The sequence below is a fragment of the Besnoitia besnoiti genome (genome assembly GCF_002563875.1).
Source record: "Besnoitia besnoiti strain Bb-Ger1 chromosome Unknown contig00019, whole genome shotgun sequence".
Classification (NCBI taxonomy): Eukaryota; Apicomplexa; class Conoidasida; order Eucoccidiorida; family Sarcocystidae; genus Besnoitia; species Besnoitia besnoiti.
Window position 1 is genome coordinate 1 of NW_021703919.1, and position 136,736 is coordinate 136,736.

The 136,736-nt window shown below is 58.2% G+C and overlaps 15 protein-coding genes and 2 non-coding genes across 17 annotated transcripts in view; 8 read left to right on the forward strand and 9 right to left on the reverse strand.

Moving 5' to 3' along the window:
* Positions 1 to 355: 355 nt before the first annotated feature.
* On the reverse strand, positions 356 to 11,464 carry BESB_033080 (uncharacterized protein; the record flags this gene model as incomplete). Its single annotated transcript, XM_029361896.1, has 9 exons — positions 356 to 1,205; positions 1,477 to 1,904; positions 2,242 to 2,857; positions 3,016 to 5,268; positions 5,691 to 9,419; positions 9,911 to 9,952; positions 10,447 to 10,506; positions 10,952 to 10,977; positions 11,363 to 11,464. The coding sequence occupies 9 exons, from the start codon at positions 11,462 to 11,464 to the stop codon at positions 356 to 358; spliced, it is 8,106 nt and encodes a 2,701-aa protein (XP_029215044.1).
* Positions 11,465 to 14,719: 3,255 nt separating this feature from the next.
* Positions 14,720 to 23,487, forward strand: BESB_033090 (uncharacterized protein; the record flags this gene model as incomplete). The annotated part of the gene is made up of 3 exons (XM_029361897.1): positions 14,720 to 17,894; positions 18,291 to 19,211; positions 19,655 to 23,487. The coding sequence occupies 3 exons, from the start codon at positions 14,720 to 14,722 to the stop codon at positions 23,485 to 23,487; spliced, it is 7,929 nt and encodes a 2,642-aa protein (XP_029215045.1).
* A 1,062-nt stretch (positions 23,488 to 24,549) lies between these two features.
* Positions 24,550 to 26,142, reverse strand: BESB_033100 (rhoptry protein ROP18; the record flags this gene model as incomplete). The annotated part of the gene is made up of 1 exon (XM_029361898.1): positions 24,550 to 26,142. One exon carries the CDS (start codon positions 26,140 to 26,142, stop codon positions 24,550 to 24,552), a length of 1,593 nt encoding a protein of 530 aa, XP_029215046.1.
* Positions 26,143 to 31,069: 4,927 nt separating this feature from the next.
* On the forward strand, positions 31,070 to 36,120 carry BESB_033110 (LisH protein; the record flags this gene model as incomplete). The annotated part of the gene is made up of 9 exons (XM_029361899.1): positions 31,070 to 31,302; positions 31,896 to 32,029; positions 32,539 to 32,645; positions 33,027 to 33,095; positions 33,486 to 33,548; positions 33,940 to 33,999; positions 34,402 to 34,501; positions 34,830 to 34,891; positions 35,545 to 36,120. 9 exons carry the CDS (start codon positions 31,070 to 31,072, stop codon positions 36,118 to 36,120), a joined length of 1,404 nt encoding a protein of 467 aa, XP_029215047.1.
* Positions 36,121 to 40,432: 4,312 nt separating this feature from the next.
* BESB_033120 (starch binding domain-containing protein) lies at positions 40,433 to 41,638 on the reverse strand (the record flags this gene model as incomplete). The annotated part of the gene is made up of 3 exons (XM_029361900.1): positions 40,433 to 40,635; positions 40,993 to 41,116; positions 41,384 to 41,638. The coding sequence occupies 3 exons, from the start codon at positions 41,636 to 41,638 to the stop codon at positions 40,433 to 40,435; spliced, it is 582 nt and encodes a 193-aa protein (XP_029215048.1).
* A 4,240-nt stretch (positions 41,639 to 45,878) lies between these two features.
* On the forward strand, positions 45,879 to 57,543 carry BESB_033130 (uncharacterized protein; the record flags this gene model as incomplete). The annotated part of the gene is made up of 7 exons (XM_029361901.1): positions 45,879 to 49,922; positions 50,433 to 51,734; positions 51,908 to 53,923; positions 54,447 to 54,648; positions 54,981 to 55,405; positions 55,671 to 56,194; positions 56,571 to 57,543. The coding sequence occupies 7 exons, from the start codon at positions 45,879 to 45,881 to the stop codon at positions 57,541 to 57,543; spliced, it is 9,486 nt and encodes a 3,161-aa protein (XP_029215049.1).
* Positions 57,544 to 58,844: 1,301 nt separating this feature from the next.
* BESB_033140 (putative DNA ligase (NAD+)) lies at positions 58,845 to 65,676 on the reverse strand (the record flags this gene model as incomplete). The annotated part of the gene is made up of 5 exons (XM_029361902.1): positions 58,845 to 62,238; positions 62,802 to 62,893; positions 63,395 to 64,349; positions 64,728 to 65,203; positions 65,494 to 65,676. The coding sequence occupies 5 exons, from the start codon at positions 65,674 to 65,676 to the stop codon at positions 58,845 to 58,847; spliced, it is 5,100 nt and encodes a 1,699-aa protein (XP_029215050.1).
* A 3,022-nt stretch (positions 65,677 to 68,698) lies between these two features.
* BESB_033150 (root hair defective 3 gtp-binding protein (rhd3) protein) lies at positions 68,699 to 78,346 on the reverse strand (the record flags this gene model as incomplete). The annotated part of the gene is made up of 21 exons (XM_029361903.1): positions 68,699 to 68,789; positions 69,109 to 69,194; positions 69,818 to 70,356; positions 70,664 to 70,727; positions 71,073 to 71,118; positions 71,546 to 71,810; positions 72,128 to 72,179; positions 72,700 to 72,767; positions 72,884 to 73,005; positions 73,234 to 73,283; positions 73,584 to 73,623; positions 73,871 to 73,957; positions 74,200 to 74,272; positions 74,777 to 74,978; positions 75,546 to 75,627; positions 75,762 to 75,880; positions 76,162 to 76,223; positions 76,645 to 76,706; positions 77,085 to 77,433; positions 77,904 to 78,001; positions 78,240 to 78,346. The coding sequence occupies 21 exons, from the start codon at positions 78,344 to 78,346 to the stop codon at positions 68,699 to 68,701; spliced, it is 2,664 nt and encodes an 887-aa protein (XP_029215051.1).
* Positions 78,347 to 82,265: 3,919 nt separating this feature from the next.
* BESB_033160 (uncharacterized protein) lies at positions 82,266 to 90,562 on the forward strand (the record flags this gene model as incomplete). The annotated part of the gene is made up of 10 exons (XM_029361904.1): positions 82,266 to 83,457; positions 84,085 to 85,302; positions 85,664 to 85,755; positions 86,360 to 86,546; positions 86,730 to 87,001; positions 87,505 to 87,722; positions 88,185 to 88,434; positions 88,738 to 88,816; positions 89,057 to 89,479; positions 89,718 to 90,562. 10 exons carry the CDS (start codon positions 82,266 to 82,268, stop codon positions 90,560 to 90,562), a joined length of 4,776 nt encoding a protein of 1,591 aa, XP_029215052.1.
* Positions 90,563 to 93,198: 2,636 nt separating this feature from the next.
* BESB_033170 (uncharacterized protein) lies at positions 93,199 to 109,882 on the forward strand (the record flags this gene model as incomplete). Its single annotated transcript, XM_029361905.1, has 23 exons — positions 93,199 to 93,814; positions 94,265 to 94,429; positions 94,662 to 94,796; positions 95,275 to 95,427; positions 95,688 to 96,095; positions 96,714 to 96,979; positions 97,167 to 97,202; positions 97,628 to 97,931; positions 98,653 to 99,561; positions 99,971 to 100,014; positions 100,399 to 100,486; positions 100,887 to 101,134; positions 101,513 to 102,283; positions 102,751 to 103,037; positions 103,499 to 103,743; positions 104,075 to 104,494; positions 104,758 to 105,114; positions 105,688 to 106,052; positions 106,242 to 106,667; positions 106,695 to 107,166; positions 107,678 to 108,661; positions 109,428 to 109,512; positions 109,855 to 109,882. The coding sequence occupies 23 exons, from the start codon at positions 93,199 to 93,201 to the stop codon at positions 109,880 to 109,882; spliced, it is 7,812 nt and encodes a 2,603-aa protein (XP_029215053.1).
* Positions 109,883 to 112,759: 2,877 nt separating this feature from the next.
* Positions 112,760 to 114,214, reverse strand: BESB_033180 (putative integral membrane protein, GNS1/SUR4 family protein; the record flags this gene model as incomplete). Its single annotated transcript, XM_029361906.1, has 3 exons — positions 112,760 to 113,392; positions 113,691 to 113,886; positions 114,084 to 114,214. 3 exons carry the CDS (start codon positions 114,212 to 114,214, stop codon positions 112,760 to 112,762), a joined length of 960 nt encoding a protein of 319 aa, XP_029215054.1.
* Positions 114,215 to 119,139: 4,925 nt separating this feature from the next.
* Positions 119,140 to 120,066, forward strand: BESB_033190 (ribosomal protein RPS12; the record flags this gene model as incomplete). The annotated part of the gene is made up of 2 exons (XM_029361907.1): positions 119,140 to 119,229; positions 119,725 to 120,066. 2 exons carry the CDS (start codon positions 119,140 to 119,142, stop codon positions 120,064 to 120,066), a joined length of 432 nt encoding a protein of 143 aa, XP_029215055.1.
* A 1,501-nt stretch (positions 120,067 to 121,567) lies between these two features.
* Positions 121,568 to 122,959, reverse strand: BESB_033200 (uncharacterized protein; the record flags this gene model as incomplete). The annotated part of the gene is made up of 2 exons (XM_029361908.1): positions 121,568 to 122,030; positions 122,427 to 122,959. 2 exons carry the CDS (start codon positions 122,957 to 122,959, stop codon positions 121,568 to 121,570), a joined length of 996 nt encoding a protein of 331 aa, XP_029215056.1.
* A 1,777-nt stretch (positions 122,960 to 124,736) lies between these two features.
* On the forward strand, positions 124,737 to 127,965 carry BESB_033210 (uncharacterized protein; the record flags this gene model as incomplete). The annotated part of the gene is made up of 4 exons (XM_029361909.1): positions 124,737 to 126,534; positions 126,991 to 127,089; positions 127,443 to 127,567; positions 127,873 to 127,965. The coding sequence occupies 4 exons, from the start codon at positions 124,737 to 124,739 to the stop codon at positions 127,963 to 127,965; spliced, it is 2,115 nt and encodes a 704-aa protein (XP_029215057.1).
* Positions 127,966 to 129,434: 1,469 nt separating this feature from the next.
* BESB_033260 lies at positions 129,435 to 129,514 on the forward strand. The gene has a single exon. It is a non-coding gene; the product is annotated as a tRNA-Leu (tRNA).
* Positions 129,515 to 130,001: 487 nt separating this feature from the next.
* On the reverse strand, positions 130,002 to 130,081 carry BESB_033270. Its single transcript has one exon. It is a non-coding gene; the product is annotated as a tRNA-Leu (tRNA).
* Positions 130,082 to 131,683: 1,602 nt separating this feature from the next.
* The window catches only part of BESB_033220 (uncharacterized protein), a gene marked incomplete at both ends in the record, with an annotated part of 5,942 nt that continues 889 nt past the window's right edge, over positions 131,684 to 136,736 (reverse strand). The window contains 8 exons of the mRNA XM_029361910.1: positions 131,684 to 131,748; positions 132,431 to 132,509; positions 133,016 to 133,245; positions 133,871 to 134,114; positions 134,344 to 134,427; positions 134,778 to 134,866; positions 135,310 to 135,841; positions 136,509 to 136,675. Coding sequence (XP_029215058.1) covers positions 131,684 to 131,748; positions 132,431 to 132,509; positions 133,016 to 133,245; positions 133,871 to 134,114; positions 134,344 to 134,427; positions 134,778 to 134,866; positions 135,310 to 135,841; positions 136,509 to 136,675 — 1,490 coding nt within the window. The remainder of the gene's footprint in view (positions 131,749 to 132,430; positions 132,510 to 133,015; positions 133,246 to 133,870; positions 134,115 to 134,343; positions 134,428 to 134,777; positions 134,867 to 135,309; positions 135,842 to 136,508; positions 136,676 to 136,736) is intronic.

The following is a 136,736-nucleotide window of genomic DNA, read 5'->3' on the forward strand; positions in this document are numbered from 1 at the left end:
CCGTCCTCGGGCGCGAAATGTATGTGGAACGAGAGAACTGCGAGAGAGAGGCCTCTCGCCTCCTGCAGCCAGACGTAAACCCCGCCGACGGCGCAGCACACGCCAGGGCGCCCGCACAGACCGGAAGAGACGAGGAGCCTGCGAGCAACACTCGAAACGTAACAAAAGAGCATGCATTTTGCACAGCAACGCCATGCACACACCAAGACACACGTAAGCGTGCAGCTCGAACAGCAGAAAAAAGCCTCTCAACACAGCACGTCCACAGACATCTGCAATATGCAAAAATGGGAAAACAACAAGTGACGATCAGCAGAAGCACAATACATATCTACATTCCCACTCACGGATACACTCAGGTACATAAAATCTCTCTATATATACATATCTTCAGACTTTGCGAACAAGCAGAGGACGCCCACTGCTCGCAAAAAAGGCAGCAACGGCTCCCCCGCACACGAAAGAGGGAGAGAAACGGCGGTGGCTCCGAGCTGGCAGAAGCAATGGGCTCTGCCAGTTCTGAAGCCGACGTCCACGCTCCTCGCGACTTCACATGCACACCATGGTTGGGCCTTTGACGCAGATGACGGACAAGATAAAGCCGCACGGATCGCCACGCACCTGAACCTCCTCTGCGTTTGCTTCGAGTCTCCACCTCCAAGCACGGAGAGCATGAGCACAGCTGCGCGTCCGTCTCTTCCTGCGAGCTCTCCTCTGCGCTAATCCTGGTGCTATCCACTGCCTCCACGCCTCGGTGTCCTGCCATTCCTCCCTCACCGTTTTTGTCTCCCTTTGCCACTCCTTCGTCCGCTGATCCGTCTTTTTGTTTCGGCTCGCCCGACGCCTCGCGTACGGTCGTCGCCATTTCCTCGCGCTCGCCCTGTGTCCGCGCCGCGCCACAGGCTGCCTCTCCTCCTTGGGAGACACTGCATGCGACTCGAGTCACACTTCGGGGTGACGGCAAACCACAAGAGGAACCGCCGTGAGAGTCAAGAGGATATAGGGAGGACAGCGAGATGGATGAAGACGAACAAAGAGGCGACGAAGAGAGAGGAAGAGAGTGCGACAGTCCGCAACGCGTTCGGCCGAGAGCGAACAGGGGAGGGTGAGACGGAAGCGGAGTAAAGGGGCAGCAGAAGTGATCTCCGAAGGACGTAGAGCCGCGGAAGTGCCGCGGGTTCGCCGCCTCGTCCTCGCCTGCAAGCCTGAAAGAAGCAGTGAGAGAAAGAGGGACAAGCTCTGAGGCCGCCGCGCGCATGCCGCTTCCGCAATAGTAACCACTCACTGCTGTGCAGAACGACCTCGCATGTTCACGGACTGGAGCCATGCCTGTGTCTAACGGAGACAATCCCTCGAGACTGCAAACATCTCGAACTAAAAACCTCGAAAAAGCACAAGATAGCGAGTTCGAGTTGCTAGCGGATAGAGATATGCAACTTGTGTAATTTCGCATATTGCTCGTTTGCCACAACGTACACGAGGTCTTCGTTTCCTCTCCACCGGTGCGACCGACGAGATGCGCTGTGACGCTCGCCGCTCCGCTGTCTCTCTACTTCCTGCACATGCAGCTCGTTTCGTTCTCTTCCGTCAACTCCCGTTCTTCGCTCCTGGCTCCCCGCTGTCGCTCCACTGCCGCTCGACGCGTTGGGCCTGGGTTGCGCCGGCGGACGCGTTGCTGTCCGCGGCGAGCATGATGACGCTTCAACAGCCATGCCTCTCTCGCTCTCGCCTCGCTGTGCCGCTGCCGGCCTCTCTGCTTCTCTCTGCCGCCTGCCTTTTTCGGTTGCGTCTCTGCCCTCGGACGCCCTCGCGCCTCCGGCGCTGAGCGAGGAGGAAACGCAGGAAGCTGGGGTCTGAGGAGGGACGCGAGGCCGCGCGCGCGACTCGGAGAAGGGCGGGAGGCGCTGCGGCGTGCAAGCACACGTGAAACACGTCAGCGGCTGCAAAAAGGCAGGCGATGACGCTGCGCGGTGAGCGGAGCAAAGCTCAGCCAGAGGGGGGCAGACGGAGAGCCCACAGGACGGCGCCCTCTTGCTGCACGAAGATGGGAGGTCGGAGACGACAAAGAAGAGAGCGACGGAGGAGGAGGGGACGCAAGAGAAGGCTCAGCGCGGGGGGCGGGCGGGCAATCTCTTTGCGAGATGGCGGCGCTTGGACAGCTGTCGTCCTTCGCCGACTCGGCGCGCGCGTCACGCTGCGAAGAAGCCTGAGGCTCCCCGAGGCTCGCGCTGGAGCCCGCACCGGCGGTCTGAGCACCCCACGCATTCGCTTGACGTTCGCCGCTCTCTCTCTCTTCTTCCTGTCCATTTCCTTCCGCGCCCAGCGGCAGCCGGACTTTCGTCGGGTGCGCGCAGTCGCTCCGCACTTCACAGACGCCGTCGCGAACCGCTGAGGCGGGTTCTGGAGGTGACCACGCGCGCAGTCTGTCTTCTTCGAAGCTCTCCAAAGTCTCCAAAGAAAAGGACCGGCTGCTTGGCGGACGCAGTCGTCGCCACCTCCGCCGTCCTCGGTCCCCCCGAGCGCGCCTAAGCTCTCACCCGCCGCGCCGCCGACAGTGCAGACGGCACAGACGCATCCGCGCCACTCAGCCTCCGCGTCGGCGTCTCGCGCCACATCGGGTCGGTCTTCCTCTGCACAGGCTGCTGCACCGCCGTCCGCTGACGCGGCGCCTTGCTGCGCACTCAGGAGCCCGCGGCGAAGGCCGCTCACGTCTCGCAAGGCGAAGATCGGGCGAGCAGGCAGCGGGCAGAAGAAGGGAAGTTGAGCCGGGGGATCTAGCCAGAGAGACGTGACCCCAGAGCCAAACGCTCTGCTTTGCTGTGCGACGAGCTGCGGCACGAGATGCAGAGACCGCTGACTGGGAAACGACAGGGACGCTGAGCGCGAAGAAAAAGCTGACGCCGTGGAGGCCCGCGAAGAGGGCAGAGACGACGACGGAGAGGACGCGAGTGAAAACGAAGCGAGACGTGAGAAGGGCGAGAACGAAGTGGAGGGTGAGGCGCTGTCCTCACTCACCCACGCTTCAGGCGCCTCCCCCGGCTCGAAATCCCTTGTCTCTGGTCCGGCCGTGCCTCGCCGAACTTGACGCCTTTTTCGTGCCTGCGGCTTTCGATCGCCGCTGCGACCGTCTTCGTCTGCAGCGCCTCAGCCTCTCCGCCCTTGGCTTTTTCGCGGAGGAGGGCCGCGCCGCACTCTTCTTTGGAGACGAGCCGCAGAGCGGTGACCTCGCCGCCCGCATGCAGGACGACGAGAAGCGCCGGCGACGCGGCGAAGCGAATCTGAAGCGGGTGATCCACCCAGCAGCTCGACAGGTCGACTTGCCACAGCGCGAGAACGTCGTAGGTGCAGATCGGCAGCGACGTGGAAAGCGATGCTCCTACCAGGAGAGAAGACGGCAGAGAAGCGGAAGCAGCAGACGAAGACGGCGACGACGCGAGCGTCGCGGCGCTTGGCCTGGAATGAAGGGTGCTGCCAGCGGCCGCGAGGGAAGGGAAACGCTCTGCGGCTCGGCGAGGCGGCGCGCAACGCGCAGCCGGGGGCTGCGCAGAGCCTGCAGGCTGAGACACCGTGCGATGAAGAGAGGAGTACGAAGGAGGATCCGGAGAGAGAGAGAGCGCCGACGAAGGTAGCCGTGGAGCCGCGGGACGCAGCTGATAAGCTGTGATGAGATGCAATGCATCGTAGACAGCGAGGATTGGCGCGTCGGTGGCGAGGTTCAGCGCGGGAGGCGCGGCGAGGTAACCTGTGATTTCCTTCTCTGATAGGCCTTTGCAGAGCGCACACCCTTCTTCAGAGTCGCTCGAGGACTCGCCCTCACCGCCATATCTTGCTGTTGATGCGCCGTCGTGCCCGTCGAATTCGAATCGGCCGGCGTCCGCCTCTCCGTCCTCTCGACTGCTATCCTCTTGCCTCCCTTCCTCCTCACGTCGCCTGCGCGCCTCAGCCTGTCGCCGCCCGCACCGACAGCATTGTCTCCTCTGCTCGCCTCCGCTCACTTGTAAGCCTTCGCCGCGGCCTTTGACGTGCGCCCGCCGCCCCGTTCCCGCGTCGAGCCGCCGCGCTGGGGCTCCCCGCACGCCCCTCCGTTTTGGCGGATTTGCGCTCGGTTTCTGTCTCGTTGACAGGAGCGCGGTGCGGAGAGGCCGCGCCGGCAGCGCGCGCACCGTGGCGACGCAGTTCTCGACTGCGAGGCGGCCTCGGACGTCGAAAAAAAAGAGCGCGTACCCCGTCTTGGGAGTCACTTTCTGTGCTCTCTGCCTCTTCGAGCTCCAGAACCCAGCCGCAGTGGATGCCCCCCCGCCTCGCTCGCCTCTGTTGTCGCGGCCCGCAGACGCCTCTCCGCCAGAGAGAGGCGAGGCCGCGGAGGCGCGCGAGACGGGGCTGCCCTGCGCCGCTTGAGGAGACGGCACATGCGGCGAAGTAAAAAGCTGCGCGGAAGAGGTTGAATCGACCTCCAGCCTCTCGAGAACCGCCTCCCATGTTTCGCGCTCCTGAAGCGACATCCCAGGGAGCTGTTGCGAGACGCAAAAGGGCGTCTGCGCAGCTCTCCGCTCGAGAGACACCTCGGCCGCCAGCGCCGACCCTCGCGGGCCTCGCCATCCCGGCAGAGAGACTCCAGACGGCAGGCGAGGAGAGGAGAGGGCAGACAAGGGAGGCTGAGGCGAACCGAACAAGAAGGAGGAGGAGCGAGAAGCGCGAGCGTGTTCACGAGGCGAGGCCTCGGCTGCTGTGGGGTGTTGGGATGCCGCCGCGACGCCGGAGAAACCCCCGGAAAAGGCCGCGGCAGGCGCGAGCGCCGCGTGAGGCTTCCGCCCCAAATGCGGAGTGGGAAGTGGGAGTGAGGAGAGCGAAGAGAGAAGTCGCTTTGAGTGCTCAGGCGACGAAAGTGAGAGGCTGTTGACAGGCAGTGGGGCGAGCGCCGCGAGAGCCGCCTCGACAGGGGAGACGTCGGGGTCGAAAGTCCGGATAGAGATGAAGAAAATCGAGGGGTCGTACCACCCCTGGGGCAAGAGACCCGTGGGAAGCTGCCGCTCTTGCTGCTCATCGCCCAGCACGCGCCAGCGGCGCTGCCCGAGCGAAAACACTGCGAAACCGCGGGTCCCCGACACAAGCAGAAACTCCTCGTTGGGCGACAGCGACGCCTGTCGAATAGGCCAGTTCGGCGACAGATACATGGGCGGAGGGAGCGGAATGCGCGACCACGAGAGCGACGCCGGCAGGTGCGGCAGCGCGGCCCACAGCAGCAGGCACGAAGATCCAATGAGGATTCTGCGCGCGAAAAACAGACACCAAACAGAGGAGAGAAAGACATCTACTCAGAGCATATACGCAGCGCCACCGCATAGACGCTGTCAGCACCTCTCGCTCGATGTCTACCTCGCACAGCCGGAAGTGCAGATTTTAAGCCTACCTTGGCAGCCACTTGCACGAATTCCACATCACCGCGCAACTCCTTCTACACCGTACACATAGTCTCTACTTGCTGGTTAATATGCGGACACTGACGCCCCTCTGCCTCGCTCGCTCTTCCCCGGAGTCGTCGCACCGTTCGCTCTTTCGCGGAACAGGTACTTCGTTTTACGCCCGCCCCGCCACCCACTCGTCCCTCCTTGCCCCCGCGCCCTCGGAGCCCCATTCCCTGCGTTCCTGGACCTCCCTCTCTCCTCAGGCCGGTAGCCCTTGCCTCTCACCTGTCGCCCGCGTCGCTCGCCGCTCGGCTTCCGGCGGAGTCGACCGCAGTCGTGCCCACGCCAAGCCAGGCGCTGCGGAATATAGGAAACTCGAACACGTCGGGCGGCAGAAGACGCGCGCAGGCACTTCCTCTGCGGAAGCCGTCTTCGCTGCCTCTTCTGCCGCCTACAGCTCTGCCCCAGGCTTCTTCCTCGCCAACTGCGTTCGCCTGGCGCTGCTCAGCCTCCTGCGACACGATCAGGCCTAGACCGAGGCCGGTCCACGCGCAGGTCGGCGCGTGCGCAACCGGAGGAATGAGAGGGACACTTCGCGTCTCTGGAGGTGGCGTCAGGTCGCCCGCGCCTTGGCTCGGGAGCGGCATTCGCGCCCCGTGCACGTCTGCCGCGAGCGCCGCCGCCCCGTTCATGAGAGACGCCTGAGAAGGCGCACAAGGCGCCGCGCTAGCGGACAGGAGAGGCGAGGCTGCACTCGATGCAGATCGTGAGCGCGCCCTCGGCGGCAAGGGAGGCGGCGGCGAAAAGGGCGCGAGCAGAAGGCGCCCGGTGTACGAGAAGACAGCCACCGGGGCACCGGGGCCCGAAGGCGGTTCGCCGTCGTTCTCCTCGCCCGCGTCGCTTGCCACGCGTGGCCGCCCTCTCGATTTGACCGCCAGCGCGAGCCCGTCGTCGGACCAGACGAGCGTCTCAACCCGATGACGCCCTCCCTCCTCCGCTCTTCCATCCTCTCCCCAGAAAAGACGAGACGCGCCTTCCGCTGCGAAAAGTTGCCGCCCTGAACGCAGGGAGGAAGAGGACCCCGACGCAAGGAGAGAAGCTCCAGAGGGCGTGCGAGAGCGCGCAGCACGCTCTTCCTTTTCAATCCTCCCAAAACGCTCGCGCGAGCCCCGAGCGCGACCCTGCGGCGCCGCCTCAGGACCCTCGCACGCGTCTCGCAGGTTGAGACGGCGCACGAGGCGAACGACTTCGCATGGGCAGCGCCCGCGCGGAAGAGCCGCGCGGTCTCGCCCCTGAAGCGCCGCGGCGTCCGCAGCTGTCCCCTCTCCCGGCGGGCTCTGTGCCCTTTCGACCCGCCCGCATGCAGACGCGGCCGGCGAAGCGTGGCTGCCTGCGGAGGAGGAGGAAACAGAAAAATCGAGAGAGTAGAGTTCGATCTCCCCATTCGTCAGCCCCAGGGCCAGGAGGCGACGCTCCGCGTTGAGCGCGCAGCACGCGACTCGGTGGTGTCTCAGCAAGATCCCGATAGGAGGGGAGTGTCTTCCGACGCCTTCGCCCTCGTGCGGAGTGCTTCTTTCTGCGTCTAGACCGGCGCCGGGCCCCTGCGAGTGAGAGGACGACGCCAGCGGAGAAGAGGCGCTGTTGGAGGAGCGATTGGCTGCGCCTACTTGCGCGGGTCGCAGAAAAAGCGGCGCTCGCCAGCTGAGAAGAAAAAAGCGTCCGTGCGTCGTCACGACCCCCAGCAGACTCAGCCGCGCATCCAGCGCGATCTGCGCGACGCCTTCGGAGAGCGCGGCAGCAATGTTCGAAAGCCCGCCTCGAATTCGCGGGCCTGCAGCGCTTTCTGCTCCTGCAGCTCCTTCGGCCTCACTGTCCCCAGTGACAACGCGATGCTCACCACTGTCCTCTGCGCCATCCCATGAAGAAGAGCAACAGGAGGCGAGACCTTCAGGTGCTTCGCCTCCGTGGCGCGCATGCAGCAGCGAGCGGACAGTCCGCACCAATGACGACGACGGAGGCGCTCCACGCTCGGCTCCGTCTTCTTCATCCGTGCCCAGCTCTGTTCCTCCGCCGTGGTGAGTCGCGCTCTGCGGCTGCCTATCTACCTCGCGTTTCGCCTCTTCACTGGCGAGCCGGAGGAGATCCTCGAGGTGCCTGTGGGCGTCGGCGGCGGCGCGGGCGTCACGTAGCGCCTCGTCCGGCAGGTCTGGGAGCAGCACGACGTCCTCAGTGCGGTCTTCGAAGCGAACAACCTCCTCGATCGTCGCATGCCCCAGAGGAGAGAACAGGAACTCTCCGCAGGCGCAGAAGTTTGGGGAGTCCGAGCGCGGCGCAGACCCGAGAGACGAGGAGCGGGAGCCGCGCGCACGTTCCTGAGGCCTGCATGAGGAGGCGAACTGCTCACCCGCCGGCACAGAGACACAGCCGTCCGCTGCACCTTGAGAGCCATTGCTGTCTCCGGCGGCCCTCGCCGTCCTCTCCCACTGCCTCCTCCGTGCAGCGGCTTCCGCCGCTCTTTTCACGTTTTCCCCGCTTCTTCCGTGGTCGCTCCCGTCTTCGTGAGACTCTCCGTGCAGACGCTCGGCCTGCAGTGTGGGCTCGTCTCCAAGCTGGCGTCCGCGCTTCCCTGTCTCCACTGTGGAGCCAACTTGACTTTCTCCCACGGCCTCTGCACGCGCATCGGCTCCGCGGTCGCGGCCCGCCGCCTCTTCCGCGTCCCCTAGCTGCTGCCAGTCTTCCGCTCGCGCAGAGACCTGCGATGATGCCTCGGCGCGCGGCAAGAAGTCTGAGAGGTAGATCACTGCCTGAACGGTTCTGAGGCCGTCGAGCGAGAGGAATAGAAGCGCCGGCTGCCTCGCGCACCCCACAATCAGGTGCCGCGGTGAGCAGGCGACCGCGGCCCCGCGCACAGGGAGGCTCAGGACGGCACTGAAGCGGATTTCCAAGGGGCGCAGCGAGGCCGGGCGGTGCTGCAGGAGCAGCGACGGTGTCGAGAGAGCCGCAGCGACCGTCGCGGGCGTGAACGTCCCGCCGGCCCCGCCGATCCGCTTCGTGCCAAGCGGCGGGGGCCCGCTGACCCGCGCTGTCGCCTCCTCGCCGCCTCGCCCGGCGGGCGGAAAGCCGAAATACGAGGGACTCTCGACTGCGTCTTCCTCGGAGTCCTCGCCGGCGCTCTCCCCCGAGGTGAAGGTCGCAGAAGACGCGTTGAAGAGAAAGGGCGGGAAAAGGCGCGCGGCAGAGTCGGCCTGCAGGGCCAGGAGAGAACTGCGTTCCCGCGCTCTCCTCCTCAAGCTGCTGCGTCTCCCTCCACAGTCGCGCGCCTCCTGCGTCCCGCCTGTCCCCTCGCTGCCTCGTTCCTCAAACGACACGCTGAGCCCGTCTCTTTTGCTCGCCCCGCTCCTCCCTCCTTTTTTTTGGCTCCTCGCCTCGGCCTTTCCTCCTCGCTGCGTCCAAGACGAAGGCGCGGCCGGCGAGCGACCACCCTGCGCCCCACCCGACTGGCGCTCTCCATCCGGCGGCGTCGACACGTCTCCAGGCGGCTCTTCTGCTCCCCCCAGCGAGCCTCTGCCGACTGCATTCCTGCGCTCCTGGCCGCCCGCGGACCGCCCGGCTGCCCGCTGCCCCTCCCGCGCCGCCTCTTCCGCTCGCCCCCCCTGCTGCGCCTTGAGAAGCCCTGGCTGCGCAACAGCATACACGCAAATGTTTGCCTGCGGGTAGCAGGTGACGAAGATCCGGTAGTAAGGCGCGCAGCTCTCGGCGGTCGCGCCGGTCGCGGCGCCGCGCTCCCTGGCGGTGAAGTCTCCGTCCTCTCCGCGCCCGCGGGGCGTACCAGCTCGGGTCTCCGCCTGTGTCCCAGCCGCAGAGTCCAGGGGGTCGAAACCGCGTCCAGCTCTCCGCGCCGCCGAGAGGCTCACAGGATCGAAGAGCTCCCAGCTCGCTTGCAGATGAGCACCGAAGGCGAACGTGCCGGGGTCTCGAGAGAAGGACCCGAGGAGGACGCGGTGCTGTAGGTTGCTGAAGAGAAGCAAGCGAAAAGGCTCCAGGACCAGAAGCAGCCGCCGACACGGCGAAACAGAGAACGAGACCGGCGGAAGCAGCGAGAGGGTGCACAGCGACAACGGACGAGCAGAAGACGAAGACCGCGACGATGGAGAGGATTCTTCCAAAGAGGCGGCGGAAAAAGGAGCGCTACCAAGAGGCGGGAAAGCCGGAGGAAGCAAGAGGCGAGACGCCTGCCCAAAGGACGTAATCATCTTCAACGGAAACGAAACGGAGGATGGAAGGAGAAGCCAACGACAGAGACACACGCGGAGACGAGACACGCCGAAAAACGACGTCGCAGGCACGAGAGGAAAACGCGGAAAGACGCAAAGAGACAAGTCGGGGTACCGCCTCGTAAGGACCGCGAGCACGCGAGTCTCCTCCCTCCCAGCATGTAGTAGACAGAATGTATACAGGATATAAGCGACGGACACTGTAACAAGAATGCGTCTTTCTTCCCTCACGCCTTCCCGCGTTTCGCCTTCTTGTACTCCGCCATACACAGCCTGCGTTAGGCACGCCAGCACAGAAAGCGAGAAAACACCACAAACCGAAACGACATCGAAGACTTTCGCGAAAAAGGCTACTGAAGCCCCGAAGCGAAAAACAAATGAACAGCGAGAATACTTCACCATAGAAGACAGCGAGAATACTTCACCATAGAAGACAGCGAGAAAAACACATCCACCCTCAACATGGAACAAAACGAGACAGCAGCAGAAGCCAGCTCACGCTGCACAGAAACAAGAGGGGGAAAGAAGCCCAGGAGGAAAATGCTCCTAGACAAACTCCACGCGGCTTCACGGAAGCCGCCTGCAGCGAGACAAGACCCGACAAGGTGGAGCCAGAACACAGAGGCGGCGAAAAGGCGAACGACAAACTAGAAAAAACTCTTGAAGAGAAATTCTACATTATGAAAAAAACTCAGAACAACTTGAAATTAATTATGGTAGTGGATTCATTTATTAAAACAGTAAGAAAATTTATAAAAAAGGCTCACTTGTAGTTCTGACGGAACGTGTCGCACTGGTCAACTGCTCCAGTCAGACCGTCCGGGTGTCTGTTTCACGAGCGCAGGAGAGAAAAACCGAGAGCCGATTCGCTCCAATGATCACTCATGGGGCTCCGTGTTCCTAACTGCTTTCCTCTCGGAGACCTCCAGCGCTGCCCTCTTCCTTCTTTGCACTTTTCCGCATGAATCAGCTCCCTTACAGCTTTACATGACTTGCTCTCTGATTCCAGGATGCGAGTTAGTGTGTCTTAGTAGGAAGGCGCATGCATACGTACATGAGTAATTATGCGAGTTTTTAGCTGTCTTAATAAAATGCATATACGCAAACAACAGAGGAACGAACCGACACATCGAGGCGGTGCACTTTACTGTGGAGATCAACGTTCGCACGCATGCGCACGTGCGGACGAACGCCTTTGCTGCATTGCTTCTCTCCCTTTCTGCACCGTATACGAAAATATACTCTAAGATTTTGCAGCGTTCTCTCCCTTACGTGCGGACACACTGGAGGTACTCGACCTGAAGCAAACACCACAGCACGACCGGAGATGAATTAACAGCGAAGCAAAGCCACGAAGTCTGCACAAGAAATATCTATCCAGTTACTCTTCCTGCGTCTCGGGCGCAACCAACGGTCTACGCGCCACAGAGGACCGACTGCATTGCTTTTCAGGACACCAACTGCTCTCCAAGGCAAGAGGCAAAAATATGTGCGCAACAAGACGCGCACGTAGAGCTTAGGGTTCCTTCGCGTGTGCAGGTCTCCAGAGAGTGAGGCAGACGCAGACGAGCCAACAGCAGACACATGCCGCTTCAAAGGGTGACGTGGTGAAGACAGAAAAAAGAAAAGCAAGGTACGGCAAAGAAGGGACAGAGGAAAACGAGCCACACACATTCGACTTACCATCTCACGAGAGCAAGGCAGGTCCGCGGAGGAAGGCACAGCGGACGTCGCTCCGGTCACCTGCTCCCCTCTGGAAGAAGACGAAGACTGCGCGTTCCCCATTCTTTTCTCAAAGAGAAGGAAACTTCAGATATGCGGAAGACAAGAAGGGAGGCGAAGGGCAGCTTCTGGGGACGAGGGACGACAGGCAGGGCTGCGAGTGCTCGGGACTGTCGGCAGCAGAGGAAAAAGCGGAACACGGGTCGCGAGGGGAGATCAGAAAAGGCGAAAAGGGAAGGTGAAGATACAGATGAGACAGAGATAACAGATGCCCCTGTGCGCCAAGGAGACGGAGGTCACGACGTGGTAAAACCTAGATGCACGGGCGACCGCCACGTCCGCGGGATTTTCACTGCGTTTTTGTCACGGATCTCTATCCGTTTGCTTTGAAATGGATCTAAAAATGAGAAAAGAAGGACAGAAGAATAGAGGAGACAGGCGGGACCCTCCGTTGGGAAAAGGAAGCAAGTGATGCTTTTTGCGCGTGTCTACAGCACGGCCTCGGGAGGGCAGGCGTCCGTAGGAGGCGGCGCAGATCTGCTTGTGTTTCCGGAAAAAGGCGACACTTTCGCTTTTCCTCTTCAGCCAAGTGATCATCATTGTGCTACTGCAATGGAAATATGGGGGAAACAGAATCTACCGCAGGAAAGGAGAGACGAGCTGCTCCTAGTTCGAACACACAGGCTGCATGCAGCCAAAAATGTCGCAAAATCGCCCAACGCTACAGACAAAACCTCTGCAGGACCGACGAGTGACGAGTGACCTGCGAGCGGGGCCCAGAGATGACCAAATGACACGTATGCAAGAATCGAAATTCGATCAATCGAGACAGGCTCTGCAACTCTATGAACATATTCTCGCGTCCGTATGCGTGGGGTGTACACATCACATATAATATATATATGTATATGCGTGCATCGAGCTGTTTGGAGAGTCGCAGGGGGTGGTGGCATCGTTCACGCTCGAGATAAACGAGGATCCCCTTCCACATCGCCACGTGCATGTGCTGCCACACAGTTGCCGTAGTGTGATATCCGCGTCCGAGTTTGACTCTACACTTTTTGGAGTGCATCTGACTGCGGACGACACGACTTCGCGGGTCTGCACTCCGCGGCCGTCCGAGCCCGTAAGTGAATCTGGTCACACCTGGACTGCAGTCCAGGATTACCGATTGCTACGCACTGAAGTGAAGCGCCCCGCGGCATCTGTGACACACGGAGGGGGTCGTAAGCGCAGAGACCACGGCATGCGCGTGCGGGTCCACACCTGAATCGAGCAGAATCCCCACTTGGATGCGCGCGCATGTTTCGCGCACACTCGAGAGAATCGGAGAAGAGCAGACCTGCGTCTCCAAGAGCGCAGAGACTCAACATGTGCCACGCTAGCGGCAGCTGCGTCGGCTACCCATGCGCTGATGTGTCACCTCTAAAAAACCTTTGATATTGCCAAGAGATCCTTCCGAACGCCTTTCTTTCAAAGACCCGTGTTCCGGGCTTCTTGCGTTTGCCTCGCCTGCATAGCGCCAGTTCATACCCGCACCACGCATCAGCTTGCACATGGAAATGAGCATCCATTTTCCACTCGTATCTGCCATCTCCACAAGTCAGGAATCTTTTCGTCTTGGTGTTAGCCAGCAGCACGGTTAACCTAGCAGCCAGGTGCGTGAGTGCCTCAGCTTAGCGAAATTCGCGTATTCTCGCTTGCGGTAGGGAGGCGCCGCCAGAGGAGGACTTGCAGCAGCGAAAACATGTCCACTCTGGTAACCGCGGGACGCGAGATCGATAAGTCGCGCTCCAAGCCTGAGGATCTCTCTTCTCATGCGAAAATGGGCACACTATAGAGCCCCTCGTTTGCTCGAGAGGCCTGGTTTAGCTGGGGACGGCTCCAGGATGCGCTAGCCTTGTGTCGTTCGTCGCGAGCGACGAGTAGGTTTCGGCGCGCGACGACAGCAAGCATGGGTCGCAGAGCATGAGCGGCAACTCTACGGCTGAGGAATTCAGGAAGCAGTACGCTCCCTCCTTAGTCTGTCTTCGTACACACTCATCGCCTGCCCCTGTCTCTCTTTGTGGCTGGTTCGTCGCCACTCACACAGGTAGCTGGGCGCCAGAGCAGGCGCCGAGGCCAGCGCGCGATGGGCTGCAGCACACCACGAAGTTATCTTTGACATCGGGTTGAACCCCTCAAAATGAGTTCCCACACAAGCACTGCCTACACCTAGGTCTTGGTTTTCCTTGTCCCAAGGCCTCCCTGTCTTCCTGTCTGTAAATCCTACCTGCCAGCACGCCGCGCTAGCCGTTCTCCTCAACCAACTCTTCCAGCCCCGCGAACTCCCAGGCGGCCGGCGGAGCAGCGCGGCCTCAAGGAAAATGGGACTAGTCGTACACTCTTGTTCTCCGTAGCCTCATGGCTTTGTCTCTATACGTGTTTCCTCGTTGGATCGCCTTATTCGTTCCATTTTTGCCACGTGCAGTCTAGCTGGAGGAGCCCCGTAGTCTCGAAGGTGACGTGCCACGCCGTCCGCTGTGCCTGCCTGTGTCGCGCGTGCGACGCTTCGCAGCAAGCAGACGGCGCAGCTTTCCTTTTGCATCTGACCTTGCTACTAGGCTCCAAACGTTCTTTGTCTCTCTCTAAACATCCTCCTCACATGTATCAACTGTATGATTCATTAGCGGTCTCCTCCCCCTCTGTGTGCGGCAATACTCTTTCTCTGCTTCCGCCCCAAAGTCTCCCTCCTTGTCCCCTCGCTCGCCCCGCTGTCTCCGTCTCGTCTGTCACCGCAGAATGTTTCTGTACTTTGTCTTTTCCTTGCAGACTCCTTTTTCTCTACCTCCGATCCTTCCTCTTTGGATTTCCGCGTCTCCCCGCCCGTATTTCCGTCTTCTCTCCAGCGAGGCAGCGCCGCCCCCGAAGAGGATACTCGTGGCTTGTGTAGGGCGTTTTTCGTTTGCCACCGCAGTCACTCTATGACTCCCAGTAGCTACGTTTTCTAGTCTTCTGCAGCAAGCGCAGGCGGCCAAAACACAACCCGCTTCAGCCGGAGTCGCTGCTTTTCGCCCCTCTGGGCTTTGTTCCTGCATCATCCTTTCCCTGTTCGCTTGTTCCGCGTTGCTCGTTGGCTTTTTCCACCGCATTTCCCGTCTGCTGATCTGTCCACCTAGTGTTCAGGCAGGCGTGTTTGATTTCCTCGTCTCCTTACTGGCTCAACGGACTGGAGTGGAGCCACCTTTTCTCCTTAATTCACCACACGACTACGCAGGAGCTGCGCAGGGATTCGGTGGGAGACTTCGAGCTCTCGAAGCCTTCGGCTTCGTAGCCGCGATGCCGCGACGGACCGGTCTGGAGGGCTTTGCGAGTGTCTCTTCGCGTCGCTGCTTGAACTCTTTGGAATGTCTTTTGTCACCGTCCACGTTGTTTTCGCCTCGCTCGCCGTTTTGTTTTCAGGACTGCAGGCCGCTGAAACTCGTTTTTTTCTCTCTCCTTATTCCACTTGTCGTGTTGCTTGTCGTGTGCAGCTTGTGCATAGCGACCCGAGGGCCCTGTCGTGCTCCAACTCTCTCTCCGCGAGTTCCTTCTCTCCCCCTTCCCCTTCCTGGCGCGCTTGTCGCCGGCCGGACTGCGGAAGGCGCTTCTCGTGCCTTACACAGTGCTGCATCCGCCCCTGCTACGACCCTCGTCACCCATTTCTCGTCTCCTTTGCTGCACTCTTCTCCTTTTGCACTCGCAGCCTCGTTGGCGTCGTCCCACGTGACCCATTCGTCAAACTCCTCTGTCTTATCAAAGACGCAGTTGGTGGCTTCCGAGGTTCCACTGCTCTCTCGAGTCTCTCTATTTGTTGCGTCTTTGTGGTCGCTCGCCGGTGCTTTGGCTGCTTCCCTGCCGCGACTGTCTCTGCAGCGTCTTCTTTCTCTTTGCTTTTCTTCTCCTCCCTTCGTCCCATTTAACGTTGTCGCCATCTTCTTCGGCCTGCTCGCATGGCCTTGCCCGCGAAAATTTCCTTCCTCCCCGAACTCACTTGGCGGGCTTCGCGCATCCGCGGCGCTGGCAGTAACCGCATTCCACTCAGGTTTCTCTGGGGAGGCGCGTCGCCTCGCTCAGACCGGCCGTTTTGCGTCTCCGTCGAGGCCGCCTTCGCTGTCTGTGGCTTCATTATCCTTCTTTGCGACCGATTCTCAGCCGCCGACGCTTCGCTTGTCTTCCACGGGCTCGGCTCCGTCCTGCGGGTCGTCGCTGTGTCTCGCGGCTTCGGCTGCTGAGCGACCGAGCTCACTTTCCTCGTCGGCGTCTCCCTGCGCTGTGTCGTCTTCGTCGCCTCTGTCGTCTAGGATTTCTCCTGGAGGCTCGCCGCCAGCCGCGACCGCAGCGAGGTTTGTTGCTCCTCCGTCGTCTCCTCGGTGGGGGTGTTTCGCTCGCGCGGCTCCCTGCGACCTCGATGCGTCGCCGCGCGCCCGCGTCCCTGCCGCTATCGCGCCATGGAGGCATCGTTTGCTTTCTTCCGCTGCCTCGCCTGTGCGGCTTTTTCTCTCCGAGACGCCCACCGCATCTCTCACCGCGGCCTGGAGGACGGACCACACTTCACGGAGCAGTCCCTTACCATCCTTCGGATTAAGGCGCCGCAGCCACAGACTGTTTCCCTGCGTCCCGTGCTCCATAATAAGTCCGCCACACGCGTCCCACGCGCCACGTCGTCCGTCCGCCTCCGCGGTTCCTGCCTCGCTTTCTTCTGCTGCAGCAACTGCTCAACGGCGCTCTTCTCAGCCAGCGCGCTCTTCCTCCACCGCTTCGCGCCTGTCGGACTGCCTTCTATCATCCAACTCTTCGCCTGCTTTGAGCGCCTCGAGTGCTTCTTCCGGCGCTTCTTCACCTCCGCCTCCGCCTCTCTTTCCACCTGTGTCGTCTTCTGCACCGTCGGCATTCGCGGCTTCTTCTCCGCCTTCCCTGCCTTCCTCCGCCTCGTTTCTCTCGCGCGAGTGGCCGATATACGGCCGCGAGCATGTGGCTCGTCTCCCGCAGGCCCGCGTGTTGCTCGTTGGGCTCGAGGGGGTCGGCGTCGAAGCGGCCAAGTGTCTCCTGCTGGCTGGCGTGGGGCGCCTGTCTCTCCTCGACTGCGACCCCCCGGGAGGGCCTGAGGAGGCGAGTGCGAACTTTGCGATCCCCGTGGAAGCAGGGGGAGAGGTCCAGGGAGCCACGGGAGAGGAAGAAGAAGGACAGCTGCCAGACTCGGAAGTGCGGACGCGCGCGGAGCTCGCTCATGCGGCCCTGAAGCGCCTGGCGCTACCTCACTCGCGAGTGGAGCTTGTCGAGGATGTTGCACGCTCGAGCCCGAGGGGAGCTGAGGTCAGGGGCAGAGGAGGCGCAGGCGCGACATTCGACGGCAAGACTCGCAGCGAACTGAAAGCCCTTCTTTCCTCGACCGATGTGGTGGTGCTGTCGAACCGTCCCGTCCAGGAGGTCTGCCGCATCAACCGGCTCTGCAGAGAAATCCAGGGAGAACGCCGCGTGGAGCCACAGCGAGCAGCCGCGTCGGCCCCCAGTCGAAGCTCGGAAGTCGACAGTGGGGACCGCGGGAAGAGCTCTCGTGCGCCGGCGGCACACGCGCCCGACGCGCGGGCTCCGCGGAAGGCCGAGGGGCCTTTCTTGGTGGCTGTGTGGACGGTGGGGCTCGCCGGGCGGCTCTTCGTCGATTTCGGCGAGTCGTTCTGCTTCGGGCCTCCGACAGACGCACACATTGACCTCCCTCTCTCTTCTCGCTTTTCAGCCGCTTCGCTGTCTACAGCCGCAGGCGCGAAGAACGGAGGAGACTGCCTTCCAGCGCATCCAGAGCTAGAGAACGGACGCGACGGCAACACCCGCGGCAGACTAGGCGAGCGCGCGAATTCGTCGCGCCTCCGATTCCAGCCGCTGGATCAAGCGCTGCATGCGCAAGGTTCGGTCGGAGACGTTTGTGGCGGAGGGAGCACACAGGAGGGGACCAACGAGCCGTCAGGCGACCAAACAGAAAGGGCTGCGGAACATGAGAGCCGTATGCCTGGAGAGGACGACGAGTCAAAGAGGCAGCGCATGCTACACGTTGCGTTTCTAGCCCTAGACGCTCTCCAAATCACGCAGGAACGCGCGCACGTTTTCGTACGTGCGGAGTCATGTCTCGCCTCTTCGTCTTCGGCGACTTCTGTCTCTGCTGTTGGCGTTCCGAATTCGAAAACGAATAGCAGGGACCTTTGTGTGCTGGAGGAGGCAAATGCACAGACGGCAGAAGCCGAGCGCCGCTTCATTGAGGAAAAAGCTACCTTCTTCTGGAGGCGACTCCGACGGGCGCGTGAGTCATCGCATCCACTGCAAAGCTCAGCGGCGATGCGCGGCGATGCTGAATCATTTGAACCGCTGCCCGAGGCGAGCAGTGAAGAGGAGAAGAAGGAGCTTGAACAGGTCCAGAAGATTGCTACGGACCTGTGGAGGAGTTCGAGGGGTCATCTAGCCCCGATTGCATCCGTCATGGGTAAGTGGAATTGCAGCTCTTTCGAAGACGATGCGCATATGTGAGCGCTGTGTGCCGAACATGTTTGGTGAGCCAGACTTTAGGAGGTGGTATCTACGCGGCGTGATCACGTTTTTCTCCGGCTGAAGCCTGCACGATCGAACGGAGGGAGTCAGCTACTGCAGCGACTAAGCGTCCGCCCCTGTAATCCGGCTGCTGTCTTCGTTCACGGTGGAGAAGGGGCTCTGCAGCTGCCGGCTCCCTTCCTAGGCTGTGGCATGGGTAGTGCAAATATCGTCATCCCATGTGAACGGGAGCACGGCGACGCGCATTTTTTTCACGAGCCTTCGTGCCTCCCACACCCTAACCCCGATACGTGTCCGGTGCATTTGATGCCTGTCCGGCTCGTTTGTTCAGGAGGCTTGGCAGCACAGGAGGTGCTGAAGGCGATCAGCGGCAGATTCACGCCTGTTCACCAGTTCCTGTACTTTGATGCCTTGGACATCCTGCCGACTTCGAGGTCTCCGGCCTCCTTGCCGTTGTTTTCGCCGCGGTCGGTCTCAGCGTCTTCGGGTTCGCCGGGGCCTCGTTCCGCGGTTCCACCTCCGCGCTGGCTGGGTCAAGAACAGCTCTTCGGGCCAGCGGCTCAGAGGCGAATGAACTCGCTCCACGTCTTTCTCGCAGGCGCAGGCGCTGTCGGCTGCGAGCTCCTGAAGCTCTTCGCACTGATGGGCGTCGGCTGTCGCGCCCGCGCCGGGCTGGAGTCGGTCGCATCACGCCCGAGAGCTGCGGCCGGAGGCGGTGAGCAGAAGCGGACCCGTGCGGCAGGGGGACCGGCGTCAAGTTCGAGTCCAGACTCCCGCACTCGCACGAGGCAGCCTAGCGACTTGGTGAGTGATGACGCACTCCGAGGCGTGGACGACGGCCCTCAGGGGATGCAGACGCAAGGCAACGAAACCCCGCGGGGGCAGGGAGCAGCCGGTTCCGACGGCATGATTACCGATGAGGAAGGGGGCTGTATCACCGTCGCAGATGCGGATCTCATTGAGCGCTCCAACCTCAATCGCCAGCTCCTCTTCACGGAGGCGGATGTCCATCGCCCCAAAGCCGTGGCGGCCGCGCTGGCCGCCCAGCGGCTCAACAAGCATCTGCGAGTGCGCCCGATCTGTGCCTTTGTGGGGAGAGAGACAGAGGATCAGTTTTTCAACTGGCCTTTCTGGGAAAAGCAAGACCTGGTCGTCATGGCGTTGGATACTATCGCCGCACGCATGTACCTCGATTCGCAGTGCCTGCTGTACCAAAAACCCCTCATAGAGGCTGGAACCCTGGGGCTGCGAGGTAAGGCAACGGATATGGCGAGGATGGGAATTGAGGATACCTTCGGGGCAGCACCAGAAGAACAAACAGGGGAACAGGAGACGGCCTTCGAGCTGCTGTGCCTAGGAACCAGGCGGGACAGAGTCTTTCAGGCTGTTGCGGGGCTCAGGGCGGTATTTCTAGCGAACTGACCCTTGACATGAAGGGACGGTGGGCATGCTCAATCCGGTGTGCGTAGTCGGGATCTTAGCAACGGTTTCCAGGTTGTGGAAGACACGTGATGACTCGCGGCGGTTCCTCAGTGTACGCGCGCTTGTTACTCGTTCGGGGTCTCAAACTCTGCTTCTCAACGCCGTGCCCCGCCTCCTCCCCCCCGTCCCCCCTTGCCGCAGTTTTGAGGCAGCCTTGTCGTTGTTCTTTCCCCTTTTTTTCACGGTTTTCTTTTCTCCCTCACGTTTGCTCAGGTCACGCGCAGTCCCTTGTGCCGCACCTCACGGAGTCGTACGGCTCCACAGCCGACATCCGCGGAGACGACGAGGAGGCGCCTCAGCCGACGTGCTCAGTGCGCCTCTTTCCGTCCTCTCCGTTGCATCTCGTGCAGTGGGCAACCGAGCTCTTCGAGCGGGCTTTTGGTCAGCTTCCCGGCAAAGCCGCTGGCCTCCTCGCGGACCTCGAAGCGCACACCGAATTCGGCCTGCCTGCCGGGGAAGAGCAAGGCGACTTGGTTCGCACAATGAATCTCACGAGGGACCGAGCAGAGGTGAGCGACCGCGTGAGGAAAGAAGACGGGGACCAGCTCAAGAGGACAGGCGAGGCCGCGGAGGCGGGTGGAACGGCGGGCTCGGGAGGAGAGTCAGCGCGCGGACAACCGATCGGCAGGCACGAAGGCAGTCAGGATGGCTGCGGAGCGCCGGAGGACCGTCGGCGGGGCTTGGCTCAACCTTCGGAAGTGGGCGGGGGCGGAGGCAGCCCGCTCAGCTCGCCCATCGCGCCAGCTACTGGGGAGGGGTTCTCGGGCGTGTCGCTGTCGTTTTTGACAAAGGCAGCTGGAGAGTTTCTCCTCTCAGTCTTGCCGCGCTGGAGCGCTCGCCGAGCGCGGCGGAGGCAAAAAGGAGGCAATGCCGGCATTCTAGGAACGACTGGAGTCAGGGCACAGCGAGAAGCTGGTGAGGAGGCGAAGGACGGGGCGATGCGAGAGCGGGCTAGCACGCTGAAACGGCTCGCACGGCAACTTTTAGAACTGCCATCAGTGCGGGAGGGAATGCGAGAATCTCAACAGCAGCTGGGCGACTTTCTGCAAACAGCTCTGGACGCTGCCACCGTTCGTGTGTTCTACCAGATGCAAGAGGCGGACGGGGATGAGGCAGGCGAAAGCCGCAGAGAGCAGATCATTTGTTTTTTTCTTGATCGGGCTCTGGCTTTGTTTCACAAATCTTTTGTCACGGAAATCGGGGACCTGCGTGCGGGAATGCCGGAAAGTGATAAGCCAGGAGAAAACACGCCTGACGCCGTATCTCGCCAGCAATTAGAAGCCGAAACAGACGCGACAACTTTGAAGGCGACGCCTGATGACGAAGGTGAACACGCGGGTCCAGAGAGACAACAGGATCAAAGGCCGCGGCTTGCGGTGCCCCTCCGTCTCTCCGAAAATGATAGAGACAGTATCGTTTTCATCGGCAGTGCTGCGAGACTCTTGAGCGAGCTGCATGGCCTCACGATCGATTTCTTCTCTCATGGAGAACAACAACGGGAGGGAAGCCGGAGACGGGGGCAAGGGGGGATGCACAGCGTCCCGGAAGAAGACGCGGAACGCGAAGTGGACATGGGGCTCGCCTGGGACTTTCAGTTTATTCGCGAACGCCTACGGGACGTGCAGAAGGCGCGGCAGGCAGCTTCGCTGGCTGAGGCAGCCGCGCGAGCGTCAGAGGAGCCTCTACACGCTCTGAGCTGGCTGCAGGCCGACGCGGCTCAGCATCGTGATGAAAAGAGACCCTGCACAGAGTCGCCCTTCGGAGCACAGCGGCTGTCTCGTTTCTGCGCGGCCTTGGTTAGTCGAGCGCCTTCAGGGCGACTGCCTGGCAGCCTCCAGGCGGTGCTTCGCCTATTTGGTACTGACAAGCACAAGGATACAAAGCAGGAAAACGCTGTCCTGCAAGTCCTGAAGGGCTGCACAGCGCATGAACACCAGACGGAAGAATCCAAGAGGAAAACGGATCCCCATCTGCTGCGGATTGCTCGGTCAATTGCCATGCTTGTAGACTTGGGCGGTGCTAGGGGACGTTTGTCGAAAAATCTGTCGTCTAGCGTCTCGAGCGCGTCTTCTTCGGCGCAGGGTGCGAATCCAGGGTCTGTCGGAGGTTCCTCGGTTGACTGGACCTTGCGGGCTTCGCCGCGCCTGTCCCCTCTGGCGTACGACAAGGATGCCGCAGTGCATCTGAGCTTCGTCACCGCCGCTGCGCGCTTGCGAGGCCGCTGCTTCTCGCTCCCACCCGGTCTCCTCGACCTTCCTGTCGTCCAGCAGTTGAGTGGGAGGATCGTCCCCGCCACCTCCACGGCTACGACTGTGGCCGCGGGGCTCGCTGCGTTGGAGCTTTACAGACTTGTGCACGCAAACATCTTAGGCGAAGATCGCGACAGCTCAAGCCAGACCGAACTGCCCGCAGGACGTAAGGCGGACGCTGTGAACAAGGCGGAGGCCGGGGGGCAGCGCGTCTCCCGTCACGCACCGTCCACTCTCCTGGCGCCTTCGCTCTCGCCCGTAGGTCCCGGCGGGCAAGACGAAGAGACACAGGATGAGCATTTGACGCCCACTCTTGTGCTCGAATCGAGTCTGCAAAACTGCTCCGACGCATACGAAAGCACCTGCGCCGGGACGGAGAGGAGTGCGCGCAGATCCTGGAGCAGCAGGTTGCCAAGAAGTTGGCAAGGTCAGGGCAGACTGCGCACTCGTTTGCGGACCTCGTTCTTCAACCTCAGCGCTCCCTTCCTCACGCAGGCTGCTCCTATGCCGCCGCCTTCAGCTAGGATTATCGGCGGGTCGCTGAAGGGCCACTCGTTCACGCCGTGGGACTGTTTGCGGCTGACGCTGAGGGAGCCGAGGCGCAGAAAACAGGACGGTGAATATCACAGGACTCTCCCGGGCAGCCGCTGGCGTGGCTCGGCGGCCGTGCAGGCAACGAGACGCAAACACGAAGCCCGTGCTCAGCGCTTGGCACCGCTGCAGGCATCGTGTGGCGTTGCACAGGAAGCGGGAACCGGCGGCTCGCGCTTGCTAGCTTTCGGGAAGCGAGCAGATTGTGAAAGAGAACGAGGCGACGCAGCCGCGTCCATGGTGACAGTAGAGGAGCTCGTGCGAATGCTAGAGGACACGTTAGGTGTTCAGGTGATGCTGTTGACGTGCGAAGATGCGGTTTTATACAATAGAGAAGACAAGCACCAGGAGGAACCGATGGACTGGCGCTCGTTTCTCCTGATGACGCGAGCAAAAACCTCAGATGGTGCTGAAGAATGGCCTTCCGCTAGACGCGACGACGCGCGTGACGACAAGGATCAGCCAGAGAGGTGGCGATCGGATACGACACCGCAAGCCCTGGGGAGCCGCGACGGCGGTGTATTCAAGCTGTCGGTGGATATGTCGGAGGGCGACAGTGGGCATTTCGTGCAGCCGCTCGACTTCGCTCCCCACTCGCCCACAGCGTCGTCTGCGTCCACGCCGGACCTGCCTCCGGACTCGCATCTTTGGTCAGTACTCTCCTCAACGTCTACTTCCTCTCCTGGTTCATCTTCTGAAGCTCCTTCTCCTTCGTCAGCACGAGATGCCCCGCCTCCTCCGCTTGGCTTTGGAGCTTTTCCCAGTGCGGCTAATTTCGATTCTCATGTACGCGCGGAGGGAACGGCATATGCTTCACTCGCCGATGTATTACGCACCGTCTTGAGGAGAGTTCGTGAGGATCCTCAACCCAGCTGTGAAATTTTGTCGCTACAAACGCAAGCAGGCTCTGTTGCTGATGCAGCTGACCTGTCTGCCGACGGCCAAGGAAACAGGCCTACGCTCGAGAATGTCGCAGAAAAGAGGCGGTCGTTTCTGTCCTGGAGCCACATGAGACGCCAAGGTGCAGTGGGAGAGAAAGGCGACAAAATCTCGAACGGCGAAAACGTAGACCAAGACAAAGGAGGCTTAAAGTGGCTCGTCGTTGACATTGTGGCTGTGGACAAGGACGATAACGAAGTGGCAGTGCCTCAGCTGAAACTGTGCCTCTGGGTGAAGAAGGAAGGCGTACGCAGGTTTGATGGATGAGCAGGTACGCAACGCGGAGAAAAACACGTGGAGAATAAGTAGGGATCGAGATGCCAGTGGGTAGGGACGATACGCTGTGCACATCAGCAGGCCGCGTCTCCTGTGCTTACCAGTGTGGTGGCAGAAGAAACAGAAAACAGCTCCAAGCGATCTGATTGAGGAGCTAGTTGTGAAGAGGAAAACAAGGCTGCAGGATAGACACAACCCGTTACTGCGGTACCGGATGGAGATCAGTTTTCTACCCGCAGCTTCATCTTATCCAGTAGATCCAGCCCAACAGGAAACTCACACGCTAACTGTTCTTCGTCTGGATATAGGCGTGCTACTGCGCTGAAGACATTCCTCTAAAGTGCCTCTTGGTGTCAGAACCTCTGTAGGTTCTCGATCCTCTGGGGGCCCTGGCTGTTACGGCATCTTACGCAGCGTTGTTCAGAGATCCAAGACCCTTTCAGGGAGACACTCTGCCCTCATAGCATCCTTGTCATATTCCTGAGCCACTGCTGCTGTCTCCGCTAAGGGAGAAGGGTTTCAAGATTTCCGCTGTGGCAGCCAAATACGGCTAACTTGTGTGCGGCGCCTCTCACCTCGCTTACTATGGTGAACAGGGAAGGTTGTCCACGGTGTTCGCAAGCTCATTTTTTGGGCATAGCGTCTACACGCGTTGTTTGTAAGCCCTGCATAATGGTCGGGGCGCCCACTTCGGCAGCCACAGACGCAAAAGTTGGAACGCTGGATGTGACGCCACGACTCAGCGTCAAGGCGAAGGCCTGTCAGCATCGAGAATACGGTTGCTAGTTGGCTTTTAGCCGCGATACCACCAGCGCTACGAACGGAACACACTGGGGAGCGAGTCCAAGGCCGTGCATGGCTATGTATGAGCGCCTCCGGGCTGGTGTCTGCGGCGTGTGATACTTCAACCTGTTCATAACGCGTGCAACTGTATTTCCACAAAAGGCAGTGAAGGGCTTTGTTGTATCCTAAGATCATTTTCGGTAGGCGTCGTTCTGGCATATTGTTCTCCCGAGGCGCGGATGGCGCAAGGTCCTCTTTCTCGGGCGGTTCCTATGACCAAGGTGAAGGGGTCGTCAACCCGAGGTGCTGTATCCCAGCGGTTACGTGCGCATCGATCTCCGCGAATTCTGGACTCTGCATCGCGTGTAGGGCAAGGAGTCTATCATCGGGTGAGATGCGCAGGAAATCGTGAATGAGCTTTCGCACAGGCGCAGGGACTGAACACGTGATGGACTCCAGGGCGCCCTCGGTCTGCGGGAGCGGTCGCTTGTTGCACCAGACTTCACACAGTACCAAACCCACCTGCCACGAGTCAATTGTGTAGTTATATGTTAACGCTGTAGCACGGCGTGCCGCCTCAGGCGGTGTGTAGGGTTTCGTGAAGAGCGCTTCGCCTGTTTCCCCCCACTTGTGTGATGATCCGAAGTCCCCCAATAATACGCGACCGTCGGCCATGACGAATAAATTTTCCGGCTTGATATCGCAGTGTACGATCTGTTGCTGTTGGAGAATGGCTGCCAGCTTGATTACGTGAGCGGTTAGGTGCCAGCGAGCGAAGCGAGCGAGGCTGCTTTCATTTATTAATGCGCTGCGTGTGATCACTCCTAGAATGGCAGATAAGTCGGCTTCCGCGCGAGGCAAAAGGAGAAAGGAGTTCAAGACCCACTTTGTCCTGGGGCCGTCAGTGACCATTCTCTGTCTGGATTGTCTTGGGATCCTCAGCATATCGCTCGCGACCATCAACCTCAAGCGTTCCTGGGCTTCATCCGCTGTCCTGGCCGTCAAGAGTGCCCGAGAGGATATTGCCTCTTCCTTCACAATTTGGCTAGTTTGATCAGTGGGTGCGGTGCCAAAGATGTATGTCTTCAAAGCAAATTCCTTTCCAGTGTATACGTCTTTCACCAAGTATACAAGTCCGAAGCCTCCTTTACCTAATATTCGAGCCCGCAACAGCGTCCGGCTAGTTCCACTCCAACCGGATTTGAGCGTCAACGACTGGCCTGCAGGCCAGTATGCTTCTGATAAAGCTTTGTCGAAGGTCGTGTAAGGGGCAGAGTCAAACACGCCGAGGTCCGATGCCAAAGATAATAGGAGCTGCTTGATTATGGCGTCTCCAGGTTCTCTAGGGCGGAACGACACACCGACTACAGGCGACGGACTGAGTTGTCCTATGGTGTACGAAAAGCAGTTTTGGCATGAAAACAACGATCTGAACCTCCTGGCCACTTGCGCACCCAATGCGGGTAATCTGGGACGAAAGAACTGTGTCACGCGACCCCAGCTCCCCCGTCGAAGCGACTCACCGCGCATGTTACGGCGCGACTGTGTTGCTTTATTTTCGATCTCCCGTCCTCCGCCCCGTGATATGAGACTCTTGGTAACTCTTCTAATCCAAGAGGACTGGGAATGGCTTGGATCTGACCTTGGTGTGGTTGTGTCTTGCTCAAGCCACGAGACTGGCAAGAAGCGGTGGTATTTCGTATCCACCGTTGGAGCGAAAGCTGCATGTAGATCTGCGTAGGGTTGGCCCGTGACATCATGTAGGAGCCTATTATGTACAAGAGTGGCTCCACCTGATGGCGGGCCCCAGTGCATATATCCAGCTCCTGGATGTGTGCCCCGCATCGCCATTCCCAGAGACATTGTTACTAACCACAGAAACCGAAAGCTGGCACGTGACACGTGGACCTCCATTGGGCGTGACAGAACGTACAGGCAAAAGGACTTGTGTCGAAGTCAGTCGAAACCCGCTTCAAAATTCCGTTGTCCATGGATCTCATGCATGAATTACTTTATGCAAGAGTAAGGTTGTCAGTGCAGTGACGGCAACTCTCTTTCATACGCTGCAAACAGCTGCGACCGGTGCACAATTGTGCGCGTCGCCTTGCATAATGACTTAACATAGCCTGCGAACCCTTCTTTCTCTTCATTCCCTGTAGAACCTGCACCACTCAGATTCCTGCACGCACGAATTCTTTCAAACTGACCTTCAGGCTGCGAGTTCGCCAAGGCCCCCTGTGAATGCACCGCTTGATAGATGTCGCGACATCACCGTCGGTGCACCGCCAGGTCTTGGCTGTCTGCGCGGTCAGCGGCTCCTGATGAAGGTGCCCCCGCGTTATCCCAAGCATCGCATGGTGCCGGCTGGCTTTGTCGATGTGTTGCACCCCCGAGTCACGGAGCACGCGCAGCCCTATAGAGATACACGACCCGAGGTTGCAGTGCGGTTCGTGAGGACGTCAAGGCATCCTGAATGAACCCCCGTACCCGCGGTCAAAGACGTCCGGTAGTGTCGTCAACTCAGCAAATGCTTGACCATCATGAAAACGGCATGCCGCGAAGAAAGCTATCGTGCAGATATTGGGGGGCATTTGCTCTATTGAACCTCTCTGCTGGGGGCGTGGGTCTCACGGCCTACTCTACAAGGGCAGGAGACTTGAGTTTTCCAGAGTCGCTGGCAGCTGGAAGCGAATTTCACTTAGCAATCAAACCGAATTTGTAGGACAGAAACTCAATCAGACGTCTCGCAGAAGGGTACTCGTCAAGTCCTAATTTCTCGAACAGCTGGCCACGACCCCCCTCAATCTGGTTCTCCAGCAATATATCGTGTGAGTACCACTGCAAAGAAGTCCTGCCTTTTGCGGGCGGCTCGCCGCGTGACTGCACAAGAAATACGTCCTGTAGCAAGCAGTAGTAACGCACATACGGCAAGGGTAAATGGTTTGCCCTCAGATAGAAAACAGATGCGCGCACTTCAACGATGGAGGATTCGGCGCTCTGGCGTCTGACTGTTTTTCTCAATCGGTGAAACCGTCCAGGCTTAAGTGACATCTCAGCTCATAGCACTGCCGTCTAAACCGGAACCGTTGCGAAATGGTGGTGGCAGGAGAGCTGCATTCCTCCTTAGGGGCTGCAATTTATTTTATCCCCTCGCTTCTCGCACTCGCTGTGTTCACTGGGACCTCCGACATCAGAGCAAGTGGGTTGTGCTTCTGTTGCCTCGAACGCGCGCTTCCAACATGGCTTTACAGAGAACCAACCGCTGTCGAGATTGTGACAGAAGTACGAAAGTGCATTTTGGGAGTGAAACGCCTCCTAGGAGGTACAAGCAGTAACCATTTCTTTCCTGCGGTATTCTGTTCCTTTCAACTGCTCCTGAAGAGTCCTGTGCGCAATGCCTTGTCTACCTAATTTGTGTAAACTTCTTGAGGTTGTCAATTTCAACGCCATGCCCCCGGACTTACCATTACGACCTGAAACAATCGCACTCCTTGACCATACTGCAGAGCGCAGCGAAAGCAGTTGCCCGGCTATGACGCCCTGCGTGGGGAAGCGGCAGCCTTTTGTGTAGGTGCTCAGTCGGAGCGGTGCGATCGCGTTGAACTGCGCCTCTGCACTCATTGTATCTGCCTGTGTAGAAGCATCGTACAGCTTTTCAGGAAGTAGCTGCGTTTGCATGTGTGGACCCCAGTACTAACGACAGATCGTACTCGTGGTAGATACTGCGCCTAACACGGATAGAAGCATTCGCGCTTGTGCCCACATGCATACCATCACGCACATGAACTGCGTACTGCTGCCTGTGCCTGAGGGTCTGAACAGCATTTCACATCTTCGCCGACTCCACTCATTTAAAGGAAGACACCAGAATACTGCGTTGCTTGCTTGAATCAAATCTCTGTTCTCAATGCGACATTCTCAAACTTGCGGCTTGTCCCCGGTACGTGGAGGCACGAAACTTCAGTTCAGCCCGCTGAGGCTCTTGGGTGCGGAGCCGCCCCCTACGAGATGGCGGGGCGATAGTATACAGGTAGGAATATGGATCTTCTGGCACTCCCAACCGAATGATCTCAAAAAGGCTAAACAGAGACGACTTTACTGCGATGCAAAGTGCCCGTCGGTGCCGCCCATGAGCGGCCTCGAGAACTGGACACACGCACAGTTAGGATGAGCTCGCGTCTCGGGGAACTACACTTTTTCGCTTAATCTTCCGTGTGTTCACGGCAAGTGACGGGGGTAGTCCTCTTGCGGCACATGGCCGTCGGCCTCGAGCTACTCACCTGTGGCGAGAGTGCTGTCAAGGAGGCAGCGAATTAGGCATGTGCTGTTCAGCCAGATCCGCTTAATATGGACAAGTGTGGGGTGCACCGAAATAGATAGATACTAACTGCAGATTTTTGCGTCGAGGGAAGGACAAAAACAGGGATTCACTTGGAGCGGCTAAGATAAATGGACAGTAATAGCGGTGGGCAACCGAAAGGGTCAATGTACGCTATGACGCTAGACAAACGTCTCATTGCGCCGATTCATTGCGCCAATCCCATATTCGACACGGAGGAGGGGAAATGTGGCATCTTAGGGTTTAGGGGCATCTGCCGCGGCAGGGCACACACCTGTGCAGAACGGAAGAGCAAACGCGGCAGGCTGCGCTGCCCGCCGGGTCTCCTGCACCGGTTTCCAGCAAGAGGGGCACCGGGTCAGAAACGAAACACTATGGGGCAGCGCGTTTGTCAGACCGAGTGAAAACCTGATGTCGACAGCTTCTGTTTATTGTTACCTGCACATCTCTGAAATTGAGACGCAGTGGTTTTCATGGACGATAGGTGTCTCCCCAGGGGACTCCAAAAGCAGGTCGTGGTGAAGAGGTGAGCATATCACGTGAGTCGTGAGTGTAGTTAGGCGCTCGTTGTCACGCTGTCAGTGTAAGCGTGAATACAGGATACAGGGCACCCCTTCTTGGCCAGGCGGGGGCATCAGGTCAAGGTTTGCGTCCGCTCAGTAGCACATAGAAAGTGATAGCCCCTGCATCACCGCATGTGTGGCTGTCAAAAAACAATCTTGAGGAAGCTCTACAGAGTCGGATACCGGTGCCTGGTGTACGATGCTGCTCACGATTAACGATGAGCACAAGTTCGGGGTAACGCTGTTACTGGGACGCGACGGCCACAACAAAGATCTGTCCGCAAGTCTTAACTTTGACAGGGTCTGAATGCGCTGGGCATTCGTCGAGGGAAGGAATTTTTCAGTGAACCTTGCAAGGTGCAGGTTATTGGTTGAGGCCAATGTAAGGCTATACCAGCTGCCTACGTGGCACACACGATCTCACTGCATCGCCATTACGTCCGCCGACACGGGGTGGTACACAGCGGGACACCACGACACGCATTCGATGACAGCCGCCGGCGTAACCTCTACGAAAGAAAAGCGGAGTTCCAGCATTTGATTACCGTGGATTGCCCGCATCCGCATGGTGGTCGGCTATGGGTTGACACGCCTTATTGGCTAAAAGGTAGCGTAGATGCACTCCTGGCGTATTACTCCACCCGCCCTTTCCTCTGTTTCCCGTGTCGCTTTTCGTTGCTGATGTGTACATCACGCCCCTGGAGACTGTTTTTGGCATCTTTCATCCCCGGCAGAAATTACGGTGGGCTACTGAAATGCAGCCTGAGTTTTCGATCAATATGACTTCAACATTCGCTGTCCGGGCGCGTCGCATCGAACAGGGAGTGACTAGTGTGTGGCGCAGGGCAGTACACGTCTGCATAACGGCTCCAGAGAAAAGTCTTCTCCCGCCACGAATGGTCGCTTCTTCAGAGCGTCCGCTGTCGCTAACCGTTCTCGTCTCCTCCGCTTTTACTGGAATTCGCAATGCTGTGCTATGTCTTGTCGGGACCGCCTCTCTCTGGGACGCAAATTCGAGTGGTCCGCTCCCGTAGAGACCTGCTTACGAGCGACTCTGTCTAGGGTCAAAAACCTCGGGTGTGTCAGCGCCTGTACGAGGGTCACGCTCTTGCGTAGCTTGAGTCAATGTTAGTTCTCTTGCCGGAGTGCGTTTCCAGAGTCCAACGTACGTTGAAAGCCAAAGACACTCCACTGTACGCCTGAATGCTTTCTGAAGATTCATGTCAATGCATGCTTAACGGCCGGTTGGGGTAGTAGTGAAGTGGCATATCCGCACCGTCGACGTACGACAGTTTGGGGCCTTACACTGACTGACACACCGAATACCACCTCTTGTTTGAACAAATACACCGGAAAGCTGGGGCCAACGTCCTCTTTTTCCATGTTTTGATCGTTCCGTGTTGCTGCCCGTTTTTCAGCCATGCGGAAACCCTTTTGGGCTTATCTTCTTGCGGATTGAGGGAATTTTGATTGTGTGTATTTTGTATATTGTACATGTGGCCACTGGATCTGCTGCATTCCAAGCATCCCTTTCTCGCCATCCCGTACTTTCTTAAGACTGTATCCCTCTCCTCCCTCCGTTGACGTTTTATTCTTTTCCTGCATCTGTATTTCGTCGCGTGGTGCTGGCGTGTATGTGCGGCCCATCGCTTCTCGCTTACTCTCTCTTCTACCCGTGTGCGTTGCGGGACTTCCATGCCCTTGGATATCCTCTTGTGCCTCCCAGATCGAGCACTCCACGCTGCTGCTGCTCCGCCCCTCCTTCCATCCAGTCTTACCTGATATTTTACATTCGCAGATCTTCTCTCACGTGTAGTCCTTGCAAACGCCTCTGTTCACAAACCTTTCCTTTCAGTATTAGATTCTGCGTCTTATTTCTGTTTTCTCTATGGCGACTCTCTCGACTTCCCGAGGAGTAACCTCTTCTGGTAGCCCAACCGGCAGCGGCGCCGGTGGATCTGCTGGTGGTGCGGGGGGCGCTGGATCAGCGGGACCCAGCCCCTCATCCTCCGTTCCTCTGGTGGGGTTCATGGAGAACTTTTCTTTCCTTCGACCTTTCATCAGTGGCGAGAATGGAGACAGTGACGACCAAGCTCCGTCTAATGGAGCGGGATGCACCCCGTGAGCCAACATATATCATAGGCAAAAAGACAGTACGCGGGATCTATACTCCTACATCGAAACAGCACACAACTTGAATCCGTTGCGTTGATGTATCGGTGTCTTACTCAATATGCGTCAAGACATTCTTGACTAAGTGAGTCACGCCTATCGAGATCCGAGGCCGGCGCTCATCCACGTCCGTTAACTCGTGTTGCTGAACCCGAGTGCAGCCATGCAGTTATCTGGATGATTGGTGGGGCCGTTCACTTGCAGTATATTTATATATATCTATATAAGTGGCGGCCAATGCGCAATATACTGATTGCCAGCGGGCATTTATATCCAGGCCTCTCTTTCCATGCTTTCTCCGAGTGCCGCCGGGGCTCGTCACTCGTATCGATGCGAGGGTATGCCATGGCCGATATTGCTAGCTGCCCTGGGATTCGGACCCGTTTTCTTTCATCTATGCGATTTATCGGTGAGGACATTCGTGGGAGGGCACCTGGAACTCCTTAAGGCTGCTTGCTTCAAAATCGACACGTCGCAGAGATCCCCTAGCGATAACCTACAGAAAGGTTTTCCTGCGGCGTCCGCCCTCACACTTTGTTCAGGAGGGAGTGGATGGAACGCATGGGTGAAGTCGAGGTGTACGAGCGAGACCTACATCGCCTCATCTTGAATTTTTTCACTGTCAACGGCTTCGGCGAGGCTGCTGCAGAGTTTGCAGAAGAGACAGGCCTACAGCGTATGTCTCGCACGCCATTTACATAAGAGACAGCAGAGCCCCAATTTCGTTTCTGTCCGTGCCGCCTTGAGTGCAGCGAGCCGTCTGCCGTCTTCCTCAAGATACAGTACCACGCTGCTGCCTTGCACACGTAGACTTCCCCCCTGTGTCTGTAAAACGCGTTGGACGCGAAATAGGCTATATCCCAAGATAGATTGTATCGCGTAATTTGAAATGGTATTCCAGCAACTGGTCTAGTCTCAGCATAAGACTGCTCAACAACGGGCCGCGTTCTGTAGTTTTGCGCATGACTCCTTGCACTCATCAAGAGATGCGTTGTGATTACACAAGCGACAATGCGTGCGTTTCCCTGATGTCGGGCTTTACTCTCAAGAACTTCTCCTGCATCGTACATCTTCATCCGCGTTTTTTTCGAGCGAGTTACGTGTAACCCCAGAGGTTTCTTCCACGCGTCACTGTTCAAAGTTTGGGTTCATTTGTTGGCATTCGTCGTGGGTTTTGTCTCGCAGCGGACATGCCGCTGGCGTCCATTGCCAGGCGTTCCCAGATTCGCGAGGCCGTTCTCGAGGGAAGAATGGAGGAGGCAATTCGACTCATTCACCTCGTTGACCCACAGGTGGGAAGCAACACGAAATCCCACGATGGGATTAAGCGGAAGCACAGACGTTGAAAGAGAAAACCGAATTGAACAGCGAAAGCTGATACAAAGGCGAGCCAGCAAGCAAGAGTACGAAGAACGCTCAGTGGCAAAGCGCGGCACGCGTAGGGGAGCCAAATTGACACAGGAGAGTGCCCACAACACGGCGAAGAGGACGGATAATAAGTCATAGACTAGAGAGCACAGTGGCGAGAGCGACACCGGAACTGGACGTTGTCTCGAGAGAACTATCCGCGCCCTTCTTTCTCCCTGCCGCCTTCGGCTGGCTGCGGTCGCTGCTTGGCGCGTCCCTCGCGACGACGGTGTTCGTGTTGCTGCGTTCTTGTGTGGATAACTCAGATTCTAGCCGCCAACCCCGAGGTTAACTTCTTGTTGAAGCAGCAGCAGCTTCTCTCGCTCATCGAGAGGGTGAGTTCGTGTGTGCGTGGCTGCCTACGCGCATATAGATACATTATATTCGCAAAGACCGAAAGCGCCTGTGACGCGCATGCGAGAGCTGCCTCGGTATTCTCACAAGCCCCTATATGTCTTCCGTATACAAGTTGTACGAGGGACGGTAGAGCTCACTGGCTTCAACATAGGGAACAACAGTCTGGCGCGCACGCGATATTGTTTCCAACAGCCTACCGTCTCATCTCCGTGACTTCACAAACCGTTCTTGCGCCCGTCCAGCTAACTCAGTTTCGCAGGGACTACGACTTCATTTCTCTCTCTGCAGACTCTGCGCGAAGGGAAACTCTCATTCATGATGAGCACCGGGTTTCGTGTTTGTGTGCCCTCTCCTCACGGCGGTTCCAGGGAGACACGTGTGCGGCCATCGACTTCGCCCAGCTGGAGCTCGCTCCTTGCGTCAGGCAGCATGTGAGTTCTGGCTTGACGCTCCACACTTGCTTCCACTCAGTTGCAAATTCCTTTTGTGTGAAACTGGCCAACAGCGCAACAAATGAAGGGTGAGACGATAAACAGGGACGGAGCGATGACAAGGCAACCAGGGACACGCGAGAAAGTGGCATGGGAGCAAAAGAGGATGAAAACTGGTCACAGAGACAGCGATGAGAAGAGCTCGCTTCTGCGTCTGCCGTTGTGCCGCCCTAGATCGTCAGCCCATTGTGGCGCTGAGTCTCTAAGCGGGTTTCAGCTAGCTAGGGCTGCAGCCTGGCGGTATTATTGTTCTTCGGACAGCATGAGTTGATTCCTCCATTTCGTGGCAGACTCCTGTATAGCCGGGTGTGTGTTCACTGGTCTGACGCAGGCGGACCTGCTCCCCAAACTGGAAGAGGCCATGGCCCTCTTGGCCTTCAGTGACTTGAAGGTAAGCGCAAGAGAGCCGAGCTGGCGGTGCCCAGGTCTCGGTGTGACCGTTGATCCGGCTCGCGGGAGAGGATGAAGGCAGAGAGTGAAAGGAGACACAAGAGACCGAGTAGAACATGATGCAGACGCCACACGATAACTGGAGAAAGCGGGGAAGGAGAGACACGCGAGAGAAGGGCACTGGCGTACAGGAAAAGGTGTGTATACGCGCTTTACTCGATGGTGCTTCCGCGAGAACGCAACCTGCGCCACCTCTCTGGGCTTGGCCTGCACCTGAACGCGGGTGGAGAGTCCCCGTGGCGAGGCTGTTTGTACGTTCTCGAGCCTGAGCTCTCTGAAATCGCGTAGAGGAATGGCGTCACGCACGAAGAATGTGGATTGCTTTGGTGCTGCCTGTTGTCAGTGCGAAGAGGCGCAGCGGCTGCTCGGCGGCATGGACCAGAGACAGCAAACCGCGCGGCGCATTGACGAAGCCATTCTCGATTTCTTCAACCTCGAACAAGGTCGGTTCCTCCGAGTTTGTGCAACGCATCATAGTGACCTCTGTGCGTGCGATGCTGCTGCACGAGCTGGCCCCCAGCGAGAGGTGTTTGCGCCGCGGTGCGAGACCGCGACGGTTTTCGAACTCATGAGGATTCGTTTTCTTTTCTGGGTTTTGGCGTCCGCGTAGATGACTGTGTGCACTGCACATCTAGAGACGATCCGGCTAGCGAGAGTGGATGCGAGTGGCCAGGCGCCGATGACGAAGATGCATGCGGAGCGCGGCGTATGGAAAAAGCCACGCGACTCCCATGCAGCACAGTCTTTGCCTTCTCCTTTCTGTGAATGCAGAATCTGCCCTTGAGAACCTAGCGAAGAATGCCCTGTGGAGTCAAAAGCAAGTCCGAAAAAGAGTAAGCGGCATCAAACAAATCGTAACATGGCCCGTACGCTATAGACACAAATACCTAAATATACATGTATATATATGTGTATGCAGTTTTGCGAGACAATTCTGACCGCAATCGTCAGTTGTTGGTGGAGTTGGTTCCAGATGCTGTGCCAGACACCGGGCAGCCTGTTAGCCTTTTGCGCCAATTAGCGCTTCCTGTCGAAACTTAGACAGGTCGGATAACTGTTGGGCTCTTCAGGCTATTTGAGGTGGCGGCCTGCAGCAAAGCCGTAGGAACTTTCTTCCTTGTGGATTTCCTTGAAATCTGACAGGCTGCTCTTTGCAGAAAAGAGGAATGGACATGTGCACAGCGTCCTATGCTTCCATGACGAATCCGTTCAAGGCGCTCGTTCAGTATGTTGACTTCGTCTTTTGGTGGTTGAGAGAATCCGCTGCATATTGTAGCGAAACAGGCGCGTATCAGCCCGGTCAGTCGAGGCCCATGCTTGTGTAAAAGCTCTTCATTGTCGTCCGCGTTTCTCGCCTGTGCCTGCCGAGCGCTCTAAAGCAGCAGAGACGCACACACGCCTTGAGCGTCAGGTGGCGTTGTTTGCAGAAGTCATGTTAACTGTCCTCTGTCTGTCTCGGTGCATGTCTCTGTGCGTTCTACAACAGAAGCCGCTGTCGTGTCCCTCTTTAGTGGATCTGGCAACGGGATCCATGGCGCACGGCGAATCGGGAGAAGGTAGTGAAATAGATGACCCTCCGCTTCCTCTGCCCTTGTGCACACATCCTTCATTCTCGTCCCAGTCCTCTCGCGACCGCGGGTCTGGAGGAGGCAGCGTCTTTGTGTCTCGACGTCACCTTCTGCTTCGTTCCCGGAGCTCTGGTCTTGCCTCTGCGGACTACCCAGAAGGACGCGGAGGAGGCGAGGCAATGCATCTAGCCAGCACTCCTGCGGCCGGAAGCGGCAGTCACGGGTCGCGCGGGAGCGGGGGCCACGAGGGCGCAGGTGGAGCTGGCGGAAGCGGCGGCGGGGCCCAAGACTCTACGCCGGGCGCGGGGCCCGGCGGCTCCTCGGAGGGGGCAGGTGGCGCCGCCCAGGCCACGGCTCTCTCGGGGGCTGGACATTCGCCGGGAACAGCCGCCGAACCCTCCGACGTGGGCGGGCGGGCGGGGGGGTGGCAGGAGGCGCCAGTTCGGGGCATCTTGGGGTTCGCAGCGGCCTCCCGTCGACGGGGTCGCCGCTGACACGAGGCTTTCAAGGGGACCGTGGGGCGGGCGCTGGACGGCGGCGGCAGGGCGAACGCGGAAGAAGGAGGGACGGCGGAAGTTGAAAACAGGTTGATCAGCGCGGAATTCCCGAGGGGGGGGGGGGGCATGGTGAGTTAACCTGCGCAGCGGCAGGTGGCGAGGATGCGTCGTATGCTAAGGGTTCGGGCGGCGCAGCTCGCCGTCCGCATTCACGGAGACGCCTCTCCTCGTTCCACGAGACGCTAGCAGCGCCGGTGAATCGCCGCCTTGGAGCGATGAGCAAGAATGTTGTCACGCGACGCGTGTGGGAGTAGTGCATGCATGCATGTTGAGACGAAGACTGTTTGCCTCAGGAATGGCGGACATTTGAGACGGCGCCGCCAGACTCTGCCTGGCCGTTTCCTCAAACGAGGATGCCTCACAGGTTATACGTTTTGTTCCAGCGCAGACGTCGCCCGGCGGTTTGCTTGGGTTGCTCCGTTCTCGACACAGTCGCTCAAGCTCGGACTATAGCAGGACTTAGTGAGTGCTTGTTTGATTGATGGAGCGGAATGGTTTCGCGTGTTGAGGAGCCAGGTACGGAGACAATCTACAACGGCACCAATCGTCCACAGAACCTCTACCACAACATGGCTTTGATCGCAGGAGCTCGCACTCCCAGACACGGTTTTCTGTTCAATAAAGGCGTTCTAGAGCGGGATCAACCCCTATGGGGGGATTAGCTGGGGCATGTACCGCCGCGGCCGCCAAGAGTAGAAAGTGCTCCTGTGCGAGAGAAGTGCAGCACGAGCGCGGTGGGTGTGGAGTTCCGTGGGGGATAACTCCCATTCTGTTACCGGATCCGTTACCCAGAAATATCCCAGCATGTAAGAGTGCTTATGTAGTTTTTCACGTGTTCCATTATCGTTACTGGTCATCTACTACACAACACCGGGCTTGCGCATCAATCTGTCTGCACAAGTCCGTCCGGCGTATGATCGTTCGGACGCAACAAATATACTCTCTTCTTCACAGCAGTTTCACTGCTCTGCCACGTTTTTCTCAAAAGGGACAAGGCCACGATGGGACCTCAACTTCGGAGGCGCAGTGCTTTTTGGCAACACCATGACGCTTGCTGGGGATTTCCCCGCCAATGCAAACGCGGCTGCCGCCGCTAAACCCTATTTGCCGTGGTGATACCTCAAGGGCGGCCAGGCGTCGCCTTGACAAACCTCTCTGACGAACGGGGGCCTAATGGTGACCACACCTTCAGTTCATACCTTCGTGCCAGCTCGAGCTTTGTCCCGGTCCTCTCGCAGCAAGGATCCGTCGTCCCACAGGCGAAGGGCCGTACGGAACACGAGCATTCCTTCGTCGCCAGCAGCGCCTACGGCTTCCACCAATCTTCGGTTGGCACGAGCCATTCTGGTGGTGGGTTAGACAGGCACGTGAACCAAGCAGCAACAACGCAGATAGACGCAGAAGCTCCTGGTGCTGTCGAAGGAGGCGGTCAGCCCGAGAGCCATGTGCTTTTGTGACGGTCGCTCGCCCGACTCTCGGCAAGCGCCACCGCGTTCTCAACGCAAGGTGTTCCTGCCTGTTTCTCACACCTGCTGAGCCTCGCCGGCGGACGGTTATCGGGGAGAGGCAGGCAATCTCTTCCTGAGAACGTGCGCCCACAATCCATGGTTGTGTCGTTCAACGACCACGAACCAGAGAACGATATAACGAAGAAGCTGTTGTCAGTGCTTTCTGACAGCCTACAACACATGTCACGCGTCATATACACGGACACAAATGCAACACTCTCTGAGACGTTCTGGGCTGCGGATCGCCCGTTGACGTTTGTGTCAATGCCGACCCGTTCTACCCGGATTCCTCAGAGGATTCGACCCGTCAGCTATGGGGCCCACTTTACTATGCACATTGTGAAAGACGTTGAGGCGGGGGAAGAGTTGATCTCGAAGGCTTTCTCCTGGGACAGACTTCCAATAGATGTGGCATATGCTGGTCGGCGCAGCATTTCTTCAGTCAGCTTCACAGGGCCGTCAGACAGCACTTGAGATTCGGACGCGCGCTACCGATAGACCGCTGGTGGCGTTTTTTTCGATACACACGAGGATACAAGATGAGAGGCGAAAGCTCTCAAAAACGACTTCCGACTCGTGCATTCTAAAGCAGAATCCCAAACCGACCCCAGCCGCAATCCACGAATACAATGCTCCATAAGACCGAAGTTTCTAGGTGATGCGAAGCCAGGACGAGTCTCTTCTCGCGGCATCTGCGACAGAGTACAGTATTTGTTCTCTGCCAGTAAAGGTTTGTGTGACTTGGTCATCCCCTGTCGCCGGGCAGCTCGTTGTGAGAATACCGTAGGCTTTTATTGTTCAATTGTGCACTGCAAATACATAGGGAAAGGGCGGAGGCTGTTGGCTGATGGCCTACGAAGAGCCGACTTTCTTCCGGCCCTGCGTGCGCTTTTTATTATTAGGCTGTATGAGGCAAGGCTTCGGGAAGAAAATCCTGGAAACGTGCGAGTACGGAGTACCGCCAAACTCCACACAACCGCCGGGACGTCTCCCAGCACGGCGAGTACCATGTTGTAGTTAATTCTGTCTCTGCAGAACAAATAATTACAGTAAGCGCAGAATGTCCAGGAAATAGTCTGCATGTCTGAGTGTCCAGGCTCTCCCGACACATGCAAGCGCTCTCATGCAAAGAGCAGGAAACAGCTCAGGAATCACGTTATTCCACCCCCTCCGGCCTCCTCCGCTATTTAATATAAGGACTGCCCCATCACGTTCATCACGCCTCTAGTCGGCATCGATTGAACTCAGGAGCTCCCAGAGGTCGTGCTGAGTCTTGACTGTGTGTAGAGTGGTGGGAAAAGTCGTGTCCTGATCAGGGTTGAGTCTTGAAGTGAAGGGTCCGTAGGTGAGACACGAGACTTGACAGCGAGCTCCTCGTCTGTAACCATACCGTTCGTTTACCTCATGCAAACTCATACACTTTCTGCCCCGACGGCGTATCATCAGAAGTGACCCTGCAGACCAGCCTCCATATAGGAGCAGATGCCCTCGGGTGCTTCTTAGGCAAAAATCTTTGAGCACAGCCTCGCCAAAGTCCTCATCCATTGCAGTGTGAAGCGTCCTGCACTCCGGTGCCAAATCTGGATGCCCACATCCCGCTGGGGCATCCATATAATTCGGTATGCGGAACGACACCAGGATCGATTTTGATGGCTCACAGTCGTAAACAGCTTTCGTGGCATGCCTTGCCGAGCTTAAGGGACGCTCGGGCAGCGAGCAAACTACATGGAGTAGTAGCGACAATGGGTTTGTGGAGGAGACGTAAGCATAGACACCGGGACAGGTTTACGGGTGTATATGTGCCTATGCAAGAGCGCTCCCCGTGCTGCAAAAGAGAAAACGAGAGTGGGCTGCCGATGACCAGGGCTGCGCGAGGTACGCCTTTAGCACTACGTACAACGGACCACAAAACTGTTATACAGCGCCAGGTAGCCGAAAGAAGGTCCGCCCGTCGCGGAGAAAAAGAAAACAACAGAGGCACAGAAATATGTTTGTGACTTATACGGCGGGGGTGGGGAAACTGGCCCATGCAGAAAACAGATGTTCCTACCAAATGGCCAAGGAAGCACGCAACGGGAGCTGCGCATACAAAACGAGGACAACCTCCATGAGGCGCAATCGAGTCGCCGTCGCAATAACAAAGCGTGTATCTTTACTCCATGAGTAGCGCTGCGCGCGCGCGGTCACTAATAATTGAATCACCGTTCTTTGCCTTCACGATATAGCAGAACATACACAAACAACAGAGGGCAATAGACATGGACACCTCGTCCTTCGTCCTGGTTTACAGGAAGCTCCGCTGTACCCTGTAGGTCGCCAGTGACATATCCTGTCATGGCCTGGCCTACTCCGGGGCTCTTGGCGATGCCGCTGATGAAACGGCCGTCGCTCCCGCAAGAGCCAATTCATCGCCATCTTCTCCCCCCCGTAAGAATTGCCCTGTTATATCCCCCCCCCTCTCTACCTCGCTCGCGTGACTTTCTTCTTCCCCTTTCTCACAAAATGCCCACCCCCGCACCGGCACCGACTTGTTTGATCCGTCGAGCTACGCTCTGCTTTAGCCATTTTATTCAGCCCCATTTGCTTTCGCTGACATCACCCAGCCACGCTACCACACCAGCCTCCGACTGCGACGCCTGGCATCTGCCATCCAGCGACTGTCGCGGACGCCTGCAGCTCAGCGAAACGCCGAGACTCGCAGACAGCTGTCGGGAATGCGAAACGAGAAAACAGCGCGCGCTCTAGCTTACTCCTGCGTACACCCCCTGCGCGTCGCCCCGACCCCATGAATCCTGAATCACATGCGCCGCCTCCGCGCCTCCTGACATAGTAGGCCGCGCGAGTGCCTCAAGGCGCCGCAGATCGATGACGTGGTTCTGGCCCGGTTCCCAAATCATGTGGCTGCCCTCTTTGATGAGGTACTTGTACTCGACGCGTGTGGCCTCTGGATCAAGGGCAATTTATGAACAAGACACGGCAGAAGGGATGCAAGCTCAGAATGCCGCAGGTGATGCCGCCATGAGTGACGTTCACAGTCCGTCTTCAGACAAGCTACTGTTGCCCCTCTTGACCGTCTCCCCGGAGAGACGGCTGATACTGCGTAAGGTCTACATGCGAAGGGAATACACGGGGGTGGTAGACAGAACGGTCATCCCCTGTCAATTAACCGTGTACGAACGGAGGCAACATGCTGTCAACACCATGATGCCGAGGGAACTGCGGTCAATCTCCTGAGGAGCGAAGCTGCACATGCTTAGTGGATGGCGAAGCGAGGGTACTACGTGCTCGAATCGCTGCTTACCTCTGGGAAACTTGAGTTCGCACGTCCAGATGTTGTTCTGCGTCCACACCATGCTGACAGCCTGTTCTGCCGCCCAGTTCCCGAGCATCTCGTCGCTCCCGATAAGGAACAAGTTTTGGCCAAACTGAAAAGAAACAAAAACGACACACATGGCGGACTACGGCTTGACTGTCAAGCATCATCTGCAGAACGCAGACGAACCAAGGGTTGCCGCGGACAGTGCCAGCGACCCAGTGCTTACACCGGGAAGAGACTCCACCAACATGAAGTGCGGTCGGGTGAAGCGCGAAAACATGGTTCGCCAATCAGACGTCGAGTGGTTCCTAGATCAGAAGACGCGGACCTACGAGGCCCCACGGTTGTGCGAGTTTTGATGCGGCCGGTGACTTACATGTGTATTGAAGGGGACCTTAAATACGACGTGTCGCATCGAGCTGGCTTTTTCTCGGCGGATAACTTCCTCCAGGGCGTTTTGGTAGATCCGAATTTTTCGTTCCTTCACTTTTTCACGATACATCTCTTGAATCCTACGACGCTCTTCAAGCGTCGCGGGCGGGCGCTGCGCCTGCACATCACACCCTGATACCAGCCCAACCATGCCGCCTAGACACGGCTGCGTGGTGCTGTCAAGACCATCAGGAAGCATGCTCATCACTGTACAAACAAACAATCAGTTTGGTCACCAGGTTATTCAACGGAGCGTATTTCTCAAATGCCGAGGTGCTGGGTAAAGATGACGTCGCCGCCAACGCTTGCAGTCGAGAAATGCAGAGGGGTACAAGAATCACTGAGCCAGCTCCGGCAGCACTTCACCCCTGCCCGCAAACGTGGGCGGGTTCCTTTGGCAAAGAGGCAAGGACGGCTGTGAAAGCGGCCTGTTTGCGTCCTCTATAGAGGCAGCCAGACAGGGACACGAGGGCGGCACACAACTACACTGGAGACACAGTTCACAGGCAAGCCGAGTAAACGGGAGCCCACACAAACGGCAGGTGGATGCCGTGTTCAGAAATATGGAAGAAGCCAAGAGAAAACGTTACATGTTTAGTGTACGCAGAGAAAAATAATAGGCAAGAGCCAAGTGCAACTACAAGCCTCGGACCCCGTGCAGCAAAGCACTCTGGGACCAGACCGTCAGGGTGCTCGGCACGGCATAGGCTACGCCTATAAAAGTAAGGAATAATTACGAAGAAGAATTATGCGGAAATCATTCGTTCGAGTACGGGAAAAGCTTGGAAAAAAGCAGGGGGACTGAGAAAGCAGTGCGTGTGTCGCGCCTTCGCGCACCAGGAGACTGCTGATGCACCGCTGCATGTAGCAGCTTGCAACGAGATCAATTGGGCAACAGAGACGGGTAGCACGGCATTGCTGCTTGCTTAAAAAGAAAGTTAGTGTGTCCTCAAGTGATGGCGAAGATGACGGCTATTTTGCTCCCGACTCTCCTGAGAACTCCAACAACACGCTTGAACTCGAAATGTCCAGGCGGAAGAGCTTTGCTACCGTGGGCCTACGCTTCTGGAAACGTTGCAGCATGAACGGGAAGCCACCGTTTTACAACACACGTCAACTATGAGCGGTCCCTTTAGGTTTACATCCCTTCTCCTTGTTAGCAGAAACCACAGTGCCTACACCGTAGAGAAAGGAGCTCGGCTCCTTGCAAACTCGATGCTTCATATGGCAGAGTCCGCCGGAAGATGGGCTCTGGAGCCGGACAAACTGCTTTTCTGGAGGCATTTTCCTGGTCCATCCCCGCCCCCCTCTCACCGTCCCGCAGAGTCCTTAAGATCATCACATTATGCGCATGTTTGTCCGTTTCCTACTGGTCAAAGCGCTAACACGTCCGCGGATCAGCATCGTCCATCGGTTATGTTGCTTCCGCGAGCGTCGTACGTACTCGGTGGAACACGGAGTCGTGTTGATTCTCGGATAGTCAACGAAGAACGGGACTCAGCAATTATGGAAACGCTCGTATCCTGTGGGTACGCCGCGGCTGCTGTCACGGAGTTTGCTGATTCTCTGTGCCATACACGTCAGTATCGTGGAGTTACGTGGTACCACGCACCTCTCGTACGCCTTGGCAGACCAACCCTTCTACACAGGTCGAGCACTAGAGTTGCCGGGAAGCCCCGGCATCGCCATGTTGGTCGTCCCGTTACGAACTCGTGTTTTTCTCAATCTCCTCAGAAGAAGACGGAGTGCTCTCACGCATACTAATAATCAACAAGCCAGAACTTAGAGCCCCCACCCATAGCACACTAACGCGATTGGTGCCCACTGTAGCTCCTTCACTCGTCAACAAATAGTTACAGCCTTACACCTGACTCTTTTGTGGGCGCGCAGCGGCCGTTCTAGATGCTGATCCACGATAACTTAAGAACGGATCTGCTCTCCAAAACTGTCTCCTCCGAATCAGCTGCAGCGTAGAACGTGTGTCTCCTCGACCGAGTTTATCAAAAGCAATCCACCACTGTTTGGCTGGCGTGCATTCCTGGTGTGGGCTGCAATGAAATAAGTGGCAGACACAATGCCACCTAGCGCACCGCACAGGGTGCCGTGAATTATGACTGTTTTGGAATGTAACATGTGCAGGTACTTGTTGCTCGACAAAGCTGAGTGCAGCCTACTCTTCTCAGACTTCCCGAAGTGGAAAGCGCTAATATCGAGTTGTTCAGGATGTGCAACAGGGCATCTTAGCAGGAACCTTTGCAGCCTTGATACACGCGCAAGTGTGCAGATGGCCACCTAGTTTTGAACTGTAGAAGCGAAACTGATATCCAGTGATTTTCGCATGTGTATATTGTGCCTGTACTGCTTTTATTCACAAGCACGTTATTCATGGCAGCTGTTCTCGACACGCTCCGAACAATCCGACAGGGGCCGTGGCGGTCGCGTCTGGAAATTGCTTCGGTTCCGCTCCTGAAGCTGTCTGCAGCTTGTGGTCCGACGCGCATGTGGCTTTATGGGGCTTTACGCTCACTGACTCTACTATTATGTGAAACAAATGATTCATTCAGTCATCGGCGCTTTATAAACAAGGAGGTGAATCAGACCCGACTAACTATGGTTTCTAGATGAGTCGAGGCAGCTCGACTTTGCCAGCTCATGGGATGCTGTCCCACTGCAGTGTCCGGGTGCTTTGTGACGTTTGTCGCTGCGGCAAGCGAGCCGTCTCCTATACTCGAAGCGACTTACAATGGAGGGCAAAGACATCCCGCAGTCCTTCATTCGAAGCAGCGGGCAAAAATAGGTTAGGGACCCCCGTACTACGAGCCTTGTGGTGCAGCGGAGTTCCAGAATTACAGTTGACTATTTCTGGCTGCAAAACTCCTGCCAACGAACAAACTGCCGCATACATTCTGATATGCGCCGCAAGTCAAGTAGAGCTCGCTTGCAGTCTTTAGCGCACGGACCAGTGAGAAGCATGAAGAAGCTTTCGATGATGTGCGCGGCGGCTGGATGCTGGCTGGCCGCAGCGCTACACTGAGGCAGCACGGCTGTGCAGCAGAAAACACAGGCGTCGTACAAAGGAAAGGCCCTGGCGAGGCTATTGACTGCGCGTACCCGAGTGATTGAGACCACGGAGATAAACGGACACCGGGCGAGCAAACGAAAAGCGCCAGAGAGCGGGAGTAAGCCGCTTTGGGTGCGTATGCGGGTTCCACCCCACTGACAAAGCAACCTATGAGGAAGTCCCTCCTGCGGGCCCTTCGGGCTTCCCAGAGCCAAACAACCTCCAATACCTCGAATACAGAATCCAGATCGAGACTGCTGCTCTCGCTGTTTCACAATCCGTCTTAAACTGTTTTTTCTGGGGAAGCGTTCTCCGTTTCCTAAAAAAAAAAAAAACGGCCGGAGAGGAGGCATTTCGTGATGGAAACCTGATGCCCTCGCTACTGAAACATGAACACCGATGAATGAATCGCTAAATGACATATCAAACACATGTGGGACGAGTCAAAGGTTCGTGCGTGCCACCCCGAATCTGAGGAAGCGCATGGTTAACCCTTCCTCGTTCAGGGAAGTTCATCTGCCTGAGGCACACCCGCCAGTTCGAGAGCTATAGGGCCCCGGTACACATCCTGTGCAAGGAAAGAAGAGTGCCTCAACAGATTGCAGCATCGGCGGCTGCTCAATCGACGGCTCAGCCTTGATGAACGAAGGACTTAATCAGTTCTCTCTGGCGAGTCTGCGATTCACTCGACGCGCAATTGACCTGCTGGCCTGTGCAAAGACGACCCAGCTACTCGCAGCGCATGCAACCCAAACACACGTGGTTATCCCTGATTCTTCTTATAGATAGCGCCGTCTCCGCTCTCAAGTACAGATACGCCTTTAGTTTCTCGATGGAAACACGATCAATATTTGGATCACTTTGACCGCTTTGAAGCTCAGATACAGGGGGCCTCGCGAAGCCGCGAAAAGTCGGCGAACCGTTGCCGTCGTTGAGTCTGTCGTCGAGCCCCCGGCAGCTGGGCTACCTCACCGATTCAAAATCTTTGCCCTCTTCCTTTGTCTTGATTCTCTGTCGTCTTCGTCTTCCAAGCATACAGCGGAACTGGCGTGAGAGAGTCATGGGGGTTCGTGATGCCGGAGAGAGTGGAAGCGCGGTTGACAACGGGCATGCAACCCACTGGTAGCAGAGGCCTTCACCGTTCCGAAGCATTGCTTTATCACCTTCTCGTCGGAGTCTTCGCCGCATGACTCGTCTTCGTTTCATTCTTTCTGCACCACCCCTTTCTCTGCTTTCTCTCGCGCCCTTCTGCGTGTTCACTCTCGTTCCTTCCGAGCCTGCATCTGACCGCGCCGCGCGAAACGAGCCGTTCCGTCTCTCTTTTCGCTCGTCCGAAGAGGGAACCGAATAAATGCAGACACGGCCATAGCGAGCGCAAATGAACCTATATCCGGTAAGCAAAGAGTCTGGAGATCTTAACTCGTCGTGTTCCTGCGCACCATGTGAACGCAGCCACACTTCGTCTGCTACGCGGGGCCTCTCCTCGTCTTGTGTGCAGTACTTTCTCGGTTTGCACCATGCGCCGCTCCAGCCGCTTCCTCAACTCCTCCGCCAGCTTCTCTTCCGCACTCCTCCGTCATGCCGCCGCGGGCCGTCTGCCTCTTCCGAAGCCACGGCGGCGCGGCGAGGCCCTCGGCCTGTCCCCCCCCCTTGGGCGGAGGCGCCGAATCTCTCGCGCAGCACAGAGCGCTCTTCTTCGGCGGGCGGCTCCCGAGAAACGCGGACTCGTGCGCTGACGCAAAGTTCATCTTCCACAGTGGCTGTGCCCTCTGCCGCGCTCGACGCAAAGGCGCCGCAAACGGCAGGAGCCGACCCGCGTGCATGCGGCCCGTATCTCGGGGTGCGTGCGTCGCATCACCACACACTCTCGGAGACGCAGGCGTCTGTTGGGCAGCGCGACGCGCACACCGCAGCCAGGCAGAGCCCTGGCGCGGGACAGACGAGGAACTTGCGCGAGAATGCGCACCGCCGAGACATCGACGGCGAGGCTTGGCGGGCAAGAAGCAGCGACTGGAGCGCGAGAGGCCCGCGCGCGCCGCCGCAGAGGAGGCGTGACGATCTGCGGAGGCCGATCGTGAGCCCAGGAGAGAGGCGACATCCTGGGGTGGAGCGGCGTCCGGCGCACGCCGTCGAGTCTGCGCCCGATCCTCGACCGGGGGGATGCGCCCACTCGACGCGACGCCCCTCCTTTTCGCCGTCGTCTACCCCCTCGTCGGCCCTCGCTTCTTCGCCTTCGCGGTCTGAGACTCTCCCTTCCGAGTTTGCTTCCGCAGTCCAGCTGCTCATAGCCCAGCTCCCCAGCCTGCAGCGGGACGCCGCGCGGGGCCCAGGGCTCCGCTCTCGGCGCGCGGCTTTTTCCTGTCGGGCGTCTGCGGCTCGCGAAGGCCGCTCGCATTCGCCTCCTCTCTCCGTCCGCGACTTGGAGGAAGTTGCCGAGTGCGTTCTGCTTTACGTCAGGTGGATGAGCTTTTCGCAGCTGGTTCGCGCGTTGGCGGACTTCACGTCTCTAGCAAAAGCTGTCCCTCAATTTTCTTCCTCCTGCCTATTCCCAGCCTCGGAGTTGGCGCCCTACGCACACCTGCTGCCTCTCAGCGCCTCGCCGCCTCCGTTGTCGAGACTGTCGTCGCGTCTTCCTCCCGCGGACTCGAGGGCGCCGTCAGGCGCCTGGCCGCTTCTGCCGGCGCGACTGCTGCGCGCCTCCGGGGGCGCGCCCGACTCGGCTGCTGCAGCAGAGGCGTGTTCGCCTTCTTCCTCCACCCTCAAAGGGTCCGACGACGCGCTGGTGCGCTGCGCACTGCTGGCGGAGGCGCTGCGAGATGTCCCTGAAGAGTCCTCTAGAGTGACGCAGCTCTTCCGCCTCGCGTGCACCCGCGCGATCGCTCTTCTCCGCTCGCCTTCGGCTCCCTCTGCGGCGGCGCCGCCTCGGGGTTTTCCGTCTGCCGGCGAGCGGGTGGAAGACCTCTCACTGGCGTCAGTTTTGGTTCTTCTTCAAACCGTTCTCGCGGGCCTCTCGCTCTGCGCGCCGTCGCTTTTTCGGCGCGTCGCCGGCCGCTTGGCGGACGATGCACTCCTCGACGACGCCCCGCCGCGCGAGTGCGCCTTGCTGCTTCATCTTTTTGCGAAGCACGAGCTTCAGCTCGAAAAGCGAGGCCTGACGCCGGCACAGCGACCCGTTCGCCGCCAGGCTGAGGAGACGAGCTGCTGGCTACGAGGTGCCTGCTTCGAGGGAACGCCTCGCGAGGAGACGCCCGAGAGACGCCGCGCAGAAGGCTCGCAGTCGGCGCCGTCGCCTGGGGCTCGTCTGTTCGCCGCGCCTTTGCCTGCGAGTGTGCAGACGTTCGCGCCGCCCGCGGGTCTCGGGTCTTCTGCGGCGGTCTTCTGCGCGGAGCGGACGCTGCTTCGGGTTTCCTTGGCTGACCTCGGATTTGAACAGGCTCTCGCGCTTCCGCTCTTCCCGCTGCCGGCGTCTCCGCTCTCGTCTCCGCCCGTGCTCAGGCTCTTTCGAAGAGTCGCCGCTCGTCTGTCGCTGCTGCAGCAGCGCCACTCCGCCGTCTTCAGAGACGTGGACCGGCTCCAGGGCCTCCTCGCGGAACTGCAGGCGAAGCGGGAGGCGGCGTGGATGCCGGCGCACCAGCGCGACGCCGGAGAAGACGAAGCACGTCGGGCAGGCGACACAGAGACACCTAGCGGCGGAGACACCAGCCGAAACGGCAACGGCGCGGGACTGGCGGAGGCATCCGACGGCGCGAGAGACTGCAGAGATCTCGAGGCCGAGGCGAGAAGCCTGTCGGAGCGAATCGCAGCGTTGACGGCGAGCGAAAACCTTCTCGTTCTCAACGGCCAGGATCTCTGCATGATTCTCGATGCGTACCTCAAAATGCGGCTCCTCGATGTTCGGTTGTATAGCCATTTGGTGACATCGTCTATTCGAAATCTTTTACACAGCGCGCGTCAACCTCCGGCCCTATTCCCGCTCACTGCTTCACGGGCCTTGGGGTCTTCGTGCTCGTCGTCGTATCCGGATCTGCTTTCCGCTTCTCTGCCGTCGTCTCTGGGGTCGGCGAGTTCCTCAATGCCTCTTGGTCTCGCTGAAAAAGAGCGACGGTGCACGGGGAGAGACTTGGCTGCGATGTATGGACACCTCGTGGGTTTGCTGAAGCTTCTTGAGGACACCCAGACGCAGGCCGTGCCTTGCTCACTCTCAGGCGCTGCGCCGCATCAGGGAGAACGAGCAGAGCTCGGTCGCGCCTACGCTGCGTCAGCTGCTGCATCGTCTGCTTTGTCTTCTGCATCCCCGTCATCACTGTGCCGCGCTTCATCGCCACTCACTTTGTCTCATGTGGCGTCTCCTGCCTCTTCCTCTGAGCCGGGCGTTCACTCTCCGTTCTGTCGTTCCCCTTCTTCGTCTTCGTCTTCTTCCTCTCTTTCTTCGTGTTCCTCTGCGCCGCCGCAGCCCGCCGCGCCTGCGCAGCGCGCCGCCGCTGCGCCAGTCCTTTTTTCTCGGATTCTGCCACTTCTTGTGGAGGATCTTCCGCGTCTGCTGAAGCGCGAGCGTCTAAAGAGCCTCCACCCGCACAGCTTAGTTGCACTCGTACACGGCGGCAGCGAACTGCTGCGCTTCGTGGCGCGGCTGCCCGCGCCCGAATTCGAGGCTGTGACCCGACTATTAGCCGAGGAGCGAGGCGAAGGCCGACCGCCGCGCGCGACAACACGGGATCGCGAAGGCAGCGGCTCGCGCGCGGGGCTCTGCGGCGTGGTATGGGAGAGGATCGAGGCGATCGAGCGAGCCCGGGGGACAGGGCGCGGAGGTGGGGACGGACAAGGCCCACTGGGCGACATGCTCGCTGGGTGCCACGCGCGGATTCTGGACTCCGCAGTCCAATTCGAGCCTTCCCACATCTCGGTGCTTCTCGCCGCGTACGCAGACTTGGATAGACTCGCGGCGTCGTCGTCGCCGGTCGCCGCCGGTGGGTACGGCGTGAGCGAGACCGGCGGGAAGGAGACGGGCGCGCGCGCAGGCGCACAGGGGACGCTCGGCCTCGCCGACTTGCTGCGCTCACCGTCCTTCATCTCGAGAGCCTTCGAAGTCCTTCCCAAGTTCCGCGACTCCCACCGCTACGCCACCTGCCTCCGCTCGCTGTCTCTCTTCCTTGCTAGCGCCGGTGCGCCCGCCCCTGCGCGACCCTCGCCTGCAGCGTCCGTGCTCCCCCCCGCGCGGCTTTCGCTGCCGCCTCCAGGCCGAGCGGCGCGGAAGGGGACAGCTGCAGGCCCCATGAGACGCGTGTCGAAAGGGGAAGACCTCCGAGCGGGACAGAAGGGCAACGAGTTCCAGGGGAGAGCGAAGGCGGCGCGCGGCAGCGCAGCGAAGCCACAGGAGCAGCCGCCAAGCTCTTCGAGGTACGCGACACAAGACACCAGCCATGTAAATACGCGCGCCTATTTCTATATCTGCATGCGCAAATTTATGCAGTCATACCAATATATATCCTTATATATGTACCTGTGTGCGCGAGTAAGTGTGGCAGCCGCGGACTGCACATGCGCACAATCGAACAGATTGTCTACTCGGGTGCGTATCTAGATTGTCTAGATTGCTCTCAGTTCCCTGGCGACTCGTGTATTCGAATGCGGATATGCATGCCTGCATAGTTGTATACATGCCTCTTCGTTTGTGTTTCTGAGAGGACGCGGGTGGGGCGCTGTCCGCGCAGAAGTTTGTTCCGCAGATCTGAGTGTCGCCCATTCACGTGAACCACCGAACAGCTGCGTGTAGTTTCGACTTGCCTGATCGCGTAGCTCTTTTGGTATTTGACAGGCAGCGGAATGGGGGGCAGATGCATTTTCGAGACGCCTCTCTCTCTCGCAGTGTTCTCATGCGCTCGTGTCCCGTTTGCGCGGCCTGTCGGCTTCGCGTGTGCTGCCTGCTGCCCAGGCACTGCTTCGCCAGATTGTCGAGCAAGAGGTCTTCTGGAGGACGCCCTGGAGAGGCAAGGAGATCGTCACTGCAGCTGGCGCTGTCGCGCGAGCTGCGCCGACGCTTTTTCTTCTTTCGCCGTCGCCTTCGCCGGCGCCCGCGCCTCGCTCTGTAGCCGCAGGCGCGTCGTTGCCTCTCTTGTCAAATTTAGTCTCCTCGAGCCTCCGCCCGTCGCCTGCTGCGTCCGACGAGGTCTCCGGGCGAGTCTGCAGCGACGGCGTGTGCGCCGCGCAGGAAGCGAGCGGACGCGAAGCCCGGCAAAGCGAGGCCGAAGAAAGAGACGAAGACGCAGAGGAGGAGGAGGACGACGGCTTTGGTCTCTTCCACAGTCTCTCAACTCGAGGCGCTCCCGACGCGTCCCTCGAGGACCGGACCCTCTCTGCCTTGCCTGCTTTCTCACCGGCGGGAGCGTCGCCCTGGCCGCCTGCTGCGTCGCTGCCTCAGGCTTCGTGTGCATCCTCCGCGTCTGTTCCCTCCGCTTGTGTCGCCTCCGCTTCTGTGTTTAGCGACTTCAATGCAAGCAAGACTGCAAACGCGAGTCCGCGGCGGCAGATCGACGCTGGATCTCCATCGCTGGATCCTTCTGCAGGGTTTTCCGCGGCTTCCGGGCACACCCTGGCGCGCGCGCGGCCTGACCTGGCTGAGATGCAAGCGACAGACGCGAGACACTGTGTGGTCAGTTCATTCTTCTCTTCGCTCGCTGCGTTCCTCCTCGATCTCAAACCCGCCGGCGCGCCTTCCTCCCGGCCTCACGTCGACGTTTTTGGCGAGCTTCTGGAGTCTCAGAATCGTCTCACGGCGTCGCTTCAGCCCCTCTCGGCTCTGCCTGGCCCCGTACACTCCGCCAAAGCTTCGCGTGCAGCACCGCGTGCGGCTTTCTCGCGCCATCCCTCTGCGTCTCAACCTTTCCCTGGCGCCTCTGGAGACCTCACGCTTCCGACAAAAACTCTCGATGCGGTCTGCTGCTCAGGCTCGCTTCTCGCGATGCTCATCGATGCGCTGGCTGCGGGTGCGGCCGCGCTTCGCTTGCGCGCGCTTCACTCTCCCTCCGTGGCGCACCTGGGATTTCCCACGCGAGGCGCAAAACTGAGAGAGGAAGACGGCGAAGCAGACGAAGAGTCCGAATGGAAGGACATGGACGCCTGCAACGAAGAAAGCGGAGAGAGGAGAGGGGCGAGCGCGCGCGCCTCCGCGTTCACCAGCCCGAGAGACCTCGAAGAGTTCGCGCAGCGTCATTACGATCTGATGCTCCTGTTGCAGGTAAACGCATGCAGAGAATTTTGATTTCGGTGTCCAGCTTTGCGTTTTGGGAAGAACGTTTCTTCACGGACTGTGTGTCAAGATTCGGCTCCATCCACGGCGTTGAGCGATTTCCATTCTTTTGCGACTTCAATAGATTCTTTTAGATCTTTCTTCTTTCATTTTACGCGCAGACCAGCGGCAATCTCGTGGCTTCGCGGCACGCCAGAGATCTGTCTCTCTTGGACATTGCGACGCTGGCGCACGCATTTCTTCGTTCGCCCGCGCTCCTCAACCTCTTCCTCACCCCTCTGGCTTCGCGTTCTACGTCCGTGCTCGCTCCTGCGTCGTCAACTCTCTCTTCTTCCTCTTCACGGGCGCTGACTTTGTCTTTGGCTGACTTGCCGCCGGCGTTGGCTTCTTCTGAGGGGCTCACGGCTTCGCCGGCAACGCCGGGCGACGGCGGCGTGCCTCCGCATCCTCTGCTGCTCTCGCTGTGTCTCTCATTTCTGTTGAGGACGCGCGAGTCGCCTTCCTTGCGACTCTCTCCGCATCCTGACTCGCGCGCGCTAGCCGCCGCGTCTCCCTTTTCTGAGGACTTCCGCGCGTCGGTGGACGCTGTGAGGCCGTTTGTATCGATGCAGGGACTCCGCCTCACGGCTTCTGCGGCGCTCTTTGCGGCGCTCTCGAAGGCCGCCGCGATGGAGGCGCTACCGCCTGCGGCGCGTTACACGCGGCCGCCGCGCCGCAGAGCGGACGCGGCGTGCGCAGGAGCTGCGGAGGCAGCGGGCGGCACACTGCAGAGACGAGAAACGAGACTCGAGCAAAGGCAGGGAGGAGCCAAGGGCGGAGGACGCACGCGCGAGAGGCGAACCCGAAGCTTCACGCAGACGGCAGGCGACACGGGCGAGGCCTCTCAACCGACCTGGCGGGTGAGCGACCGGCTGACCCTCGACGCGGGAGAGGTCGCCGAGCAAGGATGGCGAGAGGGAGGCGAGTCCGGAGGCGAAGCCGCAGACAAGCGACGCGTGTCGGGAGGAGAGAGGTCTCCGAGCTGGGCGTCGGCATACCGCCAGACTCTTGCACACCTCGCAACGCGTCAGCTGATTCGAGAGCTCACGCACGCGGTGCGCGTCGCGACTCAGGACGTGTCTCGGAGTTCTTCGAGCGCCGCCTCGAGTCACGCAGGCGACGCTGCGCGCCAGACGCCCGGCAGGTCAACCGACGCAACTCTCGCGCATCGCCTCGCCTCTCTCGCGGCGCTCTCTGCGCTCTTCCAGCAGACTGCGCTCGCAGCTGCTCGCGCACTGACGTGTCTGCTTGCCGCGCCCGCCTCGTGGGCGTCTTCCCTGCTCCTCGAGGCTCCTCGCCCTCTCGCGTCTCCGCGCGTCTCCGCGTCTCCCTCGTCGTCTCTCCTCGGATTTCCTCAGGCGGAAGACCGCGGCGCGCAGGAACACGGCGCGGGCGAGTCCGCTGCGCACGAGGAGAAGAACGACGCGCCGAGCGGCCCGCGGACGCAGCCGGTCGTCGAGGACTACGTCGCGCTGCTGCTGGCTCTCGAAGACCTCAGCGCCGCGCTTATCGGCAGCTATGCGCACCTCTCCCGAGCGCGCGCCTCCTCGGCTGCGCTGCTGTTCCGGATAAGCTCTTCGGCCGGCACAAGCGATGCGCCGGGAGCCTCCGCAGCGCCCTCCTGCTGCGCGTCGCCAGTGCCGCTGGCGTCCACGAGGGTCGCGCACTCTCCGGATCTCGTTCCAGCTGCCCTCTCGGCTCGCCAGAAAACGCAGGTCGCGGAAAGCTTGATCGACGTGCTGCTGGGGATCGAGGCGCTGCTGCGCCTTTCGCGCCACCCGCTGCTGGCGAAGAGAATCAAAGTGGATGCCGTCTTCCTTGAGGGCGATTGCGAGGCAGGCGACGCGTCCTGCACGGCGGAATGCAGACAGAGACAGGCAGCCTGTGCGTGGCTCGCGAGCGCCAGAGAGACGGTCGACGCCCAGCGCAGACTCCGCGCGCAGGCCGAAAACGCGAGGAGAGCTCACTCCGCACTCGAATCGCCCCCCTCAAGTCGCCGCGCGGAGCGCGACGCGGGAGAGCTCGACAGCGCTGCAAGAGCCAAAGACGAAGAGATCAACGAAGACCGGGAAGGAAAGAACTTTGAAAAGTTCTACGAGAATCGAGTCGGGCGACTTCTAGACGAGGCTGCATACGAGGTACGGAAGCCCGCCGCCTCATCTCCCGTGCGTGGTGCCAAACTCGTAGTCTGCCTCCATCAGGAACCTGCGGATCTTTGCGATTGCATGTGCACGTATATGCCCTGTGGAGGGCGACTGAGCGAGCGAGAAGAGAAGGCTGAATACTTGCGTCGTGGACATTGCTTGCCGCGGACTCATGATCAGTATAGATGCACTCATTCTTCATTCATTTATATAATGGAATGTTGTGCCAGTATGTGCATGATTATAGGCTTTTGGCCCTGTGCGGCAGCTGATCCACCGTATGAGATATAAGTCGCTTGTGGAATAGCGTTAGCAATAATAACCAAGGTCATACTCTATCCCCAAATAAAGCCGCATCCACTGACTACATTTCGAGTTATAACTTGTCGTCTTATCATGTATGCTTGCGCCGCGCGACTTATCTTTGCGCTGGTGGCAGCTTCAGTCGTGTAATTCATGCCTGAGAGAGTGTCAGCATCCTTGTGTCGCTTGCGCCGTCCCCCTCTGACTGTCTCAGCTCGAGGCGCTTCTCGTATCCTCGTCGGCGGCGTCGCCTACTCTGCGGCGCGACTCCGGGGGATGCGCGATGACACAAAAGGAAACTCAAGCTCTCCGCAGCGGTCAGACACGCGCCGAAGATCTCGAGCGAGGAGACCTGCTCTTCGCGCCGATCCGGTCCTCGCGGCTAGGCCTCTGTCTCCGCGCGCTTGACACAGGGCGTAAGCTGCCGCGCATGACTCGCGAGAAGATGGCAGCCGCCCTTCTGCTTCGAGACACGAGTGACGCGTGAACTCCATCATGGTGATCGCGCCTTCTCTCTCGCTCTTGCCTCTTTGCCACACTATAGGTCTCAGGCGGGCCTTCTGTCTCGGCGCGCTTCGTGATGTCAGCGCGTAGAGATCCTCGCCCAACTTAGCTGTGAATTCCGCAGCGCGGCTGCTGGCAGTGGAATCGCGTGTGCAGGGCTTTTTGAAGACTCTTTTCGATTTTTGTCGCGACGTTCTACCAGCTGCAGATGCGACTGAACGATGTCGACTGTGCGCGTTCTCAGGCCTTCGCGAGCGCGCCGTCCTCCTCCAGGCTCTCAGCGACCGTCTCCTCGCGCGCGCGGCTGCTTCCCTTGCCGCCTCGAGTGCCCTTAGACGGCCTCCGCATCTCGGTGGCGGCGCGGCTTCCGCCGCGGCTTCTTCGTCGCGTCCTTTTCCGCGCCTGTCTCTTTCCTCTGCGGCACCTACTCGCGCGGGCCCCTGTCATGAAGACCTGCCTACCCAGGCGCCGTCGCTCATCGCGAGGGAGCTGCAGCGACCTGAGCGCGCGCTTGATCTGATTCCGAGCGACTTGTGTGGCGTCCTGATGGCGGCTGCGTCGCTCGCAGCCTGTTCGCCGGAGCTGCTTTCCCGCTTTCTGATCTGCGCCCTCGGCGGATCATCGGCGCCTCTGCGAGCGGCTTTTTGGACTCCTCCTCAGCCGCCGCGGGTGAGCAAGCGACAGCCACGGACGGGCGCGGCGCTCTCGCGTGTTTTGGCGAGGCGCCGCGTCAGGCGGAAGAAGAAAACGCCTCGTTTGACTCAGATTCACGTGATCAGTTCCGCAGCAGGCAGTCCGCGAAAATCCCATTGAGACGGGCGGGTCAGAACCTGCAACTTGTTTCTGACTCGAGGCACCTGTTGTGTCGATTGGAAAGTCGCGCAGGCCTCGAATACGAGACACGCGCGCGCCTGTCGTGTGTATCTGCGTTCAGATCAACCTTGCCTTGAGACACACGCTGCAGTTCCTCCACGCCTCCACCGTGGTCTTGGCCGTGCCCCAGAGGCCGTTGACGCGCGTGTCACTCAGCGCCGATCCTCTCCCTTCTTCGTCCTCTCCGCCCGCCCGTTTTGGTGGCTCGCTGCTGCCGCTGTCTCCCCGTTTCTCGCCCTCCGCAGAAGAGTTCATCTCCCCGCTTCTGCAGTTGCAGCACCGCGCGCTGCTCGCGCACGCTCTCCGGCGCATGCAGGCCGGGGCGCGCCCGAGATGGCGCGCGACGCCTGGCGCAGTCACGGCGGCGACGGAGCTCGAGAGCGCCACCGCCGCTGCAGAGAGCCTCGATTCGCAGGGAAATGACGAAGGCGTTGCGGAGCGCGACAGGAGGGAGAGAGGCGCGATCGACGCAGCCAACTCCGCAGACGAGATGGCCGTCCAGCACCTGCTTCTCGCTCTCCGCGCCGCGATCCTCGGAGTCATCGACTCTGCCCAGCCTCAGGGAACAGGGACGGAATATCTGCGGTGAGTTCGCAGCTCGACGCGAGGTGTCAAACCCAGTCCCCCCGTGCACGTGTCGTGCCCCAGAGGTGTGGAATTTAAAACAGTTTGATAAAAAATTCTGGCGACCCCGAGAGCCAGTCCGCCGCGAAGAAGCGTCTCTCGAGGAGCAGACGGCCCCAGGATCCAGCCAGCCGCTCCGGCACGGTGTGTGTCGACGTTTCCTCGGGGGTGGAGCGCGGAAGCCCTGTGAGAGCTGGTGCGGGGCTTCCGCGCACCCCCCCCCCCCCCACGCGCGCGCGAACTTTGGTGCGGCCCTCAAAGACGGGCGAAGGCATCCTTTCGAGAGCTTTCTGCACGGTGTGCGCTGCTTGCTGCCTGCCTGCGCGTGTCGTCTCAGGGCGCTTCCGCTCTCGACGCTGCGCGACGCCCAGGCGTTTGTGCACGACGTCTCCCCGTTCCTCGCGGCGCGCAACCCGAAGCAAGAAGACGTCCTCTGGCAGGCGTCCGCGCCTGTCGCCTCTTCGGCTTTCTCCGCTCCGCTCTCCACGTCCACCTTGTCGCTGACGCCGCCTCCGTCTCTGCGCGCGTCGCCGCCTCTCGACACGTCCTCCGCCGCGCTCGCGCCCGCTACGCAGTCTCTCGATGGCGCCTGGGCAAACGCCTCCGCGCCGCGGACGCTCGACGTGGATGCGGAGGACGTTCTTTTCCTCAAGAGTCTGGCTGATGTGTCGCGTGTGCCGAATTCTCCGTCGGCGCGCTGGTCGCGAGGCCTCGCGCTTGCCTCTCTGCGTCCGCTCGAGCTGCAAAGCGAGACTAACTACGCGTCGCTGTCGCCTTCTTCCTCGCTGTCCTCCGCGGCGCCTCCTCGTTTCGCGGCTTCTGCGTCTTCTCAGTCGGCGTTCCCGCGTTCTCATCCCCTGCCAAAGAGCTCGCGGTATCATGCCGATGTCAGAGACAGCCTCCGGCGCGTGCTTCTCTCGGCGCTCGTGGACGAAGAGCGCGGCCGCTTCGCGACGCTCTCCGCGTCCAGCTTTCCGCCGCGCGTCGCTGAGCAAGCAGGACCGCCAGAGGCATCCGAGGGGGCGAAGGAGGGGAGCAGCCGTAGCAGCCCCGCCGCACGCGAGCAAGGAGACGCGGAGACACGCGAGAAGACTCCACGCCCTGCGCCCACAGACGCAGCGGAGGAGGCGGCGAAGGAGCGACGCCCAGGGGCTGTCGCGGCTGAGGGCCGCCGCGCCGCCCACGGCGACCGAGCGGAGGCGCTCACACTCTCAGACGTCGCCGTGTCTTCGGAAGTCCTCGTTTATCCTTGGTTCATTGACTTGCTCGTGGCGAATGCGCCTCCGCTCTACAAAGCGCTGCAGAAATAAGAGGACCTGCCGGACGAGGGAGACCAGCGGCGGGAAACGAAAACGCATCGACGCACACACACTCGACGGGGCCCCTGTGGCGAATCCGCTGCGCTGCGTGCTGCATGCTGCAGTATGTTGGTGCCTGGTTGTTTCGGGTGTCGTGGCCGTCACGCCGAACTGATGAGTTTGTTTTTTCGTTTTTCAGCTTTTTTTTGTTGCACCTTGGCAAGAACAAAACAGTCCGGACAGCTACGCGCGCTTCCTCGCGCCAGCATAAGACGGCTGCAAGCGCTTATATACTCTGTGTTCTCCGTGTAAATGCGTATCAACAGACTGCAGCCGCTTCACGATGCCTCTCTCGCCATATTATATATATATATATATATATATATATATATATATTATATAGGACCGTAGCGGTCTGCTGAGTGTTAGCTCTTTAGATCTGCGTCGACTCGGGTGTAGGGGCTGAGAGGCAAGAAACGAGTCGGCTTCGCTCTGGGCTCTTCATCTGGCATAGTACCGGATTCGTTCTATGCTTACACTAAATCGACAGTTCTGGTGACTACAGCTGCCAAGGAAACACGGTAAGAACTGGTGAGAAATGGAGGGCGAGACTTGAGAGAAGAAACAGGAATCTGTGCCAAGACACCACGAAGGTGTCGCCTGAGCCCGCCGCAGAAAACGTGACGAGAGAAGGCGAAAGACGCCAGAGGCGCCCCGATCTCCGACCGGCGGAGATCCAAAACGAGACTGAGAGAAAGAAACGGAGTTCGAGGTGGAGGCATGAGTCACGCCAATCACCAGAGCACCGAAGCTGGCCCCAGTTCGCCGGCGTCGGCATTTGCTTTAAAAAATACGCAATTCGCACATTAAATCGGAGATTCTCTCTCGACAAACTCGCGACGAAAGCTTGCATTTTCTGTTTAAAAATCGACAGAAAGAACGCGCATGTCAAGCGGCAGGTGACACGCTCTCGTGTAATTTCCATGGACGACCACAGGCCCGAAATCCATAAAACAAACATGCATGTGCGCACATCCAAGTAGACACACAAGCCTCGCGGGAGTCCAGCGCCCTTCTCTGCCTCGAGGTATGCGCAGCTCCGCGCATGCACGTGGCTACACGTATCACTCGCCAGCTTCGCGTCTGCACCTTAGGCGGACAAACGGAGTCGTTTCCTCACACCCGCAGGCGAACAAGCTTCTTCCGCTCAGCGGCCAGCGCAGACGCGCGCTGCAAGCGGAAAGCGCGAGAGACGACCCGAGAAGGCGCTGAGGAGAGTCGAAGCCACGGCAACTTCGAACGCGACCGGCGACTTAAGCCCCGCAACGCGCAGGGCTCGGCGCGAGCGAGGGGGCAGAGGCAGGCAGCTCCGCCAGCCGCGGCAGAGATGCGGAGCTGCTGGCGGGCGGCGCGGAACGCGAACTGGGCGCCGGCGCGCAGACTGGCGGCGCATCCAGAGGTGGACCGGCGGCAGACGAGGCCAGGCTCGAGGCGAAGAGTCCGCGGAGGTGCGCGGCAGGGAGAGCGCCCTGCATGCCTCCGCAGAAGGCCGCCAGGAGCAGGAGTTCGCGGACGTTGTCGTCGTCGGCGAAGAAGACCGCCAGTCGCTGCCGCAGCGAGGGCGAGAGCGCGAGGAAGTTCTGCTTCATCGCCTCGGGCGGCTCCGGGAGAGTCTCCAGCGACGGCAGCGGCGATTCCGCCGCGAGGGCCGCGCTCCAGGCGGCGACGGCTGGCGGCAAAAAGGAATGGGCTGGCGGGCACGAAGACGAGGTGGACGAAGAAAGGACGGAGGAGGCCTGCGCCAGCTCAGCCTCCGCTGCCACAGCGGGCGACGCGGGAGCCGGCGAGGAGAGACTCGAGTCGTAAGCCGGTACTGGGCCTTCGGTTCGTCGCTTTTCCTCTCGCATCCACTTCACGAGGCGCAGGAGTCCCTCGAGGCCTCCGTCGCCGCCGCAGGCCGCCGCCAGCTGCTTGGCGGCCCTGAGACCAAAGCGTTCAATCGACAGCGCGAAAAGGAGACCGTGGAGCGGAAGGCCTTCGGCGCACCGCCGCAGCACCTGCCGCACGAGGCTCTCCCAGCCGTTCAGCAGAGGCACATCGGAGCGCCGCCGGGCGGCGCTGCGAAGCTCGGCCGTGGCGCGAGAAGGCGCCAGAGGGGCTTCGAGCCCCAGGATTCTCGCGACCGTTGTCGGATCCGCTGCCTGCTTAGCCGTCAGATGGAGGGGTCGCGGCCGCGCGCCATCCATCGGGCGACACACTTCAAAGAGTGACGGCATCTGGCTCAAGTCGCCCTCAACAGCTGCCTCCCGACCTCCTCTTTCAAGCTTCCTCGCGCCCACCGCGGAATCTGGCGGCCAAACCTCCGGCGGCCGCGTGGAGCCTGCGCGCTGTTGCCTCTCGTCTCCACGCCCGGCATCAGACGCGCTCCGCTGCTCCTCTAACCTCGACGCCCCACAGACACTCGTCCCGCCGCAGGGCGGCGAGGCCGCCGCGCCACTCGGCAGTCTTTCCTGCTGTGGGAGGCGCGCGCTGGGCGCGTTTTCTTTCTTTTTCGCCTTGCCGCGTCGCGCCTTCTCCCCGGGCGTCCGCCGCGTGAAGATCATGTGCCGGTGTACGTCGTAGAGGAAGCAGAGCCGCAGAAAGTCCGAGGGTCGGCGCAGCAGGCCCGCGCGATGGAGCAGCAGGAGAAACGCCGCGGACGGGCTCCGCACATTCAGGCAGGAGCGCCCCAGCAAACGCAGCAGCAGACGCGACACCTGTCCGGGGCAGTCGCGGCCGCGAGAGCAGCAGAGACGGCCCTCGAGCGAGCCGAGCGCAGCCGCGGCAAGCGGGAGCGGCGGAGTCGAGCCGACGGAGGCCTGCTGCGAGGCGCTCGCTGCCTTTTCTATTTGCTGGCTCTCGCGCCCCGTCTCCGCCGGTCCAGACGCAGGGACGAAGACGAGCGCGTCGCCGCACGAGGGGCAGCGGAGAGCCGCCACCGCGGGAGAAAGCGTGAACCGCGGCGCCGCTGCTGCCGCCTCGCCGCCCTCCGCGGGAGTGACCAAGCCCAGAGACGCAGCTGGAGCGAGCCGAGGAGCGTCTGAGGCAGGGAGAGGCTGCGAACTCGACGCGACGGAGAGGGAAGCAAGCGAGGGACGCAGATCCCAGGACGGCACGCCGAGGCGACTACTGCTCGGCCGCGCGATGGAGCAGGAGGGTCGGCTCGCGCTCTCGCCGTCCCCGCGTGTCTCTCTCTGTCGACCCGAGGCGGCTGTGCGTCTGCCGTCCCTAACGAACGCTGAACCGAGCCCCAGCGCATCCGCGTCTCGCCCGGCTGCTTCGTCTGCGTCGATTCCCCCCTTGCGAGCGGTGTCTTGCTCTGCGGCGCGTCCGTAGCGCTCGTCGCGCCGCCACGCGTTCCCAGGGAGCTGCGCGTCGCCTCGGCGTGCTCCTGCGCAGCTTCCGGCCCCGTCGTCGGTCGCACCTGCGCCGCTGCGGCTCTGGCTCGCGGCGCCTCCGAGCGCCTCGCGGAGCCCAACGATGAGCGGCGTGGTATGGCCGCTGAGCTGCACGTAGACCTCGTCGCCCACTGAGAGGCCGCGGCGGCGCAGCGCCTCCACGGGCCCCAGGGACGCGCGGGAGATCTTCAGGTTGCCGATGCGGACGGGGTCGAGCGCTGCGACAACGTGGACGGAGCCGAACCGCCCGACGGAGAAGACAAAGTCACGGATTCGCGAGAGCGCAAAGGGCTGCGGAAACTTGCGCGCAAACGCCCAGCGCGGGCCTAGAGCCCGGTTGCCCAGACGCTGCTGCCGCTCCAGCGACAGCACCTTGAACACCACTCCGTCCGCAGGCACCCGTCCGAGCGGCGGAAACGCCAGCGAAGACGACGGCGCAGCGGAGGGCAACGCACGCGAGCCAGATGCACAAGACGACGCGAACGAATGCGGAGAGGAAGAAGACTCAGATCCTGAGGAGGAGGACGAAGAGGAGGAAGAGGAGGAGGAGGAAAAGGACGGGACAGGCGGCGGGCGTTCTGAAGGTGAGGCTCCTCCTCTCGTGTCGTCTTCTGGCGTCTGCGTCGAAACCTCAGTGTCGTTCGCGCGTGCTTCCTTTGCACCTCCGGGATCGCCGAGCTGCTCGCCTTGCGCGCCTTCGCTTGCGCGCTGAAACACCACGAAAGCCCCGTGGAGCTCCTCCATCGACCGACATACGCGCGCGGACTCTCGAGGCGTGCAGAAGCCCAGCGCGCCCAGAAGCTCCAGCAAATCCTCCTGAGTGCGGAGAGTGAACACGTTTCGCTTTTCAGCGTCCAGGGTTCCGCCGGACTCTCCCCTCCCTGCGCCTGCGGCGCTTGCGTCTTCTGTCTCTTCGTCGCTGCGCAGCGAGGGGCTCTCGACTGCGTCGCCTCGCCGCCTCTCCGCCGGTTGCCACGCGTCGCCGGTTGTCGCGGCGCGTGCGCGCTCCACAGAGACTTCTGCTTCGGCCTGCGGACTTGGGCCGAACCTGGAAGGGCGCGCGAGCGCCTCGTGCCTCCGCGTCTCTCCGGTTGCTTCGCCGTCGCGCGCAGCCTCGAGCGAAGGCCCTGTCGCCACGCGCAGCTCGTTCCTGGCAGAAGGCGACTCGGCGCTCGCCGCAGTCCCGCCGCGCGCCTCCACGAGCCCGTACGCGGCGAACCGCAGGAGATCGGTGTGCTCCCCCGACTCAGCGATCCCCCTCGCAGCATGCCTAGGAACACACACGCGACGCGAAGCGAGAAAAAAGCATGTGCAAGGAGACACAGCAGACTGCCCCTAAGACTAAACGCTCGAATTTAATGTAAAACGACGCGAGGACGACGGCAAAGTGCAGAGAGGGCGGAAGCCCTGCGAGCTCCCTCACGCACACGCGGGCGTGCGAGGCTGTCCGCCGAAGAGAAGAAAGGCGCTCAACGACGTCAACGCAGAGCTGCTTCGATTGCCGACTTTCAAAAGACTCTCATCGCCGCCCAAGCGCAGCGCAAAGACCCGGGACGCAGATGGGTGAAGCAAAGCAGAAGCCAAGAGCTGCGAAGGCGCTGCGCGCGACGAGCGGCGATGTCTCTCTCGGCAAAGGGGAAACAGCGCATGCAAATGAAGAGAAAAATGCACATGAAACATTGAAATGCATGGACGCAGTCCACAGGATGACCCGGCCCGCGACGACGCAGAGAAACGTGAAAAAACTTCAATCATGACAAAACCATCCGCGCGTTGAGGGAGTCCGGCTAGTGGGAGGAGATGCGGCAGAGCCGAAGGCGGAAAAAGACTCACCTCGCGTGAATCGGGGGATCTTTTCCTTCCCTGCGCCGCCGCACCACGTACTCCTCGAACGCGTCGGTCGAGAGGAAAAGTTCGCCTCGAATCTGTTGACGAAAAAAGCAATCGCACGCCGTTCTGCGTCCTCTTTACCGAAAGGAGTCGTGAAACCACGACCCTCCACCTTAGGAGGAGCTTGCTCTCTCAGTCCACGGCCTTGTGCAGAGACATACAGGCAGACAGCCTTACGTGCACTAACAAGTATATTCAAGTACATACATTTACGTAGTTCAGCTTCTCTAGCAGAGGCGAGGCTCGACAAACAGAAAGGACGCATGAACGCCTATCCGAGTGGCATCGACGACTCCAACCCCCAGGCTAGAAACCGCATATAGATGCGCCTTCTGGCACATATTGTATATCTGCCTCAACAGAAAGTGCCCGGCCCCGCATGTGTCGTTACATATATATATATATATATATATCCGCGTTGAACGGAGCTCGCACACTAAACTGCGGTAGTCCCCTCCAACGCATATATATATATATATATACACACACATAAATATAAGTATTTATGTATATATATGCGTGGGGTGTGCGCATACCTCGATGAATCGCTGCTGGAGACTCTGCGGCGCGAGCGGCTCGGGCGCGTGGAGGCGCGTTAGGAAGGCGAGCGGAAGTCTCTCGGCGCGATGCATGGCGCGAAGCGTGTGGGAAATGTCTTCGCCCCACGTGCCGTTGCCGCGCGGCGAGCCGTCCAGGAACGTCCACAGGAGCGCAGGCGACGAAGAGACTCCGACCGCGGAGACTGGCGAGGCCGAGGGGGGACAGGGCGGGCGAGGCCCGAGGGGGGCAGGCGGCGCGCACGCCATCCGCGCCTGAATCTGCGAGGAGGCGCGACGGTCCGGAGATGTCAACTCCACGCCAGAGGCCAGTCGATTCGAAAAGTCGCTCAGGAACGGAAAAAAAGATCCGCACGGACTGCATGCGACGTCCACCGAAGGCAAATCGGCCGCGCGTCGCTCAGCGCCCTCCGGCGACGTGTGAAGCGCCTCCAGTGCTCCTTCTCGCGTGCCCGCCTCCGCGGCATCCACGGGCTCCGAACTCTCGCCACAGAAAACCGCACCGGCGCCGCTAGCCGAGCCAACCGAAGGCGGGCGCGACGGGCAACAGAGTGGCGTTGCGCGAAACCGCAGCGCACAAGAGATTCCGTCGATTTTAGGCTCAGCGAGAAAGGCAAAGGGCAGCAGCAGTCGCGCCGCAGGGGGAGAGGCGGGGGCGGAGGGCGACTCAGACGGCGAGGCTGCCGACGAGGAAGCCGCGGAGGGAAACCGCGCGAGCGACGACGACGAAGATGCGGCCTCTGTCAACGAGGAAGATGACAGCAAGGCTGGCGCTACCACGGGCCTCTGCCGGTGAGACGGGGAAGCCTCAGACCCCAAGGCAGCCCCCGGCGCCTGCGCCCGTGACCCCCCCTGCGCTTTCTTCGCGTTCTTCTTCCCCTTCTTCTTCGCCGTTTTAGCCTTCTGCTTGGGCGGCCACGCGATGCCGAGCGACCTATGAAAGGAAAAACATCGACGAGTCACAAATGGACTGGAGCCGTGGGTTCCGGCATCTCCTTTTTCTAGCACCACTTTCGAAAAGCGGTGCTTTTTATGGTCCTCTCCTTCCTCTCTGCCCCGAGGACCTCCGGGACGCCCAACTGCCTCGTATGCGTCGCCGCTTGTCTCCCACCCCCCTCTCCCACCCGTTTTGTCTTTGGTGCCTTCGCTCTTTTCCTTCAATTTTAAGCGCTCGCGTTTTCCACATGGTTTCCACCGTTTCTCTTTGTGCCTTGTACGCTCTCCTGGCACATGTGTGTCGCACCGATGCTTGCCGTGCTCGCCTCCTCTGAAACAAATTGCGCTCGCTGCAACGGGCTTCTTCCTCCCTCACCTGCTCATTTGCGCAATCATGTAAATTAAGTGCCTGTCGCCGTTCGCGTCCTTTACGGCGTTCAGCGAAAGCATCGGCGCGAGGTGATAGGTGCGCCGTCTCCCGCGCCCGCCCAAGACGCAGGGCCTCGAAGCGTCCTCCTCCCCCTCGCGCCCGCGCGGGCCTTCTTCCGCTCCATCTGTCGTGTCGCGCGGGCGGCGCAGCCCCCGGCGTTCGCTGGCGCCTAGTCCTCCTCCGTCTCCTTCTCCGCGGGCCCCCGCCGCCACGGCGAGAAGCGCACGGCCGAGCTGCGGCGCATCTTCCCTCAAGATCGCACACGAGACTGACGAAGGAAAACCGGATGCAGAAAACGAAGAGGAAGACGCAGAATGTGAGCGAGACGCAGAGGCGGAGGACGATGGGTCTGAGGCCGCCGCGAAGGGGCCCTCGCCAACGTACGAGGACGGACTCTCCGGCGTGACGAGCGCGGGGAACTTCTGCAGCGACACGCGGAAAACAGCGATGGAAAGACAGACGCAGCAAAAGACTTGGATTGCCGTGTTTGACGCGAATCAGGCATTGCGGGACGCACGATGAGATTTCTGCAGGCATCTGACAGAAATGACGCCTCCCTTTCCCCTGAGAGTAGACCTCGATAGGGGATAGGTTGCTTGTTTCTCGCCGCGAAGTCTCAAGCATTGCGGGTCTGTCTGCATTTCTTTTCGGCCCCGTTCCTCAAGCGTCTCTAGGCTCAGGCTTTTTCTCGCTTCGAAGTCGTCTTCCTCACCTCTTCGAGCTTGAGCAGCCGCGCCTTCAGCTGGTCGTAGACGCCGTCAGGGACTAGCGAGCGGCCATCGGCGTGGTACGCCTTGTCGCACGCGCGAAGCACGCCGACGAGCTTCGCGTGTTCGGCTCGCTCCGCGTCGGGCGAGGCAGCCGCACGCCTCGCTGGGCGCAAACCGGTCTCCATTATGCCTGTAGAGGGCGCCTGACGACGACGCACGAAAGTCGCCTGCGCGCCGGAGGCGAAGGACGCCTCTCTTGCTTTCTCTCCATTTGCGACGCACGCGATGTCCTGTGCGGTAGAGAGCGAAGCGTCGCACGTCCGCAGAGTCTCGCCCCGACCCTCGCTCGTCTGTCCCTCTCCCTCCTGCCGGCCGTCTTGTAATGCGCGAGGGAGATGAAGGCGGCGGAGCAACCCCAGGCAGGCGAGGACTCTGCAGGCAGGGAGAGGCCAGGCACGGGAGGACGAAGAGGCGCAGGCGGGAGAAGCGCACGAGTAAACGGAGTCTAGACGATACGATGACGACGAAAGAGCCTCTGGGAGAGGCGTAGGGCACAGCGAAGAGGAACAGCCAAACGACGAGAGCGAAGATGCAGGTGTGCTGTAGGCAGGCGAGGCAGAGTCGTGGGCGAGAAACGAGGGAAAAAGGCCATCGGAAACGGAGAAGGAAGGACGGGAACACAGCGCGGACAGCGAGAGGACGCTGGAGCTACCGCGGAGTCTGGGACCCTGGGCTTGGAGAGAGGAGAGAAGCCGCGAGGAGGCAACCCCCCTGACGGCTTCATGGCAGAGAGCCGAAGAGTGTGGAAGAAAGGAGCTGGGAAAAAGAGGACAGAGACAAAAGCCTGTGTCGCCTCCACTCGCGACTCGGGGACTCCGCGTCAGCAGGCCCTCCCGTTTCCTTCAAAGGAACTTCGCCTGAAGCAACGGCAGCGGCAGTCCGTGAATGGCGGAGAAAGAGGAATCGCAGAGACGATCGAAGAGAAAAGAGAAAACATGTTGGGTCGCCTCGCCGGCCCCACTCGTGTCTCCTCCGGCGCTCGCGTGGCAAGAATGCGAGGAAAACGCGGCACGCGAGATGCAACAAAAATCCCGAAGATCACTGGCAACTGTGGAAGTATCTCGTTAACATGAAAAGGCATATCTATTCGTCTGTGGCGGAATGTGTACGGTGTACATACATTCGATTAGAGGGAGCTCTGGTCGGGGCTCCCGAATTCGCTTGTCAGTCGAGAAGGAACGGGAGAGAAAATTTTTAAAACCAAGGAAAAAGGTTGGGAGGAAGAGGACTGGGGAGCTTCAGTGCTGGAAGCATAGAAGAGAAGAAACGGTTCCTTCTTTGAAAGTTCCCATGGTGTGACCTTCCCCAGCGCGTTTTCTCAGCCGATTGGCTTTTGCCCCTTGACGAAGAGAAGAAAACAGACCTGACATCTAATGCACATTTCCGCAGGTTTGGGGGGCGTAAAATACGCAGAGTGACAGGTTTTCCGAAGTCAAAGAAACAAAAATGAAAGAGAGAATGGGAAGAAAAGAATAAAACTTTAAATACATGGTGAGGTCGACTTTTCTCTTCGCGAGAAAAGGCGCGCATTCCTTGCGGCTGTTTCGCATGCACACCGGCGTCGCCTTGCGGATTCGGCTTGCTGCCGGAGTCTGTTTTCCACCGTTTCCCGCTTTACGCCGAAAGAGTCGTGAAGACCATATGAAACCGAGGAAGCTACAGCGTTTTTTTCCTCCACGCTGACTCTGCAAGGCACCAGTGGAGTACGCGGGCACTGCCTAGCTGAACAGATACAGATACAACAGATGCTATGTCGGCGTATGCGGATTCTTCCCTGCAGAAAAAAACTCGTTAAATAAAAAGAGTCTGAGACCGGAAGCGATCTAAAGGTAGACGCGTGCGACTTGCCTCCGTTATTCGCCGTGCCGTCGCGAACAGTTCATACGACGAGTAACGGAAGCAGATACATAGTACGTATACATATATATATATATATATATATATATATATATATATACACTGGATATGTATGTATATATATATACATATATGTTTGAATTGGCTTCATGCGTGAGTGTGCAACATATATTTTTCATGTTTGTGCGTGCGGGTGAATGACAAAATACCGTCTCGCCGGCACTGTGACCGGCCGCGAGTTCTAAAGAAGCTTCCTCGCTGCGATCAACGAGAACGGGAGCGACCAGCGAAGCACCACGCAGCGAGAGAAAGAGGAAGCAGAAGACCAGACACGAAGCAAGAGGAGACGAAAGAAAGCAGCGGAGAAGAGATATTTTCGCGTGCGATCTAGAGCTCTTTTTGCGCCTTCTTCGACGTCTGTGCGCCGTCGCGTTCCCTTCTGCCCTAACAGAAAATGAAAGACTCTACAAGACGCAGGCCGCCCGGGAAATCAACTCGAAGCTTCTGAGGCAGTCTGCCGCATTTCCAAACTCCTTCCTCTCTATACAATCCACCTGTCTTCTCTGTCATTGCACTGCCCACTTGCCACCGCGTGTCACGTCTGCTGCCTGTCCCGGGGCTCTCCGCGTGGGGCCACTCCGCATTCTTGTGCCTGCCTGCAGGGTGTTCACGCCCTCGCCAAACACACGCGCCTTTGCAGGCTGCCGGCGACAGAAAGTCAAGGAAAAGATTCGTGGAAGCGTGCTGCGCCGCGCAGGCGCCGCAGGAAATGCACACGTCGCAGCCTGAAGCGCTCGACGCCGGATAGAGCAGAACCCAAAAACAGAGACATATCTCGCAACCCCCGCGGCGACGCATCCCCGATGGCGGAGTTCCCCTCTCTCCGCAGAGACGGCGCGCGGAAAACGCTCTAGCCCTGTCTGCTTTCCGCCCGCCGTTCGTCCCCTTCAAAAACTCCCGAGTCTCATGTTGCGCTTGACTTCGCCGACCCCCGTCGCGCTTCTCAGCATCCGTCGTTCCGTCCTTCCTGCGCGTGTGCGACCCCCGCGAGTTCCTCCGCTCAGAGTCCGCGCAGCGTGCCTCCCTCAGTCTCCACAAGTCGCCCAGCGCGTCTGGCGCTTGACCGGATGCTAACGAGAGGCGGAAACGTTTTCGCGATCCCAGCGCAGCATCAGGCTTCTTCGTTCAGCTTTCCCGTCGCTCGGCACAGATCGCGTGCCCGTCCTTCTTTCCTCCTCGTCAGCCGCTGAAAAGCGACTTAGGCGGGGCGGCTTTCTGCTGCCTCAGTGTTCACATGGACTCGGATTCCCTGCTTCGCGGCGAGGCTTCGGCTCGCGGCGGAGACGAGGCGGCGCCGGTCTTTGGCGGCAGATCCTGCGGCCTGCAACAGCAAGCGCAAACGAGCGACGAGCCGAGATTCGGAGATGGAGTCACAGAGAGACAGAGATAGATGAATAGATAGATGCATACATACATTGAAACATACATACACATAAATATGTGTATAGTTTCTCCTATTTTCACGCCTGTAAACGCACATTTGCATCCATCTTGATTCACACGTTGGCATGTCAGCAAGACAGCACAGAGCACGCGTGCGTCGCGGCTAGAGTGCCCGGGCCTATCCTGAAATAGTTGCGGACGTGAACGCTGTGTAATCGCTCAATGAGTAGCAAGAGACCGAGAAAAAATGCGCCTACCGTTTGAGTTCTTCAACTGTGGCCGCGGCGCCTCGAGGAGAGCCGCGGGAGTCCCGCTCGGTGCGCCGCGGCGCAGCCGGTTGAGGCTGAAGAAGGAGAAACGGAAAAAATGGAAAGAAGAAAGCCGAAGTGAGAAACGGAGGAAATGAGGCACACGAACGACTCAGCCGCTGCGCAAACGCGAGGGGCGGAGGAGAGAAAAAACGGAAGGAACAGAGTCGTCTGCAGTCAGAAGCGCCCCACGTTCGACGCGCATGTTCCCTCACCGGAAGTCACAAAATCGTCACGCAAATCGACACAGATACATGCATGGACTGTTTAAAACCATTTTATCCATACATCGCCGACAAGTAGATAGAAAAGGAAATAAACAAATAAGCAGTCATGGACGGAGAGATACAGGGATAGATACAAATAGACATATATATGTAGATATGAATGGAGATAAATATATACATATATATTGGACGCAGAGACTAGGCACATACAAACACGTACATGTAAAGAGGCCCAGCGCAGCGGTGCACATACATATACGCAGACAGACAGGTCGACCGGCGAAAGGAAAAAACACGGAATATGTGGATCCATCTCACGAATCCGCACGCTGCTGAGAAGGCGCGCCGTCGCGAGCATCCTCGTATCAGCCCCAGTTCTGCCTGCGCATCTTCACTTTTGTCGTCCTGCATGCAACGAGCACTGAGCTTACGTCTACAGCGTTGAGCGCCTTCACGAGGAGCTCCCTCGCGACGGGCAAGGCGACAGTTTTCGCGAGAAGAAGGAAGTGCTGGAGGCTGGCGAGCGCGACCTGAACATTTCCGGTAAAGACTGCAGCGGCCGCCGCGGCGAGCGCGACGAGAAAGATCGGAAAAAAGATCCAGTTCCCCGTGAGGAACTGCAGCACAGCCGCGAGCTCATTCCAGCCAAGTGCGAGCAGCAGGAGCCAACCCCAGAGCGGCACGCTGCGCCACGAAACTGTGCCCTTCCCCTGCTGCAGCGCCTGCGCGTCGCGGCACATCTGCTGCATCTGCCGAAGCGTCTTCTGCCGCGCAGTCTGCGCCTGCAGCGCGTCCAACAGCGGCGCGAAAAACTGCGCCGGAAGCGGCGCCAGCTCCTCGCGCTCCGCCGCAGAGAACTCTGGGCGATCGAGGAAGTCGGCAGGCGAGCTCTCCGCCGCAGCGGGAAGCAGCGACGCCGTCGAGATGCTCAGCGGATGCAGGCGCATGCACGCGAACGTGGGAACGAGAACTGCAGAGAAATTATAAAAAAACGCGAAAAAAAATACAGCCACTCCGAAATATAGTCCTCGAGGAGCCGACGCGGAGCTGAGGGACTCGATATCACGCACTGAGAGAGAAAGGCACTTCGAGCTAGGGCAGAAAAATCGAAGAATTCTGTCCTTGGCTAACGCACACAGAACCACGCATGCGCGCAACAGGAGCAACTGTAGAGGCTCACCAATTGATAAGCAGAATTGCATGCAGCGGCACCGAGATACGAAAAGAAAAAAACGCGAGCTTAAGTTCGTCGCGCCATGGAGTGTCAAGAAGCGCACCTAGAGCCTGTTCCTTTGCCTCGACAAAGATCTTCTGCAGCTGATCGGGGGTAAGCGCTTCCCACTGCAAGAAAGAGGAGAGGGCACAGAAATAAAGAAGAAATTTAAAAGAACATTTGCACGCGCGCCGTGACGTCCACTAAAAAGTGACTCCGATGCGACTGAGCCGGAAACAGAAACTTCCCGCTTCGAGCTTGAGACAGGCAACGGCTGCGCGCTGCGGGGCACCGGCACCTCCACACGCATGCAGGGACGTGGAAAATCCACGAGTGAATATCAAAAAAGCAAGAACTGCGGAAACCACCCCCAATCCTGCGCGGATGCGCTGGAGTCCTCTTCTCTAGTTTATAATTCAAGGAGGAGTCGCACAGAGGACAGGACAAAACGCGAGACGAGAAATGAGGCACACCTGTCGAGGCTGGTCGTTGGGGTCGTAGCTGAAGAAGGTCTGGAAGCTGAACGCAGGAGAGAAAAGCCGAAAGACTATTTCGATAAAATCATGCGAAGCCCGCTTAAACGAAAAGTCCCATGCTATCCCCACCAACTCCCGAACTACCCTTCACACGCTGCCGTCGACGCGTCAATTCTTGGCATGCACATCGGCGTAGGCGAATGAAAAAGGGGTTTTGCGTGAGGCAAGGAATCCGCACAGACAAGCATCGTAGAGTAAAGGCCAGTATCCGAGACACCCACGGACGCGCAGAGACTCTGCCCCTGCGCAGCAACTCCTGCGGCATCCGCCGGAGACGCAGCGACATCCACACCGCCGCAGAACGACTTTCAGACGCCTACGAGTACGCACGCGCGCATCTAGAGGCGTGATGAAGCCACGAAGACCTTGGAGAGTGCGGCGCCCCCTCCTCTGCAGCTGCCTAGACCTACCGGTCGAGAATAAAGACGTGGACGTTCGCGACGATGCTCTGCATCTGCTTGCGCAGCTGCATGAGCGCGAGAACGCGGCACTGGACGCGGAAGCTGTCCTCCTCAGAAGTCTCTCTCGCGCGCTTGCGAGGACTCGTAAGAGAAGTTGAAGACGAGGAAGAAGAAGCGAGGCCTATGTGGGCTTTACGAAAGAGAGTGAAGCATTCCTCGGCTGCCGCGGCCGTCTTCACGCGGCATAACTCCCAGAACTTCTCTGGCGAAAACTCTGAGAAAAAATACCGAAGAAATCCAGGTGCGGAGAGATGAGAGGAAAAACGAGGGTCTGTGCGCCTCAACATGCGCGCAGGCGCGTGGCTTACGCGACCGCAACACGGACCGAGGCATGACTCTCACTATTCCCGCCTGCCACTCTAGAGGTACTCTGTCGGTTTCCTCCTTGAATGTTCATACAAGGTTCAGGAATTGAAGTGTGGAATACTTTAATTTAGATTCCTTGCCTAAATCTTTAGTTAGTTGAAAATACCTACATACCAACGATGTTAAGATATGAGGCTGAGAACTGCTGGCGGTCGGCGCACGTACCTCGAGACGCAAGGCTGTCAGACACGCCGACTAGCTTGCCGTCGCACGTTTTCTGCGAAGCCAAGGCAGATGCAGGAGACGAGAATAATCAAAAAGAAAGACGGGTCGGGAAGCACGCGAAAGAAAACCGCACAAGGAATGCGGAAAGCGCAGAGGGTAACACCGCGACAGCGAGGAAGAATCGGAAGTAGCGAAGGCGCAGCGAAACCTGCAAAGGGGAAGCTGAAGAGACGGGAAACGAGCGAACAGGATGAAGAAGGCTCTAAGCCCTAAACCTTAAACGACGACCCGCAACGTGTGACTACGATCCCTGGACGATGAGGCTCTTCCACGGCCTTGCTGATGCACGCAGCTGAGAAAGGAAGCAGACCGGGACGAAGGCGAAAAAGAGAATTTCGAGGCGAGTCATACATGAACTCGCCGCATCTCCCGCAGAAACGACGCAAGACACGCCCCTCCGTGCTGCGGGTGCTGATTTGATAAGTCAGACACTAGCCGGGCAGATAGCGTCTGCAATATGTAATCGACAGCCTCAACTTAGAAGCAAAAATGTTTCTGCGTCTGCCGATTACCTGGAGGAGCGCGACGAGCTGTGCCTGTTGCTTCTCTCGCACGGCCTCGACGTCTTTGCTCAACACGCCTGCGAAAAAGAAGAGGAAATCCGAGAAAAATCGAACAACCTGCCTGCGCCGCCCCAGTCTGCTTCACTACCTGCTACTAAATGTACGACCGTAAAAGCTCCAGCAGAAAACTCACGCGTCATGCCGTCGAGGACGAGGTCTGTGGCAAACGCGAGCTGTGAGCCATCGGGCAGCTTCGCGCCGCACGCATCCGCCACCGCGAGGAATCGACGCTGCGCGTCGCGCAGCAGCTCCGCCCTGCGACGCATGTGCACGCGCCGAATTCACAGAAGGCGAAGAAAAGAGGAAAGTGAAGAACGGCGAGAGGAAGCCTGCGCCGCCGCCGCGATTCTCGCGATGTGCTACAACTCCTTGCGCCGCTGTTGCACGCATGATCTCTTCACCCTCCACAAGAGTGGAGAGGCGAGGAAAAACTGAAAATCGAAATGTGTCACAAGTTACCTCCGTTCAGGTCTTTTCACTTACGTGCCCTCGTTGTAGCCGCTCCACGCGTCCAGCACGGCCTGACCTGAGAGCTGCGTGGCGTGAGGAAAAACAAGAAAAAGAAACCGTGAGCGCGGAGGTGAGGGAAGGTGAAGGCAGAAAACTATCGCTCAGACTTCCATTAACCGAGAAGAGCAGCTGGCCTGCGCAGGCACGCCTGGGGCATCTCGCCGAACGACAAAAACAAAGAGATGCAGCTAGCGAAAGCACGGAATTAGACACACGCGTCCAAACCGGGTTAGTTCGAAGCTCTTGAATGCGTAATCAAACACGCAGAAAAACGAGGATGCCTCAGCGCAGCGCGCATTCTCACGCAGAAGACGCGAACGTACTGTGATCGGGGGATCGCCCTTTGCCGCCGCAAACGAGGACCTGAGACCAACGCAGAGACAGGAGAGATGAAGCGGAAGGGAAAGCGGGAGATAATGACGATGAAGCCGCACACCACCCGAAAGAAAAGAGTACGAGAGAGAGTGAAAGACGCTCAGTGAACAGCGTGGAGACGGAAGCGACCTCGTTACGGTAACAGACTCGAATAGAGAAAACCAGAGCGAAAAAAGAAGCAAAGACGGCCACAGCCCAGGCCTGATCCTGCCAGGAAAAGCAAAACCACGCGTACATGAGCTCCTCGGAGAAGTCCCTCGCGATGCTGTCGCGCGTGTTGCTCAACAAGGAGTCCACGAGGGGCTGCGCCACAGCCGTCAGCCTGCGCGAAGAAAACACGCGCGACGGGCCTCAGTGAAAACACGGAGTAGAGCGACTTCCGGGAAGCAAAGACGTAAAGAGAGAACACCGATGACTGTGCGTCGTCACGCTTCGCAGCACGCCAGGTGAGGAGGAAAACGCAGTAAGCCGACGCCAGAGACAAAGCGCGCACAACGTCCAAACACGCAGGAGTATGTTTGAAAGAAAGAGAAGAATCGAGACTGGGTTTTTTCCACTCCTTACCCTTCCAGAAGCTCAGCCTTCACGCGCCGGCAGACGTCAGCTTGGTAGCGCGAGGCGTGCTCGAGGTACTCCGCTGCGAAAGGAGAGAAAACGGGCACGAAGCATCAAGAAAGATGCGTTCACCGCTCCGCGCGAAGGTCTACGTAGGCACCGTTTAAACGCGCATCGCTTCGCGGATGACCACAAAAGCGCCGCGCGGCAGAGCGGCGGTGCATTCCTCTTTAACCAGACACGTGAAGCAATGTGAGCGCGATTTCACGTGAACAAACACGAAAAGAGACGCCGCACACAAACAAGGTCATCGCATATATGCGCGTGTAAAGCCGATGAAACACAAACAGATATACGTGCAGAGGAAGGGGCGGATGCACGCCAACACGTCTCGCGCGGTGCGCGATGCAAATGCGACTCTGACACGTCCACGCTAAGGCGCTGAACATTGATGCTGCTGCAGCAACTCGCCCACATCGACACAACAGCGAGAACGGCCATAATGGAGTTTTTGGAACTTTTTCTGTCAATGAAGCGTCTCAGTGCGCTTTCTGGCGCGTGCGTAGTTCCTGTCTTCCTCACTCACCCACTGCGGAGGCTGCGAGCACGCTCAGCCACTGGGAGAACTGCGGCGCGTCGACTTCCTTTTTCTGGATCTTCGCGTTCATTGCTGCGACCTCGGCGGTCAGGCCGGCGAGTGCCTGCGCCTTGATCTCCTGGCAGCGGTAAATCGCCAACATCTCCTTCTGGTTCGGGATGTTCAGGTGTTCCTGCTGCTTGATCACCTCCTAAAAAAAAGAGAAAAGCTCCAGGCACCAAAGAAGACGTGTTCGTCGCTTCCGGAGAAAACCCGACAACAGAGAGAAGTGGGGCGTCTGCACGCGGCGCGGATATGCAGACTCATATACATATGCGTATATATACATATATATACGTATATATATGTATATACCCGAAACCCCATATATACGTACATATATGCGGATGTATATCCGTGTATAACTGCGCAGAAACGCGTAGGGCAAGGCTCACGCGCGAGCCTCTTGCGGGTGAGCAGAAAGGAGACGCCTGAAGTATGTAGCTATAAGCCTTCAATCTCCAGCAGCGCGCAGCAGTTCTTCGCTCCGGCGCAGAAGTCTCGGCGGCAGGGGAGAGAATAAGACCTTCCCGAAATAAGCAGGCGCAGGCCTGGCAGTGCCTCCAAGTACAGAAAGAGGGCAACACGCGTATACCAGTTGGGAAAAAATCTTACATCTACAAAAATAGAGAAAATCCTATACATGCATGTGGAGGTACGCACACGCATGTCGCGAGAGCAAGGCACTCACAGATGTCCAGACCCTCTGCGCACTTACCCAAATCGAGGTAGCGTAGTGCGCGAAGCCGTCCGCAGGCACCTGGCGCGAATAGCGCGCAGGTCGGAGTGAAGTCATCCATCTAAAAATCGCAAAAATTAAAAACAACGCGAAAACGCCTGTCTCGCCTGCCGTCAATCTCCCTCGTATCTGCCCTCCTCTCGCCTCTGCGGCGCCACCTGCGCGTCTCGGCAAGCACTTTCTTCTTGTGCTCACGTCTGGCGCAGGACTTCGACGTCTTTATCGAACTGCTGCGGATTCATGAACTTGTGCGCGAGGCCGAAGACCTGGAAGTCAAACAAGTCATATGGCATCGAGTGTTCGAAGGCCGGGGGCTGAAAAAAACAGGGAAAAAATACCAACGCACATCCTAGGGCCACCGCCAGAAGAGAGGCGACTCTCTTCTTCTTGGCAGAGAAAAACAGCAGAACGACAAGCAGAAGCAGAAGGGGGAGAAAAAGCGCAAAGGGGGGAAAGGCGAGAACACAACAGGAATTAAAGGGCAGAAAACCAAAAGAAGAGAGAAAAGCACCCGCGCAGGAAGGGAGAACGAGGAGCGAGGTCAACATCCGCAGGCTCGGATGCGTGGCAGGGAGCAGAGAAGGGGGCGGCCTACCTTTTGGATTTCATTCCAGATTCTCTCGACGTATTCCCGCGCAATTTTCTGCTTCACTGTCTCTGCAAGCAAAGCGCGTAATGCAGCCCGAAGCGCCTCGACAGGGCGAACTCGCATGAAAGAGCGAAGAAGCGCACGCCACGCAAACGAAACAGAAAGGCATCGGCGGTGAGCAGCACGCCACTCTCCCGCGGGAGGACGAGCTGTGCAGAGAGAGAAAATGCGAAGCGTCTCAGCTAGAGAGATGTAGAAATGCGCCTAAGGCAGTAGACAGGCACCTGGGCACATGCAGGCAGGTCGGGCGATGCGTGCTTCGTGGAGCTAGAAAAGTTGAAAGGGACGCTGCGGATGCACTCGTTTTCTCGAATCAAGTGCCAGTCAGCTCCCAATCGCGTGTGAAGACTCAGAGAGCAAAACGAAACGAACGAGACGAAAAGACTAGTCGTCTTCTGCGTTTGCGGCGTGCGGCATGCGGCACCCTACCTAGGGGAGTCATGACCTCCGCCCAGTCGCGCACAGCGAAGAGCAAAATTGTGCGAGGCGTGCTGAAAAAAAAACACGAAAAAATCACTAGGTAAGTTGCAACTAAGAGCGAGCAAAACAAGCGCTGTCTCAAATGCGAGACCACGAGAACACGCGCATGACTTCATGACTTCACCTCATTGGTAATTTCACATGCATGTAGCGCAGAGCTGGACAAATAGCAAGCCCCTCTAGGCGCACTGGAAAACGGCACAGAGAGATGGAAATGGAAGTCGAGATGGAGGTTAAGAGAGAAGGCATCTGGAGAGATATCTCAGCGCAGACGCGGCTGAAAGACGCACCGAGCCCCGCGAGAGAAACACTGTGCAAAGCGAGTCTTCTGAAACCGCGCGAGAATGGTGCGGAGGAGAGTCGGCGCGCAGGGTTTGCGGATGTCTCACTTTCGCTCCTGGGCGAACAGCTCGAGGTTGACTTCCATGACGGTTTTGAGCAGTCCGTAGCCTGAGGCGGTGAAGTTGCCCAGGGAGTGATACCAGACGTTGATGACGAGGCAGTCCGCCAGGGCCAGCGCGAAGAGTGCGCTCCGGTGCTCGAAAGTCTGTCGGTCTTCCCCTCGCTCGCGGCTGTCGATGCCCTCGACATCGACCACGAGGCAAGGCCGCGCGCGGGAGTCTGCCGCCGCGGAGAGCCCGTCTCGCCCCAGCCAGATGCCCTTGGTCGTCTGCGAGTGCCCATGGATGTGATCCATCACCTGGAAGTTGCAGTCAAAGAGTGCGTTCATCAGCGAGCCTGAGGGCGGGAAGGGGTGCGAAAACCGCAGAGAGACAGCGCGCAGATGAGGCACCGCCGCAACGTATACGAAAATATTCAGCGCGTATTTGAAGAAGCAATCTCTGTATCACCTAAGCTGCTGAACGCCACGGCACTCTTGAGGGCAGACGCGCCAACGCGCAAGCAGAACGCCTCCACAGACACCAAACGCAGCAAGATGACGTCTCGCGGATTGGCGAGGGAGCAGATGAAGGCGCGAGGAGACAGACGGCGAGCAAGCAGAGCTCCTGAGGAGGTCCCCAAAGAAGTGAAAAACGAGTGAAAACAGAGAGGCGGGTGAGGGCGGCGCAGCGAGCGCTCCTTCTCCTCAGGTAGCTAGCACGAAGGACAGGAGCTTCATACAGGCCTGCGCAGTGGAACGTCCAAGAGAAAAGAGATTTAAATCTCGCTGAGGGCGCGAGGTACCGGCGCCCACGAAGAAGACTGACTTTTGCCGCTGGACTGAGACCCCAGGATCGTGATGACGTTGTAGTTGAACCCTGCATCCGCCACGTGCTGCTTCTTCATCCAAGCCCCAATATCAGCGCTGAAAGAGTGAAGACGCGCAGAAAAAGGTTGAAAACGACGCGAACTGAAGCGGCCGCCAAAGTGCAGCAGACAGCACATCCGCTGCAGGCGAACGATCCGCCCCCCCTTCCCCTGAGGGGGGGAGAGCTGAAAGCAGTGTGCTGCTGAGCGCAAAGAAGACAGACAAGAAGGCTAGGCAGACCAAAATGCGAGCGCCGACTCGAAAAGAGAGGCGGCCGAATATTCAGCAAACCTACACGATGTCGCCGTCGTAATCGATGATTTGCACCAGCTGGCCTCCATCGAGGACTTCGCCCTTCTTCGCGCCCCCAGGCGTCGTGGTGGCGGTCTCCTGCAGCGCCATGATGGCCGTTTCGAGAGTTTCCAAGGAGAAGAAAACAGAGCGACGGACCAGCGAACGAAGCGGAAAAACAACTCGCAGTCTGAGTCGTTTCGGCGAGACGCGACACAGCCTCCTCCTCTCTCCGCGAAAGCTACCGGAGAGCGACGCCGAGCCAGGAGGGCAACGGAGTGAGGAAAAAAAGGAAAACAGCCAGGCAGGAAGAAGGCCGTAGAAAGCCGAATAAAGACTGACGCCCGCCGCGCGACAGAGGATCTGGCACGCGTAAAAACACGCGGATAGCGTGTATGTACAGAATGCGTACGATTAAACAAAAAAGACTAGACAGGTACATCCAAGTACGCTCATACGGATGGCGGCACGTTCCTGGTTAGACAAACGAGCGAATCACGGGCAAAGAACTCCGTTTTGAAGCTCCCGAGGCGCGTGCGGGCGAGAACAGGCAAAATGCGGGTGTCCAGGAGGCGAGCGCGCTTCCAAGTTGGATTCTAGACCGCCGCTTTCTTCCTTTGAAGGAGGATGCGAGCGATGAAAGACGGAGAAAAAGGAAAGGGACTCTCCTCGCCTCACCGAAGGAGGGAAGGCGGCACAGGCACACAGTGATACAAGAAACGCTGGAGGTCCCTCGGCGCAGAAAAAACAAGGTAGGCGGCGGTTTCCGTCACCTCTCTTTGGACGGAAAGAACGCGCCGCGGGATCTGGAGTGGGTGAGGGACACCAGATTCGGAGAAGAAGAAAGAGACAACGAAAACAGGAGAGAAAAGACGAGCTCGGCGTTCCGCCCGCCGACGTCAAAAACGTGCGCTTCCGCCCTTGCGGCGGGCGTATATACACACACGCTAAGCGACAAGTCACGTTTATAGCTTCCTTTTCAGTTTCGCTAATGGTGAACGGTGTTCCATACAAGAGCTACAGAGGTCGCAAGAGCGGAAGGAAGACGAAATAAAAGAAATAAAGAGACAGCTGTGACGCTATGGTCGAGACACTCAGTAACAGAACTCAAACGCGATTTTGCGCAGGAGAGACTGGTCGTGCGGAGGCAGATTTCAGAAGAGACGAAACAGTGGCAACGGAGAAACACAAATGATCTGAGAGAGCTTTTTCTTTGTCCCAACCTTCGCAACAGAGGGGTTCTTCTCGCGTCCAGCGAATCTCCGAACCCGAGCGAGCTCGTCGCATACGACGCTGCAGTGCAGGCAGTGAGTGGCGCGAGCAGAACAGGCATGGGGAGAAGTACCAGGTGTATAAGGCATCAAAGCGCTCTCAAATTTATTCAACAGTTAGTCTGACCCCCTCAATGAGGCTTCCTGAGATAGCGGCTGCGGCGGCACAATGAACTCAAGTGATCTGTCCGGATAGTGTGGTGTACAGGCAGCAAAACACGATGAGTGCATTTTTGACAGAATCCCAAGAAAGAACCGCCACGTCGCATCTCTTTGGAGGAGGAAGCGAGAGAGAGGACGCGGGGCTGACGGCAGACGTGAGTGAGAGCAAGCTGCCCAGGACGATGCATCTTTTACTCGAGAGAATGACATCAGGACATCCTGTGGAGGGAAGTTTACAGATTTCCGCTCCTCGTCAGGCTGTCAGCTCTGAGCCAGCTCTCACGCTGGAAGCCCCTGCGGTGTATAGTCAGCATGTCTGAAGATCTGACGGATGCGCAACAGCTGTTGCCGCTTGGGCAACTGAGGCACGACGAACAGCGTGAGACCCTCAACAGTGTGCCTCTAGCGGGCGCTTCATGGGACGTCAGCCTGCCTCCTGAGACGCGCAGCTGGAGGAGCGGATCTGTTTTTGAAGATTTCACCGCAATCGTAGTCATTCGGGAAGCAAGCGGACGCACATAGAGAGGAACGGAGACCAGCATTTGAGGTGCCGTGGAGCCTCGACGTAAGCGGTTTGACAGCGCCTCGAGATCGCGTGTGTCGCGTGCTAAGCGAGGTGACGAGATACGACTCATGCGTCTCCTCGCGTACCTATGCGCGCGGGCTGCCGCTTTCGGATGTCGCGGGAGGCGCGCGAGGTCTCGAGGTTTTCCCTCTGCTCATGAAGTAGCAGTAGCTACGCGCGAGCAGTTAAGGGCGTACACGCAGAGACGCTTGCAGCTGTGTACTCAGATACCCGTCCGTCTATCTGCATAACAGTCATATATATACATATATATGTATGTATGCATCTATATAGCTACATCTGTATCTGTCTATCCATATATATATATATATGTATATTTGGCTGTGAACCCAGGCGTGCTCGTGGACAGGTCGAAGAGGCTCCTTTTCAATACAGACAGACAGCATCCGGACGAAAAAGCCAACATCGCCTAGCATCGTATGCAGAAGCATTTTCGACTCGTGGAAGCTTGTCCATCATCGCAGTGCACGTACCCCGTGCGACACACGTAACCAGGCGCCCAGCGGGGCTACGCGCACGGAGGCCAAACTTTTTTTTCCTGGAAGGTGCTTCTAGAGATGTCAAGGCGAGCACGTACACCGCAACCGCTCCAAAAAGGGCAGCCTCACGTGAAAGAGTTGGCACGCACGGACATCGTTTTTCTTTTCAACATGGAACCGATCTAACCACGACTGCCCCCACGGGATATGCCTAGGCGAAAGTGGACAGATTTTTGAGGCGCAAGCCTCACAGTTGCCTCTGCCTGCCTCACATGAGTCTCTCGAACGACGCTGTACTGCGTGGATTTCTCACAAGATGCCTCAACTGTCGGAACAAGGAGCTTGACTCGCCCGCGCGCGGTTGGAGAGGCGGGGCCTGCAGGGAGGCACCCGCCCTCTTTCGCGAGTGTTTGAGGCGTGACACTCCGTTCCTCAGGAGCGAAATTGGTCTATATCGTCGAGTGGAAGCAGCGCGAAGTGGCTACAGGACCCGCGTACGTCTCCTCACGTGTGGAGACCCCTCTGCAGATCTCCGGGGTACGCACGCGCAGCTCACGAGGGAAGCCCAGCGAGTCGCGGACAGCGAGGGCGCCTAGAACAGCCAGCGAGGCTTCTCAGCCGCTCGCGCATAGGCAGGCATGCCTGCAGATGGCAAGAAGAAAAAGGCGAGCAGCAGAAGGCGAGAAGCAGAGAGAGGGACTGTGCCGTGTGTGGGCGCAGCCCCCCCCCCTCAGGGACGGACCGAGCGTCGCGCGCCCTTCTCCGGCGCCGTGACCGCGTAGGCAGCCAGCGCATGCAGAACTCAAAAACGGGAGAAATCGATGACGCCTTCCAGCAGTCCTGTCTAGAGCGCCTTTCTTGCGAATGCCCGTTGCAGGGCTTCCTGTTGATCGTCTCCTCAGCGTTTCTCTCTGCACATTTGCCAGCCGACCTCGTTTTCGAATGTGTCGCGGGCTGTGCACACACAGAGGAGTTTTTTGCTGTCTGACCGCATCAACCCGCCTCGCTAGCCACGCCGCAGTCAGCCTGATTCCTCGACAGACGATCCCTTTTGTCTTTCTTCCCGTCTTCCTCTACAGTTCCCACGGCTTCTGGCGTGCCTTTCAGAGGCAAATGTCTATTCCCGCTCCCCGTCTAGGGTTTGACTCGCGCGCGAGACTCTCGCTCCCGGTCGCCCGCAGCGATGCGGCGATCGTCCGCGTTCCCTGTGTGGATGGAAAGGAGTCTAGTTTTCCATTTGTTCCTCTAACTTCGTGAGCTTTCTGCGTGTCTCGCACTTTGTTTTGGGCTCGCGTGTGGCGGGACGTTCTTGTGTAGGGTTTTCCTAGTTTCCAGCGGCAAGCCCGGCTCCTCGCTGTTTCTGTGCTGTTTCGCGTAGTCAGGTGATTCCGCTGCACTCTTCCACGTCCGTTCTTCCTTCCTGCGCACATCCGCCTCGTCTTACACCCGACCTTCGGCTCGCCTGGTATCCGCGCACCCCAAGAGGCCTTTTCTTCCCGTGAGTTCAAGGTCCCTGCCTCTCCTTCCGTTCGATGGCGACGCGCCTGGAAGAAGCCGCGGTAGCCGAGCTGCAGGGCGACCGTCTCTCGTCGTCGTCGTCGTCCCCGATGCGCACTTCCGCCGCTCACTCCCCGCGACGAGAAAAGCGAACCGAAGAGGGAGAAGAAAGAGAGGAGGCCGGAAGCGACGAAGACTGCGACGAAGAGGAAGAAGACGCGCATTCGGCGGAGTCCCCGGCCGTCGTCTCTGAACCTTCGTCCTTCTCGGCGCACTTGTCTGGCGACAGCGAGGTGAGCTCCCGAGGCGACAGAGAGGAAGAAGACGCTTCCTCTAGTGACACGCCCTCCCCCATCTCGCCGCCTTCCTCTCCTCGGAGTGCGTTCGCGCGACCCTCCGCGTCTGGCGGCTGCGCTGGCCACAGCAGCTCCTTCTCCAGTTCTTTCAGTCGCGAGAGCCTCGACTCTGACCGGCGCGACAGGCGAGTAACGAGCGACCCCGAAGCAAAAGCGGAGACAGACGAAGAAGAGGAAGAAACCGAGGGAGAAGAAGGGCACACAGACGAGGAAGAAGAAGAAGTGCGCGCAGGAGGGGGCGCAGGGGCTCAGGGCGAGGACGAGGCGAGGGAGACTGGCGTGGTGGGAAGGCCGGAGGACGGCGGAGCGGCAGAACCGCTTAAAGCGGCGCCTTCTGTCCTGATCAGGTCGGCGCCTTCCGGTGCGCTGCCTCTGATCACCTACCGCGGGAAGAATCCTGCGACGCAGAAGCTGCTGGAGGAGCGGCTGGGCAGCCTCTCGCACTCGACGTCGAGTGTCTTTTCATCCCCTACCAAGGCGCAGGACCCACGCATCGTCTATTTGTCGCGGAGACGAAGTCATCCCGATCCTCGCCCCGGCGAGAAGGACGACGACGCCTCCAGCGAAAGCGCGCGCAGCTCCTCGGTGTCTGCCGCGTCCTCCGCCGCGACCTCCGCCTCATCGCTCGCGCGCCGCGAGAGCGAAGGCGGAGGCGGCCACGATCGGAACCTGTCCTGGGCGCTGCGCCCTTTCGAAGACTTCGCCTCCTACTTCTTCCGCCAGGCCGTCGCCCCTGAGAAGCCCGAGCTGAGCGGTGGTCCGCCGCTCCTGAAGCCGCCGAGCTCCGCAGACGCCCTCGCCGGTCCTGACGCGGCCTTCACGAGGGCAGCGGGTCGCGACGCGCGCGAAGAGAGGAGCCGCAGCTACACAGGTGAGGCGAGGCCTCGAAGAGGCGCATCTCGAGCGAAGTTAGGGCGCGCGTCGGGCGTCTTGCGTCGAGGATTCCTTCTCGCGACGCTTGAGAAGCGAAAAAACGAACGCCAAGTTTTTTTGGGATGCCGCGAAGGTCGCGAGAGTCTGCACATCAAACCAAGCCCACGATGCGGCGGCACTCAGCGCGCGGAGGGGTTCGCACAGCGCTCTCGCCATATGTGAGAAGTGAGAGGCAGAATAGAAACGCAACCGATGGACGGCTGAGGCAAGTAGGAAGGCGGAGAGATTTACGTGCCCGCACGTCTCTGCGCGACTGAGTTTGCGAGAGACGGTTCCTCTCTACATCTGCCTCGTCTTGCGTTCGCCGCGTTCTTCTCGCTCTCGCCTTTGCTGCCATTTTTGACCTCCCGAGACGACGTCGTTATGTTCCGCGTTTCTCGTCGCTTCGCTGCATGACAGTGTGTCCTCCTCTTCTTCGCCTTCCTGCGCCTTCCCTCCCCTGTCCCCCCCCCCCCCCTCCCCCGTCCTCCGCGCGTGGTTCGTGTGTGACTTCTCGTGGCGGAGTCACCTTTCTTCCTCTCAGCGGAGTGCTTTTTGTTTTTTTGTCGTGTTTTCGTGGCTTCAGACCCGTCGGACGAAGGAACCAGCAGCCCCGGGAGCGACCTGTTTTCCTCGTCGGGCGAGGACGAGGCCTACGCACTCTCGCCGCCTGCCTCGTCACGCGCGATTCCGCACTCCCTCCAGAAGAGCGTCACTGCGGACGGCGAATTCACTCTCCCGCGCGCGGCGTCCTCGCGTCGAGTTGCGTCCTACACGCACTTGCCTTCCTGGCGCGCGGAGCGGCGCGGGCCTCTCGCGCGCGCCTCCGGCGAGCTGCGCGCAGCCGACAAAGGAGGCGAGCCTCCAGACGACGGGAAGCACTCCCACGGAGCCGCAGACCTGCGGGCAGCGGACGAGGCGGCGGGGCGGCGCGGAGGGCGACGAGGCGTCGCGAGCGGAAGGGGAGAGGGAGAGAGAGAGGACGGCGAGGGAAGGAAAGAGCGAGGGCAGTCTTCGATGCTTTGGCCTGCGCGCGACATCGCAGGGCGAAGCGCCGAGCCAGGTCCGAGTCCCCGCGCTGTGTGTCTGGCGGGCGTCTCCTCTCTGGCTAGTCCTCGAGCTCCGATTTTTCTTCCCGACGCGTCGGCAACGTCGGCATCGCACGCCGCGGCCGTGCGGCTGCCCTCCTCTGCGCATCGGCGGGTGCCTCTGCCGCAGCATCCGCTTCGCTTCGGCTCGTCGCACGCGCTTTTCCACGTTGGCTCCGCGCCGCCGGGGGGGGCGGCAGCGCGGGCGGCGGGGCGGCTCTCCTGCAAGATGAAGCGATCTGCAACGATGTTGCTGGCGGCGAAGTGGCGCAGACGCGCGCAGGCTGCGGCGGTCGCCTCAGAGCGCGCGCGCGAGGCCTCGGCGCGGCTGCCGCTCTCCGAGGCTGAGCGCAGGAAGGAAGAGAAGCCGCGGAAGAGCACAGGGCGCGACGCGTGCGCCGCAGACGACCCGCCAAGCGCAGCCGCGGAGGCGGACGAGGCGCGCCGCCGGAAGAAGAAGAAGGAGAAGCAGAAGCGAGACAAGAGCGAGGGTCCGTGGCTCACGCGAGAAGACCTCGCCTTGCGAAACAGCGCCCTCGTCACGCGCGTCGCCGCGGTCGCCGCGGCGCAGGCAGCCCAGGAAGCCGCGGAGAAAAGCGTGAGGGCGGCGCTTGTCGAGGCCGCGCTCAAATTCAGGATGTCGCGCGTGACGCTCAGCGACTGGATGAAGACGCAGGGCCTACAACAGCAGCGCATCTGGGATGTCATCTTTCCAGGTGCGGAGTCGAAGAGAGAAAACACGCAGACACGGAAAAGAAGATCAACAGCGAAAGCGTCTTCCTGGGTCGACGCTGACACTGAGACACGAGAGCCAAGGGAGCACATGTTTTTCTATAAAAAACTTGAATAGGCGTTTTATTTTCAAATTAAAGCGGTCTCTTAAGGGTCACTCTCGCGTGCAAAAGATCCTTTTCTTATGTTCCTGTTGAACCTCCGCTTCGAAACGGTCTCCTGTCGCGGGGAGAGGAGGGGGACAGTGAGCGCTACAGTGAGCCACAGGCTTTTTTGCGGCCGAAAGTGGCGAGCGGGCGAGGCGTGAAAGAGTGCTGACGGTGCGGCTTGGGTCTCGCTTTGCAGCGACGCACAACAGCGCCTCGTGGAAGCTTGCGGAGGTGACGTCTAAGCAGCCGATGCTGCTATCCATGATCAAGAACTGGGTCGCCTGTCAGGTACGCGTTTTCTTGCTCGGCATTGAAAGTTCTCGCGCCTCCGCCGTTCGTTTTAGCCTCCCTGCAGCTGGTGTCGAGATCGTCCACGTTAGTGTATGACCCGATACTGCAGTATATGTATATATATATATATTTGTAGACTTACAAATATCTTTGTGGTTGCCTATACGCTCGTGTGTCCCTGCTGTGAATGCGTATCCTGGACAGCTGTGCAAAAAATCGCGACTCGCTTTTTTATTTTTGTTTTTTAATTTAAATTCACGTGTAACTGTGCATGTCTACACACGACCACCGCAGAGAGGGAACCCTGTAGTACCCTTCTCTGCGTTAAGGTGCGCGCCTCTTGTGGTTCTTCGCATCTCCGCACGTCGTGAGCTGTCGTTGTCCTCCTCCTGTTCGAACCTTTATCTGGGCCTTTTGTGTCGCTTCTTCGTGACCTTCTTTTCTTCTCCGCGTTTGCTGTCTCTTCGGCGGTCTGCGCTTGCGTTTGGCCGAGTGTCTCCGGCGCGTCTCTGTCTTCCTCTCTGTCTGTCTGCATTCCTTCGCGTGTGTTCTTCCTCCTCCCGCGAGCTCCCACTTTTGCTTTTTCATATTTTTTCTTCAGCATGTAAATATCACCGAGCAGCTGAGCCGCGGGATTCGCTGGCTCGACCTGCGTGTGTGCAAAATCGTGGACGAAACCGAGGAAGTCGACAGTTCCTCTTCGTCTTCTTCTTCGTTGTCTGCTTCTTCCTGTTCCGCGTCTGCGGCCACTCGCTCTTCGCGCACAGCCGACAAGGCAGGCAAGAGAGGTGAGTGGAGATCGAGCGCGGATCGGGGTCGCGGACGACGAAGAGATGTGCAAGGCGCGGGAGGGGGGGAGGGGGGTAGAGGAGGGAGACGCGGATAAAGGGGCAAGCAGATCGGGTTTGTCCTTTCCTCGATTCTTCTGTGTTGTGTTTCCTCTCGCCTCCGTTTTTGCATGCTCTGCGCAGACCACAACGTGAAGCGTTCCCTCTCGTCACTCCGCGCGTCTTCTCTCTTCTGTGAAGACGCGGCGCCGTCTGCTCGGAGCGACCCAGAGAGAGACGCCTCGGCGCAGCGGGAGCGAGAGCCGCGGGCGAGCGAGGAGGCGACGCCGCGGCAGAGCCGCAAGACGCGGCGCGACGACGCCAGGCCGTCAAAGTCCTCCGACAGCTTCGCGGGGGTCGCTGGCGGTCGCACGACTCCCTACTGCGCCCACGGAGGCGTCTGCACTGTCCCCCTGGTGAGCGCCGCGTGAAGGGCCGAGTCTGCGAGGGCGCCCAGCGCCACGCGCGGCTTCCCGCGGCCGCGCGACTCCGTCTTTCCGCTTCTGTGTCCGCTTCTTCCGTCTGCGGGGTGGGCGCCTCCACTCGACTGGTTGGTCGCGCAAAGGCCAGCCAAAACAGGCAGCGGACGGGGGGGCTCCCGGCCGGGCGCGAGGCGAAAGACAACTCGCAGCTCAGCCTGTCAGTGGGTCGCTGCGTTCCCAGTCTCTGCGCGGTCAGCCCTGCTTCGCCGGCGACCGTGCGCCTGCGGGCGACAGAAGGTGCCTAGGCTTTGCATTCCGCTCTCGCGCCCATTCCTCACTCGTCCGCCTTCCTGCCCCTCGTCTCTCTCTTTTCGCTTTTCTCCGCTTCTTTGCCCTCTCTGGCTCCAGCGCGCATCTCTCTCTCCCGCAACTCTAAAGCTCCTGCGCGCTGTCTCCGTGCGGGCGTCTGTCTCTGCGGGGGGCGTGTGTGTTTTCAGATTTCGGTGCTGTGTGAGATCCGCGAGTTTCTCGAGGCACACCCCTCGGAGATTGTCCTTGTGAGCACTGTAGCCGATCACGGCGTCTGTCAGGGGGCGTTCTGTGACACGCGGAGCCTCAACTCGAGCGAAGTCGACTTCTACGTAGGGCGGATTCTCGCGCCTTTCCTCGGCGCAGAACTGGAGCCCGACACGACTCTGGAGACCCTGCTCAAGCGGTGAGTGAGACGCAGAACGCTAGCGGAGGCGCGGGAAGCCTCGCTTGTGCTGTGTACGCGAAGGCCGCTATACAAATCTATGAATGCGCGGCAAGTTCCTTGTACCTAGTTAGCTCGCCGCGTACTTCGGATCAGACTAATTTCGCTCAGCCCGCGAGGCCTGAGAGTCACCGACTAAGAATGAACGGCGGCAGGAGTGATGTCCTCGGCAGAAAACGAGAAAATCCGCGCTTGCTTCGATCGGCGCTCACACACGCCACGCACACACCCGTGCGGACTGCATGCATGCAAGCAGATACAGGCGGGAGAAGGCTCTTGGTCGAGGCTCTCTGGGGCTGGGTTCATTTTTCGTCCATTTTCTGTGCTTTTTCATCCGGTGCATGTGTGTCTCTGTCAAGCCTCATGGGTTCCGCCGTGACTTGAAGGATTGTAGAGTCTTTTCTCGTGTTTGTGGCTCTGCAGGCAGCAGCGCGTGCTGTACTTCTGGAACCACGAAGAGCGATGTCTGCCGCCGTTTGATCTTTGCCCCGTCTGTCTGCATTCGTTCGCCGGCGCGTCTCCTTCGGCGCCTGCGGCGGGCGCGTTCCTGGGGCGGCGCGTGGAGGGTGTCGGCGGCTTGGCGCAGGCGAGGAGGGAACGCGAGAGAGAAGGCAGGTATCGCTGCACGTGCGAACGAGGGCGCCTCGAAGCCTGGCTCGACAAAGCGCAGCGGGTAGGGAGATTCGTCTCGAGCTGTCGTTCTCTCGCCTCCCTGGCGGTTTCTCCTCCTCTCTCTCAATGCCGCGTTTTAGAGCAGGGCGCTCTGCGGCACACCGCGCTGCAGTTCGCTCGTCTCTGCTCATCGCTTCCGTTGGCTTCGCAGGCCGCGTTGCCGCTGCCTTAGGGGAGAGAGGGCTTCCGCTTTCGGCGTCGATTGCGCTCCATTTTTTGAGTCTACAGCGTCGCCTCCTTCCCGTGGACACCCAGATCTCGATTTCGTTCGTGGTGGTTTTTTGTATTTTTCTGCGTTTTCCAGTTTTTCAGCTCAGACCTGCCTCCGTCCGGCGGCCCCAAAGACGCTCGTGCCTCTTGCAAAACTCACGCCGGGAAGCAAGGTGTGTTTTTTCGGTTACGCGGCAGGAAAGGATCAAAAGAAAACGGGCGCAGAAAGGATGCACAAAGAGGGAGACACAGCCGAGGTGGCGACGAGGCAGGCAACTGCAGAGTAGACAAAGTAGAAACACGCAGAAGGCCGGATATGCCCGCGAGGATGCTTCTTCTCGCTGTCTACCTCTGTAGTTTTAGTTTGTTTCTTGAGGCGCGTGCGTCGCTGTCTGTTTTTTTCGCCTTTTCAGACGCCCATGTGTCGCGCGCGGCTTCACGGCAGGAGTCGCCGCCGCGGCTCAGTCCCCACAGCGAGCCCGCGCTGGACGAGAGGCTTCATGTGCCTTCTTCTTCCCCCCTGGGGCGGGTCTCGTCGCTGTCGCCTGCGCCCGCCGCGGAGTTTCTGTCGCCCTCTGTAGTCCATTCCGTGGAGCGGCATCCGTCTGCGCGTTCGCATGTCTCGAGCTCCTCCACCCGCAGCTACCCTCGGTCGCCGTTCAAAACGGGAAAGACGAAGCTGCTCAAGAGCTGGAGCAAGACGCGCGCGGCGAAGCCAGAGATCCTCATTTCGCACCTCGACGCCTGGCTCCAGGAAAGGAAGGAGGAGGCGACGCGGCTGGGAGAGGAAAGCGGACGCTTCGGGAACCGACCTTTCGTCTTCCAGATGCTGTGCGGTAAGCCGTGCCGATGTCTCCCCGCTAGAGGAAAGAAAACTGCCTGCGTGAACCGGACTGCGCCGCAGCTCCACCTGGGTGGCATGTGCCGGCAGATGAGGAGGGTTTGCAGTTTTTGGGCGTTGCACCACTCTCGATCGTGTTCTGTCTCGGTGTCCCTCTCTCTGGTGTCGCCTTAGTGTTGTTGGACTCTGTGCCGTGCATCTCGTTCGCGCCTTGTCTGTTTTTGTTTGTTCAGGAGAGGTCACTGCGCCCGACTCGCTCGGGCTGAACGTCGTGCTGTACTGGACGAAGGAGGCGCAGTCCGCGCTGCGACGACTGCCGCACGGTATCAAGACGAATGCGAAAGCCACGAACCGGCTGCTTCTCCGCTTATTAGCCGAGCAGCATTTGCGGACGCGGGAGCAGCGCGAGGCGCGGCTGCATCGCCTGAATAAGGCCGTCCGACGGGCGAAGCGGAGACGCGAGCGGCGGCGGCGCGACCGCGAGGTGGCGGAAGGGCGCGAAAAGGGAGACGAGCCCGACGCGTCCGGGAGGGACGCGGCCGCAGAGCGGCAAGAGGCCGCCGAAGACGAAGAAGAGCGGCGCGCGCTGCTGCGGCAGCTGGAGGAGGAAGACGGTGTCGGCGAGGTCAAGGGCTTGCACGTCTTGAACGCAATTTCTCACGACTTCGTCAACAAACAACTGACGCAGTTCATTGTTCTCCTGAACCTGGAGAAAGTCGACGTGAGGAGGGCGCTCACGCCCATCTCGCAAACATCTCTCTCCTCGCCGTCTTTTTCGTCTCGCCGCGACACGCGGCCTCTGCAGACGGCTCTGTCTCCCTCTGCGTCGGAGCCGCGCGCCTCGCCCGCGCCCGATGCGGTCGCGGATCGTACGCGCGACGGCAGGCGAGACGAACTCGACGACGATGGAACCTGGACAGAAGAGCGCAGAGAAAGTGCGGCCGCGCGCCTCAGCGCGTGGGCGGAGAAACGCGCAGACGACGTGGACGAGGAGAGAGGAAGGCCGCGTCCCGAGCCGTATGTGTCATTTGAAAAGGAAAAGGTCGTCGTGACAGCCGACTGGGGCGGCGAAGCGTAGTGGAGGTTTGAAACGCTGGGGCCTCGAGGAAACTCATGCGCCAGTGGCAGACGGTGTTGCAGGCGGAGGCTTTCGGCAGCCGGCCGATTCAGCGACACAAGCGACCAGAGAACGAGAGTTTCTCAGCGTAAATCGGTTTTTGTCTCCTTTTTGTCTCGCACTGTGTGTGTCACCGAGAGGATCGGCGTCCGCGGTGGCCTTCAGCTTGCGTCGCGTCCTCTCCATTTTGTTTTCGCTTCCGACGACGCGCTCTGGGTCCGCGACTGCTCTCTGAGGCTCGCGGGAAGCTTGCTGCAGCGTAGCTCCGGGGGGTTTGGGGGCAGGCGCCTCAACGTCGAGATAGCAGGCGCTTGGGCAGAGAGCTTTTTGGAGAAACCGCAGGGGCCCACAGGGCCAGCAGGCACGTTTTCAAGTTTTTCGGTTACGTCTGGAACGGTAAAAACGTCGACAGAGCCGTGGAGAAAGTTAGGTGCGCGGGACGAGGAACGACAGAATCACTCCAACCGAGGTCGCACACGCCCCCACACACATATAAGCACACATATAATCTTTTATGTATATATGTATACATATATATGCATATATAATATAAAAATATAATATGTTTATGCGGTGATATTTCTAAACGTGTGTGGGCGGCGGCGGTTGTTTTGGAGAGGCCTATGGATAGCCTGTGTAGGGGAGCTACTGCCACTTTCTCGCTTCCCAGCCGTAGACCTGCGGAACTGACAGCTTCAGGAAGATCGCTCAAGTATTAGAGTTGCTGTCAGCCAGTTAAACGAGTCCTCTAGTCCCTTCCGGCACTGTTGTGTGTCGTTGCTTCCCAGCCCCCAGTGGCTCGATGAAGTGCTGCACGAATCTCAGCCTAGTGTGAAGCTTTACAAGTTACGTGGGTGAAAGACTTGCCGTCTCGACTCGGCTCCCCTCGCCTTGTGGGAATGCCTGTGAGGCTCGCGCAGTTCTGTCGCAAGCTGCGCTCCAGCCCGTTTATCCTCTCGCCCTCTCCAACAGCTGCTCTTCCTCTGCATGTCTCGCCCTCGCCCTTCACGTGCCGGCGCGCCTGTGTTTACCTCTCGCGTGGGCATTCAGACGACACCCAGGGCCGCGCCGAGTGCGGCTGGATAATGCGGCGGTGCGAGAGCCACGCTGAGTTTCCACAGAGAAGCCAAGCGAGATGTGTAACTGCATACGCGTATATCTGTCGTCTCATGTGTATTGCGTCGAGGGCTCTGAGAGCGAGTAAGGTCTGAGAGGAGTACGCGCGCTGCTCAAGGGCCGCTGAGGACGCTGTGGGCTGGTCAAGACAAGCGACGACCGACTCGCTCTGGACTGTGAGCGAGTTGGGCGCCCTAGATCTGTCGCTGGTGTAAACTACCATTCGCGGAAGCTAAAAAAGAGAAGTCCGCAGGCGGGGAGCGCAGGCAGACCTCAGTTTGTCGCTTTGTCGAGAGATCTCCAGTATTGCTCCTCGCGAGCTAGCCAGGTCGCGGCCGCCCCCGCCGTCCCGCCCCCCCCCCCCCCCGCCACTCTCCACGTGGATCTACTTTGTGGCAGGAAAGACGGAGTAATATTTGGAAAAAGCGATTTCCAGAGCGGTGCGGCGCCAAAAAAGTCGGGTGAAAAGGCGGGCGGGCAAGCTGAAGCGTGTGCCAGTCCGCACAAAGTGGAGGGAGTTGTCTCACGCGAGTCCGCCTCGCGTCTGTTTGTTTTGTCTTGCGCCACGCGCGCTGCGGTCTCGGAGCAAGGCGAGGCGGGTCGTGTCCCTGCAGGGAGAAAACCGCAAAGTTTGCCTCTGTTCGCCACCGCCATTCCGTTTTCCATTCTTTCTTCATTCTCGGTGACGCCTTCCCTGTCTACAGTTTGAGCCCGGCTTGGCATGCGTGTCTGTTTGACGTTTCTGTACCCCGCTTGATAGTCAAGCTGCGTCAGCGGCGATGAGAAGCCAGGCGAGCGGCGCGTGCTGCGTCGAGTCCTTCGCCTTCCTTCTTTTTCTGTGTCGCGTGGGTTTCGCGGTGCCATAACTGTTTTCTCGATTCCGAAACTGGAGTTCCCGCGGGCTCTGCGAGGATTGCTTCGCCTCCGCTGCCGCACGCGCGCGCCCGCTCCTTTGCTGCACGCGGTTTTCCTTCTTGCCTGTCGCGGTGCCTCCTTCGCCTTCCCTACGATGAATTTTTTCCATCATTTCGCCGTCGAGCGACGCTCAGCAGGAGATACCTCTCGCTCAATCGATTTTCCGCTGCGTGGCTCACCCCAGCCTCCTGCTTCTCTGCGGTTCAAGTGGTAAGTGACAAGACACCGGGTGCGGCGCTCTCAAGCCTCGAGGGTGTGCTCGCCTTCAGGAGCCAAACTCGCCTCTCGCCTCCGTCTCAAAGTTTGACTAGGCCATCTATATGTATCCTCCGGCGAGTGTTTTTCGTGGCGCCGACACTACCGCTCCCATCCTGTTTCGCGATCGCGAGCGCGGGCGGCGGCGACAGGCAAAACAGCGGCGAGCGTGTCGCGGCTCATCCGAAGGAAAAGTTCTCTTCGGTTAGCATGCGCATGACGTGCTCGGGATTCGTTTTCAGGGCGCTGATGGGTCGAAGTTCTCGCTCCTCCAACTCAGTGTCTGTTGGTGGTCGCTCGAAAACGACAGGATGCAACGCCTGCTGGTAGTCGGGACTCACATTTTGCAGGGAAAATTGGCTGGCGAGCTTGAGGCCGCGAGTGTTTGTTCGCCACGTTTTTGGAGTGGGTATTTCGGGGCGTCGAGTGTGCTTGCCGCGCCGCCAGCGGCGCCGATCTCGCGTGCCCTCTCTCGGTTTCTTCCGGCTCGCCTCGACGTCCTCGCGAAGATGGCGTGGCGACCGCCGCCGCGTGGGCGGTCTCCTCCCGCCGTGTTCTTCCTGGCTTGTTTGGTGTCTCTCGTCTCCGTTTCTCTAGCTCTCTCGAGCGCTGCTGCCGACTCCGGCTCAGCCTCTTCTGCCTCTCGCTACTTCGCGCTTCCGACGCACGCTCTCTCTTCAACTCTCTCTCCGTCTGCGCGCAAAGCGGCGCCCGTCGCTGCGCTCTCGCCTCCGCCGAAGTGGGCGCTCTCGTGGCCTCCGGGAGATTCTCTCGCCCTCGAAAATGCAGCGAGTGCGCGGAGAAGGGGGAAAGTTTTTGTCGAGCTCATGGACGCCCTCGAGGAGCCCGAGGCGCCTCGCCTCAAGCCAGACGCGACGGCCGCGCGCCACGTCAAAATCACCCCACACGGCTTCACAGCCGATGGAGGTATGCCGCTCTTGCCGCTCTCCGCGGGTGCACGACACCCACCAGCCGCTTGGCCCTCGACATGCACATATAGAAAGATAGATACGTATCCACATAGACAGATACATCGATGAATAGATAGGTCGATGTAGATAAATAGCTGTAGATATGCGCGAATCGATAGCCAGGTAGATAGATAGCACAGCAGGGGGGATAGAGGGTGTCGGGCGTGTCGTCGCTGCGTGAGCCTCCTTTGTGTATCTGCTCCTGCCTGTGCGGAGGTTTTCTTTCGGCTAGTGAGCCAGTCGAGTGCCTGAGGTGGTGTGTTGCCTTCCCGGGAAGAGGGGCGAGAGGGGGGGGGACAGAGACGCTGTCGATGTGCGGATTCCTCTCATCGGTGCGTCTTCTGTAACGGGAGCGGTGTGCATCATGTCTCGCTTTTCCTGTCTTTCTCCGCCACCTTCTCTCCAGAGCCGTCCCACGCGCTTCAGCCTCTCTCGGGCGGCTTGGCCGTCGCGTCGACGGCGGGGCTCTCCGCGCTCCAAATGGAGCACATATTCACGACGGTGAGCAAGCAGGACAGGAAAATTATCATCAAGACTCTTAAGTCTCTCACTCGGCGAAGCTTCCAGAAAGGTAAGCAAGCAGCTCGCGCTGCCAGGGCCTCGAAGAAGGGTGTAGTCTGTCATTGGCATTAGTGTCCATGCTTCAGAAAGGGAGGCACTTTCATCTAAATACGCTGAGAAATCGCGCAAGCTTCTCGCTTCGTGTGCGTTCACAAGTCTACGAACTCGCCGTATTTGAGTGTCCGGTCTCGCCAGAATCCATTTGCATGCGGATTCTGCTTGCCTCCGTGTGGGCTTCTCAGCGGACAACTACATCACCACACACACATACATTGCGCGCCTGACGCACACAAATCCCCTGTTTCGTTCGATCGCGCGCAGTGACCAGGAGAAGCAGCGGCTGCTTACTGGCCTCTCGCGGGTCGTCTCCTCGAAGCGTAGGTCATGGGAGAGAGTCGTTCAGACACAGCGGCTGGCGCAATTTCAGTCCGGGGCTAGCCCGGGTGACGCGCATCCATACAGAGGGCGAAGCCACTTTGGGTAGGGGAAGGCGTAGACTCGTCGGTCTACGACGATAGGTATCACGAGCTAGCATATATCTGGCCGCGCTGCCAGACTCTCCCCTCCCCCCATGCGTGTTCGGCGTGTCTGTAGGCAGCTCGCGCCTGTAGAGACATGTCGACGTCCTCCGCTCTGCGCATAAGTCGCCGAGCGAGCCACACTCCGCGATTGCTGGAGCTCTTTTCTGTGGTTTATTGACGAAAGCTAGTATTTATCTCCAGAGTGAAGCTGTGCGGCTACGCCAAGTTGAGGTCAGGCGGCGCAGGATTCTCTGAGCCATCGGCTGCAGAAGGACTTCGCAGTTCGCCTCGACGCTTTGGCTGGCGATTCGCGTCTCTGGTGTCTCCCGTGCAGCTGAGAGAGACCTCAAAAAGAGGAAGGCCGAGCTGTTTCGTGTTATCGCACTCGTTCGGAATTACCTCAAGATTCCGAAGGCCGTCCCGGATACAGACGCGTTTCTGCTCGAGTGCGCGGTGCACTTGGTCGAAGACATTCGTCAGCAACGCCGTAAGCGACTTTGCGGACTACGTTTTCTCGAGGGAGCAAGCCACAGGGGATGCAGGGTGTGGGCGATCTAGGGTGGCACATCGTCAAGAGTGGCCGCCGCGGCCTGCGTGGCGACAGGCCTCGGCGCCGCGCTTCGCTTCTGAGTGCAGGACTCACTCGCGCGCGCCGCACGCTGCGCAGCTCCGCCCCTTCTGCAGCTCTGCGCTGGTGTAGCGCTGTCGCTGATGCATGCGTGCGTCGCTAGTCTGTTGTGTGTGCAGACGAGGGGTACTGGGTTTTCTTTGACGGGCTGCGCCACGACGGGACGCTCGCGCTGTTCAGCTTCGTGTGGGGAAGCTTCTCTGAGCATCGCGGAGGCTTCGACTCGATCGTGGTAGACCAGACGGGGCTGATTGACACCTGCGCCGTAGCGAGTCTGCAGCTCGGCAAACTGCCGGTTCTCGACGCCTTTCTGCTGCCTGGCGGCTTCCTGGGCTCGGTGCTGGGCGTGATCATCAAAGGCTTCAACTACATGTACTTTCCTGCGATCGTCGCGGCCTCTAGTCTGATCAGCATCGCCGGAGGCATCATCTGCCTCACGCAGCTCCCCAAGCTCCTCTACAAGATCTACGACACCGTCGCCACAGCCGTGCAAAAGGGAGTCCGCCTCGGCTTCATGAAATACTTTCGTGAGTCGCTCCGCAACGCCGCAGCAGTCGCTCTTTCTCGACAAGATGGCTGAGGCCAGGAACCCATATGTGGTGCCTGGGGCAGGCAGTTGCTGACGCAGTCAGAGGATTAGAACTCCCAATATGATCTGACCTGGTGCCCCCGGCGTACATGACCGTGATATGATTTAGAGATGGAACGGAATGTGGACTAGTCTCCACTTGGTTTCTATGGTCTCGGCCGCCGACTGCTTGCAGACGGGGATGGGTTTTAATGTCTGTGCTAGGGCTGTATTCTGTACATGTGGGCTATCATCTTTGATGCTCTTACCTTAGTCTTCACTCTGCATATTCTTACTGGTGGATTAGTTGTGGTCCTCCTTGATCTACGTGTAAACGCTGAATTCTCCGATTCTACTGATTCCGGTGGTAGAGTACTTTATCAACATCTAATGTGGTTGTCGGACCTCTAGAGGGGGGGTCGCCTCAGATACGATGTGCGGATTCCTCGCTTGCCTGGCGAATACTCCGCGCAACTGGGCGTTTGGCAGCACCCGCTGTCGCTTGAAATCTTCGCCGAGCGGCCTGACGGGCTCTGTCTGTGGACGCGTTGCGCGCTGCGGGACTGAATGCTTGCAGAGCACCGCGTGCGGGGCGACCAGGTGGCGCAGAAGACGCTCGCGTATCTGGCGATGAACAAAGGCGCCATGCTTCTGGCTCTCATGTGGCAGCTGAAGAACGTGAACTACACGTCGTTGCAGAGCTTCCAGGAGATCATGCCGACCGCGTCCGAGGCCGTCTTTCAACACGGCGTCAGCTTCGGCGCTGTCGAATTCGCGTCCGAGCTCCAGCAGTACCTCCAGCAGGACTACCTCGCGCTGCGTCCCGAACTCGACGTCTGCTATGTGAGGAAAGTGTTCAAAATCGAAGCAACCGCATGCCGCGCCAGGAAACGAACGCGAACGCCAGACGCGAGAGAGACACAGATGCGCACGACGTGGGCGGGGAGGGACAGGCTGGGCATGGGCAGCTGGGACCTGGATTCGAGAAACACATACTCTGCTCTGTGATTTCTGTCCGGTATTTTTTCAGGGCACGCAGCGTCTCACTCCACTTGTCGAACTGAAGGTGAGGAGCTCACTACAGCTTCCGTGCCTGCTTCGAAGCTGAAATGCCTACATACTCACCTGCATATATATATGTATATACACATATATACGTATGTGTTACGTCGTGTGTGTAGAGAGAGAAAGAGCCGCTCGCCTTGAGGAATCTCTGGCGGTTTCCTCTTGCCTTTCTCGGCGTCCGCGTGGCGGCCAGTCCGACACATATGCGCATATGTGCAGCGAATAACAGTAGACACGCACGCAGTTGAGGGGGGCATATGTTCGCGCGCCCCGGCTGCTTCTCCACATCAGATATACATACTCACATATATGTCTTTATGAGCGCGTGTAGAAGGCAGGTGTGTCAGATACGGGGCGGGTTTTTTTGGGTGTGTGTGGGCGGCGAGCCGTCGTTTTTGTCTGTGTGTGCGTGTGGGATGCTTGCAGTGCGACGCCTCCTGGCGAAGCGTAGAGAAGTTTACGACGGCGGTGTCGGGGATGCTGTCGTATGTGAGCCGCTTCAACTTCCGCAGCCACGTGGGCGACCTGCTTCTCCTCATGTACACCATCGTGATTGTGAACATGAACACGGCATCAGGCCCCGGACAGAGCGCCACGTGGGCGGGCTTCAAGGACGCGAAGGCGTACATCGACGTTGAGGCCGCTTGGGGCGCGTTGCCCTCGCGGCTCTTCCGCCTTCCCTTCCTCAAGAAGAACGCACACGATATCTCTATCGGCCTCACCAAACTAGGTGAGACAAACGCAGGCGCATGCGCGGCCAAGTTTCGCCGTGCGGCTGCGCGCCGGGTCGATTTCGGAGGGGATCGCGTTCTTCACCAGCAAGACGCTTGTAGGTCGTAGGGGGCCGTCCCCCGGTGTCGCGTCGTTATCGCCCGAAGGTCTTCTCCACAGTTCGTCTTTCGTGCTTGGCGCGGGCATCTGCCTGCTGCGACCAGCCGAGGCAGACGCGTGCTCAACAGCTCTGGAAGGCCCCGATCAGCCTTGTGTGCTCTTTCCTTCCGTGAAAACGATGTGTATTTCGCTGCGCCTCTTCCCTCGCCTCACTCGCAAGTGCGTCCAACCCTGCACGCGCCTGGCTGTAGCCGGCTAGCTAAAGATCTGTCGAGTCACGCGTTCTTCTGAGCGCGAGTGCATGATGCATAAGATCATCGAATTTAACGGTATGTTCCTGAAAGTAACGGTACAAGCTGTAAACAAAGGACTCCTTAACTTAAACTGAGGAGTCAAGTAGGTACAAACCGTACAAGGATTAATTATGTCCATCTGTGCATCTAAGTTGAGACTTCCGGTTATATATTTTAAACGCTAACTTCCCGGCTAGACTTTGACTTATTAAACCAGCCTGGGATCATAAAAGTACTATGAATGGTAAGATTGAGCGTGAACTATCGAATGAAACAATGTGCTCCAACGCTAGTCGACGCCCTGCATGTGGAAATGCGGGTTTTCAGCGATTTTTTTCCAGTTGAGGCGGCTTCACCGGTGGAAGCCGGATCCTGGCAAGTGGACTCTCGTCAACCCGGAGCCGGAGGCCGTTCAGGGAGCGCCTTCGGAGGCCTCCACCGACGCGTCCACCCGCCTCGCCCGTTCCGCGTCGCTTCCGCTCTCCTCTGCGCCTCTCTCTCCTTCCGCGTCGTCTGCTGGGATTTCCACGTTGGCGCCGAGCTCCTTCGTGGCGCTGGCGGAAGAGTCCGAAGACCTGGGTATCCCGAGTTTCGCGGGCGCGACGGACGTGGCTGCGGCGGAGGCTGTCGCGGAGGAGGACGGCCGCTTGGTTACGATTCCTTTTGACGTCGAGGCGGCGGCGGCCGGGGCTCAGGCAGCGAGTGTGCGCGCGCTGTCGCCGAATCACCAGAAGAAGCTGAACGAGATGCGGCGTCGCAGGTCGGGCTACATGCTGCGCCTGCTCCATCAGGGCATGGCGCCGCTGGCGGAGGCGATCGAGCAGCTCTTTGGCCGCTTTCTGCATCTCTTGACTCTGCGAAACGGCGGGAAGCCGCTCAACACGTGTCCCGACGACCCCGACTTGCTTGCGAAGGCTGGCGTCTGCCCCAACAACCGCGCCCTCCACGCCAAAGATGAAATGCCGCTGCGACTCATGGTGTCCACCTTCGCGGGCATGTACTACAGGCGCGACGTCGGGAACTTTGGCGGCGCTGTCCCTGCGGACATTGTCCGGGACTTCATGGCCTTCTTCGAAGAAATAAAGTACGAGCGCGTTGCGCCAGGGTTCTTCGCGAAACTCCGCCGAAAACGCCCAAAGTGGATCCTCGACGTCGTCCTCAACTCGATCTTCGGAAAAGGCGCACACGAAAATACACCCATCACTTCTGACGAAATGACTCGCGTCCAAGCCATAGGTTAGCAATCACAGAAAGATACAAAAGGGGACACAAGCGGGCCTACCCTAGAGTGTGTGTGGGCTCGGCGACGAAGTGTGCCTCGCTGAAACGAATTTGAGCCTTCTGAAACTGCATACAGAGGGGAGACAGAGGTGCAGGCGCATCTGCAACTTATGGTTTTCTTCCGTTTCAATTGTCAATGCTGGAAAGCCTTTCTTTTTCGAGTGACGAGATGTGTGGAACAGTCTACCTCGTGTGTTGCATGCATCTCCCGTCGTGCATGTGTCATCTTCTGTTTGGTCCTTCACGTTCTTGCGCGCTGCCAGTGTGAATCCGCCTCGTAGTGTAGTCAGTTCTCTTTCGAAAAGGCTCCTCTCGTTTCTCGTCTTCACTTCCTTTCGCGTTTCTTTCTCAATGCGCCCTGCAGTTGAAAGCGAAGTCCGAGCCCTTTACCACCAAGTCGCAGATTCCGTAGGTCTTTTTTGAAGGGAAGGTGGGGAACGATGCCAGATGCAAAGGCCTCTCTGCAGATGCAGAGATTCTTCGTTTGAGAATAGTGCAGTTCTCTCAGAACACGTCGATGCATAGGAAGAAGTCGTTGCAGTGATGGCTGTCTACTTGAGGAGATTTGGAAATAGATGCCTAGGCTGTAGCAAAATAGAGGACAGGCATGTGACACGGCGTCCCCGGGATGTGGTGCTGGAGACATTTTCTAGTGCTTGCTGCTGAGTATCTCAGTCTCTTGTCTCTCCTTTCCACTTTGACGCACGCGCCTCCGCAGCGGGGCGGGGGGTCTTGCCGTGTCCGCGGGCATCGCTAGCAGGCAGTTTTCTCTTTCTCGCTCGGTTTCTGCAGGCCCGCTTCAAGTACTCCAGGTGCGACGCAACCGGCAAGGTTTTCATCCTTACCGACCTGAACGGCGGAACGCACTTCTTCGTCACAGGTAGAAAAAGCCGCGCAGCCCCGTGTTTAGGGTTCAGAGGTTCAGCGTAGAAGGCATCAGCACCCCGTTTTTCAACACGACTGATTTCGCGATAGGCTCCAAGCCTTTATACCTTCGGCGAGCGCTGACGCGGCCTCTTAACCGTGAACGGTGTACGCTGGGACAGATGCATGTGTGGATGTCGTGTACGCAGTATGCTCGCATCTGTGCGGCTCGCGAGCGAGTGTTAGAGGGGCGCCGCCTCGCGGGTTGTGTCTGTCTTCTGAGTTGTACGCCTGGAGAGGATCGACTTTCATCCGCCTCCGGGCAAAAATCCTTTGTCGCCCATGTGTCCCGTGGAAAGCCTGTTGGCAGCGCCTCTGGAGGAGTAGGGCTGTTGCGGTATTTTGCGTTGCTTCAGCGACGGCGCGCTCGCCGAGGCTTGAGGAGAAGGCATGCAGAATCGAGCTTCAAGTTCAGGAAAGTTCGATCGTCTTCCGCGGCGACCACGACGGTGGTGTGTTGCTCTTGCCTGGAGTGCCTCCGATCGAGGGCAAGTTGATGAAGAACGAAGACATGCAGACGCCAGCAGAAGAAGATTCAGACGTCCTCCTCGTCGTTGAGGCGACGCTCTGGATGAAGGGCTACCCGCGTGTCCACGCCCGAATGGTGAGGCCGCGTCTCCTATTCAAAAAAATATGGATGTTCGGTGTTTTGAGTCTCGGGACGATGTCCCGGAACTGCGAGATAGCATTCATTGGGGTTTTGCTCGCTTTTCCGTCCCGCTTCGGCGACCCGTTGTCATCGCGGGGTCTGTTAGATGCCGTTTTCGCAGTTTATTGCAGCTTCCCTCGTTCGCGTGTTTCTTGAATCTTCTGTAGCGCCAGGTTTCGGTTATTCGGTCGTCTGAGTGACTGCCCTGGGAGAAGCTTCGCCGGGGTGCTGTCTACTCCGCATTTGGGCGTGCTTCTTGTTCGAGGACGTCCACGTGTTCGGCTGATGTGCTCTCAGCTAGGCGTGTCTCCCTTGCTGCATCTGTTTTCTCAGATCGGTGCGATCCTATACGTGGTGAAGCGCCTTCGGTACCCGAGTCTGAGCTGGATTGAGCTGATTCAAGCGCTGACGCCGCAGGATTTGGAGCTCGCCTACCGCATTTTGCAGGAGGGCAGCTCGCAGAAGCTGCAGGCTGACTTGCTCCAGCTGGACAAGAAGACGCTCTACAGTTTCGATTTCTCCGTGAGCAACATTTGGGTGATTCTCCTGGGCACGTTGGAGCGCGCGGTCATGCCGCTGAAGAGACAGGCGTTGTTGTCGGCGGACTTCAACATCATCGTCGGCGCCTCGTTGGTGCTGGAGCTGTACAACAGCATCTCGAAGAATACTTCGGGACTCACGCTCTGGTACGGCCGATTCGAAAACATCGTCTACAACGAGCTGAAGCGCGTCAAGTCCCGCGGATGGAACGTGGCGACCTGGGCGTCCTTCGCAGATGCTGGGCAGCCTGATGCCGAGCGAAGAGACGCACCCCCTGACGCGTCGACGCTGGAGGCGGAGACGACGAAGCAGCCCTCAGACGGCGCGACCAGTCCACGAGAGGCACCGTCCCTCTCCGAAGGCGCGACGGCGAGCGAAGCAGAAAATGAGAGTCGCCCAGTCTTCTCCTTCCAGACCGACCGGGTGCTTGACTGGCAATGCCGCGCGTTTTATGACAACGTAGACTTGGAGGCAAACTTCAAGGGCGCCGCAGACATCGACCGCGACGAACGAAATGCCCTACAGTGCAGTCTCCTTCAGTTCATGCGCCGACAGCCGAGACCGGTGAGCGAGGAGAGACGGCGGGGGGCGAGGCAGAACGAACCGCGCGAGTGGGGGACAGTAGGGTAAAGGCGCCGCAACACGGGCAAAAAACACCCTTCTAAAATAGGCTTTTCCACATCATCTTGAGCTACAGTTGGAAAATATACATCTGCTTGAAAAAAATTGAACCAATAGTTATACTTAAAGAGTTAGCTAAAGTCGTACGGCATTTTACATCTTTTTCCGGCAAATGTTTCCTTCCCATTGCATGCCGTTTTGTGCACGCCACACCTAAAACACCAGTGGGGCGCCGACAGCAAAGAGACGCGTCCCTCTTATTCACTCAAACATATACAGGTATATGTGTAGACGTCTATATTCATATCTCGTCTATGGGTTCATCTGCGAGTCGGTCTCCACATATATTTCCATATATATTAGTCTTTCGTAAGTATTGAGTCAAGGGAATGTGGATCCGAATGCCGCAGAGCGAAGAAGATAGCGAGGAGTTGCGCAAGGAGAGCGGCAAAGTCCTCGCATACATCAACCGCATCGTCTACGAGCTGCGTGTACTGAAGGGAAAGTCTGCTTTTTCGTGGAAACGCTTTCTGAACGCGTTTCCCTCTCAACCCAATAACCCCGTCACAGAGCTGCGCGACGACATGAACAAGGTCAAGGCGGCCCTACAGAGGACCTCGCGCAAGTTAAAAACTACCTTCAGGGCGTGGGGACACAAACTGCGGTCTGAACTCGGCAAGAAATTCTTCGGACGGCGGTAAGTTGTCGTACCTTCGCCACAGAGGAGGCGGGGGTTTTCTTCTCTGCATATATATGGCGAGTGCAGATTTTGTTTAAGGTGTCGCGCCTCTTGAGGCGCGAGGTGGCTGGCGATGCCAAGTAGCTTGATATTGATGTACACAAGAGCCTTTTTATATCTGAGTTGCTTCGTACTGCATCGGCGCCTGTAGACATAGAGGCGGAGGGTTGCGAGCGGCAGGTCACGTGACCCCCAAGCCTCAAAAATGCACAGAACTCGAGCAACTTTCAAAGCTAGAAAGGGGAGCAGACGGCAAAATTGAGCTTGCGTGGGTTGAGGCCAAGCGGAGTCCGCACGTGTTGTTGGCTCTCAAGTAAAACTGGCAGAATGCGCATCCGCTGAGACTCCTGAGTGAATCTGCATGTTTATTGACCCGGGGTTCTTCATCTCTGTAAGCGTCCTCTGTTGTTTGCTCTCAGGCCGCTCAACGTGATGCGAGGCGAGCGTTTCCTGCGTGCGATGTTTGTCGCCTTCACCGAGCTGTTCCCAGATCCGCAGTCGTTTCCCGGGCGCGTTTTGCTCAATCCGATGCAGATGTATCAATTCTGCGGTCTCCAGACTCTGCTCAGAACGCAGACGGCGCCCTACCTCTACGACACCAAACGCGGGAGAGGACTTTCCACGCAAATGAAGGCTTCGCCGGTGCCTTCAGACTCCCACAGAAGTAAGCGCAGAGACGGGACGATGCTGGCAAAAAAGCCCAGAGGCCGACGCGAAGCAGAAAACGTGAAAGACTGTGATGTCGGGACTGTATGCATCGAGCGCCTGCTGCTGGACGGATTTTTAGCTCCCCTCCTCGTGGCAGCTCGCTCTCCGGCATCGGCTGCTGCAGCACACATACTTTCGCGTGGGTCTATGTGTATTATCGTGTGTAGTTTCAATTTCCCATGTGCATGGGATTCATGATCGTGCCTGAGGGCGTCTGGGTGTATGAGTCCACGTCGACGCTACACGTATGTTCATTGTAGCTGAAGCTGCCCTTGGTGTGGCTTCAGACGCGCTGGCAGCTCTTGACAGGCGCGTGGAGCGTCTCCTGCTTGCGGATGCCTCGTTCGATAAAGCCAGTGCAAAGCGGACTCTCCGTCAAGTCGGGGGGTACATCCGTCTACTTGCGGAGACTGTATTTACGCGCGTGGAGATGCCTGAGCACACGGCGCGGACTTTCCTGCGCTACGTAAATCGAAAGATGCGCGTCGAGAAGCGCGACGCCAAGACCGAAACGGACTTCATGGTGGAGCTCCAAATGCAGTTGACGGATCTTTCGCTGCTGCATGTCATCACGTCGGCCTTCGATGAAGTCGAGGAGCTCAAGAAACTCCAGGAAGAACTTTCCCTCAAAGACTACAACGTCGCCGCGCTCTCGGCCGAAAAATTTCGACTCTACTCGCCTGCGTACTACTTTGGTCACTCTCTAGGTAGGACGACAGGCCCTGGAGGGCTTCGGGGTGGCGGCCTATGCCTCTGCGTCTCTCGGGTTCTACGCCTCGCTCGCTGTCGCGCGTTGCCTGTGTCCAGTCCTCTCTGTCGCACGAACCTCTCCGTGGAAGCCTCGCTGTCTCCGTTTCTCTCAACGGATGTTGCCAAGCTACCCGATCAGTGCGTCGTCCCTGTACGCATGCGCCGTCTAACACCGCTGAATTCCGCTTTTTCGGTCTCGTGTTTTCTCCCGCCGCTGCAGGCTCAACGCGGTCGGGGCATCGTCCGACGTCGATGCTGGTGGCGACGATCGAATGCAGGCAGCAGCTCTCACACGCGGGAAGCAGGTCTGCAGCGAGCTCTTTGCCGGCTTTTCTGCAGTTCCTTGCCCAGGCTTTAACTCCGCAAGATGTCGCCGACATTCTCTGGGCTGACATATCGTCCTCCCAGGCGAGCGACGGCGCCAGCCCAGAAGGCACGCAGGAGAGAGACCCCTGGAGCATATTGATGAAGACGCCGCTGCTAGCTGGCCTCGAGATCTTGTCGCATGCGTCCGACTTCCACCCCGATGACGTGGGAAAACTCTTTGCCCCGCCAGCTGTCGTCTGCCACACTGCCGGTGAGTGTTCTGCGGCGAAATGTGCCGCAGAACGAAATCCGGAGTCAAGCTTCAATGTCTGCGTGTAGCCGTGCGCGCCTTCGAAGTTAAGAGGAGCTCTGAATTGCTCTGCAATGCGGTGCTCGAGACGCAGAGGTCTCTCCCTGCATCTCAGAAAGCAGACAGGCGAAAACACGTGACGCCGTGGGCTGGGGAACCGAAGTAGTGCTGTAGGACGCGGGCTGGGCTTCTAGAGACACACGGTTTTCGCCAAACCTCACGAGACAGAGGCGAGATCCTGCGGGGTGCTGCGGGATCGGCAGAGTCTAGAAAAGGCAGAGGAAAGCGAGCCGCAACTCACGGTGTAGTCGTAAACGCAAGACGACCTATCGTGTGCGCCTCAGCGCACATGGTAGGCTGTGTAGGACTGGGAGGATGCTCGTCACAGCCGCTGCTTGAATCGGTATTTCAGACTACACACAGGGGCCAAATATATTAATACATGTGCACTTCATTTTGTAGCAGGGCTTCACCTCTGCCTGGGGCTCGTGGGCGAAGTCTGCTGACGTCTGTTCGGCTGTCTGTTTTGAACAGAACCCTCGGCGGAGTTCGCGCTGCCTCTGAATCTGTCGGAGTGGATCAAGCTCCGGAAAGACGCCTCCGTCGATGCAGGCTTTATGTTCGAGGCGCGGCTAGAGAAGGCCGAGGAAAGCTCCCTCTTCGATCGGGGGGAGGGGGCCGCCCAGCATGTCTCAGTCTCCCTGGAGGTGCCCTCCACGCCGCGAACTGAGCGCGAAGAAAAAATCCACAACCTCGTCACGACAATGGACTCCCCGTTCCTTCCCGAGTTCTCGCCCGGAGTCAATGACAAGGCCGTTGCTGGCGATGTGGCGTCCTTTCTCCAGGAAGAAGCTGAAGAGGAGGGTGCGGGCGACCCAGAAGACGCACAGAAGCACGACGCGCTCCTCGGCGCTCCGTTGCCCCCGTCCTATCTCGAGAGGGAGCAGGCGCAGCTGCTGAACGGCGCGGCAGAGGTCCGTGGCGGTGTGTGGAATCAAGGGATCAGCGCTGGGTCCGGCGACGACGCGCCTGCCTTGCTGGCTGAGATGTCGGAGGCAGAAGCAGAACGGTGGTTGCGGGGGAGGCAGCCCGGAGACGGCGATGCCGCATCGGCAGCAGCTGAGCCTTGGATCACCTCTAGCGGCAAGGAGAGCGACGCCGGCGCCATTCTTCCGCTCAGCGCCTCTGCAGAGCAAGTGTCTGGCGAGGCTTCTCCTAAGCGGCAAACTGGAGAGGGGAGCGTCCTCGCGGGCGAGAACGAGGTTGAGGCACTCGTGCTGGGTGGAGAGGGAGATGAGACGGAACCGCTGCTGGAAGGCGACTCTGAGACAGCCCAGGAAGGCGACACAGGTGGTGGCGGGCCGCGACGTCCCTTCGAACTGAGCAACTTGATTCTGCCTCTCTTTTTAGACACCTTCCACGGGTTGTACTCGCTGACGCGCAGCTCTCGGGCGCTCAAGAAGGCTTTCTTTCAGAAGATGTCGAAGCGGTTTCTGGCGGACTACCAGGCGCGTGTGCGCCAGCTCGAAGAAGCGGACAAGACAGAGACGGGAGATGCAGTGAGAGAAGACGCGTCTGCTGCGCAGAGTGAGGGAAAGGCGAACAGCATGCGCAGCCTGGAGCGCCTCTTTGCGCGCGTCTCTGGGGGGATCAGCACGCCCCAAATCAGCCACAACCCGCTAGTCAGCGTCGTGTTCAACGAGCTGTACAACAACGCCGCGCAAACGAGGAAACTGACCCTGGCTGAGAACGTTGCGAAAGTCTCCACGTGGGTCTGCGTAAACGCGGCGCGAGAGATCTGCGGGTCAGACTCCGCCTCGATGTCTGCGGAAACTGAGACGTACCGCCAGTGCGTGAGCAACATCGAAGCGAGGTGCCGCGATCCCGAGTGGCAAGAGTTCCAGACGGTCTTGCAGGCAGAGGAAAAGGCCATCCTCTCCGGAGTCTTCGTCTCCGCCATGCAGAGCGTCCCGCCGGCCGCCTGCCGCCAAATGCTCAACTCGATCGACGACGGTAAGAGAGCTGCATCGGACCGGCGAAGTCCATGCCGTTTGGCATGTGGGGCTGCGCTCAAACTGCACACGGGGCGCCTCGAAGAGAAAGACTTTTCTGAGCTGAGAGGGGGTTCCTCTAACGGACCTGAGCGTTTTTTGTCGAGTCTCGGGATGTTCACGTTTGAGTGTGCCCTCTTGTCGAATCGACCTACGCGTTCGCGCCGCCGCGCACCAAGAGGATCAGAAAGCGCCAGGGAGCTCCCCGTATGCGTACGCGGAGCTGCTGAGTTTGGCAAATGTAGCGTGGAGTCGCGCCAGTTGCTTATGGTTCGTCGCAGTGTCTACGCAGAACGGCAGTCGCACCGTAGTGGCCCTGAAGAGCTCGTGAAGTTCGGGAAGCGCGTGGGATCGTATCCCGGAGTGTGTGCTCAGTCAAACAGTGCAGAAAAAAGGAAAAGGTGTGGCACGCAGGATCACCCGGAGAACGCTACATCATCGTCGCTGTGGAAAATGTGTATGTTTGTGTTCAGTGCTTGTCGATCTGGTACTGGAGGAGCTGCAGAGGCATTGGTGGACTCCCAAGGAGCTTGTCGGTTCTGCGTCGGTGCGTGAAGCGCGCCGTCGGCAGTCGTCTGCAGACGCAGACTCTGTGGAAAAGAAGTGGCAGTTCTTGAAGGACCGCCTATCTGCGCGTGTTGAGGTGCTGAGAGACGTGCAGCCCGACTTGTCTGTAGTCACTGTGCGGTACCCCGTGGAGGCATTCCTCTTCAAACTGGCCAGGGGCGACTTTCTGAGCCGCGAAAACGTCAAAACGTATCTCCAGGACATGCGCTTCTCGATCGCCCGGGCTGCAGCCGTGCAGCTCGACGGAACGATGGTGAGCAAGGCTCTGACGGCGAGGCAGCGGATGCGGAATAGGGGCGGCCGAAGGCGGGAGCGCGCGTTCTACGAAAACATCCCCGAGGGCCCAGGCGATCAGAAGTACCTTCTTCTCTCTGATTCTGGCTCGAATGATGCCTATGAGGCCGTCACTGGAGACGGTTCTTTCCTTCAAGGCGAGTCCACGGCCGGGGCAGATCCCGCGGCGTCTTCGCTTGAGCCCGCTGAGTCCCCTCTGTCTCCGTTTTCCTCGTCGAGCGTTCGCGAGCAGAAGACAAATACGCGCAGAGGAAGTGACCTTCCGCAGAGCGGCTTCAGTCAGGGCGAGGCGTCTGGGGAGCCACGGACTGAAACGCTGGCAATGTATGGGCACGTTGAGGGGTTTCCAGGGACAGAGAGGCCTCGCGCAGGCGGCTCGGGTGCTTGGGCAGAGCTTCCCTTTTCTGTGCAGCCTGAATCAGGAGGTGAATCTCACGAGTTCGGAGACGCCTTCGGCACTCGCGTTAATCTCTCGGTGCTCAATGAGTTCACCATGCAAGTAACTGCAAGGCGGGAGGGACGGCTCAAGTGGATGAGGCCTTACCGCGTCAATCCGGCGCTCCTTGTCTTGGAGGTTCTCAGGTCGATCCGAACGGGTGAGGCAAAACACAGCAGAGGTTCGAAAAAAAAATTTGAAAGGTGGCAGTGCGTTAGCGCCTCGTGGTTCCATTTGCCGCGTATGAATTCTTTCGGTCGCCGCCGGTGTCATCTTTCCTGTTGGCTGGCCTTTACACATTCAGACGATGGCAAATGAGCCGAGTATGTCTCTATATGAAGATCTAGGCAACGTTGTTTGTCGTGTGTGTGTGGGGGGGCATCCAGCTCTCGAAAGATTGTAAAAGGGGACGATCCGTGCGTAAATCCTTCATATGTCGCGCGGGAAGTTAGTCTGGGCCCTGTTCTGAGCTCTGTTCCCTCCTGGCCAGTAGTGATCTTCAGTCTCGGAAAAATGAGGACATCGTGGAGGGCTGGCAGCACCGTATTGTGGTTGCGTCTAGTGTGGCAGCCGAAAAATAGATTTCGGAAGACCCTTCGCTCGACACAAGATGCCCAGATCCCGCTCTTCCTCAAAAACAGTGTCTCGTTTCGCGAGGGGCTTGTCTCTGCAGTCCGTTTGCTTTCGCATGGGCTTCCACCTCCCTTCTCAGACCTCGGCATCCACGGCTTTCGGGGCACGGGTCGGCTTTTTTTCAGATCCAGTAAATCTCTTTCATGGCGTTTCCTCCCATCGTTGTCTCTTAAGAATTCCGAAGCGTGTGGATCATGCTTCGTTGAAACGTCCTATTTTAGTCTGGGTTGTCCCTTAGTTCCGAGTGTTTATGGCGGTTTCGGGTTTTCGTATATTTATCCGTTTGTTCTCAGGCGTCAGGTTCAAAGGCCATCGAGATTCCAAAGAACGCCAAGCGCACCTCCGAGCAACCAGATTTTCTCCCTTGGCGCTCATGAGGTTCGTGAAGAACAGGGCTGCAGCCATCCGGCGTCTCTTTTCGAGAAAAAAGAGGCAAAGCCAAAGGTGACGAGTGCTCAGGAAGTGTGCGCAGTCTACCGCATGGAACGTGTGCGTAAAGTGGCAAGGCCGTCTGAGAAGGCGACAGAATGACAAATGAACCGAGGGTAGCACCCATATGTAAATGAAGGGGGAAAGCGAAACGAGAACAAACATTTTTTTTCGTGGGATTGTCGGACGTGATCACGCGCTGTCAGAAAAGCGAGACCCTGTTGAGCAATTCGACATTTGGGTCGAGCACAACATGCGATGCAACGTTTCCAACGTTCACGCAATTCTCAGAGAAGACTGCGCGAATGGAAGAGGGTAGAGAGGAGACATAGCAACGCAGAAGGACAATGCGGAACGATGTGTAGCAGTAGCGAGCCATGGGAATTTCTTTCTCCGATCATTCTCAGGCCATTCGTTCTCCGGGAAGTTTTGTTTCTTCGTGCTGTGGTAGCTGAAGCGCCGCGCCTGAAAGTACGCGAACAGACGAACTTTCCACGGTGTGTTATAGAGGATTACAATTTGAAATCAAGTTTCTCTTTTCATAGATCATCAGTTACGTGGCAGTGTCAGTCACGTGTAGGTACTTGAGTGTGCCTACAGGGAAGAATGGCAATTGTTTTTGCGGAACTTCCACCCACTTGTCACCACTGCGCACCGCGACAGTATCGGCTACATATGGAGTTCAGTTTGTGGATTTGAAGGCCGCGCTCGAAATGGGAAGTGAGAGGGATTGGGTAGCATATTTGTGGCCGCGCACCATGTAATTATGTGCGTGATTACGTTAGTGACCGTCCACGCAAGTAAGCCCGTAAGCTGAACTACAGGGCAGCCATTATTGCAGAGTTTCTCGCGTTCGTCGGTTTCAGGTTCTCCACGCACCAGTGAACTGGTTTATGGTCCTCAGTCGCTGTTTTCGGTGTCGGTGTCGGGAAATTCTGCCATGGTGTCACGACAGAGCTGAGGAAAATTGGAATTCGAGTTATTGATTCTCCGGATATATATCTCGATTTCAAGAATGCGCAAGATTTTAATACTCGACAGCCTTGAATCCCCACGCATTCCTCTGAGGAATGTTGACCCGCAACTCTATCTCCACGTTCTTCTGTGGAACAGGGGTGGATTTTCCCCCCTCTCTCTGGTTTATATCTGGCTAACAGAAGACGTCCGGCTCCTCTTGTCAGCCGTCGCAGTTGCGTACAATGGGCCAGCGCCGCGGAAAGTTGTCAAGGACCGACATGCGGCTTCGCGAGGTTCTGTAGGTCACGCTGTGCCTTGTGTGAAGGCAGATGCTTGGTACAGCGTTCGTAGAGTCTTCACTAAGCAGGAACACCCGTTCCCGGATAAGGAGAGCAGACTGGGGCGGTAAATCATTTTCCCCCGTGGATCCGCGGCGTTCTGTCCGGTCCCCCTGCTACCCTCCAACGCTGACGAGAGAAGTATGACGCATAGGAAAGCACCTTGCTGACGGCGATCGCCTGGAGCGTTTTAGGTCTCTCACGTTCGAATGCCGTCTCCGGCTCTGTACTTTGGATCGCATAGACACACTACCTCTATTGTAGGCAGTGTAGTGGGGGGAGGAACCTGCACGGTGGTGTATCAGATGGAATGTGCTCTTGTGGGAAGAGTTCGATCATTCAATCAGGTGGCATGCCACAGGTCAACTCAGTTGAAAAACGATCTGATACTGATGCGTAGCTGCACTTAAGTGGCAGTAGTTGACAGATAACAATGATGAGCCGCACACACCAACCGAAAGCGAAAAGCGACAACCAGGATGAGGCGGTCCCGGCCGCTGGCTCATCTGTCTTCTTGGCTTCCGTATTGGAACAAGAACTGCCGCGATTGGTCGGCGCGGTCACACATGGCTCCACCAGCCAGTAACACGCAGGGGGTGCCGACCTTCACACATTCGAACAGGAAGTGGCCCGTCGCACCGCAGTTACACTCCATCCCGACTCTTGGACGGATCTTGCGACGTCTTTTCTGCTTTGAGAATGTGGCACATATATCGTCATCTCTCCATAAAAACAAGCAATGGCCGACCAGCCAGATCCGAGGAGAGCGCTGTCTACGATGGCGTGACGAAGTCACAAGAGGCAGAAAACGGGCTGCCCGTGCCGCAGTTGTATTGCACAGCGCCAGCGTACCTCTCAGCTGATATGCTGCACGAACCACTTCCGCGATATCATCCAGTCTCATATACTCACGGGTCGAGTTTCGTTGCGCTCTTGGGGCACGAAGGTGGCTGCCGATCTGTGCCTTGTCAGGCTACCCCTTTTCCCGTTCGGTTGATGGGCTGTATGCCTAGTGCCGCGGTACAGCACATACACTTGACATTCGTTGGCTTTGCTCATGCGACCCCATGAACTGTATAGCTGTGAAGCAGCCCAGCAATCCCCTCCCCCCTTCATCAAAGAGAGGACTCAGACAGCGAATCGATGCCTAATATCAGGAAGTCCTCTGCATCAGTACGTGGAGCTAGCACGCGTTCGCACGGCAATATACCATGTTGCTGCATCGCGCATCAGAGGCCAACTCGGCACCCTGTGCGCGAATTCGAACAGGAACTATGAAGGAAAATCTGTGCATTGTCAAGATTCGTGTATGCGCTGCAGGCGCTCTTATCCGGCGTGTCGTTTTTCTGCAGCTTGAGTTTTTGCTGCAAGACGCAGAGTCACTGTCAGACGTGGGCCGCGGCACACACATATCTTACAGACCTGCGTCACAGACCCGATGCCAAGGAAGCCTGCTGCGGTGCAGTCCTTTGTCCGAAAACAACTAGGAACTTTTGTGTCACGAGTAAACCCAAAAACACCATGTTTGCTTTCCAACACGAAATGGTACCTGAAAGATCGACCGAGACATGAGCAGGCAGAACAGCCGCCACCAGAGCGCGTTCACACAACAATACTACACAGCAGCTGGCAGGAACGAAGAAACTACAAGGAAAACAAATACGTGAGAGCCGCCCCGCCGACGCAAGCACAAGGCTTGTGTTCATTAATTTTGGCCGAACAAGACAAGTTCTATGGGGGTTTGACGAGAACGCGGCACAAGACGTTCTCGCACAGTCGTCGCCGACGCGCCTCCAGTTCCGCATTGAGCCGGCGCTTCACCCGGGACGGGAGCACACCCATGGGTGGGAGCCGAAGTGCGACGGCGTGTGTTTGTGTCATCAGTCTCTTGCGTCTTTTCTCTACTCAGCTTTTCTCGCCTGAATCTTCTTGTGCGAGGAAGAGCCGGACACGTAGCGCTTGATGAAGTACTCCGCGAACAGATACAGGTACGTCGAGTACATAAGGAGACCGTAGAACAGGTTGTGCGAGTTGATGTATTGCCCGTGTGACAGCGGATCTGTGAACTGCGCAACTGTCCACTTGTTCTCGAGAGGGTACGCGAAAGCGTAATACAGCGAGGCGCAGGTCACGCCAACCCCGACAAACATTTGCGAAATCTGGGCGATGGTGACAAATATACCCCAAGACAGCGGGCGCTGCAACTGCGCAGCGAGGAAGTAGTAGAAATACATGACGGCGTGCACGCTGTAGTTCATCGCGATGAAGTAGATGCCGGCGGGCTGCTCCACACAGTAGCCGTCCCACGTGTACAGCAGCACTGTCGCGTGGTGGTACCAGTGCAGGAAATTCAGAGGCCGCTTGCGCAGGATAATGAAGACAGTGTCCAGGAGCTCAAAGTACTTCGAGTAGATAAAGAGAAACACCCACAGGCCACACGCGCCGTGGCCGTACGTGTAGACTGGCGGCGAGCAGATGGAAACTTCAAAGCCCCAGCGGCGCAGAATCTCAAACAGGTGGGGAACGACTCGGCTCTGGCGGGCATGCAAAGCACACGACACACCAGACACAGCGGTCAGTCCCCACTCGCGTGGTGGAGCCGAAACCAGAACTGTTACTCAAAATAACTTTGAAGCCAGCTGAAGTGCATCGCTCTTCAGCGGCACCCGACGGACGGCAATTGGGAGTGCAACACCGCGGCTGACAAGTCTTCCTCGCCTCACGTTCCGCTGCCATACAAAAACGGGTTGCCGTTGAATCTCCACTCTCTCGCCTTCCACCCACGGGGGGGGGGGGGGGGGGGGGGGAGGAGGAGAGAGAGTGGGGACTTACCATGCCCATAAAACTGAAGACGGCGAGCAACAAGTTCCAGTACTTCAGGGGCCGTCGCAGGTCATACGCCGGCCTGTTCTTCATCCATTTCGTGCCGAAGTAGCAGAAAAGAAGGTACAGGGTAACTGCAGTGGGGGCAACGTAGTAGCGGCCGATCGTCCAGACAAGGCAGGGACCTGCTTTGTATGTGGTTTCGCTGCAAGCCGACAGCAGACGAACGCAGCAATCTGCCCAGCTCCTCCACGCCGCGGTTTCCACACCGCCGAGCTACCGATATCCCGACTACTCACACATGACATCAACCGCGACCTTCGAACGCGTGCTTATGTGCCGAACAAAGCAGTCACCGAGCTTAGACGAAAGTGCCCATGCAAGGCTGGAGGACGAGCTTACAAGTCTGTGTAAAGGGACCGGAGGATAGGGTACTCCTCGTCGAGATTCAGCGCGGACTTCACCGGATACGTGCTGAGCTCGCCCAGGGGCCGCCTGTCTAAGTCCATGACATCCGATTCCTGGTACTCCATTTTGCCGCTGCGAAGAGTTGCCGGAAAAAAATGGGCGGAAACTCGGTCGGGAGACTGTGCGCGTCGTCAGAGGCTCGCACCAAGCGCTGTCCAGCGGGATACAAACGATTTCTTCCTCGACATTCACAGAGGACGGGTGACCTTCCTATTCAGGGCCTCCAGGCGATGCGTCTCGCGACGAATGCTGGGCACGCCTTAATAATACCCGCTCGTCTGCACGGCATACGAGAACGATGTGTCGTATCCGCGGCGTCAGACGACAGGCGAACGTGATGGCTGCTCCCTGCGGAGAGACTGACGAGGGTACTTCTGAGTTGAAGATGAGAGGCTGGCTCTCCCAGGGGTAAGAAAAATGACCCCAGCGGGGAACACCCTATGCAGACAAACTATTCGACCCACTTCTGCGGAAGAAGGCTCGGTCATACGGAGAGGCAATCACTAAAATGTGTAGGACAGGAGCGAGATCAAAGTCCCTTCCTTAAACGGGAAAAATACGATTGCGGTAGTGGATGGGTCACTGTCTACAAAAAAGCGGGAGCGAAACGGTGTCGTTACAACACCAACGACAAGTTCGATGCGCCTAAATGCAGGACAAATCGCGTCCTTTTTTTGCCGCGATCGGGGCAGTAGAAAAGAAGGATGCACTACAAGACTCCGTACGCAATCTCTGTTTTCCTTTTCGGACGCCGGAGATCCACACACGGGCAACGTGAATTCGTCGCCCTTCTTTAAACAGTTGTACAAGCGATCGCGACAACAGGACGAAGGAACAGTAAAGGAGAAATCCCACCTCTCTGGAGCTGATCTTTTCGCTGCAAGCCCCGTAAGCTGGTGCCGTCCACACGAAGAATAGCCACCAGAAGCAAAAGACGTTCCTTTCTAGAGTTTCACAGAACAAATAACATCGTCTCACATGCAGAAGCTTGTTCGTTCCTGCTGGCAACCCCTTTCACAACCCCTGTGCAACGCGCCGCGTTCCTTCCTGATTTGCGCACGTGCACGCAGTGACGCCGTCCGGCATTGGAGGGCTGCAAAGCAATGCTTCCACGCCCGATGTGGTTCCCGCCGTGCGAATAGCGGGTCACCGGTGTCTTCGGGGGAAAGACGACGCTGCTGTCGGAAATGAGCATCCTATTTATGCAGTCCCCATGTCTGGAAAAAAATTGATCCTTCCGCACGTCTGGACTGGCTCTAGGAAATGTGCAAAGTACAAGAAAACCACGCAACCCATACAGAGAACCTACCTCTCCACGAACTCCTGCTCGCACGGTCGCAGACGGGGGAACGACGCTGCCGCAAGTGAAGAGGGGTTTTGAGCAGACAGATCTGCGGCAAGCAGCAATCCAAGGTCTCTACTGCGTCCTCTTAAACAACGAAGGGTTCTGATACATATTGCAAATGTCATTTTGTTCCATCAAGTGTGTGCGTCAGAGAGGACAAACGCTGGAACAGCGCGGGCGTTAGCCACAGGCCAACAGAACAGTACAGCGTGACACCTCGTTTTGTACGATACCAGCATGCCACAGTGAAACAAGAAGCAGAGCACTGCCCAGATGCCTTCTGTAGCACTTGGTTCTGGCATCCGTACGGGGGCCTGCGAGGGGTTGTTTCTTGCGCCAGTCGGATCTTACACCGCGGATGGAAATAGATGCACTCCACCTCACACATGCACAGTTCTGAGCGAGTTGCTCTTCGGTATACATGACTTGCCGAGCGCTGCCACCTGCTTCTTCATCGCGCAAAGCGATTAAAAGCAAGTTTAGTTTTTCGGAAGACCGAAGTGATCCCGCGTGGGACCGCGCGTGCTGTCTAGAAAGAAAGCCCCGACTGACCAGCGCATTGGTGAGGGGCAGAGCTCGTGGGGGCGCTGGTAGAGTCTCAAGCATTTGAGTAGACGAGTGTAGTCGGCTGATTCCTTAATCCGTCTTCTCGTGCCAGAATGGATACGGCGTGCGCCCGAGTTCCAGCCCCATGTTTGTTCGGGGGTGAGATCATCTCGCAGAGGAGCTCGCAAGTACGTCGCACCGTATGAGAAAAGAACTACAACTCGTCGCGCGGTTCAGGAAATGGAACCCGCCTGGTCAGACTGCGCCCCCTGGAAAACTCACTCACTCTTAGGCTAGGTGGCTTCGAGCTTGGGAATGTAGCATGACCGTGGACTGCCGGAATACTGCACTTGCGCGTTCTTCGTGTCCGAGTAGAACCATCGCTTCAACAAAAGATAGGTCGACGTGGCCCGTCATGGTGATGGTGTAAGGTTCGCCACAAGGTAATGTGAAAGTAAAGCAGCAGAGGATACCGAAAGCGTCAATGCATGCAGTGTGCTTATTCGCACTGCAATTCCTCTATGAAGACTGTACATGGATGTCGATTCTCTGGGTCTCAGCTTGCTCGCGATTCTTCTGAATTGACGGCACGGATGTTTACAGAAGGGAATGGGATACGTAGTGTAACATCGACACGGTTAGCATACTCAACTGGGAAGAAAGTGTGGCACAAGCTGAGAAAGCCGTGACAGCGCAGCTCCTGCAATAACGGATACAAAAGAGGCGGATGTGGGTAGCTCGCTCCACGGAAGTCCCTCAAGGATCATTGAATTATTGAAACCAAGGAAACTATAGCCGTCATTTTTGTCTTTCAATTCAGAGATGTTCATGAGGGAATCGCTTGTCAGCATCTGGCTTAATGGGCACCGGTTTTGAGCAGCGCCTACGTTCACCAGAGGCCCCGGTGGCGCAAGAGACAGTCGGGACGCGGAGATTTAGCTAGGGACGGGACAGCCTTAGTTGTTGAACTGCAATATCTCACGAATCTCGATGCTGCTTGTAAATTAGGGGCACCGCAACCCGTGAAGAAGCGGACACAAGGAAAAACGCACTAGCACCAGTATGGGAGACAGTTATCAACTGGTGTCTCCACAGGCTAGCCCACCGACAACGCTAGATCTCCCACTCTACCCGGAACAAACTCTTTCCGTGCAGGTCTCACCGGCGCTACGGCCACGATTTCCCTTGACCATCCAGTGTGCTCTACTGGCACCGAAACACATATTACCAGAACAACAGCAGGATCACGATACAGTACACATAGATGTTAAGTGCGAAGGAGCCATCACGCCTCATACTGTGCACAGAACCTGCCAAGTAACGAACAATACCCTGAATACCGCTGTTTGTACTTCAGGCGCGGAGACAACTGGAATGTGCAGCCCGCCTGAGCGTTCACTAGAATCGTTCTTAGGCCGAAATACCGCCGTGCGTCAGAGAGCTGCCACAAAATGACACAGGGATGCGGGTTGATGGTAGACAGACAGTATGCATCTCTACTTAGTTATGCTTCATGCTGTGCCGACGCAGAGGTAACCCTCCCGCAGCGGAAGCGTCTCCTTGCCTCACAACGCAAAAAAGTGTTTGAAGCGTGTTCAGTGACCGCTGCAAAGTTAGTACCGTGTTCCGAGAACGCACCATAGGATAGTCCAGTGTCCAAGGGAATTCGTACGAGATGTTAACATCCATCCCGCTTGCATCCCCCTTAGAGTCTAACCACACAGAGAAACATCTGGCGATATAGTGACTGATAAGTAAGACGCAACCCGCTGGCGATTAGTACCGCCAAAAGTTAGTAAGCACCTACCATACGCCCTAGCAATGACAGGCTTCCTAGCTTTATTAGCTATTGATGGCGGTGACACCAACAGTCCATGGTTTTTAGGTACTACGTCATTCCTGAAAAGTCTGGCTCAAGGACCTGGACTCTGCGCTTCTGCACCGATGCCTCCACACATATGCCAGTGTGCGAAGCATTCGCCGCTCGCATCTTGACGGACACTTGAGCTGCCTCGTAACGCGACGGGTTTGTTGCGAGACACACAAGCCCCGGGAACAGATACCTTACCGTTTTCCCAGCGAGCCGAATTGTCTTAGGTAACGGCTCGATGCATTCCTGACAAAGTTGAACGAGACTGTGACGGCGTGGAACGTCTAGTTTTCTATGGTAACCTCGGTCCTGGGCATTCACACACTGGGACGTGGCCACCAACGTTGCAGCTGATGCCGCAGATCTTGCGAAAAAAAATGTGACATTGACGTATGAGTACTACATGACACACTCGCTGCAGGGTGGCTGCTCTTTTAACTGCGTTGGCGGGACTGAGTCCGTTCGGTCACCTCGTCACGTGGCTAGGGCCATAGCCTGTTGAAGTTCTTCTGATTTCCATGAATGGAGCTACATATAAGACTGTCCGCGTAGACGGCACTCGTACCAGTGAAAAACCATAAACGAACTGTTAGTAACCTTGCACAGTGACGTGGGGATTCAAATGAACTGAGCGGGGGCAGTGCTTCCCCTTCAATCGGCTTCATAGGCATGACTCGCGGCCAATAACTTAGTAGATTTCGCCGTGTATCCACGCGGTTATCCCTTCATTTCTCATTTCTGCAACGTAGCATGTTCGCACAGACAAAGCCTTACACAATTTCAGCCCTACCAATTCATGTCAGTTGGTTTTCTCCCACTGAGTACGATGACTTGTTGACGACAGCTGAACCCCTCTTTCAGGGAAAACAAACATTGTGGCAAAGAGCAAATGCGACTCTGGCCTGAATGCTTGTCCTCGACAGCCGCCGCATTCGCGCTGCGTTGAGGCTAGGGTGAGCTATCCGTCTATTCACCGAATCAAGGCTGGACGGATCCCGTCGCTCTCTCAAGGTAGGCTGCGCCCCATGCAGTAGTACCACGGGCGGGAGAAAAACAGGCAAGGACACACGCCCCCCCCCCCCCCCCACTGCATGCGGCAGAACTTTTTTCTCTACTGTCACTTTGTGTTTTTCCTGCGAAGCGCGAGGAGGAAGCTCTTTTTCTAGAGTCGACCGTGTTTCGCTGCCTTTTCTTCTTTAGAACCTTGCTCTTTCTCACTACTCGCAACAATGTCTGACGTCGAGAGCGTTGCCGACGAGGTTGTGGCCCCCGTGGAGGAGGAAGAAGAAGTCAAGGATTTGATGACTGCCATCCGCAGGGTGAGCTGATTACTGCGATACGGAATGACTGCCCTTCATCTCCCATTTGTTTCCTCCGCAAACATAGGACAGCCACGTTTGATGAGGCGAGGATGAGGTGCGGAACGCCAGTAATTCGGACTGTGGGGTGGGCGTGTTGAGCAGGTGCCCCGTCTGGAATATAGCACTACTGTTTGCCTGCGAGGTGCGTTTTCATAGAACGTTCATGCGAATTATGTAAGCCACCAGGGCTGGCAATGCTTTACCATTTGGGGAGGAGATACGGATAAAGAAGGGTGACCGCAGGATGACACATACGTTTATGAAAGCCCTGTACGGGGCATTTCCTCTCAATACTTCATACTTTTGAGCGTGTGGTTGAGAAAGGGTCACCAACTCCAGCTGTTTGCCGCCTCTCACTTTTTTGATTGCCTAGTGGATGTATGGGTAACTCCAGTGTGCTTTGCGGAAATGCAAAACACGAATACCTGTGACTATTCACTTTCGTGTTCGCAGGTGTTGAAGAACGCTCTGATCCACGATGGCCTGGTCCGCGGCTTGCACGAAGTTGCAAAAGCCTTGGACGCCAAGAAGGCTCAGGTTTGCTTCCTGTCCGAGGGCTGCTCGGAACCTGCTTACAAGAAGCTCGTCCAGGGTCTGTGCAAGGAGCACGGAATCCCTCTCCTTGATGTTACCGATAGCAAGGAGCTCGGCGAGTGGGCAGGACTCTGCAAAGTCGACAAGGACGGCACCGCCCGCAAGGTCGTGGGTGCTTCCTGCGTGTGCGTCACTGACTTCGGCGAGGAGAGCGAGGCTCTCACCTTCCTTCAGAACCACATCAAGACTCTGGCTAACTAAGTGATCAGCTCAGCCTGCATGTTGTTCTGTCCTGTGGAGTCCTGTTCGGGGAGCCGTTTCTGTCCGCTCGTGGTGATAGGTGTTACTGTTCGAGTGGCTGAGGCACTCCGTTTATGACTCTACTCCCCTGTTTCCCGCGACGCAGCAACCACGTAACCTTGTAAAGTGTCGTGCTGCCGCACGATGAGCGGCTCTAAGGGGAATCAGCTACAATGGGATCCCGCCGTACAACAGCTGCTTGGTATCAGCAGGAAGGGCAACACCTGGGGCAATGTAACCTTTCGAAACTGGGTCCGCAGGTCGATGTGAGCCACTGGCAGGTTGCCAGAGGACACTTGAGCTTCAGCTATTCTGTTTGCCTGACGACAATTTGTAGAACAATGTATCTGTTTCACAATGGAGATCTCCACGCATGTCCGCCCGGAGTAGCCTGTAGTAAATTCCTTGTAGCAGGTCCGCAATGCATGGCAGCCGTAGGCCGTCGCTCTTTCCGTACCAGTGTAGCAGTAGCATTGTGGAACCTTTACCTGCCATACGGTGCAGAGGGTGCCGTGAATGTCACACATTGTTGTTGTCCGTGCCCGGCAGCGAACTGCTGGACCGCACGCTCGTCACGTAAAAAAAAAAGTATACGGTGCAGCGCTACGGCGCGTGACACAACTATTTTGAAAGCTACACAGCGGACCTGTGAACCAGTCGGTGACGTTTGCCAGGCTAGGGGTGAAAATCCCGCGTGCTCAGCTTCATGCTGGCACTGCATTCTTTACAGGCGATGTCTCCTCGATGGTCCACTTGTTAGACCACTGTAGACCGGGTCACCACTTGGTTTTTCTCATGCACACGAACCACATAGTTGCGCGCGCTGCGCGTTGTATGGTTGCAAACAGCCGCTCCTAGACTACCTCACATGCGCGCACGCAAGACGACATATAACCTGGAGTTTCGCCGTTGGCCGGTCTTGCCGCAGGTTGCCCTATTTGATGTACGCTAGTCACCAGGTTCACACGATCAGGTCTGCAAAATGCTAAACCTGCTACCGTCCCTACCATACCTTTCACAACCATCTCAGCATCCATGACACAAAAGTTATGCCGCAACGAAGCAGAAAAAACCAGTTAATAATACAACGTGCAGAAGGGCTTCCCCCCTGCCATCGTTACGCCTCAAGACGGGACCCAGCTGAAGGCGCAGGGCAACGACGCTGCGTACAGATACCCACCACGGCGACCTGGGCAGTGTAAGCGAACAAGCGGGAGACGAATCGTCCACTTTCCCCAAAACGCACGTGACACGCGGAAGGGGGGACACACGAACTTCTGATGACGTCGCGTGAAGACGGACACACGAAGACTGCAGACAGACGAGAAAGCACATACTTTTTGGTATGTGCCGCACTCCACGTTAGGAAATCACATCTGCCTGGAGACCTGTTGTTTGAGGCCCCGCATCTACCCTTGTAAGACCAAGAACACGCATCGGCTCGCGACCACAGACCGGCACGCTACTCGCCTTTGCCGCAGCAACTCAGGACAGAACGGATGGAGTAGACAGTGGAGAAAAGTCCCAGGATGGCGCAAGCCAGTGAAGTGCAGGACTCGATGACAAGCCATTTGCCCCCACCCATAATTGCATACACCTTGTACTTGTCCCAAATATCCTCTGACGGAGCCTTGGAGTATTGGGGCACGCCGGAAATCCCAATTTCGTCCACAACGCTACGATACGTGGCTGCAGTTACAATGCAGCTGATCATGGCGAAGACCACCACACACGCGAACGCCGCAGCTACCAGAATATTGCAGATCTTCGGCGACAGGCAGCAGTGAGTGATATTCAACATGATGACGACGCCCGCCGCAATAATGAACCAGATCACGCCCATGCTGACAGTGTAACCTTGGCCGCCACCGCCGATAAGGAAGATGCCACCACATACGATGATCAAGGTGACACAGGGGACGTACCTGAAAGACACAATAGTCGACAAAACGTTCGCATGAATTTTCAACTCCGTTGCACGCGGAGTCTGAAGCGAGAGCGATGTAGATCTTCGGGCTTCACCAGCAGAAGACGAGTTTCAGAATGTGAAGCAACGCTCAACGTGGACCCAACGGATACTTTCTAAAACGCGGCTCCCTATCCCCTGCCACCCGTACCGTGACGTAGGCCGCCACTGAAACAGAACGAACCCTATGCATGTACGAATTCGAGAAGATCCTCTGCTCCACGTGCCACGAAGCATACCCTACCGATGACTAAATGACAAACATCGCCTTTTATCGCGAACATGCGCTACCTGATGTGGCGGAGAAAACAAATGCCCCAGCTTGATCGCGGCAATACGCGTTACATCTACTTACAGTTGGGCCTCAGGGATGGGGGTGTCGTTGCTCATGCCGTTCGCACGGCCGAACGAAGCGAGGGTCGCGAGCGCGAGAACCGAAGCAGCCAGGATGTATCCGCTGTTGGTTCGAGCGAAGAACGTGTCACCAGCCGACCACGAGCTAGCGCCTTCGAACGCAAGCTCAGAGTGCTTTACGTACGAAATGTACGGCTGCAGATATGCTCCCGCAGTGGCAGCACTCACGACGCAGTAAATGCTCTCCGCGATATTGATTATGCACAAAGGGCACAAGAAACACGGACTGACAAAGAGACCTAAGGCCACCACGGCAGCGATCAGCACGGCAAGTGCGACATGGACTACACCCATCCACGTGAAGACACGGTACGCGTTGCTGGTGAGAGAAGCCGCCTCCAAAATGTCACGGATGTTGCTGTCGTAGCCAACGATGACCATGATAACGCCCGTCACGAGCTGCAAGCTCAACGCTATGCACCACGTGCCCACCGCTGGGCTTTCGTAGCCGAATCGCTTCGAACAAAGCCCCATGGTGAATGAGACGAAACGACTAGCAACTTGACGGAAAAATACGCAGTGTGACTCTTCGAAACGATGATTCAGACACCTGATTCACAAGCCGCCCCCTCAACCGCAGTGTGATGTGACCTGGAACTGGAGAATGGGGTCCCCGAGCTGCACGCCTGAATTTTGGCTTGACGCGAGGAGTTGCCGCAGGGTCGCCTGTAAACTAACAGAAGAGTTTGCACGACGACCACAAAACAGCCGTTTCAGTCCAGCACACGCACGAAGTCAACCTTCAATCACCCTCAACCCGGATAATAGAAGTGGCTGATTTTTGCCCACGTGCATGGATGTAGCCCGTTTGTACCACAGTTACAAGCGACGTCTACGCAACTACGTCGAATCACTGCAGCGCGCGCATCGCTCACGAAGCTGCCGGCCATAGCCCTCTCTCTGCTCCACATAGGGGCTAGTGTAGCCCCGCCACCGATTTCAAGATTATTATCCCCCGCCAGGCGCCAGCGCGCGCTCCCGATGACGCCACATCGCCTAGTATTCGGGGAGAGCTTCGCCACGCGTCGGTGTCTGAGGCATACCTGCGAGCGCGATAAAGCCAGTTAGATAGCGGAACGATGAAGACTGAGTGAGTGAGCCGTTAGCCCTTAACGGCAGAGCAAGAACAGTCGCTGGCAAAGAATGCTTCATTGCGCCCAGCGCCCTTCGATATATTGCGTGTCGTGTTGCTCGCTCATGCGGACGGGGCGTTTTGAGTGGTTTTTTTCGCCAAGCATGCCCGTGGATATCGTGCTTGACTAGAACGAACAGAGCAACCGTGGCTAACACAAAACGGATCGGGAGGTGTTTGGTTACACATCTGGGAGCACCCTGAGGCGCCCTGTCTGACGCTCTGCGACGCCACTTCTTTGCGCGTTGCTAATTTGGAATTCGTGGCGCGCAAAAAAAAACCCAGTGGGCGAGCCACCCGCAGGTGGTATCCTCTTTCTTCTGTGTCCCTAGACCCTTTCATATATCTCAGCCCCTTTTTGTCTCTGTTCTTACATGGAGCACTCATAGTTTCTGCGCTGTTTCGCTCTGTCTTTTCTGTCTAGTACTCCGTGGTTCCAAACTCCGCAACACGCCTGCTGTCTGGCGCGATATCATCCGCGCAGCCGCCCGTGTGTCTAATTCTTTGACAAGGGCGTTTTTCCCGTTCAAAGGGGAAGTAGAGGCGCAAGCTCGTTATACTCCGTGGGAACTGAGCTTCAGTGGTAGGAGTGACCTGGTGGACTGAGGTATCATCGTCGCGTGGATTTGTCGACGCTGACTGTGTGAAAACGGAAGCTTCAGAGCTGGAGCGCTTCAGGTTCTGTCTTGCTGTGGTAATCTCTGTGCGTTTGATTCTTTAAGAGTGTTTCAGGCGCGTCTTTGAAAACTTTTGAAGCTGTTTTCCCGCGATTCGGGGCTGCCCTGCCAGCTGCGCAGCACTGTGCACAGCGGCGGGATAGCGAAACCTCCGCGATTTTTCTCCGGCGTTCTTCACGGTGTAGACCCAGTTTCGCAGGCGCGTTTTGGGTTGAGTTTCTCTCGTGCTTGTTCCACCTCGGAAGCACCCGTGGTTTGTTGGTTCCGTGGCTGCCTGCCGTGCACTGGCGCGCCCCCAGCATCTGAACCTTGCTTCTGAAAGCACGTCGCGCCGCCTCTGGTCACCGCACAGCACGCGCACGAGCGCGTGCGTCTCGCTTGCCACATTCCTTGCTCGTTTCCTGAGTTTTTCTCAGAAATTCGCCGGTTCGTTTCTGGCGCAATGGCAGCGACCGCCTTGGCGAGAGAGACTCAGCCACGGTCAGCGCTCCAAGTCTCTGCACAGGTGGGGACTTCAGTAGGAGAGATGGCGCCAGTCCTCGGTGACGACCGGAGGGCTGGTCTTGAGGGAGCGGCGGAGACGCAGTCAGATGCGGTTCTGGAAGCGCGAGACTCGCGAGCGGACGGCGCGATTGACGCGACGTCTTCCCAAAATGGAAAGCCCAACGAAGATACGGAAGAAAGCACCGAGGCGTCGTCAGGGGTCACGGGGGAAGCGGAGGAGTCCGGCGAACCGGAACCAAGCGCTGCGGCCGAAAATGATGAAGCAAGCGACGAACGACCTCCCGCGATATCTGAGAAAGAAAATTTGAGCGAGGAGGCTCCACAGGGCGAAGCTGCAGCGGATGCTGATGCGGAGCCAGGGGAGCTTTCCCCGGAGGCACAAGACGCCGCTTCTGTAACCGAGAAGCGCGAAGACGCACCCGTCGACGACTCCAAGGAGTGCTCGCCAAGTGCTAGAACCCCCCCTGCGAACACGGAGGTGCCTTCGGACACGCAGGGCGACTTGAGGGCCGCAATGCAGCGAGACTCAGCCAGCGCAGTGGATGCACGCGATCAGGAGAAATCCGCCTCCACTGACGTGAAAAGAGACGCTGCGACGATCCAAACGAACGAGCCGAAACCCGAGGATGTGGCGGCTGCGACAGGACCCTCCGCGGCGGAAGCCGAAGAACAGGCTACTCGGGCCGAGGAGCCCCAGCCGAGCCCGACGGCAGCCCTTCCAGCGGATGCCGCTACTAAGCAAGAACCGAGCGACGACCAGCCTCAGACTGCGACGCGGTCAGGAGGCGCAGAAGAAGTGGCTGCTCTCGCTGGTGCGCCCGGCGCTCAAAGTCGAAAATCCGCGAAGGAGGACGCCAAGGGTGATGCTGACATGCCGGCGTCTGGCGCGCCCGCGTCTGCAGAGACAGGAAAAGAGAAAGAGTCTCCACAGTCAACGCCCGGTGGCGAGCCGCCGGCGAGCGCCAACGGCGAGAGGGGGGAGAAGAAGCTGAGGAAGAAGAAGAAGGAGAGGAAGACGGTCTTTGAGAGCGTGCCGGAGCCTTCGAAGGCCCACACGGGCGCTCGGGCTGCGGCGCTTGCGCGCAAGGAATCGCAGACGGTCTTCGAGTCCGCGCCCGCGGAAAAAAGTGCAGCGCACTTCCGAGCGTGTGAGAAGGCGCCGGAGAGGCAGCAGCTGCGAACTGTTTTCGAGGCACAGAAGGCTGAGAAGAGCTCCGCCCACGTTCGGTACGGAGATAAAGCTCCTGATCGAACGGAGGGTCCGACTGTGTTTGAGGCGCAGCGGACGGCGAAGAGTACCGCAGACTTCAGAGCCGGCGAAAAGATCTCAGACCGCAAGGAGGGTCAGACTGTCTTCGAATCTCAGCGCTCTACAAAGAGCATCGCCGACTTTAGAGCGGACGAAAAGCTCTCCGACCGCAAGGAAGGCCGCACCGTCTACGAAGCTCAGCGATCGACGAAAAGCGTTGCGGACTTCCGGGCTGGGGAGAAGCTCTCAGACCGCAAGGAGGGTCAGACTGTGTTTGAATCTCAGCGCTCGACAAAGAGCATCGCCGACTTTAGAGCGGACGAAAAGCTCTCCGACCGCAAGGAAGGCCGCACCGTCTATGAAGCTCAGCGATCGGCGAAGAGCTCGGCAGACTTCAGAGCGGACGAAAAACTCTCTGACCGCAAGGAGGGACGCACGGTGTACGAGAGCGAGCCTCAAGCGTGGCCGGCGAATGTACGATACGGAAGTAAGTCGCGCAGCGGCCGTGGCAGCCACGAAGCCTCACACGCAGAGCTTCCACTAGTTTCGACATACAGATGATGAAGCCACACCACCGCGAACCCCGTTTGCTTTCTTCGTGGGCGGCGCCCTCAGCAGGCTCACGTGCGCCGTTTCCAGGCGTGTCTCCTGTGAGGCGTTTGTCCTGTGAGACCTACGAGCCCGTCGCCCATTCCTGCTAATGCTTTCTAATGCGGGCTGGGAGAGCTGCGCGACGAGGCGTAACTCGCGAGAGGCAGCGTAAAATAGCCTGTGTACGTATCGCAGCTCCTTTCGCTCCTGTTGCCCAGCGAAGGAGTGGAAAGCAGGTTTGTCGGCTCTTTGGGGTGCCCGGCGTCCGCACAGTGCATATGGCGGTATCAGGCGTAAAGAGATGCCGCAGAGGCGCTTTCTGCACCTCTTTGTGGGCTGTGCTTGTTCGCAGTGGATGTAAAGAAGCAAGAGAGTTTCGTGGGCGCCAAAACGGTGTTCGAGAGCCAGCCCCTCCAGTCTCGTGCCAGTGTCAAATACGACACCAAGCTGGGTAAGAGCGCGGCAGAGGGGGTGTGGATGCTTTCATCAGGTTCTAAAACCGCAGCATACTGCTTGAATGGCCGCGAGCGGATTGCATGCGTGTGGCCCGGTGTCGGCTCCATTCAGCAATGGATGCCTCTGTCCCCACGACAGGTGTTTTTTGGCGGGCGAGTGCAGGCCTGCGGCGCAAGCACCAGCCATGAGCTGCGCGTTTTTTTTTAGGTTCCGCGGGTTTCATGGCGCGAGGCGCTGCTTAGGCCCCTTCGCTGGACGCGGTTCTGGGGGCGAGACTTGCGGGCAGGTCAGGGTCGTCACCACGACTCCATCGGAACTTGTTGACTCTCTGCGTTTGCTGCCCTGCAGAGCCTGTGAGCAAGGGACCGACTGTGTTTGAGAGCCAGCCCGCTGAGACGAGGGCGACGACGTCGTGGAGAGATCGCAAGGTCGATCCTGCCGCGGCGCCGACTGTGTTCGAAAACCAGCCCAAGGTGAGTCCGCACACACAGGTGTGACTGGCGGATGCACCATTAAATGCGTGTCCTGGACTGCAACGCAGTGAAGCCTTTTAGCTTGCAGCGCGAGTGCCGAAGGTCTCTAGGGGCCACCGGCCGGGGCTGCGCAGCGTTCCTGGTGGGGGGACGACGACGACGACGACGTAAAGGGCTGTAGTTTACGCTGCCGCGGAGCAAGAGGTACCGATTTTCGTGATTCGTGCGTCATCTGGAGAGGCACATATCTGCTGTCGCTGGTTTCCAGTTTTTCTCCACGTCTTTTTGCGCGTGTGTCTTCGCAGATTATCCGCGTCGACGCGTCAGCCAACCGTCCACTGACGTCGAGCAGCAGCGAGTATGAAACTGACACGGACGAGGACGAGGACGAAGAATAAAGTTTTTTTTTCTCGTCCAGCCGGAGGTCGCGACACGGATCATGCGGAGCGGGGAACTCGCACGCGAAGATTCAAGAAGAGCAAGTGTGTTTTTCTTTCCGGCTGTGGTACACTCTCCCCGAATTCGGGACACTGTCGATGCACATCCGTCTTTTACACGGGAGCTATCATTCTGCGGATATGATCATCATTGGACAGATGACTGAATATGTATCCAACCAGTGTTTATGCTGCGCCCGACGGAGCAGATTCACGTGATTGGCTTCTTTTCGGCCGGGGCCGCCTCGTGGGAGACGCGGACAGCGCGAGGGGACTCGACTTCTCTTTTCTGTCAGTTGTTGGTTCTGTTTTGTCGCAATGTGGGGGACGTCAGTCTGTTCGTGCGGCCACGTGGGGCCCCCGAACCCGCGAATTTCATGGCCGCGGGTTTCTTGCCACGAATGTGGCTCTATTCAATTGCTGACCGCCTGCTTGTGCGAGCACTTGCCCAGCACATCGGTTAGCACACCCGTGCAGCGGAGAAATCTTCCGTCTCGCTAGAAAAAACAGAGCCAGGCCCATGAGAGTCTTCACGCACACAGTCGCTCGAGCGGGCTGCGCGTTCGCTCGGTCGCATGAGCCGCAGGTGACACATTCGGAAATTGTGCTCCAGACGTGGACATGTCGGCAATAGTGGCTCCGTAGCACTGTGTTTCTGGGTGTTAAGCCATTGACGCGGGCAGCGGACACGCTTTTGCCCCTCGAGAGCACGAGAATGGAAACAATACGTTGACGTTGCGAGGCCGCAGCAGACCTCCGGAGGTACCGCTGAGATGCTAATGTTCAAACAGACAACACGCCTGACGCGTTTCTGTGACGATGATTGAAATGGAAGGGGAAAAAACTCTGGTATCCTGGTCGTCCGCAGCAGCCTGATGCAGCTCTGCACAATCGCCGATAATTTTTCCGCTGTAAGAGGGTAGCATAGAACTGCCATGTAGCCTACCGCACGACGCCCACAAAAGAAGTGCATATCTTCATATGTCGAGCTCCGGAGAGGAGTGTGTGGCTGTTAGTGCGAGTCGTTCCCCTCAAACACTGCCTGGCTGGCGCGCTTGCACCATAATGCAAGCGATGCTCCCTCCCTCTGGTCCGGGAGAACTCGTTGATCCCGATCTCGGCCGGAGGGCATCCGCGTCAGGGTTTTACGATTTCAGCAGTGCTCCTGTGGCTGTGCCGAATGAGTTGACTGATTGTACCGTCTACGACCCCTGTAGGGCTGGCGTCAACAAGACGCTGAGCTGGGGTATCGCATATGTGGCGGCTTGAATGAGAAAGGCGCTCGATCTTAGCTTTCAGGGGCCCTAGTCTTAGCTCTAGAAACCTACAAATTCATTAGTTCTCACGCGCGGCAATGGCCTTTTGACATGTGGTCATCAGCCCGTTGCTTTCCGTTATGAGAAGGGGGAGTCGCAGCGACGACGGTTTCTGTCAGGATGGTCGAGTGGTCTAAGACGCTACGTTCAGGTCGTAGTCCGCGAGGGCGTGGGTTCGAATCCCACTTCTGACAGCTTTGCTTTGATGTGTGTCCTATTACTTTTGCTAATAGTCATCGGTGATTCCGCACGCTAACGAACGATGGAAGTCGTATTTTACTTTATATTGATTTTAAAGAAAACTCGGATGAGAGCGGTGCCACGTCTCCGAATTTCATGAAGAGGTCGCATATGCGTGGGTTTAGTCTCCTATCGCCGGGAGTCGCTCTGCTCTTCAGGCAGTGAACGATGATGCTGCAGTCGGTCTGAGTCGAAACAACAAGTGCGTCTTTTGAGGCGCATACGCTTCATCGTCACCGGCCCGACGATTCACTTAGAGCCGCACGACACGAGAAGTGCGAAACAGCGGGTGTCCGTATCGACCCGCAGATGATAACCGACTGTGATTTCCAGGTTGTGCTACGCGTGCCGCAGCACTACAATCAATTATTTATCTTTGTTGTTTATCTGGTGTACGTCTCTCGACAGTGGGATAGAAGCGCTACGAAGAAGAAAAGCGTGTGTCAGAAGTGGGATTCGAACCCACGCCCTCGCGGACTACGACCTGAACGTAGCGTCTTAGACCACTCGACCATCCTGACGGGAGCCGTGCTCTGTGATCTTCTGGTGAATTGTGGGTGAACGAGACAGCGACCATTCAGAACATGCTCCGCTGTTGACCACCCGGAGAAGACGATCGCTATTGGCAATGTGTGCCGAAGTTTGTGCTGCACATAGCTGACGTCAGAACACCGCGTTGTGATGCTTGTTTTACGGCGAAAACCGTCAGACTGCTGAAATATACACTATCACTAGACTGCACCAACACGTACTCAGTGAAAACTGCTTCACTACGCGGCTTCACTTCCTTCGCGCGTGCAGTACCTCCGAACGCGTAGAACCGTCACGCAAACTATTTGTGCTTCTGCGCAGCCTTGCAAGTAGTCATGCCGAGTGGGCATTAGTTCAGATCTATCTGGAAAACCCGCATTAGCAGGGTACAGACAAAAACTTGCTTGAGAGTGATACACGGACTTTACGGAAATAATGATCTATAGAGGATTTCACGCAACCTTGTCATCTGTCTCTTTCCGTTCTACCCTCCCTCCCGCCTGGCGCATGCGACGGCGGGCGACCCGCGAACAGATTGTGGAAAGAATGAGCAGTGACAGCCACGTGGACAAACCACATACAGACGGGGAATACGCCCAAACTAACAAGCAACAAAAAGGGGGAATATGACCAAACTTGACAAATGCGAGCTGGGAGTCCTCATTCCTGGACTCCAGTAAAAAGAAGCCTTGTCACATTGGATTCTGCCTTTCTCCATCGGTATACACAGCCCTAGCGCGCTTCAGACCCGGACCAGCACCCGCTTTCTTGCGGGCACTGCGGATTTCTTGCACTGTTCAGCTTTGGCGTGAATCCGCGCGGCCTCTGCTGACGCAGCTGCTCGCCAAGTCGTCTGAGGGGCGAGACTGCTGTCGCGCGCATGCGAACGCAGACAATCGATGTCAGTGCCATTTCTCATGCATTTCACACAGAGTATGTTCGCGCATCGAAACCGAAGCGTGCGCGACAGTACTGAGGACACAACGTGATCACGAACAGGCACCACACCGCAACCAACAGATACGTCTGCTGCAGCGAGCGACAGCCAGTTCCACTGCCAGCCACACAGCGCCACCCCACGCCCAGGGCCCGCTCGGCACCTGGCGATGCCCCTACACGGTGGCTGAAAAGTGAAAAATCTCTGAATCCACTAAAAAAACACCACCAAGAGCCAACGCCACGCCTACGGACCACGCGGATCATAAGCCAAAAAACAAAAAGCGCCCAGCCCAACGGCCGCCTCTCGTGGCAATCACGTTTCCGGGTGCAAGCGCACCCATGCGTACACGGCGTATACATCCGTGCCGAAAATACATGTCGAAGCCTGCAAACATACGAATGTGTAAAGATATATCCAAATGTCTCTGTATTTCTGTACAGACGTTTTCAAGCCTGTGGCAGGGCGTACGCAGGCTGTGCGTAGATTCGGCCAAGGCCGCGGAATTCGGGGCCGCCTCTGCGAATCCCGTTCCCGCGAACGCCTCCTCTGGTCTCCACTAGACTTGGCACAGTCCCTCGAAGAGCGTTGACAAGTGACAAACGAAGGGTTTAGGGAATAAGGACAAAACCTAAACCGTTTTGCGGCGAGTCAGTTAGCAAGGCGCTTTGAAGCTCATGTCCACTGGATCGCCCTTCTTGATAGTCAGAACGCCGGAAACTGAAAAACACACACAGACAATACAATTCCGTCCGTGAGCCCTCCAAATCCTGCTCATGACGGAAGACGAGACCACCCTCGAACCTAAGCACCAACTCGTTTTCAAGCAGTGCACAAAACATCCAATCCAGTGCTCTGCCTTGGGCATTGAAACTAACAAAAAAGGCGATGCTGCGGATTGCGGACACGGCCTCCCGCCAGCAAACGCTGCCGGCCCTGGACCCCCATCGGTCCCCAGTGGAAAGAGTCGGAAACAGTCCAGAACTCTCCTGTGCTGACACGTCTGCCTTCCACCAGCATCCAACAATAAACAACTACATCCATGCATATATATATGCATCTATATACATATATATATGCATCTATATACATGTATACATATATATGCAACAAAACAGGCGGAACCAGCCGCCTCAACGCTGAACTGTTTCGTTCTAGTCAAGGAATTGAAATGCCCGCAGTCGGCGGCCACCGCTAAAAAGGCATATTCAACACAGGCCTTGGCGCCCGGACGGCTCTACGCTTCCCCGTGTTTAAACGACGCGCTGGGCTCTGCGCGAGGCGCCTTCCACATCGATCTCGCTCTTCGAAGCGCGAGCCAGCGACTGCCTACAAGGGCATGCAACTGCCTATCGCCGCGTGCTGCTTGAATCACTCCGCAGGCCGAGACCCACACGCTTACTAACTGTGCAAACGACCGAGCCAAACATGATGACGAGCAATAGCACGACCAGAATGTAGTCCGCGTGATATCTCTTGACCTGAACAAGTCAACAGCCGCACACACGCACACACACACGACGGAGTCTCGCCCCTCCCCTCCCGCGAAAGGAGACGACGCGCACCGAAAAACCGAGTCGCACGGAGAACTTGTTGGTGCGCATGCGACAGCGTCGCTGCGTGCTTGATGCATATGCCTAGTGACCCGACCCCTCCACACACAAAAACCCGGAGGAAAAACGACTCCACATATATAAATCTATATTTGCCTCCACACATTTACGCATATACAACTGCACCGCTATCCGTGTGAAAGACAGCCTTTTCCTGTCTCTCCCTGTCGGTCTCCCTCTCTTTTGGAGTTCACAGCACCTCACTGCCTGCACTACATGGGTCAGTCGCTACGCACGCGCTCAAAGGGTATCAGCATCTGCATGTGCGCGACGCATCCGGAGCCGCGCGAGCCCACTCGCCCGCTTCCGCATGATCAACTCTGCAGGATCAACGCCAGGCGACTCATGGTCTGCGGTGTGTATGAGCGTCTCACGAGTCTATCCACGAAAGCCTTGCCGATGAGAGTGGTGAAGAAGCAGACGCCGAAGAGCAGCAGACAGTAGTCCCACGGAGCAGTTGCAGACGCGATGCTGATGGCCGCTGCCGAAGAGCTCGTGAACAAAATCAGCGTCGTGTTCACCGACGTGGTCACCGCGGGCGGGACGCCATTCGTCAGCAGAAACGGGCCTAAGACGAGTCCGCCACCGATGCCCACGACGCCCGCTGCAGTCACAAACGAACGCGAAAAGCGACGCCCCGCACACATGCAACCGACCAGCTGCCGCTCTAGGCCAAAGGAGACGCATGCGGACATGCCGCCAAGAACCATCTAGTCGCATATAAATATATACATAAATACATACATATATATATGTATGTCCATGTAGATGTACGGGGATCTCCGCGGGTAGGCGGCGTCTTCACGACGCGGAGAGACGTCTAGACAGAGTTAGCAGCTGCGGCGCAAACCACGCTCGCAGCCGAAATAAAATTACGGATGTAGTTCCGCGGAAGGCTCACCGCTCGTATGTCAGTGCAACGATGCAGGTAAATCATCTTCCTATCACACGGGTGCTCCAAAGCGTGCGTGGGTCTGTCACGCGCAAGCGGCTACCCGGCGCCTCGCTCGCACACCGGCAAGCCCCGCACATAGACATGCACATATCCGGATATACGTACACATACCTATAAAGAAAATTGGGGATATATATGCATGACTCATATGTGCATGCACGTGCTTCTAGGGTCGCGGTGGAAATTCGCGTACCACCCTCGCCTGTGTGTGCGCGATTTTCTTTTCGCTGCTTCTTTGCGATTGGCTCGTTGTTTAGAGACACGGCAGTCTCACCCATGATGCCGGCAGTCAGGGAGACGAGCAGAAGCAAATGCACATTCTGAAAAGAGTACTCGAGCTCGCCCGCGGCCTTGTCTGCGCCCGCCTCGCCGCCGATCGGCAGCCCCAAGGCCCTCTTTCTCTCTTTGGCTTTCTCGTCGCGCCGCCACAAATATATAGCGCAGAAATAGGACGAGGTCATGAGGAAGACGGCTGCCGACACGTACACCGCCCAGTACGAAGGGCCGCAGAACCGGACCTGAAAAAACGACAGAGACTAACGTCCTCGAGGAATGGAAACGCGAACAAGGCTCGAGAGGTGGTGCGACGTGGATTTCTGCAGCGACTGACTCTTGGTTTGGTGCCAAGACGACTCCGAACAGCGGCTCAGGAGACCGGGTAGTCGAGCGATGATACCGACGCGGCGGCACGCCGTAGGGGCTTGCCGCCCTCGCGGATTCATGCGCGCTTCAAGGCTCAATGCTTACCAGATCCCACGGAGTCTGTCGGCCTCCTTTGACAATCGTGAATGCCAGATTGATCGCGTAAATTATGAACATGACGAGCCACTTCTGAGCAGAAACACGCCATACGAGACTCCCAAAGCATACATTTAACGTGATGAGGGTCATGAAAGACACAGGAGACCTTGTTTTTTTAAACAAAGACCTTCAAAATCTAAACGCCCTTTGCTTCCTCCCCCTCCGCTGAAGGCGCGTGTTTTCTCGTCGCCCGTCTCCACGCCAGAAGAGCTCCAAGCTTCTTACAATTGACGCTGAAGTCTCCCCTCTGCAACCCTTCGAGACACACTCGACGCGCTCAAACCGCTCACAGGCTCGCTTCTCCGTCACCGCCTCCCCGACACGTTTGCCTGGAGGCCCGCGCGCTCCCTTCTTCGCCTACTTTTGCACGCAGAGCTCACCTGAGGACTGTGACCGCGCAGAGCTGCCGCCAGTGAGAACGCGCCGGAAGGCTGCGCAGACGCCTTCGCCGCTGCAGCGCCTCCCTCGCCTTGACCTAACGAAGAGAGAGAGACAGGGACGACTCGCAGCTGGGGGGGGACGCCGACGGTTAGCGCGGGCTCACAGAGCCCAGCGCGGAATCCAAGCAGAAAAACAGCCTTTCTTCTCTCCTCAAGCGACGGAATCCAACTGAACCAAATGCGCCCTGAGCAACAAGCCGCGCACTCTCCCGCCTAATCCGCGAAGGGCACTACCACGGGGCGCCTTTATCAATCACGAGGATGAAACACGCATGCGCGCGCAGCCAAGTCACTCTTAAAGCACATACATGAGCTTCTGTGAATAGACAACTCACAGTCTATTCGTGTGAGACGAAAACTATCTTATCCGTAGACGCTTGTCTCTCCTTGCCTCTCTTCCGCAGCAGATCACCTTGATGCGCTGCTGTGCTTCCTCGGATTCGCGTCGGTGCCCGAGCCCCTCCTCTCTCACCCGCTATGGCGACATCGCCATCTCTGTCTACGTTGTCCGTATTTTCATCTCTTATCGCTTCTCCTGAGGCCTCTCTCGCCTCCGCGCTCGCTTGCGGGTGCGCGCCGCCGCCCACACCCGTCATCTCGATGCAGGCGGCATTCCCAGCTTCCACGTCGCCGCCGCCCGCCTCTGCGCGACTCTCACCAGATCGGGCTGCGCCTGCGGTGTCGCACTCCTCGGCGTGCGCGGCTTCTCCGCGGCTGCCCTCCCGCGGAGATGAAGGCGCCGAGGCCGCCCGGTAGTGGCGCGCCTGTTCCTCCTCCTGCTGTTCTTCCTCAAGCGCCTCGCAGACGCTTCCGCTGCGGGTCGCGAGCAGCGCGCGCGTCTCTTTGCTCTCGCGCTTCAGACGCAACATCTGCCGGGATGTCTTGTACGCCGTCGCCAACAGTAAAACGACCAGCGCCGCCACAATCACGTAGACGGGGCAACACCGGTTGATCACCAACCCGTACGTCGCGCCCGCAATCTGCATCGGCCCCATCAACAGCACCTGACGCCCCAACACGCACACGCAAAAAATAACAAAAGTAGGAAAAATACAGAAAAATTAATAAATGCGCACAGGCTGCTGCGCGGCGTCCAGCCGTCGACAAGAACGCACTCTTGTTGTTGCGGCAAACGGTCAAAGCGCCACAGACGTCTTGCCGCCTATACGGACACCTGTCCCCCCTACCCCTTTCCCCACCTACCCCCCCCTCCAAGCCGTAGAACACACTCCACTCAAACTCTCCACAAATGCATGCAGGCTGTACGAGTGCTTGCGAAGATCGCCGGCAGTGCGCATGGGCGACGCCTCGGAGGCCCGTTTCAAGAAATCGTTCGCGCCGCAGCACGTCGCAGAGGCGCTCGCGACCCGCGGTAGGCCTCTGTGATGCAGCGCCTCGAACGAAAGGCGACTCGTGCGAGAATCGAAACCTGGCTAGCGATAGGCCAAACTGGTGTGACACGAAGACCGCGTGTTAAGAGAGCAGTGAGTCCGGCACGGTACCTCAACTGATGTAGGCGCACAGATCTCACCAACCACAGATTTACGGACGCCACAGTCTGCAAAAACAACAAATAACTCGTCCGCCCCCAGTGCGAGCCGCGGCAGAGATACATACAGCGAAGGCACGTGCATTTCGTTCAATAGCCGTCACGAGGAGGAGAGGCCTCACCAAGTCGAGGTCAATCGCAGGGCGATCAAAGCGAGGGTGGCGGCGGAAGAGGTTGAGGCAGGTGCCTGCCAGCGACCCGCCAAACATGAGCGCCTGACTCGTTGCCGTCGCCTCGTAGACCGTGAAGCCCATCACCAAAATCATGACAGGGACGTAAATCGCGCCGCCTGAAGAAGAGCGAAGGCACACGCGACGCACCAGAACGGCGCGGTGAAGCCGCGCGGCAGC